At 41.9% G+C, this 116,867-nt stretch overlaps 5 protein-coding genes across 9 annotated transcripts; 2 read left to right on the forward strand and 3 right to left on the reverse strand.

Moving 5' to 3' along the window:
- Positions 1–3,696: 3,696 nt before the first annotated feature.
- Positions 3,697–11,651, reverse strand: RPL9 (ribosomal protein L9). Of its 2 annotated transcripts, none has more exons than XM_081020204.1 (8): positions 11,565–11,651; positions 10,058–10,110; positions 9,806–9,921; positions 7,174–7,269; positions 6,823–6,955; positions 5,263–5,343; positions 4,715–4,835; positions 3,697–3,818 (listed from the first exon to the last, which is right to left on the reverse strand). In XM_081020204.1, exons 2-7 carry the CDS (start codon positions 10,101–10,103, stop codon positions 4,729–4,731), a joined length of 579 nt encoding a protein of 192 aa, XP_080876330.1. In that variant the 5' UTR covers positions 10,104–10,110; positions 11,565–11,651; the 3' UTR covers positions 3,697–3,818; positions 4,715–4,728. The 2 variants fall into 2 exon arrangements, with proteins under 2 accessions (XP_080876330.1, XP_080876331.1); XM_081020205.1 differs by having other exon boundaries at positions 11,534–11,590.
- A 54-nt stretch (positions 11,652–11,705) lies between these two features.
- Positions 11,706–21,915, forward strand: LIAS (lipoic acid synthetase). Its single transcript, XM_081020131.1, has 11 exons — positions 11,706–11,845; positions 13,326–13,498; positions 13,646–13,739; positions 14,802–14,882; positions 15,799–15,955; positions 16,591–16,648; positions 16,764–16,892; positions 18,040–18,185; positions 19,379–19,449; positions 19,702–19,813; positions 21,622–21,915. The coding sequence occupies exons 1-11, from the start codon at positions 11,780–11,782 to the stop codon at positions 21,672–21,674; spliced, it is 1,140 nt and encodes a 379-aa protein (XP_080876257.1). The 5' UTR covers positions 11,706–11,779; the 3' UTR covers positions 21,675–21,915.
- A 920-nt stretch (positions 21,916–22,835) lies between these two features.
- UGDH (UDP-glucose 6-dehydrogenase) lies at positions 22,836–47,123 on the reverse strand. Of its 2 annotated transcripts, none has more exons than XM_081020062.1 (12): positions 47,053–47,123; positions 41,339–41,507; positions 38,939–39,040; positions 37,336–37,536; positions 37,001–37,198; positions 35,628–35,775; positions 35,044–35,138; positions 33,372–33,502; positions 30,615–30,748; positions 27,158–27,249; positions 26,943–27,053; positions 22,836–24,888 (listed from the first exon to the last, which is right to left on the reverse strand). In XM_081020062.1, exons 2-12 carry the CDS (start codon positions 41,498–41,500, stop codon positions 24,778–24,780), a joined length of 1,485 nt encoding a protein of 494 aa, XP_080876188.1. In that variant the 5' UTR covers positions 41,501–41,507; positions 47,053–47,123; the 3' UTR covers positions 22,836–24,777. The 2 variants fall into 2 exon arrangements, with proteins under 2 accessions (XP_080876188.1, XP_080876187.1); XM_081020061.1 differs by lacking the exon at positions 47,053–47,123 and adding an exon at positions 45,913–47,025.
- Positions 47,124–49,016: 1,893 nt separating this feature from the next.
- SMIM14 (small integral membrane protein 14) lies at positions 49,017–82,304 on the reverse strand. Of its 3 annotated transcripts, XM_081020223.1 has the most exons (7): positions 81,995–82,304; positions 80,077–80,170; positions 69,845–69,924; positions 66,069–66,186; positions 61,776–61,824; positions 54,688–54,836; positions 49,017–53,357 (listed from the first exon to the last, which is right to left on the reverse strand). In XM_081020223.1, exons 4-7 carry the CDS (start codon positions 66,141–66,143, stop codon positions 53,325–53,327), a joined length of 306 nt encoding a protein of 101 aa, XP_080876349.1. In that variant the 5' UTR covers positions 66,144–66,186; positions 69,845–69,924; positions 80,077–80,170; positions 81,995–82,304; the 3' UTR covers positions 49,017–53,324. The 3 variants fall into 3 exon arrangements, with proteins under 3 accessions (XP_080876349.1, XP_080876348.1, XP_080876350.1); XM_081020222.1 differs by lacking the exons at positions 80,077–80,170; positions 81,995–82,304 and adding an exon at positions 77,271–77,430; XM_081020224.1 differs by lacking the exons at positions 69,845–69,924; positions 80,077–80,170; positions 81,995–82,304 and adding an exon at positions 77,271–77,428.
- A 1,307-nt stretch (positions 82,305–83,611) lies between these two features.
- On the forward strand, positions 83,612–112,437 carry UBE2K (ubiquitin conjugating enzyme E2 K). Its single transcript, XM_081020202.1, has 7 exons — positions 83,612–83,807; positions 102,767–102,860; positions 106,621–106,679; positions 107,598–107,680; positions 109,462–109,561; positions 110,949–111,077; positions 111,418–112,437. Exons 1-7 carry the CDS (start codon positions 83,745–83,747, stop codon positions 111,490–111,492), a joined length of 603 nt encoding a protein of 200 aa, XP_080876328.1. The 5' UTR covers positions 83,612–83,744; the 3' UTR covers positions 111,493–112,437.
- Positions 112,438–116,867: the final 4,430 nt, after the last annotated feature.

Here is a 116,867-nt window from a genome sequence, read left to right on the forward strand (position 1 = left end):
AAAATTTGTGGCGCTATGCCTGCAGCTGTTGTGGATTGCAGGTGTAACATTTGCACACTTTCGTTTTGCTTGTTTTGGCTTGCGGAAGCTCCAGTAGGGCAGCTACCCTATCTATCACACGACTAGTCTTCATGGTTGTAAACGAAATGCTAAAAGCTGTATTAACAGCACCTCAAAAACATGTCCAGAGCATGTGATTGCAGCAGCCTCTCCTTCAAGCCCAGGTTGTAAATGAGAAAGGCCTGACATATAATACCTCTGTTATGTCTACTTCAGATCAAAAGATATCAGGAATCTTAAAGGAGAAGAGGCTCGCAATAGGGATGTTTAAGTTGGTCTGAAATACTTTATCAGTTGAATATAGGGGGTGATTAGACTGGAAAGCCCTCTGTGTATTTAAGATTATCATATACATACCAACTGCAATTGCAGTTCCAAGTCTTTATGCAGCCAAAAAAAACAGCACCATCTGCATATAAGGGTGGGTGGAGTATTAGCAGGCTGGAGGGGGTATACAAATAAATAAATTGGAAAACGCTCCTGAGAGGGCCACCTCCCGATCTTCCAAATTGGAAAACTAGGGGCTAGGGAAGAGGAGAAATGGAATCGTGAACAGAATCACTTTGCATTGTGACATTTTGTTGCAGGCCCCACTTGTGGAGACCATACTAAAAATGACCATAGTGTTTTTTTTGGGGTGGGGGAGAATCCCGTATTAGCGAGAAATGCCAACCTTCCTAGGACACAGCCATATTTGTGAAGCATGAACTGCAACACTTTTCTAAAACGAAATTGGGAAATATTGGTGTATTTGTGCTTTTCAAAGTTTCCTTCCTTTTCACATAGGATGATTCTGTTATATATATATATTTTCGCCAATGGCCATTATTTAAAAGCTGGGATACATTCTAGGCTGTTCAGGATCAAATCGTCACAAATACAGCTTTTTAAAAAAAATAAATTGACCCACTTTGTTGTGCACACCCTTTTATTTAAAAATAAAAGGCATGCTCTGTGGATCAATGAACTATATAGTTACAGTTATGAGATGTGTAAACCACACAAACCTTTATCCATATTAAAACTTTCAGTGCACACAAGTGGTCCTGCTCTGAATCTGTCACTCTTTGATATGCACGTTACCCATGAAAGTCTTATTTTTGCAAGCTGCAGAAATGTGTTGAGTTCCCCGCGCCTAAAAAAAAAGCCAATATGCTTCTTCGAAAGTATTTAAATAGATACTACTAAGTGGGTGCATATTGCAGAACCTGGCTTACAGCTTGTGGGACAGAGCCAACATTTAATACTGGGGCGGAGTAATCAAATGCCCTGGGGCTGCATTTGACCTCCAGATCCACGTGCAGCTGAGGTTTGGGAACCGTCCATCAGACCAAGTAAGCACAGCCAATGATCAGAGACAATGGATGCAAATCCAGAAACATCTGGAGGGCCACAGGTTCCCCACCCCTGCTGCAGCACGATGCCTTATGAGGAACGGCTAAGAGAGCTGGGCATGTTTAGCCTGGAGAAGAGGAGGTTAAGGGGTGATATGATAGCCATGTTCAAATATATAAAAGGATGTCACATAGAGGAGGGAGAAAGGTTGTTTTCTGCTGCTCCAGAGAAGCGGACACGGAGCAATGGATCCAAACTACAAGAAAGAAGATTCCACCTAAACATTAGGAAGAACTTCCTGACAGTAAGAGCTGTTCGACAGTGGAATTTGCTGCCAAGGAGTGTGGTGGAGTCTCCTTCTTTGGAGGTCTTCAAGCAGAGGCTTGACAACCATATGTCAGGAGTGCTCTGATGGTGTTTCCTGCTTGGCAGGGGGTTGGACTCGATGGCCCTTGTGGTCTCTTCCAACTCTATGATTCTATGATTCTACGTCCTCTTTGTCCTGTACCTCCCACTGCTGCAACTATTGGGGGTGTGTGGATATGAATTGGAATTGCAGCTAGGGATGGACAGTTAAATACCCCCAATATAATTTAGGCCCTAACAGGTACCTCCGCAACCTCACCCTAAATGAAGTGCACATGGCTGTTTTGGCAGGCAGCTGATGAGGGAAAGGTTATTCACACTTTCCCTGTGTGCTGTGGGACCTGGGTGGCGCTGTGGATTAAACCAGAGCCTAGGACTTGCCGATCAGAAGGTTGGCGGTTCGAATCCCCGCGACGAGATGAGCTCCCGTTGCTCAGTCCCTGCTCCTGCCCACCTAGCAGTTCGAAAGCGCATCAAAGTGCAAGTAGATAAATAGGTACCACTCCGGCGGGAAGGTAAATGGTGTTTCCGTGCGCTGCTCTGGTTCGCCAGAAGCGGCTTAGTCATGCTGGCCACATGACCTGGAAGCTGTACGCCAGCTCCCTCGGCCAATAAAGCGAGGTAAGTGCCGCAACCCCAGAGTCGGTCACGACTGGACCTAATGGTCAGTGGTCCCTTTACCTTTATTTATGTGCTGTGGACCACTAGCAAAAATGTACCTTTGATTCCATGATCAGGTCTGGAAAAAGGATCTCTATTGCACCTGACTCCCAGGGTGTTGGCCGAGAGGGAATGATTCATGGGCAACAAAACAACAACAACAAAAAAGGTCCCCCCCCCCCACTTTCATACATGCAGTTGCTTATTTTCATGAGATGTCAGTAAAACGAACATCGGTTCAGCTGCCGTTTTCCGGTCACCCCCCCCCCCAACCTTCAGGAGGGTTACTAATTCATTAAAAAAATTAAACCAGCCATTATGCATCCTTGTTTAAAAACCAGCACAACCAAGTTTGAGGGTAATCTCTGAAAAAAAAGAACCAAGCAGTTATCGTTTGATGTAACCAGGACATTAAAGGAATTCTTAGGTTTTTGTATTCGACTCTACTGCTTCAAGACAGAAGTACCTTCTTGAAGGATGTCCATTTGGTCAGTGTGACTGACTCCAAGGAAGTATCCGATTAAACCCATATCTTAATGTTACGCATGGCATTGTTTGCCTATTGGCAATGTCTCCTCCTCCTAAAGGTAAAAACTGCTAGGGTGTTGTCAGAGATGAAATGGGTTGCAAATTGACAACTGTTCCATTTCACTGTAAAGTTTGTTAGAGACACTCAAATATTATACTATGTGATGAAGAAACACTAGAAAACACAACCTGATAACCACTTACTGTACTGGGTTTTTATGCTGGGTGATAATCCAATATTTTCTATGCTGATGGAAGCGGCTTGCTAGTGAAGAGATGATTTATTCCTCTTTACCCCTATAGCTGCGCCATCTGCCCCCAATCTGTTCTGGAGGTTGGGGGGGGGGGATATGCTGGACAGCAGGGGATGAACTGCCAAAAATGCCTCCTTCCCTCATGACAGATGCCTTCCACCAAGTAGAGTGGGATACCACCCATTTACCCCATTTTCAGAGTTTACTTTTCCAGATTGCAGTGGTACCTTGGGTTAAGAACGTAATTTGTTCTGGAAGTTTGTTCTTAACCTGAGGTACCACTTTAGCTAATGGGGCCTCCCGCTGCCGCCGCACTGCCACTGCACGATTTCTGTTCTCATCCTGAAGCAAAGTTCTTAACCCAAGGTACTATTTCTGGGTTAGCGTGAGGTACCACTGTAATATATAATATATTTAATTAATAAGCTATTTAATGCTTATGCCGGAAACCAAAATGTTAGAATGGCCGAAAGCTCAATGACAAAACATAAAATATTGAAATATATTGTTTAATTTTTCTCCAAACAATGTCAAACTGTTTGGTTCATACAGCCAACTCCTGATGTGAATTGAACGCCGCAGTGCTGCTTTGTGCCCTGGTTGTCAATTTAGGATCTGAAACAATGAAACAGATCAGATTATTAAAAACAACTGAAGCTTTAAATAACCTTTTACAACTGCAATCCTCTTACAAGCACCTCCAAAATAACATGAGAAGTATGGTTTAAAGTTACTACACGTTCCAATAATGGGAGAATGTTGAGATTAATCATCAAGAATTCACGTGACGTGCAAATATGAAGCAGCCTAAGATTTTGAACCACTAGACCCCTAACACCTGCTCTCCCTGTTTAGTTGTTTCATATCACTGGTTTTATGAAAAATTTAATTTTATACATTGCAAGCTACCATGAGTAATGCTTTTGCAGAAGAAACGCAGCATTATTATTATTTTAAAAAACCACAATTTATTATTCTTTCTGGTGTTCAGAAAGACAAGTCAAGTCTACGAAGTTACTTAGGTTTTACTCAGGATTGGATCAGGAAGCATGATCCAAAGCTGGAAGACTTTGTGCTTCTCCCATTACAAGCCACACGGTGCAGCAACTGCTATGCTGGCTCCTCTTAGTTGGAGCAGAGACCTGGATTCGCCTGGTGCAGTGAGTCTCTACAGACGGGAACCTGCTCCTAAGATTGGAGCATTTCCCCTGCTCTGCAGAGAAAGCAATTTGCATTCAAGGAACTGGGAATGCACTTTGAATACAAATGGCTTCCATTGGAAAGAAAGAAAATATATATGCTCCTTTTAAAATTCCAAGCTAGTCTTACAGTGTAACCCAGTGTGGTCAAGACAAGATTTCAACCAGGGACTTCTGCTGCATAGAAACTTTCGTGATATTTTGGATACCAAAAATCTTCTTCCAAATAAAAGATTTCACCCTCCGGTCTATATGGTAAAACTCGGTCCTTTACAGAATACACTATCTGTGAAATGTGAAAAGAACACAAACCTATTTATAGAGCTTTATTCATCTGCCTGTTGTACTGTTCCCTTCTCAGAGACGTAGATACCATCCAAAAATTTCCTGATATCTTTATTCTTGACTGTGGTGGCCTGCTGAATCAAGGCAGCTGTAACAAAAAGAGGATAATTTAAGCAAGATTGGCTTAACAAAGCAATCGTATTTTCCCAATTTAATCAAACAAGCCAATTGAACAAGAACAAGGACAAATACTGCTAACTTCAAATCAAGCTAGGTAGTTTCTCTGTCAAGTCAAACTTCTCCTGTCCCATTAGCAACACTTGTTCCTATTTGTTGCTGGAGAAACAATAGCAACAGACTATGGAAGACAAAACAATTAACCTTGTTTAGTGTAACTAAACACACCCAACAAAATAAGCTTCTCTTTTAACTTTAGACATTATTTAAAGTAAGTTTTCCAATGTTTTAGTAGTATACAGACAATGCAAGCTGAATTAAACGGCAGTTGTTGCATGTTTATGGACCACATCAAAGTAAAACCATTATTTCCACAATACAATAATTAACTGACATACCAGAGTTAGATACCAATTCAATGTCATTTCCTTCAAGGATCAGCTCATCCTTCTGGGCTTGCGATACTGCACAGTTGACCCCTTTAAAAATGTTTTAAAAAGCACACATTTCTTCAATCAAAAAAATTTATCCTTCTCATACAAGTCCACCATTTTTTAAAAACAGAACACATACACTTGCATACTTATCTCAGCTATCTAGTCATGATCCCTTACTATAATAAACTGTAAAAAAAGGTAAAAGGTAAAGGACCCCTGGGCGGTTAGGTCCACTCAAAGGTGACTATGGGGTTGCTGCGCTCATCTTGCTTTCAAGCCAAGGGAGACTGTGTTTGTCCACAGACATCTTTCCGGGTCATGTGGCCAGCATGACTAAACCGCTTCAGAAGCAACAGAACACCGTGAGGAAAACCAGAGCACATGGAAACACCATTTACCTTGCTTCCGCAGCGGTACCTATTTATCTACTTGCACTGGTGTGCTTTCGTACTGCTAGGATGGCAAGAGCTGGGGCAGAGTAACAGACACTCACCCCGGACGGATTTGAACCACCGATCTTCTGATCGGCAAGCCCAAGAGGCTGAGCGGTTTAGACCACAGCGCCACCAGAATAAATTGTATCCTGTACACACATAGCACAGTACTAAGACCAACAGGCCCGAGGGAATTGGGCACTCGTTGCTGATGGGGTTCTGCCCAATGCAATTGGTGGACAACAACAGGAAGGACAAAAACAATAGGATAAAAATCCCTCTTGCATGTTAATACACATACAGATCTGTTAAATATGACTCAAAGTCTCACATCAGTGGCTGCTAAAATAAGATAAAGGATTAAGATCGGAACTGGTATATTGGGAATAAACAAGAGAAGAAACAGGAACAAGGAATAAAAAATTTCTCCCGTCAGCCAGAACATGGGAAGTCACCTAAAATATATAATTTGGAATGTATAATTGGCTTTATTATTTGTATTATGATGTGGCAATATTTTGTATTGAATCCATTGGAATGTTATTAATGAAAAATTAATAAAAATCATTTCATACTCCATCATAAAACTCCCAAACTTAAAATACCATCTTAACTAGCCTACTGGGACATTAAGTTCCTACATCAGTAGCACGGGAAAAGGCGTTTTCTGTATCTTTCTTCCTGAAGTCACATGACATGCAAGACACAGAATTATTGTAATACATGCCCATTAATCTGTGCTTCTGTAGCAGGAATAAAACCAGTGCTTGGAGGTTTTCTCGTTACAGAAATTTAATGGGGGCACATTATCACAATTATTTTTTAAAGATTAGTGCATATTAATTTTGCATTTTCAAAATACTTTTAACTTGAAAAATGGAGGTAATCCAGAGCAAGGCAGAACTCCAAAAGACAAGTATCCGAGTCTGCAAGCTTTTTTCCAGTTATCATATGGTACAAACTTGCTTGGAAAAATACAGGTTTTTGGACATTATAGGATTCATTTGAAGCATAGGTGTGACTACCCACCCCCCAATTCTTACATCAATCTTGGTAACAGATATCGCCACAGTAACTAGCTCCTTACCTGGCCTCATGCGCACCCGACGGATGTACTTCTCCCCAAGAAAGTTACGGATTTCCACAAGTGAGCCATTCTCCTGGATAACCACATTGATGGGGAAGTGAGCGTACACTGACCTCATCTTGTAACGAAAGCCCTGGAATCGCACACATTTAAAATCAAACAAGCAGGGGGAAAAGAGAAAATTAAGTGTTTTTTGTCCAAACTGACTCTTAAAGCACTTTATGCTCCAAATAGTATGCTGTTAATAATAATAATTTATTATTTATACCCTGCCCATCTGGCTGTAGTGTAGCTGCAAAGATGAAGTTGGCTATATCAACACTTAATAGCAAATTCCCACTGGAAACTTACCAATGTGACACCCTTGATCATATTTTGCACATGACTGCAAATTGTGCGGACTGTTGCCAGCTCCTTTCTGTTACCCCACCATTTGTCAACACGCAGCTACAGAAAAAACAACGAAGTGTATAAAAACAGGCTGCTCATTTCCAAGTATAAAACACGTTTTCCGTGTACACATTACAAGAATTAAGTTTTAATAGATTAATGAATTTCCACACCAGCAAATATGATTATTTCCAATTTCTATATACGGTATTTATCAAATGATCAAGTAGTACTGCTATCCTCATCTGCCAAGTCAACATTGCTACATGTGTTTCTTGTATCAGCAACACACACACACAGTTTTAAAGGAAGTGCTACTACTTTAGAGAAACTGAGGCCAAGTTCACACAAGACATCAATATAATTACCTTCATCTTCTTGGGTACAAACTGATGGAACGCCCAGCACTTTAACAGCAGCTGTATTTAATATTTAATTGTATCTACTCAGTTCACACATTATAATATCTGTAAGAATGCATACCCAGGGATGGTCAGGACTAATTACGTGGAGAACACATCTTATGTGAACTAGTTCAGAGTTTCTTTAAAATTTTTTAGAGAGAACAGCAAGTCATATACCTCAATGACTGTCTTTATTCAACTGTGTAGTCAGCTATACAAAATATTGCTGTGTGGAATGCTCCTGTTCAGGATTCTAGACTAACCGTGATATAGTCTTTCTAGAATATTTAATTTCCACCACCACTACCTTTTCCCCTAACTGTTGTTGTTGGCATCTGTATGTCTCAAGAGGCAATGGAGTGTACCTACAGGGTTGAAGTCAAACCAATGGAGAACCACAGTGCTTGTTGTGGCTGTGGAGACCAGCAACTCGTAACTGCTGCCCCTCATGCTGTTTTCACTCCTTAAATCATTCTCATGAAAGCCGCCAGGCCATTCCTTCTCCTAGATAGGTACCTTCCTAGGTTGATGAGCTCCACCTGCCCCTCATTTCCCTCTACAGCACATACAGTAACTGCCTCTTTGACCACTGAATCCACATTGGTACCCAGCCTCTGAGGCTTTTCCCCCCATAGAAAACTACAGTCGTACCTTGGTTTTCGAACAGCTGTTTCCGAACGTCACAAACCCGGAAGTGACGGTTACAGTTTGCGAACTATTTTTAGAAGCTGAATGTCCAATGGGGCTTCCGATTGGCTGCAGGATTGGTGTCCAAACGTTTTGGAAGTCAAATGGACTTCCGGAATGGATCCCGTTCGACTTCCAAGGCACAACTGCACTGCAAACCTTGGAGTTGCTGCCATAGGTCCCTCTTGTGTATGGAGCTACTGTTTTGGCTGTATCAGGACTTACATTTGGAGTACAAGTGGACTACAGTGGTACCTCAGGTTACATACGCTTCAGGTTACAGACTCCGCTAACCCAGAAATAGTGCTTCAGGTTAAGAACTTTGCTTCAGGTTGAGAACAGAAATCATGCTCCGGCAGTGCGGCAGCAGCAGGAGGCCCCATTAGCTAAAGTGGTGCTTCAGGTTAAGAAGAGTTTCAGGTTAAGTACGGACCTCCGGAACGAATTAAGTACTTAACCCGAGGTACCGCTGTACTGTCAGTACACTTTGCCTCCCATATAATGGGAGTAATACACAAATATGTTAACGTTCTGAAAAGTGAATGGTCCATATTCACTGCCAAGAGCCATGTCCTGTTAATTACACTGAAAACTAAAATTCAGTGAACAATAAACCACAGACATTTGACATTTGCTAATAGAAGAAAGGCTAGCTCAGGGTTCCAATTTATTCTTAATTAAAACACAACAATTCACAGAGATTGGGAACCAGCTGGCGTGTGTTAGTATTGCTACACGCCATTATTAATTAATAGCTCTAATAGCACCAAATGTCTTGATCTAGTCCACTGCCTATCATCCTCGTTTATTTTAACATGAATCAGCCACATGCATTTTTGCACCTGAAACAAAAAACAGGGGACTCATTTTTCTTGCAAACTGACTGGCTGTGCTGTAGGATGCAACAACGTCCTCTGAAAATCTCGCACTTGAAACATCATATGCAAGAGGTTCATTTATCAGACAAAACACCCCAAAGCACCTTTTCTCTCAATATACTGCTTAGAAACTTCTGTAAACAAGTACATGTGCATCTTAAATAAGTGCATGTTTCACTTTTCAAAAAGTTAAGATTACATGTTTTACAGAACACAGGTCTGCTCCAAAGCACTGAAAAACAGTAAACAGATACTAGGCCTTTCTGCCTGCCACTTTCCCTGTGCAACTCTCCACTCCGCAGAAAGTGTCCCAGATCCGTATCTGCTGTATAGCAAAGAAAAGCAGCTTGGAGGTGAAGTTTGCAAAGAAAAAAATTGGAAAGGAAAGGATTAAGTCCCTCCTCCCACCTACTGCTTTTCCACAGCCAACTGCCCCATTGGTGCAGTGCTTCACAACTGACACATCTACCAGCAAACGTGTAATTATAGCCATAGAATCCAGCAACCATTACTGACAATACAAAGCTAACATGGAATCTGAAAACATTGCACAGGGCCAACAGCTTCCGTTGTCAGCAGAAACATGATATACAGTAACGCTCACAACATCCACAAATTGCTCACCTTCTTGCGTTTCTTTCCCAAGAGAGAGAGTTCCACATTGATATGATTGAAGTCCCTTCGCAGGGTTCCTCTGGGGCCCTTGACAATAACTGTCCGTCCCTTCAAACGAACCTCGACTGGATGGAGATAATTAAACATTAGTACAACATACAGCAACTGCAAGTGATAAGAACATTAAAGATTTTGGGGTATTTTTTGGGTGTGTGTGTGTGGTAGTGCTAAAAATAAAAACATCCAAGTGGATGCACATACCTTTTTCTGGGATGTCGACCGTCTGGTTGCTGAGAATGGTCTTCATTTTAAATCTAACAGGAAAAGCAAAATGAAAAACTGCAGGTTTAACATGATACTGATATCAGCTGTACCACGCCCTTTGCAACAAAGGCACCGTCTCTTGTGTTGTGGCTTTAACATCCATTTAGAATTTAGATCAGTGGTGTCCAAACTTTTTTCAGAGGGCCAAATTTGATGAAGTGAGGGCCAACCAAAGTTTTTTTAGGATTTTTACCCTGAAATTGTTGAGCTTTTTTAAGGATTGAAGTTGTTTAGGTTCTTTTAGGATTTTACCCCAGGAAATAAACTGCCACAGGTGCCCCAAAAATTATCATTTATTTACTTGCTTATGGCATTTATAGGTCACTTTGGACATGCCTGATTTAGATGCTTAAGACGAATATTACTAAAACTGTTATGATCAATTGCATTGGCCCCGTAAAAGGTTTCTAACCTTTAACCCAGAGCTTTCCAAACTTTTCACTTTGGTGACACACTTTTTAGACATGCATCATTTCGTGACAACGTAATTCAGTTTTACTAGCAAACTGGAGGTTAAGCTAAACCCTTTCCATCCCCAGGAGTGGTGCAGGGAGCGTTCATGCGACACACCAACACACTGCAGCTAACACACTAATTTGTCGAGACAGTGTTTGGAAAGCTCTGCTTTAACCAATACTTTCCCCTGCCACCATCACTTCCCACTCCTATTACCAATCTCAAAGGCCACATAAAAAGCATGCTCCTCTTCACCTAGTGCTTATACCAGGGGTGGCTAACCTGTGGCACTCCAGATGTTACTAGCATGTCCAATGGCAAGAGATAATAATGAGAACTGCAGCAACATCTAGACAGCCACCTGGCTTTAACTTTGCCTAGGCCTAGCGAGAACTCTCTGGCATGACAAAAAAAACCCAAAAAGCCCACTATATATTATTGCAGAAGGCAGGAAGCAAAACCGGCACTTTCAGCTCTGGGAAACCTTAAAGTAATGCTGCTGAAGCAGAGATCCTGCAGCCTTTCTTGGCCTTGGGTCCCTAGACCTCGTTGAACTACAACTCCCATAATTCCCAGCCAGCAAAGCCAGTGGAGAAGCGTGATGGGAGTTGTAATCCAACATGAAAAGCAAGCTTGAGAAAGCAGCCGTGCAGTTTTGCGCTGAAATAATCTCTGCCACGAAAGCAGCCTTCTTAGGGGCGCGCCGTAGAAACGAGACCCCCCCCCCACCCGGCATCAGTTTACGCAGGCGCACACGAAGCCGGGGCGCGCGAGAGAGCAAAGCCGTTGAGGGGAAGGGGGCGGCTGCTTCTTGGCCTCCTTCTCAGGAGCCCCCGCCGAACCCAACCTCGGAGCGATGCCCGTTTCACTCTCCGAGCCCTGCCCGCGGCCTCCGCGGGGCGCTCGGGACAAGAGGCAGCCGCGGCGCCCCGGATGGAACCGGATACCGCCCCTGACCTCGCAAGGAAAAAAGAAAGCCGGGCCTCACCTCCTTGTTCGCGGAGAGGAGGAAAGGAAGAGCGTCGTACGTCACCACGGTCTTGAACCCCGTGCGGCGTGACGCCAGCGCGTTCCGTGGGGTGGGGCGTCAAAGCGCAGGGAGGCGAGAGCAATCGTCTCCGAGGCAAAACGGCAAGAGGGAAGGGGAAGGTGGGCGAGCCCCGAGTACATCGAGCCTGAGGAAGGAGTCGGGGTCGAGACGAAATGGCTCTGCTCCACCTAGGCTTCCCCCGGGAGAACCTGAGGAGGCTGACGTCACTGGGGAGGCTGGTGAGCATGTGGGGGGGGGGAGGGATAGGCCTGTGTGGAGCCCTTTTCCCTGGCACCTTCCCTCTGGGAGAATCCCTGCCCCCAATATTATCATTTATTTACTTGCTAATGGCATTTATAGGCCACTTTTAACACCCCCCCCAGGAGCGGAAGGCGGTTTGCGTGGTTCTCCTCCTCGCCCCCATCTCCTCCTCGCACAACAAGCCTGCGAGGTAGGCTAGGCGAAGGAGAGATTAGTCATTGTCCCGCAAGGTCGCCCCCAGCGAGCTTCACCGCCGAGTGGGGATTCGAACCCTGGTCTTAATAATAAATAATAATAAATAATAATAATAATAATACATTTATACGCCGCTCATCTGGCTAGGTTTCCGCAGCCACGCTGGGCGGTTCCCAACAAAACACTAAAAACACGATAAAACATCAAACATTAAAAGCTTCCCAAGAAACCAGAAGCATTCCTCCTAGGAATTCTAGATCAAGATTTAAAAAAAGAAAATTGGAAATTATGTATGCAACAACAGCGGCAAGAATTATATTAGCACAAGCTTGGAAGACAGAAGAAATAACAACAACAACAACAATAATAATAATAATAATAATAACAATAATAATTTATTATTTCTACCCCGCCCATCTGGCTGGGTTTCCCCAGCCACTCTGGGCGGCTTCCAACAAAACACTAAAATACAATGACCTAACTGAAAGCTTCCCTAAACAGGGCTGCCTTCAGCGAAATACCAACAAAAGAACAATGGCAAGGGAAACTTATGGAATATGCAGAACTGGCAAAATTAACAGATAAATTACATGAAAAGGATAACAAAGATTTTAAAAGAGAATGGGAATCGTTTACAACATATATGAAGAGACATCATAAAGAATTGGACTCACTGGCAGGGTTTGAATAAACAAAAACAATTGTATATAACAAAAAGTAAGACTATATGTATTGGGAAAATTTTGGGAAACAACACGGAGGGTGAGTAATATGGAAATAAAACAAAATGGGAATATGAGGGAAGTCCAGGTGAGGGGGGGAATATGGAAAATTGTTAGAGAATATTGTTAGAGGATCTATACATGGAAAAACCAATAATTATTATTTTTTTTTAAAAAAAACTTCCTTAAACAGGGCTCCCTACAGATGTCTTCTAAAAGTCAGATAGTTGTTCATTTCCTTGACATCTGGTGAGAGGGCGTTGCACAAGGCGGACGCCACCACCAAGAAGGCCCTCTTCCAGGTTCCCTGTAATCTCACTTTTCACAGTGAGTGGGTTGGACTAGATGACCCGTGTGGTCCCTTCCAACCCATGATCTACAAATTCCAGCTTCTGGATAAAGCTTTTATACCTCATTAGTTGGAAATAAGTGCACAAATATAGCAGGGGACAAAGCTGTGTTGTAACTTTTGATTTAAAAAATAAATAAATTATTTGGAAATGTGTTATTTGGAAATAAAAGTGCAAATACTTTTTCCTAGACCTGTGAAAGCAATCGGCACAAACAGTGGAGAGCATCAAGCTCATTGCCAGAGGAGCAGAAGGGACTTTTGCAAAATGGACCTGATTTGCAAGACTTTATGTCTGGAGAACTTTCAGACAAAACAAAGTGGGCAGACTATAAAGGCGAATTAAAGCGTCAGAAAGGAGAAAGGTATTTAAAACAACTTAATTACCTCATTAGAATGAGTAGAACGATGTGTTTACAAAATAGGTCAGCTGTGTGGAAAGTCAGTTAATTTCTCAGACTTACAAACATTACCTGTTAAAGCAAAATAAGCATTGCTTTTGTATTTTTTAGGCTGCGACTTCCTCCATGGCTGAAAACAGAGATTCCAATTGGAAAAAATTATAACAAATTGAAGAATTCGCTGAGAAATTTAAATCTCCACACGGTAATTCTAGTGCCTGTATTGTAGCAGATGATTTACTGTGTTGTTCAGTGTTGTTTTTGCAATTAAAGTTCCCATCATAGGCACACTTACTTAAAAGTAAATTCCTTTGCAGTGGACTTGCTTCCATAGGTTTAGAGCCCATCTGTTGTGTTTAGAAGACTTTTGTTTCCAGTGATGAGGCCTCACTCACTTACAATAGCAGCTTGCACTGGAGTAGTCATTATGGTATCACATTGTTTTCTTTGTCGTGGAAACCCTCCCTGAACAGTTTGAGAGCAGACCAGGGTTGTACCTGTTAGGATATTTCCGTTCCACCTTAAAAGGGAGCAGGATGTTTGTGTCACAGCCTGCGTATTTCCTGTTCACAGGATGTTTCTGTTGTGTCTATGCTTTCGTTTCTCTCTCTGTGTCTGAGACACTGAAGCTGGCAGTCATGTTTTCTTTGTTCTGACCAACGCTGAATAAACTTGTAAATATGCTCTCCTGCGTGCATCTTTCGCTGTGCATTATCTGCTGATAGAGCGTGCATCAGTTCTGGAATGTGGCAGGCTATTTCTGGAGCTCGTGTCGCTAATTGCTGATACTGTATCTACGGGAGATCGATGGACGTCCGGAGGCGACGTGGGGTCATGATGGACTTTGTCTCCCTGGCAGTATCCCAACAGTACCAACATGCATGCCAGATGGACTGAAAAAAACACCCTCGTTGGGTACTGCCATGTGAAATAATTTTCATTATAACAGTAGTACAGTGGTACCTCTGGTTACGTACTTAATTGGTTCTGGAGGTCCGTTCTTAACCTGAAACTGTTCTTAACCTGAAGCACCACTTTAGCTAATGGGGCCTCCCGCAGCCGCCGCACGATTTCTGTTCTCATCCTGAAGCAAAGTTCTTAACTAGAGGTACTATTTCTGGGTTAGCGGAGTTTGTAACCTGAAGTGTATGTCACCCGAGGTACCACTGTATTTACCTCATCATTAGCTATACAGTGGTGAGACTCCTTGTAGCCAATGCAATTTATGCCCTTCTTACAGTGTTAATAACTCTTTCCTTGCCTGTAGGTGTGTGAGGAAGCGCGTTGTCCAAACATCGGAGAGTGCTGGGGAGGCGGCAAATATGCTACTGCTACAGCGACTATAATGGTAAGCTGACCACTGGCAATTGATGGTCTTATTTTGGAACAGTACATCCAAATTGTCCCTTATTTGTTTTGTGTATTATTCAGAGGTTATAGCAGAGAATAAAGGGAATGGAATAAGAGGGACTTTGCTTTTGTCATTCTAGAAAGCAGTCGTGCAACCAGGGCTCTAAGGGTGCCTTGTACATTATCTTGAAAATGATGATGATGATGATTTTATTTCTATGCCACTCATCTGACTGGGTTGCTCCAACAGAGTCTCATTTCATGGTATTCCAGCAAGCAGACCACACGGAGAGGTGCATATAGCATGGCTGCACCCCATAATATGTGGTCCCAGGGTGGTGTGGTGCTGACATGGGGAGTAACCAGTTTACCTATGACATGATCTTTCTATTTAAATCAGTTACTGGAACTCTGTGCAATTATTTGACTGCTGCAACCCTTCTGCTGTCTTAATATAAGAACTGGCTGCAAGGAACATTTCACACTGAATGTCATTCAGTGTTGCCCATCTAGGGGACAAGATGAGAATTCTTAAAAATGCAGGTGATTTTATTTCCTCTCCCTGCCTGCCCTTATTGGTGTCAAGCTATTAATATGAAAACAGGGGGAATTTCCTGCTGTTTTCGTCTGTGCTCAGAGAGCAGATAATACTAAACCATAGCTAAAACAATGAGTTACTCCTCCCCTTTCTCCTCCGTTGAGGAGGAAACAAACCAGAGGCTGGCTTGCAGTTACAAGAAAACCTTTATGTACCATCGTTGTTTGTTGGGGGGAGGGGGACAGAATTATGCATGTAAAAACTATGGACTATATAATAATTTCTCATCTGCTGGCTTAGCTGTTGAGATTCTTTTAATATTCGTTATAGAAGGTTCTTGAATTATTATTTTTTAACCAATTGTTTCCTGTTTCAGCTGATGGGGGACACTTGTACAAGAGGCTGTCTCTTTTGCTCAGTGAAGACAGCAAGAAGTCCCCCTCCATTAGATCCCGAAGAGCCATATAACACAGCGAAAGCAATTGCTGAATGGGGGCTGGATTATGTTGTATTGACCTCTGTGGACAGAGATGGTAAGTAACTTTCTAATTTTGAGTCCTTTTGAAAATACAGTTATGCTGATTCCAACCAAGGAAGAATGGCAAACCAAGTTGATGGACTATGCTAAAATGGCAAAATTAACTGGGAAGCTCAGAAACCAAGAGGACTTCAAAAAAGAATGGGGAAAATGTATAATATATTTAGGAGACCATTGTAAGCAGATGAAAACATTAGCAGGATTTTAACCACACTTGTAAAGTAACAAAAAATATGGACAATTTAGATGGATAAAAAATGTGGATAACAAATTGATATGCAGTTGTAAACACTGTCATTAGGACCCATGGAGGGGATGGGGGGTGTAATGAGATTCAGAGTAATCTCTTTATATGGGTTTTTAATTGCTTTTGTTATATGTTTATATCTTCTTAAGGTCAAATAAAAAGTATTTACAAAAAAAGACTCCTCCCCAAAAGCAAATACAGTTATGCTGTATGCAGAAATCTCATCTAAGGTATTTGTAAGCTGTGCAGATTGTTGTTCTCTATTTCAATAGTTAATATTTGCAGGCATTAAATTTACACAAATGCATCCTCGACACCACTATAGCTATGTAAAAGTAGGTATTTGTTCTTCCTGTAAAATAACTGCCGTGTTCTATTATTAGATGTTTCAGATGGGGGAGCAGCGCACTTTGCAAAGACCGTATCGCACTTAAAAGAAAGGTAAGGAGTGAATATTAGAAAAATTAAATGGATTGCTTTTGGGGCAAGGTTAATGCAGCTTTCAACTGACCACGCTGCACTTTTGTTTTGTTTTTTTCCAACCCCCGTTTCTCAGGAATCCCAAAATTCTCGTGGAATGTTTAACTCCTGATTTCAGAGGGGACCTGAAAGCTGTGGAGACGGTTGCTCTGTCAGGGCTCGATGTCTATGCTCACAATGTGGAAACAGTTCCAGAATTGCAGAGGTGATGAAAGGTGATATATACTGATAGAGTAAAATAAGGTTTGTGAGAGCAGACTATTTCAATTTAAGAGATAGTTCCATGAAGGAGGGACTGGCAGTCTGCCTGCATTAGTGCTAAGCCATTTTCTGCTTGTTGAAGACTAAGTAGTGAATCTGCTTTTATGTTCTGTTCACAGTGGGGTCCCACAGAATGGTGCATGCCCAGAAGACTTATTCTGCATTCTTAGTGTCACTGCAGCTGTACTTTGTTGTTTAGATATGTTTAAGAACCTCTTTTTGCTTTCTATAACCACAGTTCTCAGATTTTATCAGAATGAGCCTCTCTATACTCTAGCTATTTACTGGTCATAATAAATGTATTCTTTGCCGTCAAATGAAAGCAAACTGCAGTGGTAGTGATTAACCGCGGGGTGCTTCACCCCAAACTGACATTCCGTGTTTTACATATTCCATCAAGGATTGATCCCTGGAAGTTACTTTTAGGACCGCCAGCACAATGAATGCCTTTTGTAAAAGCCAAATAGTTAAGTTGCTTGAGAATTGTCTCCTAGATTCCTGTTTTGCTGTTCATAGGCTTGTCATAAATCCGATCACATGTACTAGTCATTCATACCAAGACATCTGTCTGCTTATGCAGGTGAAAAAAATAACTTGCAATAGTTGCCCCATTTCGATTAAATGGGGATATCACCCATCATAGAGAGTGTTGTTCTCTCTGTCGTTCTTTTGAATATTTTTCTCGGAGCGAGGGTGATGTCGTTCAGCCTGATACACATTGAAGGTAATGTTATAAAGACAGAAGAAAAAATGTGTGTACACACACACACACACACACAAAACCTTTGGAAGCAGTTATGAAAGGTAGATTCTGGAACTATGACAATACAGTATCTGACCATCTTTCATTCCTTGATAAGGTTAGTTTTTGTTGTTGTTGTGATGGGCATTGGCAAATTCCTGTTACCCTTTCAATCCAGTTACTCTGAACGAGTTTTCAGTTCAATGTTTGAGAAGGTATTCTTGATCTGTGTATTCTTACTTAGTTTGACTCATCTGATCCAGTGGGTTCTGCAGAAGGTTTTTCCAGAGGTGTGACAAGATCCATTCTTGTTATGCTAAATTATTCTTTATTATTTATTTTCTTAAAGAAAAGTTCGGGATCCTCGAGCTAACTTCGACCAGTCCCTCAGTGTTTTGAAGCATGCTAAGAAAGTTCAGCCTGATGTAATTTCCAAAACATCCATCATGCTTGGTCTTGGTGAAACAGATGAACAAATATACAACACATTGAAATGTAAGTCAGGATTTTGTGTGGATAGAGGCCATGATTCACAGATTCAAGGAAAAAGAAAGTGCACCCTCTTTGAATTCTGTAGTTTTACATACGAAGACATAATAACAATCACCTGTTACTTAAAGGTAAAGGTAAAGGGACCCCTGACCATTAGGTCCAGTCGTGGCTGACTTTGGGGTTGTGGCGCTCATCTCGCTTTATTAGCCAAGGGAGCCGGCGTACAGCTTCCAGGTCATGTGGCCAGCATGACTAAGCTGCTTCTGGCGAACCAGAGCAGCGCACAGAAACGCCGTTTACCTTTCAGCCAGAGCGGTACCTATTTATCTACTTGCACTTTGATGTGCTTTCGAACTGCTAGGTTGGCAGGAGCAGGGACCAAGCAACAGGAGCTCACCCCATCGCGGGGATTCGAACCGCCGACCTTCTGATCGGCAAGTCCTAGGCTCTGTGGTTTAACCCACAGAGCCACCCGCGTCCCTTCACCTGTTCCTTAGTAGGTCTTAAAATTAGGTAAATACAACCTCAGATGAAGAACACATGACATATTACATAGAAATAAAACAAAAATGGAAAAGTCATGTGTGAAAAACTAAATACACCTTATGATTCAATAACATGAAGTAATTGTTTTCTGTAGGACTTTATCCACCTCTCTCATTGTTGTGGAGGAATTTTGGTCCCCTCTTCTTTACAATGTTGCTTCAGTTCATTGAGGTTTGCTGGCATTTGTTTATAAACAGCTCTCTTAAGGTCCCGCGTAGCATTTCAATCGGATTGAGGACTGGATTTTGACTGGGCCATTGCAACAAAGAGGGTGCACTTTCTTTTTCCCATGACTGTAAGCTGCGTAGGGACCATAGCTGAGTTTTGGAGCATGTTATTCCAATAGCCATATGCTAACCTGTCCATGCACAATTTCTGAGGCTCACTCCTTAAAGCAAACTCATTCCTGCATATTGAGTTCAGATATGGGGCAAGCTGATTGGAGATTGAAAAGAGTTTTCATTTTGGGTCTCTTTCTTAACTTTTGATATGGTTTTTTTCTTCCTCATTTAGGAAACCTGGCAGTTTCAACAAACATACTTTATCTGCTCTCTTAAATGTGCTGCTTAAAACCAGGCACCACTGAGGTTTGGAAGAATAAACAATGCTATATTTCTGTCATTCACTAGATATATGTTTAATTTTTATAGTATTACGTGAGGCTGACGTAGACTGTTTGACCTTGGGACAATACATGCAACCCACAAAGCGCCATTTAAAGGTAAAATTGTACTGGAAGTTTATTGTTTGAAAATATATCACATTTTCTGGATTGAAGGCTGAAAGTGACTTGGGATATGCCTTCTGGGATGGGAATCTTAAGGTGAGGCAATTATGCCAGCCTCAGTTTCTCTTGGAACACAGATCCGTGTACAATTTAGTTGTGGATGTTGTAGTCTGTGCTTGTTAAGGTTAGGGATATATGCATTTTGAAAATGACTGGATCATGATGAAAATGTATTCTTCTATCCAGGTCGAAGAATATATTACTCCTGAGAAATTTAAACATTGGGAAAACGTAGGAAATGATCTTGGGTTTCATTACACTGCGAGTGGGCCTCTTGTGCGTTCCTCCTACAAAGCAGGTGAGATACATAGTTTGCTACATGAGCTGAACTATATAAATTTCTGCAAACTTCAGTTCAAACTTGCTCCCTTATCGGCAAGTGCAATACACCTTTAGCTTTATATGTACAGGCATTGGGTTTTACTCAGTGTAACACTAAGCAAAATGTTCTCTGAGTGCACCACAAGGATTTCTCCTTGCACAACAGAACATTCTCTCCCTCTAGGTCTCCCTCTCCTCGTCCCTTAAATCTTTTCCGGGGTTCTGCCAACCCTCTGGAACAGATTTGGGGATGGAATAGAATTGTATGTGGAGCACTGGGGTGGAATCCATTTGCACTAGCACTAATGCTTAACATTAGTGCAACTGAATATGGCCCATCACGTTACTTTTGAAGAGTAGCTGGACAGGCATGATTTATAGAAAATGTTATTTGTTCCATGATAGTCAGATAATCTGCCTAGGCATTTTGTTTCATGTGTTGCGAGTTGCCTGGGGTGCAGTCCACCACTTTCTTCATTTTGTACCATGTTCCTTCATGCCAGTGGAGAAATGGCAATAGGATAGAGGCAAGATACAATAGATTGTGGCCGTAGCTAAAATTCAGATATACATTGGTGAGTAACTTGCAGCTTTTGTTGTGACATGCAAACTCTTAAGTACAGTTCCCTTTAAACTAATACCTGTATTCAATGGGACTTGCTTCTGACACTGATTATAGCCTTAGTGTGTTATACAACTTAGATGGGAAATATTACTTACGAAGTTTGAAATACAGATCTTCATAGTTGTAATCTTTTAGGTGGCAAAAGCAGTAGAGCAAGTAGTTCATATGCAGTGTGAACTACAGTGATCTAATTTAGTTTTATTTTAAAGTGGTACATACTGCATTCAACATGGGAGTATGTCTGCTGGTGTGAATTAAACAAACATACTTGCTGCAGAAAGCATGGCAAAAACCAAAAATGGCTAAAGGCCAGAATTTAAAAAAATTATTTGCTTCCTGGCTCATCTATGATTTACAGAAGTGTCAGTTCAAGGTCTGATTTTTTTATCATTTGCTTTTTGGCTGTACCATGATTTACAGAAGCACCCGATAATGTGCAGCTCATAGATCTTGTGCTGCTCCTGAGATTTATCTATCTCTTCAGTTACATATAATGTTCAGTGCGAAATCTGCCAGTGACAAATGCCGAGAAGCCATGCCTGACAACTATAACCCACACAAGGATTGTGCTATTCCTTATACTTTTTACAGCCATCCAAAATAGTCTAGCGGTCTTTGGGTAGCACAGCAACTGAATACCTCCCTCCCATCAACAGCACAGTTGCCACGATGCTAGCATTTCCCTACATTTGCTTGTTCAGTGTTAAAATTTCAGGGAAACCACCATTTGCAAGTTTTCCAGGATTGCTCTTTCCCGATCCAAAAGCGGCTCCTTTGCCAAGAGGATATATTCATTAAATGCAGCAATCCTATTACATTGACATTGGTATGACTTACCTTTGATTAAATATCATCAGAAGGTTTAGAAAGCCTCGTTTTTTTCCCTGCTGCCTAACATTCCAAGTCTTTCTCATTTAAAACCTTTTAAGAACCGAGATGATTTATGCTGGGGGAAATAGTTTGCTTATGTGACTTGCCCCGTTTGACACAGGGTTAATTCCTGCAGCGCTAAGAGAGTAATAGGCAGCAAGGATTCTTTTCAGCTGCCTTCTGTAGATGCTACTGCTCATTTCTTTCCTACAACACAGGCTAAAGAATACTGTCACAAGATGCTTGCTACTCTGTTAAAATAGATGCATGTTTTCTTTTTGTCTGTGCAGGTGAATTTTTCTTGAAGAATTTGGTACAGAAGAGGAAGAAGAAAGACATCTGAAATGTAAAAAGTTCATGGGGAGAACTCTGCAACTCTAATGGATTCCAGATGGCAGCATCACAAATAAAGGAAGAACATTCAAGATGCTTTTGTTTATTGCCGTTGCCCCTGCAAGCATTTAAACTTAGCCATGAATGATTCAGGTTGTTTCTGAACTGCTATCTTCTACTGTAGTTTAAAAAATGTTAATATGTATTATATGGCTTACAGTGCAATCCTATACATATACATTCAAAATTAAGTTCTAAGGGATTTGTTGGTTTTCTTTCTAAGTAAGTGGTACAGATCTACCTTAGCAAACCTCTGCTTTCTAACATATGAAGGAATAACTGCACTCTTGCTCAAAGAGCAAACTCATTTTAAATGGAACTATTCAAATGCTGCTTGCATACACGAGTGTTTCTTTATGATGTCCCCATCACTCTGCGCACACACAAATTGTATGAGACGCCGAGTGCAAAGGCGAAGGACCTTCACTGGATGTACAAAAGAAAACTCAGAAAATTTGGCTTGGTTTCTCTAATTAGTTGAGACTGACATAAGGTATATTTAATCAATTTCAAGAAAAGGGAATAGATCTTTATGGAAATTGAAATTATCCCTTACGGAGGAGGAAAATTTGATCTTAGTATTTTGTCCAAACATAAACTGTTAGAAATTAAGCACTGCACAGCTGGGGCTAAAACCCAAGAATTGCTATTGATCTAAGGAGGTGTTTTATCAATTCCAAGGGGAGAGGGCCTCTTTTCTAACCCCATCAAGTATTTTTTTTAAAAAATGTGGCATATTTCTATACTTCACACTTAAATCTTCCATTTCGCAGTACGAATCCCTGAAATTTCTGTGTATTAATTTAGGGTTGGAATGATGGATTTTTACTTTTTTAATGAAACAACTGTACCGTTATAAGAAGGTGTAGTGAAGGCCTGTTCATTGTGGGGTGGGACTGCAGAAACCCTTCAAAAGATTTGCAACAGCATAGTGTCATTTGAAGGTTATGCCGCATTGATAATATTTAGCATCCTCATCAATACTTTTTAGGGCTGGGAGGAATACCATGGTTTTCGTTATATATCTCACGCTGGGAATGTCCCCCCTGCCCCAAAGGTATTTAATAGAACCAACTCAATACTGGAAAAAGCTAAGCATCACAGTAGACTGTTACCAATGAGTAGACAAAGATTTATTTTTTGTAATCACAGTGAGGTAGTAAGCAGATTATAATATATGACATAAGGTTCTGTTCTGCTGGAACTCTGAACTTTTTGTTCTGGCAATATTCTTGAGCGTTAAGTCAAGTGTTGAAACAGCAGTGGGAAACCACTGTGTTTCACGGCAGTCATGAATGATATGCGGTTGCTTTATGAGTGATGTCCCTTCCAGAAATTGGACTTAATGCAAAAAAATATGTTAATGGAAATGGTTTGGGAGACTGTATTGCTAGAAAGGCAGTTCTAGGGAGCAGTGCTTGCAGTTGATCAAAAGAAAGTGGAAGGATTGTGAGTTTTTGCTATGCTTCCACTCCCAATAAATGTAGGGAGCCCAAAAAAACAATTAAAAACAGGTGGCCGTTGTATGACTTTTGGCAAGTTGAATAGTGGTGGTGCAGATTAAAGAGCCACTAACAATGCGCTGATTGGAATTCCGCTTCCTAGCTCAATGCCCTGGTAATGGGGAAAGGAGGAATCCGCCTGTTTTTACCAACATGCAGAGCTTTCACTTTAAGAACCCTTGCTCTAGTAAAATTAAATCTATGATCTAGAGAGAACTGGACCTGGTGTGATCTTCTAGTAAAGACAGTATTTGCTGTAGTAGGGATTTGACTTCAGAGCCACTGCAGAAACTTGGAAAAACCACTTTTATTTCTGGATGAAATCAAAAGTTGTTGAAACCAAATAGAAGCAGCTTTTGGCTACAATAGGAAGTGAAAACTTCGTTATTCTCTCACTTTCAGCGGAGGCTGTAAAAGCTACTAGCCCATGCTTGTGTACCTAAGAGAATAAAGTACAGACTCCATGTTATAAAAAGCTTATCTTCCTGCTTGCCTTGGGAGGATTTTTAATGACTTCTGATGATCAGGTTTGTGGCCTGTTACAGTCATGCTGTAATGGTAGAACAGTTTGCAAAATATAGAGCACATATCCAGACCATTCCTCTTTAATAGGGCTCTCAGGTTTGTAAAGTTATATTGCATATGATTCATATACTGCTTAGTACCGTATTTTCAGCCAGTTCTACACTTCTATAGAGGCATGTTATTTTATAGACAAGAACCTGCTGCTGAAAGGATAGGGTAGGAATGAGGCAGCTTGTCCCAGGCAGCAAGTCTCAGGATAACAAATAATCAATCATTGATTTTATTATAACGTTACCACAAGGAATGTATTGACCTCAGGCTGCTTTCTGATCCCAAAAACCCATCTCTGCAGCCATCCCAACACCAAAATAGGAAGATGTGGTGTTTCATAGGAGCAACAGACCTTCCATTGAGCCCCGTGGTTCACATATTATGGTAAAAAGAAAAGCTATCCTTGAGCAAGCTGCCCACACCTGCCTAGAGTCAAATTAAAATGAACAATGTTGCGTGGCATTGTACAGATTAGCGTATCAAACAAGATGGGAAAATCCCTTTTTCTTTTGGACCGCAACATACATCATAAAAATTTAAAGTGCAGTTTGTAAACCTCACAGAGTAGGAAGTCTTGGAAGGTTGAAGCTGAGTTTTTATATATAAAAATTACTAAAATCATCTATGACTGTACAGTTTTTCACTTCAATGACAAAAGTTCCAGTATTATAAAAATAGAGATTATAAAACAGATTCTGGATTGAAATGTCCCAGCTACAATGCTATTATTGAAAAAAATGTCTTCATTATGAGAAAATATTCAGCATGATTCAGTCAGAGTTAAGTACTTTTTAGTCCTGTTGATCTCAAAAGGAAATATTTGAGGACATGATTACCTGTCCTATTGATATCAAAAGGACAAGCACTTAACTTTGGCTCCATTGTGTCCCATTTCCCCCCCCCCCCCCGTTTTTTGTTTTAATTCATGCTGGTTTACAGCTCACATGGGAAGAGCCCTTCTGTGACAATTGAAACCTATACCCTTGGCTTCTTGAGAGGAGGATCTTGCAAGCTAAACTTTGGTATGTCACATGAAGAAGCAAACGGAATCCTTTTTGCCGACACCTTCTTCCCAATTGTCTCAATCTGAAGGGGAAAAAACATAGGGAGGTTAAGTCAGACAAAGTATACAACCGCTGGTGTTCCCAAAATACGATTTCACAAGTGCCTTCTGAAGTCACATGGTCCTCTTAGGCCAGTTCAGGCATAAACATCCCTCACCGCCCCAACATCTCTAATGTGCTAAGACTAAGAAAATGCCTAGGTTTGTGTGTTTCTACCAGGTTCTGATCAGTGCATATAGAAGGCAGCACTCAAACCTTGTTTCTAAAATGTAGGAATTCCCTTATTCTTTATGTTGCTAGTGCTACAGAAAGGTTTCAGTATCTAGAGTTCAGGGACATCTTTCCTTCAGATATCTGAACCAGAATTTTCCACAACTATTGCCTTCTATGCCAGATAAATGTTGCAAAGACAGGGAGGATGTATGAACGCCTTAGGCTGGTTCTCATTCTCACTAGGTGTATTAAGATCCTTACAATGGTATAATGAGGGAACTAAAGACAATTTACTTCTGTCCCTCACCCAAAATCAGGACCATGCACGTCAGATCGACCTACGTAATGCAGGCAATGGTTCACCCCAAATCAAGTAGGCACACCTGAGACAGGAAAATGGGCTCCAGATTGTGCTTTTATTTTGTAATGCGCATGTGATCCTTGGATGAAGGGCGGTATAGAAATTTAACAACTAATAAATGATAAATAACCAGGGTTTCTAGCCAATTTGATCTGGACGAAAACCTTTTCGTTATTCTGAATGGGCTGGTCAGCCACATCCTTGGTGTGAGTACAAAGCTTTCTGCTGAATCATCCTTTTATTTTTTCTCCAGTTGCTTGCCAAGCTGCCTCCCCCCCCCCCCTTTACAATAACTCAGAATATTGGCAACTTTTAGGACAAAAGCATGCAAGTTCATGGTAAGGTAAAGGACCCCTAGAAGGTTAAGTCCAGTCAAAGGTGACTATAGGGTTGTGGTGCTCATCTTGCTTTTAGGCCGAGGGAGTCGGTGTCCTCATTCTGAATTGGCTTTGGCTTTGTGATATCAGTCAGTCACATGTGATTGTGATATCAGAACACTTGTGATCATTGACTGGTTGATCTGTTTTGGGAAGCAGCCCAATATAAAAGGTAAAAAAGCTACAGCACTCCTGGACAGTTAAAGTCCAGTCAAAGGCGACTATGGGGTTGCGTCGCTCATCTTGCTTTTAGGCCGAGGGAGTCGGTGTTTGTCCACAGACAGCTTTCCGCGTCATGTGGCCAGCATGATTAAACCACTTCTGGCGCAACGGGACACCGTGATAGACACCGTTTGCCTTCCTGCTGCAATGATACCTATTTATCTACTTGCACTGGCATGCTTTCAAACTGCTAGGTTGGCAGGAACTGGGACAGAGCAACAGGAGCTCACCCCATCGCAGGGATTCAAACCACCGACCTTCTGATTGGCAAGCTCAAGAGGCTAAGTGGTTTAGACCAAGTAACTTAGCTACATCCAGGGATGACTCAAGGCTTGTGCAAAGGTATCTCCACAGATAAAAGTCATGCACTGCTGCTGCAGACTCTGGCATGGCCCAAGGCGCCACCACAGTATGCAGCCTAAGGTATGTATTGCCCAAGACACTGTCCAGGCCCACCAACATCCTACAAACCAATACCTGCCTGGAACAACACGGGTAATCATTTCTATGTTCTGACTTATCATATGGCTTCAAGTTACAAGAAAGGAGATTCCAAACAAACATCAGGAATAACTTTCTGATGGTAAGAACTGTTCCGACAGTGGATGGACTCCCTTGGAAGGTGGTGGACTCTCCTTCATTGGAGGCTGGATGGCCGCCTGTCATGGATGCTTTAGTGGAGATTCCCACATTGCAGGGGGTTGGTCTAGATGACCCCCAGGGCCCCTTCCAACTGTATGATTCTATAAAGCCTAGAAAATACGCAGCACTCTCAGTACACTCAGATTAATACCAAAAGAGGCCATGATGGTGTAGGGATTGCATAAAACCTTGCTCTGCTTCCCTCTAAAACCATGCAAGGATTTTAATGTGAATTAGTGGATGGGCAAAAGCAAAACTTACCTGGAAGCCAATGCCCTGCAATTCATTATGAAGGTCATCAAGGACTCTTCTGCCATCAAAGATGAACGCTGGCTTCAACATCTTTTTGTGAATTCGCTCATAATCCAGCTCCTATATACATATATAAAAAAACCCCAACTACTCAGAGACTGTTTCAGGGATGGCCGCTGCTAGCCCTGATTCTTCTGAATGTTGCTAAATGACATTCTGTTTACCTTAAACATGTCCCACTCGGTGCAGATAACTAGGGCATGGGCTCCATCACAGGCTTCATATGGGTCTTTGCTAATGGTGACCAGTCGAGACACTGTAAGGAGCAGGGAGGGAGAGAAAAAGCAGGACTGTGAATTGATTTCTTTTTTTTTTAGTCAATCTTTATTGAGTTAAAATGAATACATCCATACAGTATTTGCCATTACAAGCTTACAACATAAGAAAGAAAGAAAAAGAAAGAAAGGAAAGAAGGAAAGAAAGAAAGAAGAAAAACGCAAGATAAGGACAAGGGTATAAAAATCAAGGAAAAAAGAAAAGAAAAAACATATGTAATTATGGAATTCCTCAACATTAAGTATTTTGTTAATACATTGATTATTCACATAATTTGAAACAAAAAGTGCTGCAAACATTTAAAAAGACTTCCAAGTATTCTCATTGTACTTTATCTGTTATATACATTATACCGCAGTTACCTGTTTCTTGTGATTTTTCATTATACCTCAGTTACCTTTTATGAATTTCAAGGATCAGTCTAATTCTGCCAGATTTCTGTTTACACCATAATTTTCTAAGTATTCTTTATATATTCTCCATTCCTTATAGTCTCTCTGTTTTGTCTGACCTCTCTTTCTGTCATCTTTGCTAGCTGCAGGTATTCTACCATTAGATTCTGCCAATCCACAATACTGGGTACTGATTGACTCTTCCAGTTTCTTGCCACTAATATTCTGACAGCTGTTATCCCATACATGGTCAATGGTCTTTTTGATTTTCCAAGTTCCTTTGGCAGCATGCTTAGGAGGAAAATTTCCGGTCTTTTTTTAAAAGCAAGTTAAAGTAGTTTTTTGAGTTCCTTGTATATATTATTCCAGAATTCATGGATTTCTATACAATTCCACCACATGTGTAGATAGGACCCTTTCTCTTTTTTACATCTCCAACACAGGGGTGATCTGTTTTTATACATTTTGGCAAGTTTTGCCGGGGTTTGATGCCATCTACATCATCTTCATAGTATTCTGTAGGGATATCGCCGAGTGGACAGTGGGGTCCGGAGGGAGCACACTTTCCACCAGCAGGCAGCCACAGTCTGCCTGCACACATGACCCTGGGGTGCAGGGAAAACCCCCCCTCAGACAAGCCACAAGCTGTCTGGTACATCGTTCCACCTATGTCTGACCTTTTGCGGTCTCAGCAGTTAGCGGTGTCCTGTCTGTGACCTCTTTTCCCTGAGACCTTTTGTCTCCATTCGTCATACACTGTGCAAGGGGAAAATGACGCTGTGGAACAGGTGCCAAAATAGCTTTGTACCACCCCACGATCTCGGGACGGAAGATGTGTAAAGGTCACAGCCCAAAGTGTATTTGCCTGGCTTGCATATTTGTCTCAATAAAAGGAGGCTCCACAGGAATGGTGGTAGCTCGCTTCAGACCACCTGTGCGCAGCTCACATCATGATCAACACCTGTCTTGGGCCTTCACTTCAGTATTCTCCCTGTGAATTGATTTCAACGAGAGATTTGTGGCACCATTTTATGCCAAAGATTTGCCGGCACAGGATCTATGTTGCTGGCAAAAACAAACCACAATGACCTGTGTAAGCCACTCAGGGAGGCTTTTCTGGCTGAAGGAGAGGATGAAAATGTTTTAAATCAAGGCCAGATACACCGCTGCTGTAAAGGACCCCTGGACAATTAATTCCAGTCAAATTTGACTATGGTGTGTGGCGCTCATCTCGCTGCTGTGATGGATAGGCTTCAGATGCACTGATGGAACATGCTGCCAACCATTCCACAGGCTGCTCTTGAACTCTTGGCCCAGGACGGCTGTGTGTGATGTCTGAAGACATACCGGCCAGGAAACTACGTGGGTGTTGGGTGGTGATTCTTCCTCCCCCCTTTGGGCTTGAAAGCAGAGGTGGTAAAGGCATAGGAGGAGCTCCACACCCCTGCCTGGAGGGCTGCCTGGCGACTGGGAGCAGCTGGGCTTGTTGGGTTACTGTGCCATTGGGGCTGATGGAATGGAGGCATCGCAGTATGATCCTGTGTGATGCTTATGTGTTGATGCTGGCGTGTATGTATCAGTTGTGGAGAATTCATAGCCCCCACCCACCCAATGTATGGGCGGTAGCTGGATATTGGCAGTAGGACAGTTCCTGACTGGTGGGCACTGGCAGTTTCCAGGGACACTGGGGATATGCCTGTTGTTTCCCTGCCATGTGCATTTTATAGTTGTGCATTTTGCCCCTCCTTTTCCAGGCTGAGCACACACTGGTGACGGCAGCTGTCCCACCAGTTCAGCAGCACCGTCTTTCTAGTCGTAGTACAGTGACAGCCTAGGATTATTCTGCACTTAGAAAGCATAAAGGACTTTGACTGGGCAATAGCTTGCGATCTCTGCTATTATACTTCAGTATGCAGTTAGTCAGGACTCTGTGTACTCTGTACTAATAAATCAGTAACTAAAGCCGAGCACTGAGGATGGCTGAATTTTGGCTGCAGCACACCTCAAGTGCTGAAAATCTTATGCAGCAACTCCTCTGACACCCAGCATTTCATGAGACATTTCCTATACATTATCAAGCACAACTGTATAGTGATGAGGGATAGAAACGTGCTTTAAAACTAAAAAAGAAGAAGAAGAAGAAAAAAAGAGAGATTCTCTGGACCCCACATACCATACTATGAACTGCCCTGACCCCACTTTCCACAGATACACAGCCTACATACAACTTTAATTAGTTGTTGCTGTTGTTGTTTAGTCGTGTCCGACTCTTTGTGACCCCTTGGACCAGAGCGCACCAGGCACTCCTGTCTTCCACTGCATCCTGCAGTTTTGTCAAACTAAACTTTACTTAACTTTTATGGTTATCAATGGGAGGTCTGTTCCGTTTGAGCATTTGAGTTGTTGGCAGTAAGGAACAGGAGTTTTCCAGTTTATGCCTCAGTCCTGTGAAACTACCTCTTGCAAGGGACACATCGGTGTTCTTCAGTTCTGACTCTTAAATAGCTATATTCCAAAATGTCCTGCACTAGATGGAAGGAGGAACATGCTCTAGGTTATGCTACTGTTTTTAAGGGTTTCCCACTGATAACTGGGAAACACTGGCCTGTGAGCGCTCCAGTTGGAAAACAGCCTTTACCAGAGGTGTCATGGACTTCGAAGAAGCACGAACTCGGGGCGAAAAGGAGAAACGTGCTAAGAGGAAGGCATGCTTGGCAAACCCTCACCTGTGATCAGCTCCCACCCAGAAACCTATGTCCCCACTGTGGAAGGACGTGTGGATCCAGAATTAGCCTCCACAGTCACTTACGGACTTGCTGTTAAGACTGTGTTCATGGAAGACAATCAGCTACGAGTGATCACCAAAGAAGAAGAAGAGTAGCTTGTTTTTATTGTACAGACAAGCCTATGCCCTCAGAGCTGGAGATGCTTGTAAAAAGCAAGCCCCACTCACCTTGATCATCCTCAGATACACCTGGATGAGAAAGATCTAGAATGATTTGTTCCTTTAGCACTTTAGGGTCGTAGATATGAAGTTTCGCTCCTTCATCCATTAAATACTTGCTGATGTAGATGCTGGAGGACTCTCTACAGAAAAAAACAACAACCCATCAACTTTTTACTGAGAAGCCTTCATGAGAAAGTTGCATTCGGTAACTACAAGCTGCAATGTGATTTGTGGAATGCAAGTGGGCAGGAGGTAGTTGGTGTCCTACAGGATCTTAACTTACTAAAGAGTAAGTCCCCTTGAACACAGTGAAACTTAATTTCCAAGTAAACAGACAAAGGCTAGCACTATAAATCTGGCATCTGAAGCCTCCCGGAGATCAAATAATTTGCATGTTCATCATGATCAGACAAACCTGGGGAAACAGTGTCCCTTGTTGTCATAGTCTTATCTTGCAAGAGTAAGTCTTATATTGTAAGGTTTTGCTACTAGCAAAACCAAATGAATAAACAAGGAATAGAAACAAAACACAGCTTTTCAGCAGCTTTTCCCACCTTGCCACAACATTTTTCCAAGCTTGCCATTCTGCACTGTAAAGGTCTCAAAAAATGCCATCTTTTCCTCTTAAAATCTGTGGTTAACAGAGTTTTTGTCAACTCAAACGGTAAAATCAGGGAATTACTGCTGAGTCATGGCCTTGGCTTACTCTGTTAATCCTAAAGCCATAAACAGAGAAGGGCCACTCCAGGCCAAAGGTAACTAGAAAAGAAGTTATCAGATGGCAAATTAGCTGCAGATTATACAGAAACTATATTATATTAGAGCCAGTGTCTCCAGAACATTTTTTAAAAAATACAACTCTCTCCTCTTCTGTGTCCCCCCCTCTCTCTCTCATAATATTGCACTGTCTTAACATGAGCCTTAATTAAATCCCCCTTTTAACTTGTGCCAAATCTGATCTTCCACGTCACCTGTTTATATGACCAAAATCTGTTTTTCACTGCATTACAACTGGATACACAGTTAAGCTTCCACTGTATGGTCCGTTGCCCCATCAGACTGGTTTTTGATCTTTTGTGAGGTCTGTAGCACTAAACCTCAATCAAGCTGCACTACTGAGCAACTGGATGAATATCTGTCTGCACAGTCAGCTTTAAATGTGCATTGAACTCACCACAAGCCAAGAACAATTGCTGGGCAGATAAATCAGAGCTCCAAATAAGCTAAGCTCGGGTAAATAAGAAACTTCCATCAATTTAACAGGTCAAGGGGAAATTAGCTATCCTATCAGATAACTTGTTATCCAATTACCTGGCTTGTATCATGATCTCAAAACCAGGAAAGTTACCCTTTTGTTCACTAGAAACTGGTGTCTGCCACAGAATTCCCATTCTTAACTATCACAGCCTTCTTTTTTTCATGTTATAACAAGAAAGTTTCTAGTTCTCAGAGTCCTATAGATGACATTTTGAACCCATAAAGATAGAACCTACAAAGAGAAGAATGCAAAAAGTACTTTCACGGGCACCTAGGGCTTGGACATACCTAGTGGGATTTTTAAATCTTGTTATTTTCTTTAAAAAGCAACCCAGCTCCATGCCATAGCACAAATTACTTCTAAAAGTCACCTTGATTTCAAAAGCAGTTTGCACAAGTGTCTGCAGGAGTGGGCTACTGTTTAAGACAAGTCCTAGGGCACAAGGAACTAGTTGTGTAGTTCTTGGAATTCTGGCCAGAAAAAACCCCTCTTTAATAGGGCAGAATTTCCACCTTGAGTCGGAACCTCTCCCCATTTTTGGGAATCTCTATGCAACATATCCCTCTGGGTTACTGGGATGATTGATGGGTGGGCCAAAGAGGCGGGAGACTGCCCAGGGGGCATGGGTAAGTGGCTGCAAGAAAACCCCAAAGGCAAATGGGTCACAGGAGATCAATGGGCCTGTGAGAATTTAGCAACCGTTTCCTGCAAATTGCCCCCTTTAGGGAGACACTCAGATTCAGAGAAACCTGTGTCTCAAGGCACAAGCTTGTTGCAACATGCGCCAACTGCACAACTCTCTCTAGAGTCAGAAGTGAGGGCCAGAAGATGTGAGGAAAGAGGGGGAATTCCCTGACTCAACCAATCAAGGGTCAGGGAGAGAAAGTTGGTGAGCACAACCCTCTCTCCTTGGGACATGGTACACTGGAGCATCCCAGGTAACAGCCATTCCCCATTGTGGCACAGTCCCACATGCCCCATCTAATGTTTCCAGAACTGGTAGAGGAGTTCCCCAACATGCAAGGGTTTCTGAGAATGTCCATAGGTTATGCAGCAAGACTGTTAAAGAGACCTCATTCAAAAACAAATAGCCTTTTGAATAGAAAGATGGGCAGTAGTAAACAAAGTATTGAGGTTGTATGCAACAGTGTTGCTCCACTGGGGTGGGGGGGAAGACCCCTGTCAGCAGAATGGAAAGCAGCTGTCACCAGCAGTTTCCCCTCCCTCCAACAGCCCCCTGAGCACGCCCACTCACCCACATCTTCCTCAAGGGCTTTCTTCTGGAGCAAATTTAGGGAATGTGCTGAAAACAGCTCCCCTCTTCACTCTGCTGATGGAAGCTTTATATCAGTGCAACACCTTAGGGTATAATCTTTGGCATTTATTTTGGGAACAGTGTCCTGTTTTCCTCTGAACGCAGGTTGGGTCTATTTTGGCTCATGGCATGAAGTAGCTCAGAGAACAGGTAACTTTTACAACTGCGGCTTGAGCTCACTTTGTGTTACCTTGTGTCTCCGGTGTCTTTCTTGAATGCAAATCCCAAAATAGCAATCTTCTTGTCGGTGACAGTGTTAAATAAGCTGTCAATGATCCGAGAAGCAAATCTTCTCCTCTGATAGTCGTTCATGTCGATCACCTACAATTGGATTGGATGCAGAGAGCCACATCAATGGTAATATATAAAAAAAATGTCCAGTAGCACCTTGGAGACCAATTAAGTTTGTTCTTGGTATAAGCTTTCATGCGCATGCACGCTTCTTCAGTTATATTTCGACTGCGTCAGACCAACATGGCTACCTACCTGAATCTATATCAATGGTAATGCAATGTTAGTAGTAATTTCCATGAGTCTGCGCTTGATAAAAGGAGTGCGCAGGATCTCAAATGCCAAAGGATAAAGAAAATGCATGCAGATCAATTACATGTACACATGTGCTTATTCTGCATTAATGTACATATTCTTCCTAGTCATATTTGGTCTAAAATGGCTATTTTAAAGCAAGGAGCAATATCACGGCAGCAAAGCAGCTATTCTGATTTGATCACAGAAGGCCATGATGGGGATCCAGGTAGCAGAAATGACCACCAAACTCCCACTCTTCATCACTCAGCATTTTCAAATGTTTCTCTACAACATGGCTTAGAAGCAGGAGGCTGGACCTAGTCTTCAGTTAGTTGCACTTATGTCCTATAGGTTTGAATGAGAGCAGTTAAATCATGACTAACCTGTGTCGCTGATTTCAATGTGACTTAAGTTCAACTAATAGTCTGGATCCAACCCATGCTCTTAAAAAATAACAATGAAAAGGCCAATGAGGCTAGTTAATTTCTGAACCCAATAGGAGAAAAAGCCAATCTTGTGATTATTTCAAGCCTGTAGGACCTTTGGTTGTAGAAATCTGCTCCCCCCCCAGTGCCAGAGGCCCATTCCACACCAAGAGGTCAAATTTCCTGGGGCCCTAGCTTCCTCCTCCCTACCAATTTCTGCAAGTGGAAAAAAATGGATCACTAGTGGCCTATATCCTACCCTCTGGGCAGTCTGACTTTCAGAAAGAATCAGAACTAGGCGCATTTTGTGAGATCGATTTCCGGGACTACTTTTGTAGTTGGGTGAGGCAGACTGATTAGGTTGTCAGCCACACCCTAAGCAATTGCTGGTGCAGATTCTGTTGTATACTGGCTTCTCCTTCTCCCTGCTAACCCTGAACTTTGTAACTCTGGATTTTTACTTTATAGAATTATAGAACCCATTGCCAAATCCACAAATTCTCTACGGGCACTCCAGCTACTTGCTTCCCCTGGGTAGTTTCCTTCCTGCCTAAAAGACTGGTCCAATATGCCCAAAGTGCTCATCCAGGTCCTTACTGCGCAGTGCCCTGTTGGGTTCAATAGGACTTATTTCCAAGCAATGTATTTGATGTAAGACTGTCACTCAATCCCAAAGCTATATAAATGAATGAAAATGTTGCTATATTTGAAAGTAGTTTTTCTTCCCAATCGGAACTCAAAAGTGATTAATAATTTGGTCCTGAAAAGCAGCAAAAGGGGTATTAACAAAAGTAGTAGTGATGTGAAAATAGATGCTATTCTCAGTTCTAACAAAACTCTTGCTAACAAGGTAGGAGAATAATTATATTAATTATTAAGAGATTTAATTTCCACTGCATACATTCTTACCTGTTGCCAGTAACGAGCGACTTCTGACAAGTTCAGAGCCTCACAGAGATAAACCAAATTCAGAACATCTTTTTGAAAACAGCTCCCACCAAATCCTGTATGGGGGAGGAGGAACCTCATTACTCCACCTGTATGATTTCTCTTTGTGCACTCTGATCCTAGGTACATTTAATGAGACGCACACCCCTAAAGAGTTCAATAGAACTTATTCCCAGGTGTTTGCAACCTTAAAAACACCTGATGGGTATCTTTATATCCAGTGATAGCTAACCAAAAAACTTATTTGCTTCAGGATCAATGCTGACCAGTTTTAAGAGCCTTCCAAATAAATGAATATGCTTAAGAAGTTTCTCTCCTGAGAACATTCTATGTCCTGTTAAAATAAGCATGATTCTGTAGCTAGAGTCAAAAAAGGAATTACACATTTGGAAAACGTCAAAAAAAATTGGCAACTGTTATTGAGAAAAATCTGGGTTGAAGACCAGACTTAAGAATGCCACAAAACTCATATTTAGAAAGGCCTGTTGTCTTAACACCATATTGCCAAAAGTCACAACCAAGATAGAAAGAGAGAGAGCATTTACCAACACTGGCTTTCAGAAATTTATTTCCAATCCTTTGGTCCATTCCAATGGCTCTTGCAACTTCTTCAACGTCCGCACCTGTTGCCTCGCAAAGAGCACTTATGGAGTTGATACTGCTGATTCTCTGGGCGAGGAAAGCATTAGCTGCCTGGAGATGAAAAAGAAACAAGAAAACAACCTCAGAATGTTACTTTCTGCTGAAATGAATGGCGGACGACAGATTAAGTATGACAATACATCTATTATGGGAACAGAATGTTAGAAAGTGGGTCCTAGAAAATCCATATATCTTTGTTAGCAAAGCTATTTATTATATTACATCAATGTTAGAACATAGCTACTTTATAGGAGCATAATGACTTCTTTATCAGAACCACAGTCCCCCACACAATTCCTCAATACCAGAGGCACATATGTCTTATCGCATTACCTGATAGTGTAACTTGGCACTGGACAAAGAAATTAGGATTCTGAGATACTGATTGCCAAAGTTTACTTCTAAAGCCACGAGAGCCAGTGACAGGCCCCTTGTTTCAGATTTCTTCCTTTATAAACCCACCTGGTGTTGAATTTAATTTGCTTTAGGTTTTCTAATAGGCACTGTCTATCCCCACCAAAATGAAATAGGGCTTGTTGCAAAATTCTTCTGATGAAGGCAGGTAGTTTGTGCTCAATCAGCAAAATCAGCCTTAAGGTACAATCACACCTCGGTTGTCAAACGTAATCCGTTCTGGAAGACGGTTCAATTTCTGAAATGTTTGACAAACCGCAAACTGAAAGCAGAAGCCTCAATACAATAGGGACACTCAAAACAGAAGCCATGTTGCATGTTCGGCTTCTGAAAATCATTTGAAAACCAGAGCAGTTACTTCCGGGGTTTTGGCATTCAGGAGCCGAAACATTCCAAAATGGAGGTGTTCAGGAACCGAGGTTTGACTGTAAATAGCAGTGGGATTTTCCCAAGCCAAGGCAGCAGTTTCAAGGCTTGTTCACATGGGCTGCTCTGCTACTACTGAGGACCTGGGTAGGCCTAGGGAGCCTCTGGCTGCTACTGACTTAGCTACCCTGATCTGACCAGTGGGCCACACCGCCTTGGATAAAGCAGCTGAGGACTTGGGTCAACATGCTACTGACAATCACACCATGTAAATATTGCCCAGATGCCATCAACCTTTGTATGATGCCTTGGGAGTATGAATCAGTGGTGCAGTTCGAAAGCCTTTTTGTGGAAACAGACAGATGAAACTTGGTTCAGATGAAACTTGTAACAGCGCTTTTCAGAAGCTAACAAAATACCAAAGATCTAACACTGCTAAGCCGATACTTCATACTTTCTCTACTTTGTTGATGTCAGAATTTCGAAGGATACCAACCAGTTTGGAAAGTTCAGATGACCAAGTGTTGGTTGTAAGGATTTTCTCTTTGGGCACCCACTGCTCATAGACAGCACACAGAGCGCGAACTGCTTTCTGACCCTCGGGCGTCTCATCTCCACCAATCAGCACACGGTCTGGATTCTTCAGGTCTTTGATTGCTGTGCCTTCAGCTAGGAATTCTGGGTTAGACAGAACCTGCACACAAAGACCAAAGACTGATCTGAATCACAGAATGATAAAGTTGGAAGGGACACCCCTAGGGTTATCTAGTCCAGCCCCAAATGCATTAAAAGAGAGATCAAAATGCACTCAATTCAAAATGGTTATTTTACCTGCAAATTTAAGTCAGGTTTCGTGTTGGCATCAAATATACGACGAATGCTTTCCGCAGCACGGACAGGGACGGTGCTTTTCTCAGTCACAATTTTGTATCCGTTTGAGTTCTGCACAATCCGTCTTGCACACGCCTCAATGTATTTCAGATCTGCTGCCCGACCTTTTCCCATGCCATAGGTCTTTGTTGGGGTATTAACCTGGTTGCAGGTATAAGCAAAGGACATTTATTTAGGAGGTTGAAAAAACGTTGATATCCCATTTCTTGGCTGTCATATTAATGTAAAATTCTCATTCAACTTTGGCTAACTAAGGAAACCAAATTTACATTAAAGTCCAGATGTTAGGTACTACAGTGGTGTATTTGCCTTCAAGCCTACAATCTCAGTTGGTGTTTGAGGAATAACATCAGGCAGGGATTCAGCCTGAGTATATTTATTAAGCTGCAATCAAAGGAGGAATTTTCAGGGATTCCACCAGAGGCCTCTTCAGCACAGCTCAATGCAGATTATGTGGCAAAGCCAAATGTCTACAAGAGCTTTGAGATCAGACTAGCTCTCTCACCTGCTCAACTTAAGGACTCTGCTGTTCTTTTTTTTCTCTTGAAACAGACTACCTCTCCCAAAGAAACACAGAAACACATATAGTCACACAGCGTGCATGCACCCTAATTTATTGAATGAAGAAAACCCTTTCCAGGTTTGGGGAGTGGGGGGAGGCTTCACAGAAAAAGTAGTTTAAAATAGTTTAAAACAGGCCTCGGTACAACTTGCATCCTCGTTATGTGAATGGCTGCATCCACGAAAAAGAAGTGCCGATATAATTCATTCCAACATAGAGATATTTCTGTTTCCATTTGTTCATCCAGCTGCTGGCTGGCACAGTGAATGAAAGAGCTAGCAGAGCCATCTATCACAACACAGCTACTAAAGAAGCATCCCTAAGCTCATGCCCAATTTATGAAAAGGCCATTCATGGCATCTCTTCAACTGTAGTGCTCTGAAATCTTTATTCTGGAGGCAAAATTGCTTTTTCCTTCTCCATGCCCTTTGATTCGTTTTCTCTAAATTATGAACAGGAGTGCATTTCAGCAGCTGAATTGTCTGAATCCCAACACACAAAAGAATTCTGACCATTGATTTCCAATTTGTTGATTATCTAGAACATTCTGTTAGCAAGATGAGATTTGCAATTCATTTTTCAAAGTCCAGTCGGGGCATTCTCTCCTCACCCCCAACACTTTTTATGGGGTGGGCTATGACTCAGTGATGGAGTACAGTACATGTTTTCCACACAAAAAGTCCCAGATTTAAATCTTGATATTTTCAGGAAGAACTATCTGAAAGCAAAATTATTCTACCATTTAAATCTGCAGGCACCACACAAAATTGTCAGTGCTGCTACTATTTATATTTGTGCTTGTGGAACTCACAAAAAAGGGCAGAAAGGTTTTTGTATATCTGTGCAAACCTCTCCCTCCCTAACATAAACCAGCCAGCTGAGAGTAGCTTATTGAGACAGATGGAGAAAGAGACTCTGCTTTCTCCCACTTCCCAAAATTCTTGCCCCTAGCATTATTCAAGGGGGAAAGTAATTACTTACAGAAATAAACACAAGATCAGCATCTCTGATGGCATCATCAATGCTGGTAGAAAAAAAGAGATTCTTTCCTCTGCAGGATTCTACCACTTCTTTTAGCCCTGGCTGGAAAAATATCAGCAAGTTATTTAAGGGTTAAAATGTGCTTTATACCTGAACAAGCAGCATGCATTCCCCATAAGAGACCCCCCAACCCCTTTGATCAAGATATTTTGTTCTAACGCTTGGCTTGTGATCATGAACAAACCAGGAATCATTGTTCAAAATAAACTCTAGTTTGGTAAAGAAGCCCACTTCAGAACCATGGTGTGAAGTCGGTTTGTTTTCCAATTAACCGGAGTTTATCATAAACCAGGATTTCTGGCCTGCAGATAAAAATGTCAAGAATCAGGGAAAGCAAAACTGAATCCTGGGCATATTGTTCCTCCCAGCCTCTGTGGGAGGAGGAGAGGCGACTACTCAAGCCAGAGGCTCTGATGGGCTTGCATAAATTTGTACATGCAACCCTAAAACATGGTTTAGTATTCTGTGCAAACCCAATCACAATGTCTGGCATGTACAGTGGTACCTCTGGTTACGTACTGAATTCGTTCCGGAGGTCCTTCAGGTTACAGACTCCACTAACCCAGAAATAGCACCTCGGGTTAAGAACTTTGCTTCAGGATGAGAACAGAAATCGTGCTCTGGCGGTGCCACGGCAGCAGGAGGCCCTATTAGCTAAAGCGGTGCTTCAGGTTAAGAACAGTTTCAGGTTAAGAACGAACCTCTAGAACAAATTAAGTACTTAACCCGAGTTACCACTGTATTAAGAAGCATACCCAGTTCCCACTGATCCATCTCAGTATATATACTTTATACTCTGGATTAAAATTTAACTCATTCAGAGAAACAGGGCTTTAACAAAGGTCACTTGCCTTTATTTACCCTTAATGCAACCTGAACTATAAACTCCAGCAGCTGTTTTAAGAGTTACATATTCAGGTCATAGGGCTGCCATAGGTCTGGTTTCCCCTGGGATTTCAAAGGTGACGCTTTGTCCTGGATTTTAGGCAAGCTTTTGTAAAAAGAAGCTCAACAATGTCAAGAGTTTCCTTAAAAAAAGCTCAACAACCTTTGATAGCAACCCTATCAGGTCATAAATTCAAAAAATAAGGAAACACTTTAAATCTCAATAATTTTAAGGAACTCAGAATTCTAAGTGCCCCATCCCTTTTTGAAGACTGACTTAAAACAACATGTCATTTAGTGTAATTTTGTGCCACAATTTGCGGCAATTTTCTAAACAGAAACAATAATTCAATGTTCTATTGAAAAACATGGCTGTGCTTCTGCCAGTGTACCCTAAAACAGCATTAACCACTGCTCTGATGTCAGTGTCAACCACTTCCCCATGTCTTGAAACAGACATGTTTCCCATTAATAAACCATTTGTGAGGTAGATAAAATTGAATCACCGCTCTACAGTCAGAAATAATGTGCTGACTCTTCACAGAATTGTGCAATTCCTGGATGTGCAATGCATGTTCATTTTAAATAACCAAATGGCAAACCCAGGCCCTAATCAGCAAAAGAATAATCTTTCGTAAAATGTTATGTTCTTTAGGGAAGCCTGAAAATAACCAGATCTAATGCCCTGTCCTGAAGCATCTAATCCTGTAAACTTGGAACAACTTCCAGCCATTAACATTCAAATCAATTTTGTGCCTCATAGAGTGAAAAGGATTGAGTGTCTCTTGTTCCTTCTACAAACAAACTTGGTTACTTTTCTGGCTCGGGGAGCTAAGCCACATCGAGGAACTCAACCCTTTCAATGACGTGGATGTGTTATATGACTCTTACACATAAAAAAAGAGGCCAGAGTTTTTTCTTTGAATTCCAGGTCTGTGCCCTCATCTGCAGTTTTAATTATGTTTCCCTCCTGCTAGTTGTGCAACTAAAAGAGAGCAGTCCACACTACATCCTGTGATATGTTGCTGGTTGTGCTCCGTTTCCTAGCGCAAAGTTAAGCACCTCTTTAAAGGGGCACAAATGATTTCAAGCTCTTAGAAGTGTTACATATGACTCACTGCTTAGCCACTGTTCAAGCCCTCCTCTTTTGCTATTATATTACTATTAAATTCCCCTTCCATCATGAAGCTCACTAAGTGGCCTTGGGTCAGTCACTATTGCTCCGTTCTACTCAGTTCACTTGACTGTTGTGACTGAACTCCTTGGAGGAAGAGTAGGATACACATGCTAATAATGACAATAGCATTTAAAAAATAGTGATAGCAAAATAAAAAAAGTAAAGGAAGCACACATTTTTGGAGACATCTAACAATGAAATACAGCCCGGAAGAGATATGTGACATGACAAGTATAGTAAAGTAAGAATGGAAAACTGCAGCATTAAAATTCAGTTACCTCATAAATTGGAAGCGTATCAGAATTCCATGCATTGATTCTAGCTTCATTGACATCAACAACAGTGACCTTAATTTTTGGGCACATATGTGCAATGACAGAACACGTTGGTCCACCTACATAACCAGCACCAATGCAGCAGATTTTCTTAATTTCAAACATGATTGCTCTGGTGAGAAAGAAGAAAAAAGTGGGTAATGTTCAGTTTAAAACTACTGTGAATACTAAAACCCAGTCACATTCTTATATTGCGCACAAATTTAAAAAGGAACATTTTCGGATACTTAAGTGCTCCTACTTATTCACAGTAAATATGGCATAAAACATTCTCCGTCTCCATTTGGAAGCATTTTAAAGCCCGGCTTACGCCAACTCAGCAAGACATTTAACAACATCTGTGAATCATTATGAAGACAGCAACATTTTTCTAGCAAGACCAAGTGAAAACACAAGTGTCTCCGTTGTAGAAAAGTGTTAAACAGCTTCACAAGCAAGTATTTGTGGGGGCTACCTCACCCACATAGCTCACAAATACTGCTTCTCTACCCCGCAGCCGTAAGAGCACTGTATGTTTCCCCGTTGGGGAAATCAAGTCTTGCACTATGGCAGCTACAGAGATCTGTGAACACTGCTCTCCTAGTCTTTTTTCTTATGGTAGACTAGGAGTATGAAGGCGCCCAAGCTGTCATAAAACTGTCCCTTACCCAGCCAGGGAAACAAGGCAACACTATGGCAATTGCCCATGTGGTCCTCAGTCAGTATTCTGATGGGTCTGAATGCACCATTGGTCTCTGACTCAGTGGTCCTTGCAAATGCTGGTTTTCCCTATAAAAGTGGGGTATCACAATCATGCCAACTGACCCTGCCTCTCCAGCACATCCAACATTCATGTGTTGTTCATCACATTTCTATTCTTGCCTTTGTGCAAGGTGTGTAGGCTCTGAATCTGTGCAATCCAAACCTACGCACAGGTAGGCATCTATGCAAAGTGCTGAGAGGCCCCTCTGGCACAATATCAACCCTCTTCCCTCCGCCAGAATCCCAACGTCTCTCCTGGACACAATCACTGAGCAAAAGAATTTTCAGAATTAAGAGAGATCTGGCAGGCATATAACTGGTAGGAGTAAAAGAGAGGCACAAATGAGGTTGTGTCTCTTGCTAACCAAGTGGTTAAAAAAAAAATGCAGGCATGTTAGATGAAAACCAGCCTTTGCAAAGAGCCACAGTATGGTACATTGCGAGTCCTCCTCCCCTGGATAAACACTGTAGGCTTCTCCAGCAGCTAGAGTGAAGGGCCTATATTCACAGAAAAATTCAAAAGCTGCATTGTAGCCACAAAATAAGATTACCAGCTGATGTTCCCAAGAGGCCTTGCTGGAGGATGACTGAGTTACAAACCTTGCAAGGGGAATGTCAGAAGAACTCCAGGCAGGCTTACATGGGCAGCTCAAGATGAGAGTATGGAGAAAAGGTCCGAACATTACAGTAGCATTCAACCCCTTTCTCAAGATGTGATATTAGCAATGGGTTATTGTAGCTCTTCAGACTTACAGAGAGAAATAAAAAGAGCCAGTGTGGTTGAGTGTCAGACTACTACCCAAGAGATCAGGGTTCAAATCCTCACTTAGCCATGAAGTTCACTGGGTGACCGTTTAGTGTTATTAGCTACTGGCAAACACACAAGCCTCTCTGAAATAGGATCTTTTCCCTTCCCAGCAGAGGAAAATGAATCATTGAACTTGGATGGAATGAGGAAAGGGGTCTGTTGTGCAAGAGACAGTCAACCGAATATGTGAGGATTTCAAGAACTGGTTTGCCTTGTGCTTGCTTGTGGCTTAGCCGCTCAGAAGCTGCCCCAAACCGTTCAAATTACAACATTTCTGTTTTCCTTCTTCAGGCAATTTGTTTTGGGGCTGGTTTGATTCGCTTTCTCTCCCAGCTTCCATACTTTGTCTATCACAATTTTGCCTAGGCAGAAGTTAGAAGTCAAGCTAGATGCATCTTCCATTAAAACCAAGAGGCTTTTTGCCACTGCTGGCTAATCATTTGGTTTAGCATATCTACACCAATGAAATTCCATCGGCTCTAGTTTTCTTCCTGTAGACCACTTCAACTCCTTTTCATGCAAGATAGGGATACTATCCTCTTCTGCTGGCTGCTAGTCATGATGGCCATGTACTACCTCAAGGATCAGAGGCAAGATGCCTTTGAATACCATTACAGTGGTCGCTTGGTTCCCGAATGGCTTGGCTCCCAAACAAATCGGCTCTTGAACGTCGCAAAGTGAGTGTTCCGGTTTGCGAACGTTTTTTTGGAAGCCAAACATCCTTTTCAGCTGTTGGCATTGTTTCCGGGGCCAATCAGAAGCCGCGCCTTGGTTTGCGAACGTTTTGGAAGTCGAACGGACTTCCAGAACAGATTGAGTTCGGGAACCAAGGTACCACTGTACTGTGAATCACAAGTGGGGGGACGGCTGCTGCACTCGGGTCCTATCTGCAGACTTTCCATGGACATCTGGTCATTCACTGTGAGAACAGGATGCTGGTCTTACATTTGATCCAGCTCTTCTTATATTATATTCTTATGCTGATCAAATTATTCATGCTACCAGGAGAAGGTGTATGTGTATGTGTGCACGCATGCGCATGCTAACATATGTTCCAGCGAAAGACTCATTGAAAACATGTCATCAGTGAAAAGAACAATCTTCTATCTTTTTTACCTCTGTATCCAATCATGAGAATGCAGCTTCAAAAGTATGGAATGCCTATGCTAACAATGATGGCTAATATTTTATGGATCTATCTAATAACATTTGCATAATTATTTCAAGAGTTCAAAGCATTTCACATGTGTTGTCTAGCTGTAATCCTTATAGCAATCTCAAGATAAGTCAATTATTATTCCCTATATTGCAAGGGAGGCTGAGCCCAACTAGTGAGCTAACTCTATATAACAAAAGAACATGGGCAGAGCAATCCTATACCAATTATAAGGACAAGATAATATCGCTGCTATGCTAGTGGAATTGCTGCTCTCTCAGTCCAAAATTCCTCAATGGTGCCAAAAGCCAGCAGGCACATCCTAGTGCCCCTCTCTGGGAAGGGCATTCCATAGTTCTGGTGCCACCACTGAGAAGCCCCTGTCTTGAATATGGGGGGGAGGGTACCTGGAAGAAGGCAGAATATCTGAACATAAAGGATGATATGGAGGCAGGTGTCTTTTCAGGTACCAGAGGGAGCTCAGTCCCAAACCAACAAAGGCCTCAGTCTGAACGTAAGACACCAATATTCTGGGCCCAGAAATAGACCAGGAGCCACTATAATTATTTAAGCATTTGCTACAATATGAACTTGAGTTAGTAAGAGTGCTGAATTGGAGAAACCTAGCTTCAAATGCTTGCCTAGTCACAAAGTCCACCAGGTCAGTCACTCTCAGTCAAATTCGCTTAACAGGGTAGATTTAAGGATAAAACACGGCAACTTCCATGTAGAGTTCTGAGAAGCTTTGAGAAAAGGTGGGATACATATGTAAGTAAATATTTATAGTAAGAACACTTCAGGAACGAGTATAGTAAAATGGGATGTGTTGTTAAAAATTAGTAGTGGCAACTTATAAATTGCCTCCTGATTGATTTCCAGAAGGCACACATTTTGCACACAGAGAGTATTAAGTGGCTGTGGTAGTTATTCCAGATCAATTTATACAGATCACAGACTGGTGGAGTGATCTTTGCGCAAAATACCGTATTTTTTGCTCTATAAGACTCACTTTTTCCCTCCTAAAAAGTAAGGGGAAATGTGTGTGCGTCTTATGGAGCGAATGCAGGCTGTGCAGCTATCCAGAAGCCAGAACAGCAAGGCAGATTGCTGCTTTCACTGCACAGCGATCCCTCTTGCTGTTCTGGCTTCTGAGATTCAGAATATTTTTTTTCCTTGTTTTCCTCCTCCAAAAACTAGGTGCGTCTTGTGGTCTGGTGCGTCTTATAGAGCGAAAAATACGGTAAATTATTCTCGAATACTTCTAAAGAGTAGCCCCATTTTTAACAAACCCCCAAAACAGACTCACTAGATCTATATGCAAGCATCTGTAAGGAGACAATGAGAGCATTTCAGAGCAATTCTGAAATAACTGCTTTCAGAAGAACTGAAGTCTCAAGTTATTTGGAGTCTTAAATTCCTGCGTGTGTACATGTAGGGATACCACACACCGATAGAGGAAGCAGCATTGCAAAGCGGTTGAAAAAAAAACCTCACAAGAGTCATTCAAACGCCCTGACAAAGGGAACCTTAGTTTTCTTCTGAAAAGGGAGTATCTCTGGTATGCCTTAGATTAAACAGCAAGCTCCCAGGGAAAGCCATTAAATTTAACATCAACGAAAGGCGAAATATACACGGAAACCCAAGGTAATACCTCCTTCAAAATCAAACGATCCCTTTGTCCGGTAAGAAAAACGCTTTGGTGAAAGGGTTTCATCCTGCGCAAGGGGGGGGGGGGGAAGCAACCCCGGAAAAGCGAGGGTGGAGAAGAGGAGAAAGTCCGCAAACATTTTAAAGAGGGAAGGGAATACATACAGCGATCCGCGGTCCCGGTGCCTTGGATGGGCAGGAAGCGAAGGAGGCTGTGCCGCAGCTGGACGGAGCAGGAGCGGATGCGGCCAGGCAGGGATCGAGCAGGCGAGTGGATCCCAGGCGCCGGCGCCGCCCCGCTTTTAAAGAGCCGCTTTCCTCTATTCCCCCCCCCGGAGGGCAGCGGCGGATCCCTCCCCTTTCCCGCCCGGGCAGTGGGAGGGAAAAGTGGGGCCCGGGGGCGGGAGGATGGCGAAGATCTGGCCGGGAGGAGCGAAAAAGGAAGGCGGCGATCGGGCTAGGAGAGCCAACGAAGAGCCAACGAAGAATCCGCCGGCATGTTTGGGAGTTTGCAGGATGGATGGATGAATGAATGAATGAAAGCGGGTTACTGGGACTACAGTTCTGGGATGACTGGAAAAGAGCGAGAGAGCTGGAAGAAATCTGCTGGGGGGCTGAGAGCGGCGGGCGGCGAAGGATCCCTGGATCTCGGAGGGAGGAAATGCAGAAGCCCATGCAAGGCATCGGGGACGAAAGGAGGAGGCAGTGAGGGGAAATGAGATTTATTTTTGGAGCCTGGAGGTATTTGGAGGCGGCCAAGGCGAGCAGCTCCTACTGGAGAGAAGAGGCGGGGAGATTTATGGGGAAGCATAAAATGCGGGTGGGAATCGTTTGGGAGAGCGAGGTGTCCTCAAGGATCTTGAGAGGACGAGCGGGGTCTCTTATTCTGCCTCTCGCTTCCGCCTCCTTCCTCTGGCGAAGGTGCTGATATTGTTATTATTAAAATTAAAACCCCGCCCATTTGGCTAGGTTTCCCCAGTTACGCTGGGCCGAGGCCCCCAAGCCGGCCTCTACCTTCTCCCCCAGCGAGGAGGCCCAAGAAAACGCTGCTGCCCGAGGCCTAGTCGCCTCTGGCTTCCCGCGCTAAGGGAAGCGGGCTGGGTGTGGCGGCAGGCAAGGCCTCCGGGGCCGCTTCGGCCTTGCTGCTGCTGCTGCTGCCGCCCCGGAGCTCGGCCTCAAATCCCTGCTGCACACCCAGGCGAGCACCCTGAAGCTGCGGCGACTACGAGAAGCGCTTACGCGGCCCATCTTCCCAGGCCCGTCGCCTCAGCGACGTGGCTTTTCCCGGGCTTGGCCAGGGTTTACCTCACGCGCTCTCCGTCTCCGGACGGCCGAGCGAGCGAGCGCTTCGCTTCCTCCGTCCAGACAGGCCGCGTTTGAGGGGAAATTAAAGCATTTGGGGCGGGGGGGGGGAGGAAGCCGTCTGCATCCGCCACTGTCACGGCCTCGCTTTTATTTTATTTTAATTTTTTTATGGAGGCTTTTATTGTGTGTTGCTTAGGGAAACGGGATACGCAGCGACCTTTTGATAAAAGGCTGTGGGCGGAGTGGCTTGACCACCAACATTTCTTTCTTCACTGGGAATTGGTAGTTCCGTGAGGGGAGCGGGAGCCTCACCCCGTTTAGGAGCACCCCTGGCAAACTACAGCTCCCAGAATTCTTAGCGTGCGAGGGGGCGGGGCGGGAAGTGAGTGGCTTTTTGAATATGCGGCGTGAATGGGGTGCGATTCAGTGGTTCTCCAAAGGCGCGTCAGGAGAGGATGGCAAGGCTGGCGGGAAGATTCAAGGATCACCAGAGACCTTTAAACATTTCAATACAGTATTTTATAGTAGCAAAAAAATTAAAAATATTGGAAAACATACAAATGGAATGGAGAGTGCACGCCTAACTTGAGGCAGCATACATTTGTGGGATGGGATGTGTGTGTCTTAACTTTATTTATAAGCCTGAAACAGGGTGGTCCAGCCTGCAATGCCTTTTTCTTATTATATATATATATATATAACTGAGTTTTCATTTTGCTACATAACCAATTAAACATTTTGCAAACTTTGAAACATCCAGTGACTTTGCTTCTCCTTCCATGGTTCGTGGTTTCCAGTATATTTTACTATGACCATTCAAATCAATTTTCAAACTTTTACATCAATCAGTTACCATTTACTCTGTTGGATTTATTTTAATGCTGCCAGCGTTTTCAGCTGTGTACAATTATTTTCCATATATTCAATAAATATTTTCCACTCTTCTTTAAATAGATGTTCTTCTTGCTCTTTTAATCTGTGGGTTAAACCTGCAAGTTCTGCATATTCTAAGATCTTTAAGTTGCCAATCCTCTTTTTGGGCCAACAATACATGGGCTGCTGTTGTTGCATACATAAATAAACTACTGGCACCTGGGAATTTCTACTTGGGTTATTCCCAACAAAAAGGACTGAGTTTTTGGGGAAGGTTAATTTAATATTTTTTTTCAGTTCATCATAAATAGTTTCCCAATATTCTTTCACCTTTCTGCATGTCCACCACATACGAAAAAAGGTACCTCCCATTTCTTTACATTTCCAACACGTATCTGATTCTACGTTATACATCTTAGCCAACCTACTGAGAGTTAAATACCATCTAGGAATCATTTTCAAATGCAGTGGTACCTTGGTAGTTGAATGGTTTGGCTCCCGAATGCCGCAAACCTGGAAGTGAGTGTTCTGGTTTGCAAATGTTTTTCTGAATCCAAACGTCTGACGCGGCTTCTGATTGAGTACAGGAAGCTCCTACAGCCAATCGGAAGCCGCACCTTGGTTTTTGAACCATTTCAGGAGTTGGAACGGACTTCCGGAATGGATTAAATTTGGGAACTAAGGTACCACTGTAGTTCTCTTTCAGAGAATAACACACAGTAAATTTCATATCACTTTTCCAAAGTTTCTACCTGAGGTCCAGTTCTATATTGTGTCCTGTATCAACATTATTGCCCAGTGTGTCATTGGGTGCTTTAACTAGCTTGTCTTTTGTTTCCCATTCTAACAAGAAATGATACATTTTAGACTGATGTTTATCCTTATTTTTTAACAGTTCTTTTTCAAATTGTGATCTTTGGTCCAAAACTAAAAATCATGGCAACATAAAAATGTAAATGGGGCAGCCAAGAGAAAAAGAACGGAGGAGGGAGCTGTAAAAAAAACAAAACAAAACCTAAGTTAAAAGAGTCAACTAGATAAATTGTTACTTCTCTCCCAAACTGATCATGTATAAAATCCACACATTCACAGAGGGTAACTAATGGTTACTATTTATTTAGATCATTTTAAAAAGTGCATAGTACAAGCAAAAACCTTAGTTAAAAAACTGCAAATTCCCAAATGGCACAGATATGATTTTTGTCTGGCATGATTCAAACAATTTTAAAGCCTCCCAATCTAAACTATAAAAACACAAGTCACATTATTACTCACGTCTGCATCAGAAAAGTAAGGCTAAGTGAACTGCTGATATTCTATAAGCACATGTGAATCTAGGGTCAATGAAGATTTATGTGATCAGGATTTCCCTTTGTTTTGAAGCAAGTTAATAGGAGCTGTAGGATGGGATTTAATCAGGGCCGCAGTGTAGAATATATGGGGGTATAGCCCTCTTCTCCCATGGTAGTCTTACAATTAAAACTCCCTCCCTGAAGCTGTTTAGCAGGTGGCGGTGACTTTCATTAGGAAACACCATTAGAAAAGAGGGTGATCCTGTCCTCAGTACCATGGTCCTAGTCCAAATCTCTTCCTTACTCCCTGCCCTGTGTGGCTACTATTAACTTTTTTTTAAGTGTGAGAAAGCCTGATGCCATGTCTAGCTTGTGCATTCAAAGCATGTGTGTGTTTTTTTAAAAAAGTATTAGAAACTAAAGCATAAACTGCAAGCCTGCTTTCTCTTTCCCATCAAGCAGGCTGTGCAGTGTCTCTCTATCTGATCACTGAACCCTTAATACAAAGATCAAGTTCTAAGAAGATTCATGAGAAGTGAATCTTGTAAAGAGGCACTAAAGGACACCTTCCTTTCCTCAACCACCACCAGTGTAAGTGTATTGGAAAAGGAGGGAGAATGCAGTTTGGGCCTCTCAGAAAATTTCTGTTTCCCCTAGTACACTAGACTAGATGTTGGTTGACAGCCCCTATTTCCTCACCATCCCTCCATCTGAAATCTTAAAGCAGAGGTTTTCAAGCTGTTCCAGCAATCCTCGAGTTCCCTGCCAGGTTTGGCAAGGGTGCACAAACATGTCTGGAAGTCAGTTTCCAATGCCTAGCTGTACCATAGCATGCTGATCCATGAGAACAAGAGCAACAGGTCCTTCAGACAAAGCTAAATGTAATGAACGCCACCACAATTTTTTTTAACATTATTTGAATCTTCTGCAACACAGTTTTGCAGCAGGTTAAGCAATCTGGAACAGCTCTGATGCTCAAAAGACTGTCTTAAAGCGCAGTACGGATTGTTCTGCTTGCTCCTAAGTTAGCAAGAATGTTAATCATCATACGTTGTCTGGGGTGGCTGAAAAAAAATTGCTAGTAGCGCCCCCACCCCCGTAAACAAAAAAACTTACCATGGTACAATTTAGGACCCTTATTAAGGCACATTTATTCTACTGTAGAAGTGTAAATCACAACGAGATTGGTTTAAATTTGCCATGGCTTTTCCCATAACAAGATGAAAGGAGTCAAGAAGGGCCATAACTCAGTGTTGAAGCATCTGCTTTGCATGAAGAAGGTCCTAGACAAATCCTTGGCATTTCCAAGTAGAAGAAGAGTTTGGATTTGATATCCCGCTTTATCACTACCCTAAGGAGTCTCAAAGCGGCTAACATTCTCCTTTCCCTTCCTCCCCCACAACAAACACTCTGTGAGGCTGAGAGACTTCAAAGAAGTGTGAGTAGCCCAAGGTCACCCAGCAGCTGCATGTGGAGGAGCGGGGAATCGAACCCGGTTCAGCAGATTGCGAGTCCACTGCTCTTAACCACTACACCATACTGGGAACGTCTCCTGGGAGTGTCACTGCCAGTCAGTGTAGACAACAGCGAGGAAGATAGACCAATCCAGTATAAGGCATCTTCCTCAAAAAATATTTTTGTTCAAGTTCCATATTTTAGGGGTCACTGATCCAAATTTAGTATAGGACCAAAGAAATGTTTTGTTTGCTGAGTTAGGCCATTATTGCTGCATTGCTAGGGGTTGCACTAGAATGATGGTCCCTTCCAACTCTACGATTCTGTAAATTATTGCAAGCTGTTTTGCTGTGATATTGCTAAATTGCTATAAAATTGTCAGTAAGAAGCTTCATAGCCAATCTAAAACATAAAAGGGTTCTTTTTGTTCTCTGATGAAGAAAAACAGGCAGAGTTGTTTTGTTTCACTCCCAGCTGCAGTCTTAGGAACACTTACTCAGATGCAAGCCCCACTGAACATAATAGGACTTCCAAGTAAACATGCACAGGACTGAACAGCATAATGTTCTTAAATTACTTATTGCATATGTATTTTCCTTTCCAGTAGTTAAAACTGGAATTATGAGTACATGCATACCAAATCATCTAAGCTATCTTATATTTTCCTGTTGGTTATTCCAAGAATAAAGTAAAGTAATTGACAATGCGTAAGAAAAATGCAAATTACAATTCCTACATTTCATTTCTGGCAACCATAAATTATGTCTCATTGAAAAGTCTGTTCAAAGAAGCCAAATTTGAGGATGCTTTCAGCATTAAAGCTGTTCTACACATTGCATACTGAGATAGCAGAATTCTGGGCTGTACACTTGAGACTGCAGGTGGGAGGTGCATGCTTTTGAACGCTTCTGCACCTAGGAAGGGGATCTCTGCAAGATGTACTATTCCATCAAACACAAAGGTTTCATGAGGCCTTATCTAATGCGATAGTTTCTTTGAAGCAGGAAAGGTTTTAGCATTCAGAACGATGACACCTTCCACACATCTGCAATTGCAAGTGGTACAGTCCAGAATTTTATCACCTCAACTTACCACTTCAGTTTCTGTGGTATACAGAATATCTCTTGCTGGGGATTTAAGCAACACTTAAGTTGTCTCTTAAGATGTCTTTGGGTATGCCCACAAGTGATCCTGAAGACTCCTTTTTGTCTTCCGCACACTCTAAGGGAAAGCTAAACATAAATAATGTAATTCATTATGCATTAAAACTTTTTAAATCCAAATGGCAGTCCTTAAAACTATGTTTAATATTTGCAAGCAATCTGTTCTATTTCTGTGAACATTTGGTGTCTTTACATTACTGCTTGCTGATTCCATCCATAAAAAAATGGCAGCTGGACTCTTGCCTTAGAGGCACAGCTTTGGCATGCTGTTTCTAAGAATATGAATATGTTAACGTCTGAAAATAAATAATGCAGATTGGAGTGATGCAGCAAGTAAGTACATAGGATAAATCTAGTTCTATGGACTTCAAAATAGAATGAGATTGTTGTATTTGGTCATTGTTTCCCCTACGGTATTTGAATAAGAGGTACTGAGGTGTTCTGATCTACAGTTCCACAAACAGTCCAATATGCATAGACTGCTTCCTTCTTTCAAAGGCTTCTAACAACTTCAATGACAGGGGAAATCCTTACAAATGCATCATTTTTACCTAAATACACCATGCTGCTGCCCTGCCACTGAACTGAATGGGAAACCTTTACAATCCAGAGCAGCTTCACGTGCACATTGGAGCCCTACATTTACAGAAAATAACTGGATATAGGTAGCTGTGGACTGTAATATCCACTACAGAGAAGTATACAGGTAACTATTTTTATTATAGTATTTGTAAATATTCCTAGTTTCAAATGTAACATTTAGTTATGCACTCTTTAGTTATCTTAATACAATACTAAATTTATTTGCTTGCTTCCAATAAATACATTTAATTTGGCCTTATTTTAGAGAAGGATGTACTTTGGACAACACTAACACAGATATAAATAGTAGACAGAATCCCTGTGAAACAATTCTGGTTCGCAGGCACAGAGTAAATCCAAAGTTGTATTGATGAGATACAATTTGGGTTTTTTCTAAATTGGGGAGGCTAACGTGTGGCCAGTTGGATGTTGCCAGACAATAATTTACACCATCGCTGACCGTTGGCCATGCTGATTGGAAATGATGGGAGTTTTAGTCCAGCAATATTAAGAGGAGCACAGATTAGCCACCCCAGTTCTAAATCAACTCTATAGATAATGGCACATTCAATGGGAACTTCTGTGCAGTTCCCTCCACTCCATAAATGTACATAGATCACGGAGACATTATTGGTGGACTGCAGGGAAAGAACAATTTGTTTGAAAAATGACAACTAGGCTTTAATTTTCTTTCAGATATTATTGCAAAGTGCAATGCCTAGAGTCCAATGAACATCAGCAAAAATGCCACATACGTTAACTTATTCAAATATAATGGGAGGGGCTGCAAAACAATTTTAAATGTATGGAGCAGAACAGTATTGTGTGCGACATAGAGGGGTATTCTGGTCACGTTCGTTCTTTTGGTCGTGCAAGGTTACAGTCGCTGAGCTTCCTCCAGTAAGGTCTAGTCCACAGGTGGAGCTGGTGGTTCTTGCCCCTGTGTGTCAAGAATACACTGATTTATATATTTTAATTTCATATAGCAGCCTGGTTTTCAAGACAGACATTCTATGTAAAGGGGCATGACATAATACAAATTAAAACATAGGCAATAAAATATAAAGCATCTACTTAAAACTACTGAAAGCTAGCGCAAATAACCCAGCGTAACTTAAAACACATACATAACCAGAACTCAGCACTAGTTCTACTGCTTGCAAGTTACTCACTGAAGGCCATGACAAAAAGATGGGTCTTCAAGGCCCATTTAAAAGTATCAAGGGATGAAGCTTTCCTCATGTCACATGGGACTGAATTCCACAACCGCAGGCCACCACCAAAACGTCCCTGTTCTATGTGCCCGCCATTAGAACAATAGGAATGTGTACAAAAGAGAAGAAAGATTAGAACAGAAGAAGGAAATGTGTACAAGAGAAGAAACTGTCCATTTTAAGATTCGCCGTACACCTTTTTGAGTTGAGGAATGCAATGGCAGAACCAGGAGTGCCAAGGATAGATAGAACTCTAGCTGAGTGAGCAACTTAGAACTGGAAGTATTCAGAGATGTCTTCAGGCCTGGCAGTGAATAGAGATCCCCGTATCACTCCCTTTGATAGACCAAGAAGATGTTTCCAGAGTGACCACAACATTTATTAGAACCAGGAAGTGGGCATCTGCCATTGTCTAGTTAGCAGGGCAGACCCTCCTGCGCTGAGGACTAGTAGGCTTAGTGTCAGCTTATCCCTGGCTCGGTTCCATGCAAAACCATCCCGAGTTCCAGCCTGATCCTGATACCAGCTACAACAGGGAATCTTCAATACTCTCTCTTAAACCCCCCCCCAAATATACACAGACCTCTTTCTGTTCCCTTTCCTTCCTCTACACAAGGGTGACCAATCTTGTGCATTAAGTGCTAGAAGTATAACAAACTTGGGGAAATTGTTCAAAAGGTTTTATAAATCTGTCGTGCGTGAAGTCTGTGCAGTATTAGTGTGTTGTGCAGGATGAAAGGGGAGAGCATTTGCTGTGTGTAACAACATTACAGATTTCCATTGGTTGAAACCACTGCTTTAAGGAACTTTTTATTTAGGACTGCACCAGATCGCAACACGAACGGTTTTGTAAACAGGAATGCAACGTCAGAATGAATGAGGAAAATGAAATTACTGGACACAATGCAGCACAATCTGCTAAAAGCTGCATATGAATTGCATTTGTGTCTTGGTTTTTCTTTGAGAAACTCAGGCCTCTGCATCACATATTCCCCTCTCCCTGCTTCGTCGTTTGATGTTATATAGGGAGGTTAACTAAAACGTCGGAATACTCACATTATGTGGGCTGGATGGTTTTTCAGCTGTAAAAGGTCTTCTTAGGTTAGCAGGTCTCATCAAGAACAGTACCAGTGCCAGAACCAGCCAGCCCACCATTATCATTGTCACACTGATGTCATTATCAGCAGACGGATTGGGTCCTGGCACTGGAAGGAAAAGAACACATGAATTAAACAGAGTGAAGAATTTCAAGTCACTTTTTAAAATTAACTACAATTAAAGGGACTCAGATGGGGATTACGCAGCATTTTGGGAGAAACAAGAGGGTCAAGTTAACGTAGAATCTCAGGCTTGACAGATAAGTTCAACTCTTGAAGGAGGGCTAACTGGCTTGGAAAGAGAAAAGTAGCTCCACCTCCTGAGTCACTGAACAAACACGGTCCCCTGTGAGTCACTGTACTGACTGTTAAGCCTTAACCTCAAGAAATAGATGACTATTTCTTAAACGCTGTCTGCTTCTTTTCCACTTCGTCTTTAACTGCTTTTAAACTGATCACAGGGCTAGTTATTTCATCCGTACTCATCTCTGAAAGTTTATGGTGCTATCTGGCAACTTTCCAACCGATGGGTGCTCTCAGCATTCTCACTTCCATATTTATTTTCTTCCCTCTGTGTCTTTTACTTGCTGATCAACATTAGCACAATTTTCAAAAATGTAAAGAGCGAATAATTGCTGATTGTTAGGAAGAAGCCGTCATCTACCCACTGACCAATATAAATTTTGTAGTGGCGGTAAAAGGCTGAAGCTATTGAGGCCTCCACACTATATCCTCCTCCTGATGGATATAGTCACACATGCAGAACACACACATTTATGCAAAGATACAAATACAGTGGAACCTCTACTCACGACCACAATCCATTCCGGAGGCCCGTCCTTACAGCAAAATAGGTCGCTGGTAGAAGCGCCATTGTCCGCAGGCACATTCGGCGGCGGCCCGCTTCTGTGCTTGTGCAGACGGCAGCAGCCGCTTCTACATGTGTGTGAATCACGGCAAACCTGGTGTTTACTTCCGGGTTTGTCGCGGTCACGACTTGGAACAGGCCTAAGTAGAGTGGGACGTAAGTAGAGGCTCTACTGTAGTCTAATATGTTTACATTATTATTATTTAATAAAGTTACTACCAAATTGATTAAATCCACAGCAGCAGTGCCTCAGTGGTGCAAAGTGCCTTCCATCAGCTTTGGATAGGGATAGCCTAACTACTGTTGTCTATGCTCTGGTAACCTGTAGGCTAGATTACATTATACATAGGGCTGCCTCTGAAGCTGGTTCGGAAACTTGCTAGTTCAGAAATGGGCAGCCAGGTTGCGCACCAGGACCAGACAGTTTGAGCATATTACACCGATCCTGGCCAAACGGCACTGGCTGTCAATTATGGCCCAATTCAAACTACTGGTTTTGAGCTATAAAGCCCTAAACAGCTCAGGACCGCGATACTTCCAGAGCCACCTCTCCCCATATGAACCTACCCAGACCCTGTGATGATCACCTGAGGCTCTTATTCATGTGCTGCTTCAAAGGCAGGTCTGGAAGATGGCAACACAAGAACGGGCCTTTTCTGCAGTGGCTCCTCTTTTGTGAAATGCTCTCCCCAGGGAGACTCGCCTGGCACCTTCATTATACACCTTTAGGTGCCAGGCAAAAACATTCCTCTTCAACCAGGCCTTTGGCTGATGAACATCCCATATCCTTTTAAATGTGTTCACAAGGGGGTGGTTATTGGTTTGGTTTGTTCTTGTTTTTATTATGTATTTTGTGATTTTACACTGTGAACTGCCCTGAGATCTTTGGACAAAGGGTGCTATACAAATTTAATGAATAAATAAAAATAATATAAAAACGGGAGGATTGCTCAGCCATGATTACTGAGCAGAGGGATGCCTCCACTCAGTCCAAACCTCCCACAGTCTGGCTTGATAAACAGTTTGGCTTGCTCTGTTAATCTTGCAGCAGTACAGAAAACTAATTCGGCTCAGAGCTCGGTGCCAGAAGATTGCTGCCATAAGTAGCCAAAGAACATTGAAGGCAGCAGTATCATGTAGTCACAGTTCTCAGAGAGGAAAGCTAATAAGCACCCTGCTTTTCTTCTGTAGCCCACAAAACAATATCCCCCTAAACTTCTGGAGGCCTCATTTCACTCATCATTTGGGCAGCAATATAACAGCAATTGATGCAACCGGGCCTGTGAGAGATAAAAGCTAGATATCTGGGCTGCTGTGGAGTTTTAAATCCATCAAATATCTTACAGATAAGCTGACCACCTCTTTAAGAAGCTGTTCTCTTCAAGGCAACACTTGAAGCTCCTATTTCCAGGGTTCATCAGTTATCTGCATATCCGCCAAAGGAATCTCCTGTATGACATCCCTCTCAACGTCAAACTGCGAAAGAGACCTTCAGCTTCCTTGGGCAAAGGTTATTAGCAGTGTCCTTGGGGCTGGGGCAGAGAGGGAAGGCCCAGCAGGAAATAAGCTCAGAGTTGGAAGCAGTTAAAATGATAGATTTTTAAAACCTCAGGAGTAAGGTTTCTTCATCCTCCTGTGACATAGCTCTGTTCAATATACACCAAGCCTCTGACTACCCACTCCTTTCCTCAATGTATTGCAAGAATACATATTTAAAAATGTAATCAAACTAAAGAGAAAACAGTTAATATTTAATAATTATATAGCATATTGTAAGAATTGCCAAGGTATACGAAAAGTTTGAAACGTTTGTGGCATGCTTTAAACATTTTCGTAAATTATCTTTGCAACAGCCTTCAAGGTACAGCTGAAGGAGGACAGTTCATGCAGCAGACGGGAGCTCTGAGCTAGAAGCTTGCTGAAGGCCATCTAAGAAGTTCACAGCTAAACTGATATTTGGACTGGGGACTATTTGTTCCCAGCTCACATCATGACGATAACCACAATCTTATGCAGAGGTTTTGCCAATGGGGCAGAGAGGAAGGGCTCTATCCTTGTTCTGCAAAGCAAGGTTGGGAAATCTTTATGCTGCTGAGCATGGGTAGGCAAAATAAGGCCCGGGAGCCAGATCCGGCCCTATCAACTTCTAAATCCGGCCTGCAGACGGTCCTGGAATCAGTGTGTTTTTACATGAGTAGAATGTGTCCTTTTATTTAAAATGCATCTCTGGGTTATTTGTGGGGCATAGGAATTCATTCATTATTATGTTTTCCAAAATATAGTCTGGCCACCCACAAGGTCTGAGGGAAGTGGACCAGCCCCCTGCTGAAAAAAATTGCTGACCCCTGCTGCTGAGGGTTGCATTCCCTCAGGGGTAGTCTCATGTGGGACACATGTCAATGCTGGGCAGAGGGGGGCTGATGAGGGGCAGGAACAAAGTTTTATGTATTAAATAATCCAGAACAAAGACTGCCCTTCTTCAGCTTTTGTTGTCATGGCTAGCTCAGATTAGAAATCCTATGCAGGTCTACTCAGATTTAAGCCCTGAGCTAGGTTTGATGGGGTTATTTTCTGGACAGCAATTCCATTCTGGCTTTAGTGAGCTATATATGTACACACCCTAATTTATTTTCACCAAATAAAATACTGCCCTTTCTGAAACTATATAGAAAGAGGGAAAGCACAATTCTGAAAGCTAAGAGAAGGAAGGAGGAAACGAAGAAGGAGGAAGAAACTGATAGAATGGAGAAATTGAGAAGCTACAGTAAATGTTGGGAGGGCACACAAAATTAGCTGGTGGGGGTTGGGAATTACATGTTGCACTTGGGCCACAGGTTGCTCTCCACTGTGTTGCAAAGGGAGAAGCAACACGCCTTGATGATAAGACAGAATAAAAGTATGGTCTGAAGAAACAGAAGACCACCAACTTGTTTTAAGCTAAGCTAGTTTGAAGAGTGGTCAGTGCCCAAAAGGTAAGGTAAAATACCCCTGGATGGTTAAGTCTAGTCAAAGGTGACTATGGGGTTGCAGCGCTCATCTCACTTTCAGGCCAAGGGAGCCGGCGTTTGAGCCAATCAAAGCTGACAAAGACAACAACAGAATTGGCTGCCCCCAAAAGGGCTACTCTGTTTCTACGCCAAGTTTCTACCTTGGCAAGGTCTTTTCCCAATCTTTATGGGCATAACAGTGTCATCAGACGCCAATTTTACTTGCAAAAATACCATTTTTAAAGTTTTTAAGTTCAGGAAGCACTGCTAGCCTATATTATTTCAAAGCAAATGAGTGCTGTTTCACTTTGTCTGGATGCAAAGACCAAACCCAAGAGCTTCAAACTTCCACAGAAAGACTCCAAATGTGCAAAATTCAGGGAGTTCCCCTCTCAAGTCATCGTTTTCATAATGATTCATTCATCTGCAGCAATGGAACAGACGTCAGGCTGACTTCAGCAGAGCCCCTGCCCTCCTGCTTCCCAAACCAAACCCCACCCAAAGTTCCAGCCTTTACTGCTGTAATCATTGGCCAAAAGGGTTTGTTTGTATAAGCTGGGTCTCAGACAGGAAGCAAAATAATCATAGGCTCCCAAACCACTTGCTGCACTCCTCCAGCTCTTCATTCCTATCAGCAGATGTGACTAAGGGAAAACAACACAGCAGGTGTCATAATTCCCTGCCAATTCAAGCTAAGCTCCCTCACCTCAAATCTAGAAATAAGCTTATTATTCCACTAGACAATTGGTCTTTTCAGTTGATATTGGGGGTGGGTGGGAAGTGTCTGCAATTTTTTATCTGCTGTTCCCATCTTCTTTTAAACTGGTTCCCCCCTTTAATTCTAATATGTAAGCTAGCACAGAAATCAGGTGTGTGTGAAGTTCCTAAATGAATTGTGTGTGCCAGAATTTATAAATTCTATATGCAAGCCATATTTCATGTAAGACAGAAATTCAGGATATAAAGTTCCCAAAGTCATTTGTGTGCCAGGATCTACACTCTCCAAAGCTCTGCTTAGCGAACCTACGATCTTCCAGATGCTTTTGGACTCTGATTCTCATAAGTCAAGACAGCTTGGCCAATCAGGAATTATGGGAATTGGAGTCCGACAACATCTGGAGTTCCTCATTTCCGGTTTAAGAGAAGGCTGGGGGGAGGGCACAAAATAAATACAGAAGACAGCTAGTGAGAGGGAATCTGGAGAGGAGACAGAATCTAAGGGAGCAAGTCAAAATGTAGTCTAGTGAGCCATTCCCTGTTGACTACAGGCCCCCAGACGTCAAAGATACCATAGGCGTACAGCATCTGCCTAGCAGTTGGCTGTCAAGCAGCATGAAACTTCTGGGATGGCTAAGCCTGATGCAAATATTAGCAGCCAGGCCTTCTGCCTTGCCTGCTACACAAAGCATTTAGATAGCTGGTCATGCAGTTAACTCTCCAGGTCTAGATACTCGTAGCCTCTTCCTGGCCCCAACACACTTTATGTAAAAATTCCAAACATGTTCTTACTCACAGCTAATTCTCACTGTATTTTTATATCACTCTTAAACATCTAAACGCTGCCAACCCCCTCCCCCTTTTTTTCAAGAGAGTAGGAAAGTTGGAAAATAAGACTGTAGTGTGTAATCTGGCATGATGAATCATGAACATGGGTCTTTATCAGTGTACACTAGTACCTGGCTGGAACGGTTATGCATTCCAAAACTGGAAGATCAACTTCCAACTAAGAAAAAAACCTTCTAGGGTTCCTTTGGTTCAAATTACCAATACTACAAGGTATACAATGGCACGATTCTTTCTGAATTATCTAGGCCTTTTTCTGTTTGAATCAAAACGCATGCCCCTGAAATTTCTCAAAATGCTGTTTTGATATCCTAATTGATGATACTTTTCACAGAGCAAGACCCACCCCTAGCCCTCAGCCATGCATTGTCCCGTCCCACCCCCCACATTTTCTATTTTAGAAAACAAACCACTTTTATGTTTTATCACAACTAAGGTATATAAAAAGTTGTGAACTAAATAAAGTAAAATACAGTTGCAGAGATAGCAATCTAAAGCAGAAGTCCTAAGCAGGGAGAAAGGGCTTCTGAATCCTTTCTTATCCAGTGGTTATTCCGTTTATTAAAAAATCACCCCCTCCCAAATTGCAGCAAGAAAGCAGATGGGAACATTTTAAATGGGAGGGGGACCAGAGAGAAAACCTAAGAAGTATCTCCCTGCTTCTGTGAAGTTCTCCCACTTTAGAGTGCAACAATCCCAGTGGTATTTTGTGAAAAGAAAGGAAACGTTAACAGGTGAAATATGAAACTCAGTCTAATGCACATTTAGCCCTCAGACATAATCTTTTCCTTTGCATCTATTCCTTAACACTAACTATTTTAGCCCTGAAATTAGCAGGGGGGTCACTCCCACTTGCCATTTCCATTGATGATAGTAGCTTGTTATATGGGTGTCAGGGAACTGCCATCGGCTCAGGGGGGAGGGGGGAAAAGCCGGATGGATTACAGAGAGCCCCCAAAGATCCTGGGAAGCAGCTCCTCCTCAGCAGAGGAGAGTAACCACGCCTCCAGTGGAGAGAAGTGTCAGGGCTCGGAGGAGGTGAGGTGGTGCCAGGACACCTTGCCTGGGCAAAGCAGGGAGGAGAGAGGTCCTCCGTTACCCACGCCCTCCTTGCACAGTAAGCTTTCGCGCCGAGAGGGGAGGCGCAGACTGGGTGTCAAGAAACTACTTAGGTTCTGCCAGTGAATGAGCCAGCCACGGGAGAGTGGCTCTCTGGACAGTTAAAGTTTATTTTGGCATCAAAAGCAAGGCTTCACAGCCAAGCAGGGAGGTATTTGCCTGCTTGCTCTCGAGCAACCCCTTGGAACCCCAACAATGGGGAACCAGAGTATGGCCTCCTTTGTATTGATGCGCTCTCCCCCAGCCCCCAACTTAGACTCACAGAAAGCTTTCTAATCTACATGGGATTTTGCCGCATGATGAAGATGGCATGCTTAGATTTATTCTGTCCAACTATCTTCCTGTATTTTGTAATGCTTGTGGCTGTTGTTTTATTGGCGTTTAAATTTTATTATTATTTGGATATATTTCCGTTGATATATATATAAACAGCTGTTGAGTTGCTTTGTGCTGGAAAGCAATATACAAAAGCGTTTAAAAATATACATGCAAGATTCCCCTATTACTCACGTTCCTGAAGGCATTCCGTGTCTGTGCAGTAGGATTGGGATTGCCGTAACTGAAATGAAGAGAACAGAAACTTGCTTAGAGAAAAAAGAGACTTCATCCGTTCTAAGATTTGTGGGCGAGTCTTCAGAATTTCTGAAATCAAATGAACGTTGGAGAGTCGAGTGCAAAGTCTTGGAAGTTAACTACAGTGCTACCTCGGGTTACAGACGCTTCAGGTTACAGACTCCGCTAACCCAGAAATAGTACCTCGGGTTAAGAACTTTGCTTCAGGATGAGAACAGAAATCGCGCAACAGCGGCGCGGAGGCAGTGGGAGGCCCCATTAGCTAAAGTGGTGCTTCAGGTTAAGAACAGTTTCAGGTTAAGAACAGACCTCCAGAACAAATTAAGTTCTTAACCCAAGGTACCACTGTATTGTTAACTACATGGGTTTTACTTTCAAAAATTTACTTGTATATCAAAATTCTTTATTTTTCAGCTTTTCAATAAGTGCTAGAAATTTGGTGATATTCATTGGTCGGAAAAAGATGTTCCTTTTTTTTAAAGTAGCCCCTCCCAATACACCGCATCACAGTTGGCTTTTGAAACCAAAGGAATTGGCTGTACAATATGGAGGAGCTGCTATTAAAAAGAATGAAGTGCAGACCAATTCCAACTCTCTAGCCAGACGCAACCTTCTACTGCAGGCTTCCTCAAACTCAGCCCTCCAGATGTTTTTGGCCTACAACTCCCATGATCCCTAGCTAGCAGGACAGTGGTCAGGGATGATGGGAATTGTAGTCTCAAAACATCTGGAGGGCCGAGTTTGAGGAAGCCTGTTCTACTGGATCAGAAAGAGCAGGCCTAAACCAGATAGATGTCCAAATGAGCATCTCAGAACAAATGAGGTTTCACCACACTACATCATTTTCAATGGAATGCTCACTTGAGGACAAACTATGTTATATTAAGCATGTTTTTAAAACCACCATGCTGAGCATTGGTGGCTTTAATTTCCAAAGAAAAACAGCTAGACAGGGTCTTGATCCAGATTAGGGCACTGTACCAGTTTCCCTGCCAAAACCTGCCCCTCCCTTCCCATCAGCTGCTATTTGTCCTTAAAGATACCGTTTGCAGTCAAACGTCACATCTGTGTACAAGGAGCAGCTGTGGGGTGGATTTTTTGGCAGGGAAATAGCTAAGGGTCCCATGTGATTATGCTTCCTTCACAACAGAAGCGGCTCGCTTAGGCGTGCTTTTTAAAAAGCATGTTTAATGTAGCAATGTAATTTGGCTACACTACAACAACACTCAGACGAACCATCTGATGTGCATTCATTTACCCTGCAAGCATCCCACGCAACTGAAAGGATTATAGGGTGGTGGGTGGACCAAGAAACCCAAGAACACATGCCATAGGTCAACCCCAACCCCATCCTTTAAATTTTGATGGTGATTCTCCAAGGGACATTTCCTAAGCACAAGTCCCTCCTCCTTTTTTTGTTCCAGTGCTATCAGATGAGTGTTCACCTATGCAATTTGCTTCACTTCCATCTTTTTTGCAGTGGCCAGCCCTTGATCCCTTCTGCACTGGAGGGATAGGGGAATTAGAGATTTCACACACACAGGATTTTCCCGACTGTATTGAAGGTTTCTCACACCTGTCCTTTCTCCTATTTTAGCATCAACACACACTTTGCAATCAGAGAGAGACCGTATCAATAGGTTCGGCTTTAATTCTTGGCAAACAGAAAACTCTCTAATCGCTTCTGCTTCGACTTTGATCTAGCAAGCTCTTTCAATAAGCTTTGCAGAACATGAGTTGTTCCAATGAGGGAGAGTTCTGCACAAGACTGCAGACATTTTGCAGACGTAGATAAAGATAAACTCTACCTAACACATTTTGAAATTTGATTTGAATGAATCACATGTTTCATTAATTTCAGAGGGGCTTAATTGCAGGTGAGCTTCAAGCAGATTGTGTCCAGTGGTTTGTATTATGTGACACACTACCATATTTACCAGGTAAAAACAGAAATCATATAAGCATAACTTACTGTGTTTTAACTTACACCACCATTCTAAAGGGGCTTATAAACACACACCTTGTAGTGTTGCTTCCCTACCAAAAGAGGGCAATGTTGATGTAGGCAAGATAGAAAAATAATGGGAAAATATATAGTAGTATTAATAAGATCCCTAGAGATAGCCTTGCCTTTATTATACACATTCTGGAGATAAGGTTATAGGAAATGGGCATCCACAAGAGATAGTTGCCCCCTGGTGAACCTAATTTCCAGCTTCCATTTTTCAAAAAGCAAGTATTTAGACCTCGTAGAACTTGAGATATGATCTCCCCTTAACAGACAGACTGTGTGCCAGTTTCATTTCCCTCCTCGGCAGTTTAAAACAAAATTCATATACAGTAATGTCCCTTCAAAAATGTCCCTCCCTCACATTTGACACAAGATGCAGTATGTTAAGGATTTTGTGTTTCTAGAATTCACACACACACACACACACACACACCCCTACCTCACTGGATTCATTTGCATTAATACCCCCATGACTCCATCCTGAACCTATTTTATCTGATATAGTCTCAACTGACTTTGACGAAGTTGCCGATGACAACTGTTATATATATCAGGCCTCCAATATTTTGGGGTCTGTGGCCGCAGTTGCAATGTGGGCACTGCTGCAAAACGGCTGGCCCGGAAGGCCACGGCAATTCACAAAACGGCCGCTGTGGGGACATGGAGAAAGACTGTGGTTACTACTGCAAGAAAACATCCATTTCACAGAAGGAAAACTGATAAGAGGCTAAGAGGCAAAAGACCTTGGCCCTCCAGAAACTTAGGAGAACACATGGCTGGGATATATGAGCCTCAAAACACAAAGCTACTCATTGGAACCTAACACTGTTCACAATTAAATCTCCCCTAAATCACCTCTAAATAAAATTAAAACCTCACACACATATGCTCATCCTACCTCTCCCAGACCACACCACTAGGCCCCATATCCTCCATTTTTTCTTCTTGTTCCCTACTTTTCTTTTAGCTAGGCACAGATGCACATTTCCTGTCTCCTTATCACTCCTCTAAGTCAACATGCTAATCCTAATTTTTATCTGTCCTCTCTGCTGGACAGAACCTTTCCTTCTCTTCAATGGCTGCCTGTTACTGCAACCATCCGTTGCTCATGGCAAAGGGAAACTACCAGCCACAGTAGATTGGTTTTGTGATTACTACCCCCCGTAGGTTAATGGAGCTTGAATTAGTAGGATCCTCGGGTTGCCAAGATCTTGTTTATTGCATTTGTTTATTCAAAGCATTATGGAAAAGTTCTAAGTACAGCTTTTGAATGCCCTCAGGATTGCAATGTAAGAAGACACGACACAAAAGGAAAAAGTGGTGAGTCAGGACGAGGAAAGCGAGCAAATGAGGGCACCTAATTCTTAAACGTTCAAGGTTCTTATCGTGGCCAGCTTGGACTGAAACAGGATGTTCACTGTTCGAAAAGGCTCCTGAGGAATAAATTCCTAGAAGGGATTGTAACACACCCAGAAGCTGCATTTTCCCAACAGCCAAGTGGATCCCCAGCCTGGTTTCAAGTAAAATGCTGTATTTTCCCTCCCACGGGGTAAAAAAATTTAAGTCCTTTTTAAACTTAGGTACAAGCCTGTCAATGTTATGGTACTTTTCAATCTTGTTGTTTTAACGATCTCCCACTGAAACAAAGGAGTATTTAAATATGGCTGGATCATTCCTTTATTTTCCCAGTTCTTCTCTTTTATACACACGTTGGATAGTCTCCCATGACACCATTCAATTGCAGAAGTACTTGTATAGCCCTTTAAATAAATCTAAGAAGCAAACCTCCAACCAATCTACTTTCCCCCTACCCTTAGACAGCGCTTTGTTTCCATGGATTTTATCTTGACTAGTTTCCAAAACTGTGCCGCTCATCTGTGCCAGAGTGCATATCTCCCCGAAATGTTAAGAGGGGAGGGGGAAGGAGAACCCACTCCCAAGGACTCACCCTTGTTTTTGACAGCACAAGTGAAATCGACAATGTTCAGCTGGAAGGTTTCCCTATCACCTAACAGTGTATCTACCTGTCCATCCTATGGATAATAGATGTAGCCCCTTGAAGGACTTGTGGAAAGACTGCTCTAAGAATAAATTATGAGATTGGCATGCACTTTGAAAGACTGCACGAGCAACCGCTCAAGAAGGCTATTCAGCAGTAGCTATGCAATTGGCTGAAATTTGTTTTGAAAGAAAGGAACGTAAAGGCAAATGTCTCTCACCAGATTGATCAGCCTCCTCATGGCATGTTCATGGGAGCAGATACACTCGCAGGGATCAAATCCACCTTCTGCCATGGCTATTCAGATGAAGCTAAAAGCAGTCCTTGATAACGAACACCTAGAAAAGACAAGGGGTTGTGTGTTAGCTACACTTCGTTTTCCTTTTCTTTTCACACAAAAGTTTACCCATTTTCGTTCAGGCTAGAGTCTAAACTTGAATTGAGGCCAGCAATTCAGAATATCCTTTTCCCCTTGTAGGGAAAACTCAAGCTGCACCAGGCAAAAGAAGACTCTTTCCCATTGCCAGCTTGAGTTTGAGAGGACAGACCAGGGAAAAATGGGGATCACACTCTGAGTGCATCATAAAAAAATGGATGCGCTTTAAATTTGGCACCTTTTTCTTTTTGAAGATGTCAGCTTCAAAATGCTCCTGATAGATATGGGGCACAAGCCCAGCAAAAGCCAGCCGTAGCTAAGGAATACTTAAAACCCATGGAATGGGATCTTTTTGCAATTTAAGTTCCTTGGACCAGAAGGACTTAAAAGCTGCAACTAGCTTCACTCTGGAGTGAGTCCAATTTATTTCAATGTAATTTACCCGTAAAGAAATATGCTTTGTCTGACGTACCTTATCTCATCCCACCGCTCTTTCGTCATGCACGGCCCAGAAACTTCCTGACTACAGTTCAGATAAAGCCGAGGTCCCATTGAAACCAGAAGAACACGTCACAATTAACTTAAACTTCCAAGGCACTTAATCTCTATTAACCTTGGCTGGACAGGGTGGAGCTGCCTTTTGCAAAATTAATCATTTCATTGCCAAACTCCACAGGGACAAAAATGGTGAGGGGGCAGTTCTACAGCTGTTTCCTTATAATGCCTAGAAAAAGTATATTTTCCCTTCTATATTCCACCGCCACCGCATGCAAATTTAGATATTGCCCCCTGTAATCCAGGTGGGAAGTAGGATAAACAGAAGACACAGAGAAAAACCACACATTCCAGGGGAAATACAGTTTCCCATAATTCAGAGAGGTTCATTGCAAGGGAAAGACCAGTGAGCATGAGTATTTAGTCCAACCATGGTGAGGGTTGTAGTTCAGTGGTACAGCATGTTCAGAGACCAGACATAGGCCCAACTAGGGGAAAAGTGTGAGAGGTATTGCATTAAGATAATCAGTGGGTAGGGAAGGGGTTGAGTTCATCCTGCCTGCCAATTCACTTCTGCAAACCTCTTCATTCCTGCATAACTATTAATCAACAAACATACACATTAAGGAAATAATGTGTTTGCTGAAGCAATGTGGCTGGTCTATATTTGTAAGCCTACGCAAGAAGGGGAAAGAGAAGCCTCCATGTAACTTCTGAAATGTACTGATCACAAGCTCTATCACTCTGTGATATATTTCAGTAACAATTTAATAAATGTGTTAAAGGGCACAAGAGCCATTTTAATGATCTGGTGTGCCTCCAAATTAAAATCCAATTCCTTCTGGACTCCCAGTAGTATATCCTCCTCCTGAGCTTTCAGCAAGCAAAAGCATTATCACCTGCTTCGTACCAAAGCAATGAGGAAGTTTACAATGAGGTTTACAACCTCTGATAAACATGGGTAGGTAAACGCTCAGTAAGAGAAAGGCGGGTGAGTTTTAATGCATTTTTAATTCCGTGTTTCAAATAAAGTTGCCTTTTGCACCTTCTCAATTTAATACCTGTATGACGTGTTAAAATTGATGTGTCAGAGAGCACACGCTTTCTATTATAAACTTTTCCTACTGAGATTCTCTGAGACCAAATCTGGGAAGATTTGCTTAGATCTGGCACAGAGAACCTGTCATCTGCCAGCTGTTGCTACATTATGACTTCCACCATCCCTAAGAATTGTCCGTGCTGGCTCAGACTCACAGGAGTCAAGTTCCACAGCATCTGGAGGACCACAGTTTTCCCCATCCCTCTCTGAGACTCTACAAAGTTGAGCCCAGGATCCACGGCAGACTTCATATCTGCAGTCTTCTTTGGTGATCACTCGTAGCCAAGTAAGATTGTCTTCCATGAACACGGTCTTAACAGTGAGTCCGTAAGTGACTATGGAGGTGAATTCTGGATCCACACATCCTTCTGCAGTGGGGACATAGGGAGTTGATCATGGTAAGGGTTTGCCAAAGGTGCCTTCCTCTTAGCTAGTTTCTCCCTTTTGTCCTGAGTTCAAGAATCTTCAAAGCCCATGACACCTTTGGTAAAGGCTGTTCTCTAATTGGAGCGCTCGCAGGCCAGTGCTTCCCAGTTGCCAGTGTTTATACTACATTTTTAAAGATTTGGCTTGAGACAGTCTTTAAACCTCTTTAAATCTGTAGTACTGGACTAGACGAATTGGCATTCTGGCACAAGCGCACACACAATGTGATACACTAATTAGAACACAACCTACAGCTATGAATGGAAACCCACCAGAGGCTTGATAAACCTTTGCTTGATACCCAAGGTGGGTGGGGAGAGATACATAGCGGACAACAATGCACGGTTTCTGGAGCACATTTACACTTATTCAATTCAGCTCAGTGGGAGTGGGCTGCTGGCAACGGAGTCTATGAGTCCTATCTTTATACCTTCTTCATATAGTCCATACTTGGCACTGTTTCCTAAGCCTCACCTAGCAGATCACATGATAAAACCGTTCCTAGACCTTTATCACTCAGGTAGGGGAATCACTGAAAGGTCCTTTATTTTTTAAAAAAACAGATTTAGAAAAGTAGATGTCAATGGAAGGGTTTTGAAAGGCAGTGAAATTCCCCCATCACCACTAAAATGGTGGAACATTAAATCCTGCTTTCAAAAATTGTACAATACAGATTTTTAAATATGATAATGATGTGCCCTGGCACAAGACCTACCAGTTCTCTAATGCACCTCTACTTAATTTATTGGAGACAGGTACAATCCCAGATTACTGGCAAGTTTATGTAAGTCAAATTGGATGAGTTTTTTGATGATATAATGTCTTAGTGACAAGCGTTCATGCGGAAGGAGCACAAGTTGCTATTGCGTTTTCAAGATTTCACGTGGGAGTTCATCTGGAAGCATAATGATGCCATATATTACCCCATATGATGGGGCATCCAGGGTGTGGGTGAGGCAGTTCCCCCTGTGTTGCAAAAAGCACGAGTAAATCATATGACCTTCACAACCCTCAGAAACATTATAAAAGGACAAGAACACTACTTTCTGGTTGTACCTATTTAATGGGTACAGTTCCTGTATTAATTGGTTTCTAGTACTACAACTCAGATCTTTTACTGGAACCTACCTGCTAGTTACACCTGTTTGACTGGTGTAACACTATACAGGAACAACAGCAAAGTTCAAATTGGGACGAGGGGGGCAGGAGATGTGAAGCAACGTGGCACCCTTTCTATGATGCAGCAATTAAAATGTACAGGTTTACAAAACCAAAATGTCAAAATTGTGCTTTCTGGGTTGCACGAAAATGTACAAATTTAAAAGAGCCTTTTGTAAAATCACCCATTTCAAAGGTTAATTTTGTGATAAATACCAATATTAGCAATGGGTGTGATTCAATTCATGTCACTGGCTCACTACTGTACTCTTGCATTGAGTTTACTTACAGAAAAATTGTTTACTTAATCTTTATTATATTTTTAGCTGCCATATGTTAATGCCCAGGTGACATATGGTAAAAATAGTTAGAAGCAATCCAACGTCATCAGTACAAGTATTAATAAGTAAAATGGACTTAAATTTGTGCAATGGAACTTTACCTTCCTTTTCTCTACACTGCCAACCTCTGCACACCTCCAAAATCTGCTATAGCCGCCAATCCTCAGGCGCAGGTTTTGAGCTGAAAGGAAAAAGAAGGTGAAGTCCTACTGCAGAAGTCTGTTCTATTTCCACCAAGTCTGCATTGGATACAACCCTATATCTGTTTTATTTACTAATTGGTAAATACAGTATTAAGGGATGCGGGTGGTTCTGTGGGTTAAACCAGAGAGCCTAGGACTTGCCGATCAGAAGGTTGGCGGTTCGAATCCCCGCGACGGGTGAGCTCCCGTTGTTGTGTCCCTGCTCCTGCCAACCTAGCAGTTCAAAAGCACGTCAAAGTGCAAGTAGATAAATAGGTACCGCTCTGGCAGGAAGGTAAACGTCGTTTCCGTGTGCTGCTCGGGTTCGCCAGAAGCAGCTTAGTCATGCTGGCCGCATGACCCGGAAGCTGTACGCCGGCTTCATCGGCCAGTAAAGTGAGATGAGTGCCGCAACCCCAGAGTCAACCACAACTGGACCTAATGGTCAGGGGTCCCTTTACCTTTAAATACAGTATAATTGACTAAAAATACTAGTCTAGCAATTGTTAAGCTATGGGGTTCTTTAAAAAATATTCCGTAAGTAAATACTTCTTTGCACAGTGAAGTTTGTCATTTTTATGGGCCAATTCACAAAAACCTGTCAGACGAGTTGGTGGCATTTTGAGAATGCCCAGTTCCACGTCTCACTATGACAATTTGCTCATTTTGAGTGGCTGAAGCGTGCACAAATCTAAAGCTCCCACCACATTACCAGTAAATCACTGAAGTTTCAAATGCAAATGGACAATAACCAAGGCAAGTCCGGTATCCTATATATTTACTAGCTTGCACTGTGCAATCATAAATAGATTCCTAAATGCCATGTAAAAATGTGTGTGCAGCGGGAAAGACCCACACCCTTTGAGACATTTTCAGACTACATTTTAGCTGCTACTATCAAGCTGCCTCTTCTACCTTTATGAGGCAAATTTGAATACCTATAGCCAAAAAGTTCATCTAGGTGTTCCATGTTTCACAGGGAAAAGTGAAAAGTGAGAGGTTGGATCCAAATTAAGTCAGTTGAATTTGGGTTCCATTGAAATCAACTGGAAAAATTATGACCAAGTAAAACTAAATTAGAGCACTGATGGATTGGATCCAATTTAAGAGCTTTCTAGGACTTGTGTCAACTATTCTTCCATGTCTTGTGGGAGTACTATGAGAATTATGAGACCCTAATCCAGAGGTGGGAGACCTCTGGCCTCACCTACCTATCAAAATGACCTGCCAGAACTGGGGGGGGGGGGGGGAGATAAGGATCTGGCCCGCCAGCTACAAGAGGTTCCTCACCCCTGCATTAACAAGTGATGTAATATGGGAGGGACCAAGTGAGAACCAACCTTTCAGGTAGCTGTAGGAGGGGCACATTTGACAGCCCAGTGCAACTATCCATAAACATGGATTTCCCAGGCCCAGCACAAAACATTTGCTTCCAGGGACAGAGCTACAAACGCCTCCCCTCACCACAACAGTACCCAAGGCTGGTCTTCACACAATGAGGCAGAAAATGGCTCCCCACTTTCATGACAGTAAAAACACAATTTAATGATGCACAAAATCGGTTGACTAATAATAATAAATAATAATAATAAATTTTATTTATACCCTGCCCTCCCTGGCCAGAGCCTGGCTCAGGGCGGCTAACACCAATAAAATTTCAGTAAAAACATAGCAAGAAAAAAGAAAAAGAAAAAAACCAATTTAAAATACAGGTTAAAATGCAATTTAAAAGGCAGCCTCATTTTAAAAGTCAAAACCATAAGGGGAGGGAAACATAAGGGTCAGTCTGAGTCCAAACCAAAGGCCAGGCAGAACAGCTCTGTCTTGCAGGCCCTGCGGAAAGATGTCAAGTCCCGCAAGGCCCTAGTCTCTTGTGACAGAGCGTTCCACCAAGTCGGGGCCAGTACTGAAAAGGCCCTGGCCCTAGTTGAGACCAGCCTAACCACCTTGTGACTTGGGACCTCCAAAATGTTGTCATTTTTGGACCTTAAGGTCCTTTGTGGGGCATACCAGGAGAGGCGGTCGCGTAGGTATGTAGGTCCTAGGCCACATAGAGCTTTACAGGTCAAAACATCTTACTCTTTCCAATGGTAGTGCGAGCCCTGCTACTGCAAACCCCACTTTGGGACGTCCATTGTCCAAGTTTGCTTCAGAGTGCCATCGGTACAACTGATTTGAAGTGCGTAGCCCACGTCTCAACTCCTTATGTTAGTCAGAACTCTTACTACTTTGATGGGCCTGAATCCCAACTTGTTTTGGAGAAATTAAGAAGAATAGTTTGGCTTTGATATCCTGCTTTATCACTACCCGAAGGAGTCTCACAGCGGCTAACGTTCTCCTTTCCCTTCCTCCCCCACAACAAACACTCTGTGAGTGAGTGGGGCTGAGAGACTTCAGAGAATTGTGACTAGCCCAAGGTCACCCAGCAGCTGCATGTGGAGGAGCGGAGACGCGAACCCGGTTCCACAGATTATGAGTCTACCGCTCTTAACCACTACACCACATTGGCTGTATTACATTCAGCCCAATCTTCAGAAAATATTTTAACATCAAATCATTTTTCAAAGTGTAGCGATACAATCATCTTCCCTGGTAGGCTGCAATGTACAGAATTAACAGGCCAGTTCTAAATATGTGCAGGGTTATCATGGAAGTGCTTAGGATGGGACGTATCAGCAACGCAATGTACCAAAACACAATGTTCCGCCAGGACTGCAAACATAATTACACTAGTGCCGGCAAAAAGGCAGATTTGATGGGTGCTGTCCGGGTAAATAAGAAGCACTTGTTTTCCCCCAGACAACAATCATTTATCAAGGAGACCAAGGATGTTCTCTGAATTCTGAGAAGTTCAGCTTGCAAGTGTGTGTGTATATGTTCTGATCTAATGTGTAATCTCCTACATGTCAAAATATTTTAATGCTCTTAAAAATAACAGACAGTCAATCCTATACATATTGCACTCAGAAGTAAGTTTTATTTAGGTCAGTGGGACTTAATTCTCAAGCAAGTGTGTATAGGATTGCGGGCTAAATCTAAGACACACACCATCCGATCAAGTTTACTTTTACTTTACTGCTTTTAACTCAGTGGCTATGTGAATCACACAGAGTCATCGTGCACAGAAAGGGGCTGTGAGATCCTTCCACTAGTCCTACCCTTGAGGTCATGAGGCTCCTCAACCCTACCCCAGACTTTCTATACATGAAGGAGGCAGAGATGTTCAGAGATATTCCAAATATTTTCATACTTCCTACCTTCATGGAACACTTTTCATATGGGGTAGTTTTCAGAGAATACTCTGACGGTCACAAAACTCCTGGACATTTCAGAGGATTCTGCAGCATGGTCTAGGAACCACAGTCCTATCAGTTGGGCACCAGGCCACTCTTCCCCAAACTGGTGCCCTTCGGCTCTCATCAGCTCCAGCCAACTGTCACAAATGATGGGATTTGCAACCAAAAACAACTGGAGGGCACCAGCTTTGGAAGGCTAGCCTAGGCCCACTTGGATCTCACTCTTACCCCATATAAATTGAGAATCTGCCCTAAAATACACCCAAAACATTGAAGGGGGCGTTTGAAAGTAGAAGGCAAACTTTCATTTGGGCAGTTTGTCTGCCACTACTGGTCTTCTTATTATGAAACCTCTTTGAAAACCACAAACACAGGACGTCACTGGTAACCGCCACAAGTCACTAATGCAAAATACTAAAGCACTGACACCCTCTGCTGCTTTTTGCCTCTAAATATATATACAAAAGTAGGAAACGAGAAATTTTCGGTAAGAAAGAACATTCAACCTTAATTAAAAACAGTATGTTGTGGTTAAGAAAATGCAAATGCAGACAAGTGCAAACTGAGCAGTATTACATAACACTTACTGTATATTTTTAATACCTTGCAAAATAAAAGTGTGCCAAAATATATTTATGTCATGGTTGCAAATCTTAACATAGGCTGCTAAAACTCCACTAGGGTCACTTCAGGACTGAAGTCCTAATGGGTTTTTTTATTCTAAACACTGCAGATAGAACAAAACACTTTGGGCTCTATTTTTTAATGAAAGTAAAGATAATGTGAAGTAGGCAACGCCTTACACTCATAACTCAGATTATGGATTCCTGGCTGGTTATATATCACAGGTTCATCTACAACAGAGATGGAGATTTGTGGTCCTCCAGATGTTGATGAAGTACCAATCCCATCAGCCCCAACCAGTCAGGGACAATGCAAGTTGCAGTCAGGAAACATCTGAAAGGCCACAGCTCCCCCACCCCAGATCTGCAAGTATGATGCAATGGATATTTCACAAGGAATAACGTCCACTTCCTAGAGGAAGCAAGATCCTATAGTTATTGCACTAGCACTTTATCAATGGTAAAATGATCTAATATTCACTACACCTGGACCAAATAAAGCCATTAAGGTGACTTAACTGTGCAGCTGAATTACAACTGCCGGTGCAAGGCTCAACAGTTTTAATAATCTTAAAAAAGATAGGCATGAACACATCACCTTGCATCAGATGACAAGTGTCCCTTGCATGCTTCCACCCACCACTGGTGGTGTAGTGAAGAGGCATTTCCCGCCTATCCTCCCTTCTGCTCTGGCCAACGCAACCGGCAGTTCTGTGGATGCAGTGGTGCCTGCCCCCCTCCACAAAGTCTTGCTGTTTATGGGTGAAGATTGCTCCCAAATTCATTACCAGTTGTGAGTCAATAATGCCGACGGGATTTTTTTTAACCCTTTTTAGTGGATCTGGTTTGCATTTAAGAATGCATAGTAATAGAGCAAACCTATTTCTTCCACTGCTGGACCTTCTGGCCTTATTCCCTACCTCCAGTTATTGCAAATCAGTACAGTACAGTGGTACCTCGGGTTAAGTACTTAATTTGTTCCGGAGGTACGTTCTTAACCTGAAACTGTTCTTAACCTGAAGCACCACTTCAGCTAATGGGGTCTCCTGCTGCCACCGCGCTGCCGGAGCATGATTTCTGTTCTCATCCTGAAGCAAAGTTCTTAACCTGAGGTGCTATTTCTGGGTTAGCGAAGTCTGTAACCTGACGCGTGTGTAACCTGAAGCGTATGTAACCCGAGGTACCACTGTAATATAAACAAGAACCTAGCAAAAAGACAGTTTGTCCAGCCTGTCTGCTAACAAACTTATCTAGCAGAATAAAGAAAATCATGATGTTCCCAGATACTTTTTAGTTTTTCATTTCTTCCAAGCACAGAGGCCACTCACTGATCCAAGAAGAGCAGGAGAGAGGAGCAACCAGGGGAGGACTCTCTAAATTACAAACAGGCCCAAGAGTCCAAAAAAGGCTGACCTGTCTAGCAGTTCAGGGTAATGTACATGACTTCAACCATTTTATCCTCAGAACCACACTTACATTAGGCTGAAAATAGGGACTGGCCAAAGGTGACTCAGCAAGCTTCACGGCTAAGAAGGAATCTGAACCCAGATCTTCCCAATCTTAGTTTGTGACCTAAGTCATTGAGACCAGAATAGCAGAAGGACGGCCTTCTTGGGATATTGTTATATGTCCCATGGTCCTAGGTTCTTCAATCCCCCCCCCCCCCCACTTTCTGTATGTTCTGTAAAACTTACTAAGTTTTATTTATTTATTTTTTAAAAAAAGGACCACCCATATGAACTTGTGCAACCTTTAATATAATTGACAGAGACCCTTCTGGCTGTTTATTTATTTACTTTTATTTAGTAACCTACATTTCCTCAAAGCAATGCACATGTAAAAAGTGTCAGACTGATCCTCCTGAACGTCTAATAAAGTCACTGGGTAAGGTGCAGGTCAGTGAAAGCCAGGAAATTGACATCATAATGGTAATTAAAATAAAATCATTAGTTAAGCATAGAGAATTCTGAAAAGCAGGAAAATTACAACAGTAGGATGATAAACGTGCAACTCTACAACACCGTGAAAGCACACTCAGGAAAAGAGTCATACCTTTTTCAGGATACTTCAGAATACTCATTTCACACTTATAACATGAAACAAGTACACTGTTGATGTTAAATAACAACTATCTTAGTTTTTGCCAATTGACTGTCTGTAATTGCTGGATCCTCATCTTTTCTCCCTGCACAGGAAGTCTGAAGCCAGCATGTTTTAGTATTAAAGGTAAGCCAAATTAGCTAAATAATACCAAGTAATATGTTTAGGACGGAAGTCCTAACTTTTTTAAAAAAAATAAGAATTAAAAGCATCCATGTTCAGTATTGGTTGGCATTACAGCGTCATTGCTAGCCTTCTCCCAAGGCTCTCTCTTGAGAATGTAATAGCTTCTGGGGCATCTAATGTCTGTTCCAGGGATCCCTATTCCATTGTGAACAGGAAACGTTTCTTTATAAAGATTAAGGAGGAAGCTGATGTTTTAACTCAAAGTCAACACAGTGTGACCTGGCTTATTAAAGAGCAAGAGAAAGAGAGGAATAATATAAAATTGATCCAGTTAATGTGCTGCTCAGTCCTATACTTGTTTACTCAGAAGCAAGTCCTATTGAGCTTAATGAAGTTTACTCCCACAAAAGTGCCCATGCTAACCTGGAAGTTAGTCACTTAACTCCACATAGCTTGTGTAAACATGCGTAGGGTTTAGCTTACAAGGGTTTGAGGGCACCGCCTTCACTAAATTTTAACTGTTTTATTTGTTAAACAAATTTATAGACCGCTTCACGCCATAAAAGCCATCAGGGTGGTAGGTGTACCCAGCTCACAACCTAAACTTCTGCACACACTTGGAAATTTAACTTGCCTTGAGTTCAGTATCATGCATCTCCTAAGAAATATTAAAACGTTTATTCAGGAACAAAACCAAATCTGTATAAATCAGGTGTGCAGTTCTGCTCGGTTGCAAGACCAAAAACAAAAGCTTTTCCAGCCCCAGCGAGCAAACGGCTCTCCTCCTTTATCACAGCTGGCCTCTCACCAAAGCAAAGTCGGTGGGGCTCCTTTGGCACAGGGAAGATCAGCAACAGGCTTTTTACAGGGAGAGATCCGGTTTTAAATGACCCCCCCCCACCAGGAAATCAGTGCAGGGCTTGCATATTTTGCGGGTTTAAAATACTTGCAAAGATCCAGACTAAGCAAAAGGCAGCAGTAGGGAACAAGGGGCAGTCTTTTCCCAGAAACTTTTTTGTTTTGCCTCCCATCCCCAAAGCAGAAGAGAGAACTGGGGTGGGAAACTTTTCCTTTTCCTTGCCTCCTTTCGCCTTCTTCCTCCATTAAAAGAAGGACAAGCCTGGGAGGGAGAAGAAGGGAAAAAAGAAAAAAAACACAGCTTGAGGCTGGAATGCGGAGAGGCAGCCACAAACAACTCACCGGGTTTGCTCGGATCTGGAGAGCAAGAGGCGCAGCCCCAAGACGCCAGCCAGCGCAGCTGCGGAGCGACTCTGCCTTTCGCCTGGTGTTTTGATTCCGTCGACCACGTCAGTCTAGCAGGCAGCGCTGCAAGACCCGGATCTGCCGGCTCGCAGGCAAAGGGGAGGGCTTCTTCTGCACCCTCCCCTTGTCTCCCATGGGGATCGCGGTGGGCGGCGCGCAAAAGCGCACGGGCCGCACCCCTCGGCGGCGGCCCCAGAGGAAAGCGCTTGTCGCCGAATCGTGCGGCGGAAAACTAAGGCTGCAGTTTCACGTTAACTTGTTAAATTGACTTGTAGAGTCCGAAGGGACCCCCGGGGGGGTAATCTAGTCCACCCCCCCCGCCATGCAGGAAACTCTTTGCCCGACGGGCTCGAACCCACAACCCTGAGATTAAGCGGCTCTCTCTCTCTCTCTCTCTATATATATATATTTGGCTTTTCAAATTGAAGTTTTGCAATCACATATCCAACATACAACATAAAAACAAGATTCCAAAGAATCTCCTGGACTTCCTTAGTCCCCTTTGTGGGTCCTATTGTTAGTCATTTCCTCCTGCAACTTTTATAATCCGATCTTTTGCATCTCCATTATATCCAAAATTCACCATTAAACTACAAGTGTTAATCCAATCCTAACGATTTTAACTGTTTACTGTGGTTTTTAAGATAAACAATAAAATTTCCCCATTCTTTATTAAGGTTTTGGTCTTCCTGATTTCTGATTCTTGCAGTCTTTTTTGCCAGAGATAGAAAGAAGATAAAAGTCGACCAGAGAAGAATGGCAGATTAAGTGGATGGGATTATGCTGAAATGGCAAAAAAGGCACAATAGCAATTTTTAAAGTGGTGTGTAAGAGAAGAATGGCAGATTAAGTGGATGGGATTATGCTGAAATGGCAAAAAAGGCACAATAGCAATTTTTAAAGTGGTGTGTAAGTCCCTTAGAATGAATATGACTTTACAAATGAGAAAAGAACTTTGAATCAATAACTTGGTATTGATAAGATAGTAATGTTTTCTGCTAAGTCATAAATGGACTTAGGTTAGCACTCCATTTTCTGGTAACTTCCGGATTGGATTATGGTAACACAGTCTACATGGGTCTGTTCTTGAAGACCACGCAGAAGCTCAACTGATCCAAAAACACAGCATGCAGATTCCCCGCTGGGGTTCCTTTTAGAACCACAGAGCCTAGGACTTGCGGATCAGAAGGTTGGCGGTTCAAATCCCCGCGACGGAGTGAGCTCCTGTTGCTCGGTCCCTGCTCCTGCCAACCTAGCAGTTCGAAAGCACGTCAAAGTGCAAGTAGATAAATAGGTACCGCTCCAGCGGGAAGGTAAATGGTATTTCTGTGCGCTGCTCTGGTTCGCCAGAAGTGGCTTAGTCATGCTGGCCACATGACCTGGAAGCTGTACGCCGGCTCCGTCGGCCAATAAAGCGAGATGAGTGCCGCAACCCCAGAGTCGGCCACGACTGGACCTAATGGTCAGGGGTCCCTTTACCTTTTAACCCACTGTCTAAAACAGGGGCATGGTTGCCGGTTCATTTCCAGGCACAATTCAATGTGCTCTTGTTTGTGTTTATAGCCCTAAATAGCTAATGTCCCAAATATATGAAACACTGCCTCCTTTCCTACGGTCTTGAAGGTTAAGATCAGTAGAGGGGCCTTCTTGGTAGTTCCATCACCCTTGGAAGTTTGGGGGTGCTGGCGACCCTTAACTATGGAATTCCCAGCAGAATGGAAGTTGTAATCCAGCAACATCTCCAACTCTTCTCTGAATTTAGTATTTTGCCAAGTTAAAATGTATTATTGTTTGTTGGCACAGCTGATGGGAAGAGCATGGAGGCCCTCTTCTATTGGCCAGGGGACCAATGGACACTAGGGTGCTGTATCCCCTGCCCTCCCAGAAAGAAGACAATGGCAAGGTGAAGACCAGCCTAGACCCATCCATTGGCCAGAGAAGGGGCGCCTGCTTCCCTCCCTGCTGCAAGAAAGTATGGGAAGAAAACCTAGTTAACGTGACCTGAAGCCTACATCATGGCATTATAATTTAAAAATTATTGTTTAATGGACAAATAGTCAGAGGGGCCCCATTAAGAAAATTGATATCATGGGAGAGGGCACAGAAATGCTCAATATAATATATATACAATGGTACCTCGGTTTTCAAACATAATCTGTTCCGCCTTACAAAACATTCGAAAACTGAGGCGCAGAGACGGTCTGCAATTTCAATGGAGAAACTTTTTTTTAAAAATGCAGCAGAAGCTGTTCAACTTCTGAGGCGTGTTCAAAAACAGAAGCATGGGTTTTTGGCATTCGAAAACCGAAACGTTCGGCTTCCGAGATGCTTGAAAACTGAGGTACCACTGTATTTCAAAAAATTGGTGCTGCACAGTTGTGAAATTCCCTCCCCATGCAAATTCATCTGGTGCCATCATTACTATTATCTTGTAGGTATCTGGCAAACTCACCCTGTTTTCCCATGCATTATTTTACTCCTGCTGCAACTGATGCTTTAAAAAAAATAAATCACTTTAAAAAAACACACAAAACTTACTATTTGTTTAGCTGGAGAGAGAAAATGCATAATATCGAAATTCACCAAATCTAGGATTGACCATTGGCACTGTAATCTCAATGCCTGAAACCTGCTGAGGCTTGGAAATTGTCGTCTGGTTAATACCCTGGCTTTAATATTTAATACAGTTAAATAACACTTTCAATTTGCTCTAGGAAAAAATCTGAAGAGGGGAAAGTCTTACTGTAAATATTCCTTACTGAAGTTGCTTAGTCAATGGCAGATTTAATTTGACACATTCCATCCTCCAGAAGGCACTGTAACACCAACTTTTCAACCTGTGCACAGAGAAACAGGTAACATTTATAAAGCAAGCTACACATATCAAGGGATAAGGAAGGAGGCAGGAAAATTGAGAGGTGCTATTGTCTGAAATGTGAGGTCACACTAATGTGCTTATTTCTGCAATGGCATCAGAATTCTGTAACTAGGTAGCTAAAGCAGTTCATACTAACATGTTTCATTGTAAGCAGATCCACAAATGCTATAAGAATTACGACATATTTTGAATATTGTATCTAAGTATTAGTCTAAGAATGTGCATGTTTTCCATTTATCTCTTATCAGTAACTCAATTTTAACAGGATCATTCTTTTTAAAACTGAGTAACCGTAGGTCAAAAACTCTTCAACCCTCTCTTCTCCAGTATTAGTTGCAAGAAGGGTAGAGAGGGGAAGCAATGTGAGCAAACTAAACAGGATGTGAGCGAACAAGAGATAAACAATGTGAGCGAACTAAACTTCCCTATGCTGCATGATTCTGTGATTTTAATAATCTGCTGGGAACTCTCTCTTGCTGGAGAGTGTGATTAGCCTCATGCTTTGGATCCAGGGATCCAGCCAATTCTTTTTTTAATTACCCCACACGGGTAATCTTCTATATCTATTATTGTTTTCCTTCCCACAGGTAAAACCATGTAGCTTTTCTGTAGCTTTTAAGAGTCTTAAGATGGAACATGGGAGGTAGTAGCATATATTCAAATAAGGATCTGAATATGGTGTACAGTTTTCAGGTTGTATCAATGCCTTTTACTGCTTTTATTCAGGTTCTTTCCCTGGAGCCTGACTTTTGCCATATGGCCTCATACCTGACTTATGCTGCAGTCCTAAAAGCACTATCTATGGAGTAAGCACCATAGTGTTATTTATTTTTCAGTAAACATGCAATAGTATTGCATTTCTATTGCTCCATCTCTCCTCTCTACTGTCCACATGTCCAGGTTACTTTCTGTTGTAATATACAGTTACTGCCTCACACTTGTGTGCATGAAATGGTTAACCTGAGCCCTGAGCTCAAGTTGTCGGAGTGGGTGTATATTAGCAGGCTCTCAGCAGCTCCTGCTTCTTCTCAGTCTTTTCCTTTTTTTTGCAAGCAAAGGAGCCATGTGGCCTGACTCCCAACTCAGCAAATGGTACAAAATCTCTCCAAAGGGAGATTTTAAAGCCTGCATCATTGCTAACCCAAAGACTGCATTATCCTTTTTGTAAGGAAACCAAGTACATTTGTTTTTTTTAGACTATTAGGTATTAAGTGATTAATAAATCAAATAGATAAGAAATAATAACAGACTGGAACTCCTCAGAAGGCCATCCAGCTGTAGCCACTGCTCTGAAGGACAAAAAATTTCTCTCTTCAGCATCCCATGTCCAATGGCCCCAATATTATTGTAATTAATATTACAGCAGGTCCCAGGGTGGGCTACAACAATTTGAAAGTCAGATGAAGACCTGTTTGTACAGTCACAAAAATAGGGTGGACTCTGAAAGTGCACATCTCAGGTGTCAAAAGGCATGGTAAAGAGGGGCATCTTCAGGATTCTCCAAAAGTTGTATAGTGAAGAAGTCAGACACACCTATGGGGAGGGAATTTCACAACTTAGGGGTTGCTGCAGAGAAAGGCATATTCTGGGCTGCTGCCACCGCAAACTCATGAAAGAAATTGCTACTACCCCAGTGCCCCTTCTGCTGATCTGGGAGGGTCTGTGGGGAAGGAGACATTATTTTATTTCTAATTTTTGATGTCCCACATGCTACAAGAGCTGTGTACATGGAACAAGCTTCATGCTGAATGCTATTGACATTCTGGGGAGTGGAAATGCTTACAAAATGCTGTACTGCCTCCACAATGTGGCAGCTTGACTCTGTGTCCTACTGCACTCACATCCTGGTGCCCCATTTTGGAAAGCGTCCCCTGAGCAATTCTGCCGTCTCCTGTACACCTCAGACCTCTCCATGTGAAGTGTCCAAAACAGAGACGTTTCCCATCAATCTGCGGCGACTTGAAGGCCAGAAAAGTTGCCCAAGGAGAACTGCACGACTTTGAGAAGCCATCTGCCCTGTCTTGGGAAGGCATTGATGTTTCATTATGTTTTCAGATATGCTGTAAGCCGCCAAGAATGGCTGGGGAAACCCAGTCAGATGGGCGGGGTACAAATAATAAAATTATGATTATAAATTAAAACGGAAGGTGGACAATGTGTTATGTACGATCCACCCGCCACACAGGCTGGTGCGTGCGAAGGCTGCGTTTGTGTGAAGGAGCAGGTAGACGTGGTGTGATACCTCATACGATGGGTGTGATTTCACCACAAGGGCCTTAGCTCTGCCTTGAAACAACAATGGGGTATCAGCTTTGCCCAAGGCATGATGGATGGAAAGAAAGACATAATGTCTTACAAGGGGGAAAGAAAGACATAACATCTTACAAGGACAGGAAGAAACACCTCGGACAGAATAATTGCCACACACAGGAAGAACAAGGATATAGTTTGAGTTCCTCCCTTGTAGCTTTATAAATCATTTAAGGTCTCAACATGAATAGAAGTTATTAATAATGCAGCTGTTGTATAAGGGATTATTATTATTATGACCGGAATGTTGTGGAAATTAATAAGATTTTGGGACGCAGAAATAAAGCAAATAATCCAGCCATCAATTCTAGCACCTTCTCTAAATTATATAATTCAGCATTTGAATGATTGGTATTAATAATTGTATTATAAATTGGTATTGTTATAATGGGGCTCTTAATTGGATTGTAACTGAAAAGTAATAAAATTATCATTAAAAAAGCTCTGCCCTACTCCCTCACCCTTCCTGCTATTATTATTATTATTATTATTATTATTATTATTATTATTATTATTTGTACCTGCCCATCTGGCTAGTTTTCCCCAGCTGCTCTGGGCGGCTTACAGCACGTGTATTATTATCTAAAAACATTCTAAGAAATCGATGCCTTCCCAAGACGGGGAAGTTGTGTAGCTCTCCCGTCTCAGCCTCTGAAGGGAGGGCCGTCGCGCATGGAAAAGGCGCCACCACCGCGAAGGCCGCGCCTCCGCTCCACGTTCACACGTACGGACCTACGTACCACACACACACACACACACACACACACACATACAGAAAAGGCGGTTCTGCCTCATAGTCAGTGACGGCCAAGGGCGGACGTCGCCGACGACCCCTCCTGAGGCGAGGTGGGCGAAGGCCTCCCCTCTCCCTGAGGGGCGAAACCACCGTCTGACAGGAGAACCTCTCCTCCACTTTTTCTCCTCTCATTTTGCCTCCCCTTCTCCACACTTTTCGCGGGGGCCCGAAGCAGCGGCTTTCCTCCCCCACCCGCCCTTTCCTATTCCCCTCCCCTCTCCATTTTCCTTTCTCTGACGGAGAGGAAGGGGCAGGCGGCCGGGCGGCGGCCAACGCGCATGCTCGGCGCCGGCGCCATTTTGGAAGGGCCGGGAGATTAACCCGCGGGAGCAGCGGTGGCGGCGGCGGCGGGTGGAGGAGCTCGGCCCGGCTCGGCGGCAGCGGCGGCGGCCTGGGGTTGGGCGGGTCGTCGGACCCCTCCGAGGACATGGCCAACATCGCGGTGCAGAGGATCAAGCGGGAGTTCAAGGAGGTGCTGAAGAGCGAGGAGGTCAGCCTTTCCCTCCCTTGTCGCCCTCCTCGGTCGTGGCGTTTATTGGGGGTGGGGGAGAGATTTGGGAGGCTACATCCCTTTCGGTTTTCCTTCCCTCGCCTCCGTTTTTCTTTCTCTCCGGGGTCTCGGGGAAGCAGCGATGTTGCCTCGTTTCCTCGGGTAACGTTCATTTCCCATGGGGAAAAAAATTAAATTTCTGGGAAGGGGAGGGGGCCCCATCTGAGGGGAATGGGGTGGGGATGGGGGAAGGAAGAAATGATGAGAAAGGGGGAAGGCGATCAAGCTAGGCCTGCCAGCTCCATCTGATCCTCTATGGTGCCCGTGTAGGCCCACCCAAGAGGCCCAGAGTCACGCCTGAATTTGTAGCGTGTTAACCACCATACGTGTGAATCTGCCCCTTCTGGGGGGTGGGGAATGCACGTCACTGCCCTCCTCAAGCTGTGCTTCTGCTGCTCTCAAATGTCAGCATGCTCTCTCCAGCTTGTGCTGGGGGTGAAATAAGTAGCACACACCACTTCCCTGGCTCAGATGCTGGCCCATGTAATATTATTATTATTATTTATACACCGCCCATCTGCTTGTGTTTCCCCAGCCACTCTGGCAGCTCCCAACAGAATATTAAAAACACAATAAAACATCACACATTAAAAACTTCCCCTAAACAGGGTTGCCTTCAGATGTCTTCTAAAAGTGGCAACCCTGCCACTGGTTTCCAGCTCAGTCCCACAGGTATCCTGCCACCCTTGTCTTCTGCTTTCTGGTAAAACTGACTAGGCCGGAGAAAAGTTAAAAGCCTTGTTATGGTTACCAACGCAGGTATGGATGTGGCGGTTGACTTTCCCCCCAGCATTTTGTCAAACCCATCAGAGCTTTCTGCTGTCACTTTTTTGGGGGGGGCTGGAAAGTAGAGGAGGAAGACAGGGGGATGAAATTTGGGACTGTGAAACTGGCAATGCTTCCCCTCGCACTTCCCCATTTGTGTGTGTGTGTGTGTGTGTGTGTGTGTGTGTGTAGCCATTCAGAAATCTGGAAAGTCTGTGGGGGGAATGGGGTGGGTCAAAGAGCAATAAATCGTGGGTGCATTGCATCGGTTCACAGGTGATGAAAGGTTGAAATGCAGTTGTAACCTGTATGAACATCAGTTGACTAACATAAGATTGCCTTAGTGTATGGAATACTTTGTTTATTCCTTTCACATGTACATAGTGGAGGAGAACATCCAAAGTGCTTTTAACTGGTTTGTATGGTGTCATACTGTTAATAGAAAGAATATGAATCTATTGGTGGTGTAAACTGGTATGTTACTTGTTTTTAGCATAACTGAGTATAAAAAATACCTGTGGGATGAGAAACGATATGGCAGAGATAAAAGGTGGAGGATGCATATAAAAGGTGGAGGATGCATAGTAACATATTTGCTTTTGAAAACCAACCTCTTAAGAACTGTAGTTGCAGACTTTGAGGACATAAAAATGTGTAGTGACCGTTTGCTGCATCCTTATGGTGTGATTATAACACACACACACACACACACACACACAGAGTGTAGGCCACATCCTAACATCTAGTTGGTGTATTTCCACTCCTGGGATGGGATGGGCTGGTCTTAAGCAGTTGTAAGTGATTTTTAACCCTCCCCTGCTGGCAAAAGTTAAACCACGGGAAGTCATACTGATGTAGAGGACACAAAGAGGGCATGCTAAGGGTAGGGAATGGGTTTGGGGAGAGGGGCAAACAAAGTTAGCTCTGCATCCTAACTCTCTTCATTTATTGGTCTTGTCCACAGAGCTCCATGTAACTTGCACCAACAAAAAACCAAGTGTAACTAAACATTTCATAGGAATTCATGGGCAGAAAATTCAAGTTTACACTACCTGCCCAAACCTAGCCACACACACCCTGGCTAGAAACAAGATGAAGCTGAACTTACACAGGAGATATGCTGACATAACTTCCTGGTTAAGATAGGTTTGACATACTGTCTTGTACTACTCCACTGTTGCCATCTTGAAAATGTTAGTTAAGAGCAACTCCAACTGATTTTCGGTATGATTGAGGACCATTTCACACATTATGAGAGGCAAACCTAGACTTGCCATGTATTAAAAAAAAAGATGCAGAATTAATCCCAGCATCATAATCAGTGTACTTATATATACATGTTTGCACATTTATTATGTTTATACTTAAAATATTTTAGTTGTAAACCTTTTTAGGTATCTATCTACATATCATTATATATCTATAGATACATAATTGTTTTCATGTGTGAGGATAACAGTGACAGCATACAGAAACGAAAATCTCAATCTATTTTAGTAGATTGTTTTAAGTAGATATATACTTAAGTAGATATATACTTCATTCTAATGCCAAAAGTTGTGGACACACATGTTCCTAATTCTGGCTGCATCATGTCCACAGCCTTCCCTCATGCTTCCTATGCTAACAAAATAAATGCTCACACAACAGTTCAGATTCATGTATTTTCTCTTCAGATTGTCATCTCTAGATAGGAACTTTGTCCTCATTTCCAAGCAGTTGTGCATTGAGGAGCAAGTTTTATATTAATGGTCTGTTGATGTTATATAATAAGCAGTGCTATAAGTATATTGCCTGTCAGTGAGTTGTATCCAGAAGCTCTCTTATGCTGTACTACAAATAATAATGAACTGAAATCTTTCAGTGTTGGTATGATTGATAATATTTGAAGAAAACGAGGGTTTTGGTTTAAATCTGTGTCTTGTCCTTCAAGGAGCTCAGGGTGACGTACATGGGTGTATTTCAATATCTTCACAACCCTGTGTAGTAGGTTGAGCTGAACAATAAGCGCTAACCTGAGGCTGTCCCATTTGCTTTATGAGTGAATGGGAATATCTAACATTAGTCATATTGGGAGTTAGACCCATTGAAACCAATGGATTTGGGTAACTTAAGTTCATTGATTTCAGTGTGTCTGCTCCAAATAAGATGTAGTTGGATATCACCTAGATTTTTTTCCTTGACCAACTTCAGTTCTTTATTCATTACCCCACACTTCGGTCCAGACCATGTGCTAGATTTATAATTGTTATCATAACTAATTCTGCCCTTCCTCAACACCCAGTATTGTGTAAATGTTACCAAAATGGGTTCAGACTACCATACTGTCCCTATTCTTTTATTTGTGGTGATGAGATATTGTATTCCTAAAAATTAGTAATCCATAGTTATCATTCTGAAATATGGTCTAATATTTCACACTAAAAACCAAGATGATGGCAGCTTTGATCATATATAAGAAATTATCTCTTGTAGGTCTTGGTGTTGGATATTTCAAATAATCTGTTACAACAAAGGGAAGATACTAATGCCTAAAACTAGCCTAGAAAATCTGAAGGACTGCTTCTACAGCTCTTTTGCACATGGAACTCCAATTAATTTTATTCTAAGTTTACTTGTTAGGCAATTGCAAAATGCATACATATGCAACAGCATGTCTTCATATCTAGAATTGTATCCAGTTGGTGTCAGGAACAGATCAAGGTGATCTTCAGCATTTTTCTCCCTCCATGCTGTTCTAAAGGGTCTCACAACCCTCTGGAAGCAGAAATGAAGCAAGGAAAGGAATTACTGAAGATTGCCTCAATCCCTGTTGTTCTGAAAGAAAGACTCTTCAGTCAGCATAGGACCACCATTTGTATACAACCCCTTAAGAACATTTTAGCTCCTTTCCACAGTAAGTTTCCACTTGCACAGGGCATACATGAACTGTAACATTTAAATTATATAAATGGTTTGGTGGGTATCCAAAGTGGCTGGAAAATCAGGAGTGCTGGTAAATGGACTGACTGGTTTACTAAATGTAATATAATTCATACTGATTTTGGCAAGAATGTGTAATACCTGTCCTTGTTTTATATAGAGAATGAAAAACTCAATTTTTATGATGAGTTTGGTTAGCTGGTTTTTTGTTTTTGTTTTTAAAAAAGCTTAAAGTATTTTTTTAAAATGTAAAACCTATCACATCTTTCCACTAATACTGGGGGCCCCTCCATGATGGCTTAAATTTATGCTTAAAAACATAATATATTGCAATTAAAAACAAAAAGACAAAACAGCCAGTATAATAGAAACTTATTTATGGATAAAAAAAATAACAAATCTGAAAACCTTGTGCAAATAAAACATTTGTAATTTTTGCCCAAAAGAAAGCAGAACAGGCACCTAACAAACCTAAGTAGGGTGTCCCATAATTGGGTTCCATAGCTATCCAGCTTCTCTCTGGCAGAAGGAACACCTGAAGCAGAGCCTTAAATGAAGATTTTAACACAAAATATGGGAGCAGGTATTTATTTGAAGAATTGTTATCCTGCTCTTCAGCAAAAATAGAAACAGGCTGCCATACTGACTTTTAAAGATCAATAAAAACAAGGCATTACCTCCCTTCATGCTTAAAAGTCCAAAAGACATGAAGCAAAATGAAAATGAATTGGGAGGGAGGAGGAAATAAGCAAACTCAGTTACCCGTTCTTAGTTACAAGTTCTTGTAATGTCCAGCTGGGATGGAAAAAGTTCATCCCTGATCCAAATGTTGCTCTCCCAGCTGCCCTGATGGAAGTGTTCCCCAACCCCATCTTCCTTCTCTTGCTATAATCTGATGTAATAGTTGCTGCCAGGTGACAGGAGAAAAAAGTGTGACTCAGCAGAGCAGAAGGGGATCCTGCCCCTCTTCTCCTCTGCCAAGTGACAGTTGGTGAACAGACAATATTATTTTGTTCTGTTTTCCTGTTGGGAGCATACCCTTGAGTTTCAGAGCAGGTACAGAGTTTCTTGCAGAAGAGAGTTCGCAAAAGAGAGCATCCTTGGACTTATGATCAAAGCTTCCATCTGGCACTGCTGGAAATGGTTTGGGATCAGGGTGGTTGGGGTTTGAAGGTCGAAAGAAGTTTGAATTGTAACTGGAAACAAACTGTCAATATGGATATTGAAGCATTGTGTAGATTCTAGTTAATAACGGTGATGACATTTCTGAACTAGTTGAAACTTCTGAATGCTCATCATAATCAGCCCCATGTAAAATTCCCTCCAGTAGTCTAAACTGGACATTACTAAAGCATGGATAACTGACAAGATTTGCATTTTTTAAGGACCGATTGCAGCTGTTGCACAACCAACAGTGAAAGCTGCTTCTGACCACCAATTTTACTGCAAGGCCAGACCTAATAGTGACCCAAGTGAATTTCATGGGGGAGGTGAGAGGACATTGTTGTTGTTGTTTAGTCGTGTCCAACTCTTCGTGACCCCATAGACCAGATCACGCCAGGCACTCCTGCCTTCCACTGCCTCCCGCAGTTTGGTCAAACTCATGCTGGTAGCTTCGAGAACACTGTCCAACATCTCGTCCTCTGTCATCCCCTTCTCCTTGTGCCCTCCATCTTTCCCAACATCAGGGTGTTTTCCAGGGAGTCTTCTCATGCGGTGGCCAAAGTATGGAAGCCTCAGCATATCCAAAACTGGCTGAATACCCAACTCCCTGATCAGCTTTACTGTCTATTAACAACCCCTTTTTTATTTTGTCTAAGTAATAGATATCTGATTCTTTGGTACAAAGTTTGATGAAAGAAACAGCTAGGTGTCATTGTTTTTATATTGATGGTGCTATACCATATCCCCAGACACAGCAATTTCATGTAGATGGGGAATAGTGTGGGACAAGGATGGGAATCTGTGCAATTCCATAGCAAAAACGTCATTAGGTGGGGCAGAAATACCCAGTGTTAGAAAGCTAGGAGCTACATAGCACCTTAAACCTAAGTTTTGGGCGCTGCAACAGAATGTACAGGCATGCTTTTTTATAGCAAGAATACAAACCTGAAAATGAATGAACTGCAGCTAAAATATTATGTTCATTTTTCACATGGTCTAGACCTTCCCCTGCCCCGCCCCCCTAATATTCTTAAGAGGGAGGGTCTCTTCTCCCATCTTCAGAGAGTAGCTGGAGGTGGGGAGGCAGAAAAAGGTCCTCCTTTCCTTCCACTTTGTAGTTTTAATCTGAAATCTTAGGCACGGTACTGCTCCCAAAGCTCAGAAACTGCTTGCACTAATGAAATTCTGTTGCAAAATGCACCTAGAACAACGAGAGTTTCGAACACTGGAAATACCTACTTCTTGAATCAGTGCACCAGAGCACCTAAATAATTTTAGCACAAAGTGGAATTAGTTGAATGTCAGATTGCCTGTGCCATTTCCATGGAATGTATAATACTGTAGGTTTCTGGAGCATGTTCTAGACTGGAGTATATAGCTAGGGTTCATTGTTATCCCACATCAATTGAGAGCAGGGGTGGTAACCTCATGTCAGGGGCTGCATTCCCTTTTAGTCTGTTGGCAGCATGCTAATAGTAGATGGGACAAGAATTAAAAGTGGGAGGGCCACCCCTTTTATCTCCCTTTGCACCACCCCTTTTGAACACCCTCTTTCTGCTATCCCATTTCCCCTCCTGTCCTTGTTACTCTTATGCAGTTGGGCCAAGTACTGGATGGAATTGAACTAAGGGCAGCAGGTTGCCCATCCATTCTAAAATATGCTTAAGTTTCAGATTGCAGGTAAATATAATAATGATGAGCTTTTAGAAAAGCTTGCCTGATGTCATTGATCTTTTAAATGAGTTGATTACCTTTTTGCAAAACCAGTGTTCCCTGCAACGCACTTTGAAAGCCACTTTTTTTTAAAGTACAGTACTCTTATCACAATAGCTAAAATCATATGTTTTGTTCATTGCAACCCATGTTTATGTGTCACTAAGGGCTCATGATATTCCAACAACAAGGGTTGATACTTGGTAGAGCTACTTATTTTATTTTTCATAAGATATGAAGGAAACACCCATATTTATAGAAAATAAATTGCAGGTAGTACAGAGCAACTGATTCAGGTTTTTTAAATAAAAAATTGACAATATAAGCCTATGCTTGTCTACACAGTTAAAGACGAATATATAAAAGGATGTCTGAGATAAGGATGGAACTATGTACAGTAGAGGAAAACAGGGTAATGTTCTGGAAACTGCTACAACTTAGGGGTCTAAAACTGAAACATCTTTACTTACCTTAAAATATAGTTACAACTGTTATTTTATAGTACAGAGCTACAGGGGTGTTGATATATTGCCATGTCAAACATTATGAATCATGCTGTTTTAAAAATATGTCCTGTGTGTCATTTGGTTAAACGTTTATACTAGTTTTAATTAAACACTTGTACTACTGTACTTGCCCAAAAGCTTCAGTTGTAACCACAATCCAGCAACATGTATGCAACACATCCAGGTGTGAACCTGGGCTTATTGGGTGTTCTCTCTCTCTTTTTTCTTAAGAGACTCCATGTATTGATTCTCTATGGGGTTTGTGTGCGTGTTACACAAAACAGTTTGGAGATTTGGAATATGACTTTCCTAACTGGTGTACCTACTGTTAGTTGCATGTGTATAGCACTTGTTCACTCAGGTACTAGTTGAATCAAGGCTTTTTCTACAGTGGCTCCTCTTTTGTGGAATGTTCTCCCCAGGGAGGCTCGCCTGACACCTGCATTACATATCTTTGGTGCCAGGCAAAAACATTTCTCTTTAACCAGGTTTGGCTGATTAACATTCTATGGCTTTTTTTAATGTGTTTGTGGGAGGAGGGGTTATTGGTTTGTTTTCGCTTTATTATGTATTTTATATTCTAATTTTGTATTTGTCTGTTGTGAACTGCCCTGGGATCTTCAGTTGAAGGGTGACATACAAAACAAGGTCACACCTGCTTATTTCTGATTCCAATACTCAAATTAGTGTCTGTGTTTAGACATTGCATGAATTAGGATGATGCAAAGAAGCCTGATGTCCAAATGCAACTGATATGTTTCATTGCAACAGCTCCTAGTACTCTAGAGGCAGTTCATAGTCTTCCTACACCTAGATTTTTGTGGGCTTAAAAGAACTAAGGTATTTTGAAAACAGGATAAAGATCCTACTTAGTACTTCTTGGAAATTCCTCTAGGACAGTAGTTTTCAACCAGTGTGCCGTGGCACCCTGGGGTGCCTTGAATGATGGTCAGGGATGCCTTCGGCAACCCTGGCCTCTGTCCCTCTTTCCTTCCCTCCCTCCCTCTGATCCCCTCTTGTGTCTCTGCCCCACAAAGGCTTGCATAGCTATTTGTTGCAGCAGCTCTGGCTACAAGCTTCCCAGGTGAGTGGAGCCTCTGGGGCTGGCAAGGGGGTGCTTCCCAGGTCCCTGTGGGGTTGTGTGAGGAGGAGCCTCTCTTTGGGGGCAGGGGGAGCAGATCAGAGACCAGGGGTGGCAGCCCAGAGGACACTCAAGGAGAGGGGAGAGGAGAGGAGGCTGAGAGAACACTCCACAAGGGAGGGTGTTTGAAAAGGTGAGAGGCTGCCAGCTCTGCAGGCAAGGGGTGACATAACTGGGCTCCTGAGCCCCACAGGGGTGCCGCAGAAAGAATGCAGTTGGTCAAGGGAGCTGTGGATTCAAAAACATTAAAACCTCTGCTCTAGGAATTAAACTAGTAATTTTACTTTCAGCAACTTTGTTAGGCTGGTCAGTACAATTTCTGTTTGCAATATGGCTAGGAAGCATCTAGCATTGGTGAGACAAGGGATAGCAGGAATTTGTGGTGCATCTAGATAGCTTTGCTGTGGTCCATAGTGATGGTGCTTAAGCTCCTGCTTCTTAATCACTTTGCTGTTGCTTAGCCTATGGCCAAATTGAAAGCGTGTGGCTATTTCTTGCAGCACTCTCTGATCCTGTTCAAATGTAACAGGAACCCATGGCTTGGCCTTGTGGTCAGGGATGATAGAAGCTGCACAAGCTCCCCACACCTGATCTAGACGCATTCTAATCTGGTTTGAGACCATGTTTTGGGACCAAGGAGGACTTGATTGCCCTGAAGGATCACCTTTTTCAAGAGAAGCACGGGGGGGGGGAATGACTTCTGCTGGATCACTCTTAGCATTTTAAGACCTGTTGCCCAAGGTATCTTCCTGGTTGAACTCCATGGATTCAGTGTAGGAGGCACTGTACCTCAGCGGTGCTACTTACAGAGCTGGTTTCATGGAGTCACATTGGGTGACAGTTTCTCAACCTCCTAGCAGTTGTGTTGTGGAGTTGTCTATAGAAGGGAAGTGGAAACAATATTTGAAAGTCCCTGATGAAGGACCTGAGAGGTCTGACTCATGCTCTTTTTTTTTAAAAAAAAATCTCTCACACACCCCTTGCCTAGTGACTGAAATCATTAAAAGGAGACTCTTCTGATAGTGCTATACTTTTTGAGGTCATGTTGTGGTCAATGGGAGTATATAGCCTATACAATCTGCTTTATTTTTTTGGCATAAGTTAAGATCATGTTCATCCAGTTGTTTCTGATCATGGATACTAGTATACTTGTTTGGTCACTGGATGTTAGGTACTATTATTGTGTTGGTCTATTCTTTTATTCATTGTATGGTTATTTTTATGTTTTGAAGATCACTTTAATATTTTTAAGTAATCAACGGTGTATAAGCATTTTAATTATTTACTTCATTTTTCTCTCCTGCTTTCTTTTATATAAAGCAGTACCATCTAGTCTTTCAGAACTAGATAACTTTCTTCAGTCATTTGGGGGGTGGTACTGGGCAGCCCAGAAATAGCTGCTTACACTTTGAAGGATAATGCATATGAATGTTTCCTGTGTTGCAGGTGAAGAAGGTAGGGATCTCCTTGTAAAATCAGGATGTTTTGCATTGCACTTTTAAATAAGGGCACTCTATATTAGGGTTAGCTTTGCAGTTAGAAAGTGAACTGAGATGATAAGGAGAAAGGGATTTCAAGACATTCCGACGGCATACAAACAAACAAAATTTCAGTTTGGGTTGTTGCTGGTTTTTTGCAACTTTATCTAGGGTAAATCAGTTATTCCTGTTTACAGCAGAAACTGGACCTGAAGAGTCCTGATTGGTTGACCCCTTCAGTATCACAGGGCCAGGTCCCTCTCAAACTTTCCGGAACAGTTTTTTGTTTGCTTTTTGTTTGCTTGTACCAGTAGGGTGGCAAAGTTGCAAGTAATGAATGTTCACATTGCCCTTAGTTTTAAAATTTTATTTAAAGGCAGACACCTGGCCTGTAATGGGTGGAGGGGCAAAACAAACGACAGACTTGGTGTTCAGTTTGCTGGCCAGTATATCTGTCAAAAGGTTGTGAAGGCAGGGAAGAAGCTGGCTTCAAGCTCTGGAAGGAAAAAGAACAAAAGGGCTTAGATTTTAAGTGCTTCACTTTTTTACAGGAAGAAATGCTTTGAATAGTTGTGTTTCTTCGCTACCTGCAAGCTTTATATTTGCTTACAGTGGTGCCCCGCAAGACGAATGCCTCGCAAGACGAAAAACTCGCTAGACGAAAGGGTTTTTCGGTTTTTGCGTTGCTTCGCTAGACGATTTTCCCTATGGGCTTGCTTCGCAAGATGAAAACGTCTTGCGAGTTTGTTCGCTTTTTTCTTAAAGCCACTTGAAGAGGCGCAGTTGCAATGGACCGTGCTTCGCAAGACGAAAAACATCGCAAGACGAAAAGACTCGCGGAACGAATTAATTTCGTCTTGCGAGGCACCACTGTACTTGACAATTATTATACTTTCTGTTAGGTAATTAGGGGTAGTGAGCCAGTTAGGTTATTCACAGATTTATGGAAGATTGGGAAATGCCTTAGGATGTGAAAAACAGTGCCTTTTTGGTTTCACCTTTTCCTTAAACGTTGGATGGCAAAAAGGAATGCAATTCTGTTTTCTTCTCCTTTTATGTACTTTATGAATCTGCTAAAGCCCATTGTCACCTAGACTTTTCAGTTGGAAAGCCAATTGGCCTGGCCAACGAGACTTGCGTGCCAGCAGTATTTTATAGTAATGTTGAGAGCAATACAGTTCTTGTGCTAATGTGTAAAAAGCCTGGAGGGTATAGGCTAGCTATATATAAATATCTCATTGGAGGTAGAAGACAAGGTAGCATAAATAAATAACATAGAAAATGACTTTTTAAAATAGTCACTGGAGGTGAGTGTTGACTTAAATAATGTTCTTTATAATTGCTTAACTGGTGAAGGAAAGGAGCCTATTGCAAACCAAGGCCACAGTCTCAGTGTGCTGCTGGACTTAATGCAATCTCCTTGCTTGTTCCAAGGATATAGTGGACAGCTTAGGATGTTATATACAGCTTGCGGGAGAAGAGTTTCTTAGCTTAAGCATCTCTTCCCCTCCCCCCCAAACATGCAACATAATGGGTGAGATTTAGTGTAGTCTGAGCAGGCATCTGCTTCTCCTCCCCTGAAATCCTTCTCTGTGCCCCCCAAATCTGCTCAGGACAATTGGGGAGCCCTAAAACAGAATTTGGGAGGACAGATTGCGGAGTGGGGGGAGAGAAACTGGAAATCCCATTGTGCACGTGGGCAGACATTATTGGAAGTCTTTTGGAATGCTGCTTCTCTGAACAATTATGTTCTAACACCTTCAGTGTATATGTGTATTCAAAATTGCAGTCCATAACTATTGCAATAACTATTGCTACTTAGCTGGAACAGCAAAAGATTCCTGCATTGCAGGGGGCTGAACTATAGATGATCCTTGTGGTCCCGTCCAACACCACAATTCTGTGATTCTGTAGCTCCATATACCTGCTTAACTATGGTTAGTAGATACACAGTACTTCAACATTCTGTTAATCAATGGTTAAAAATTGGAAGTATTTAGCATACAAAAGACTTGAAGGAAAATTTTTGGCACCGTGTGGACATCTGAGCTAGTAAATTTTGTGATTTAATAATTAGTTGACGATGTCAGGAGGGTCTGCCATAGTCTTGTCTACAAAAAATATATTTACTTCTCTGAAAGATAGCGCCTTAAGTCTTTGGAGACCGTAACCTTTAAGAGCAAGTTTGTAACCTGTCTTTGTGAGGTAATGAGAGTCACTAACTTTTTCTCCAGCAAGTGCATAATAGAAAACGTAAAATGTTTGCTCTGTTGTAAATGTTCATTTGTAGTGCTTTCTTCAATGAAGAACACTTGCAAACAAAACTGGACATTTTCAGTCAACGCTAAAGTTAACTATTAAATCAATGTCTTTCCCTTCGATGCCACTCTGAGCCCGGCCTTGGCTGGGGTATAAATAATAATAATAATTAATAATTAATATCATTAATGTTACTAGTAGCTTAATTCATGCTGATAAAGATGAAATGTATCTTAATAGTGAAGCAGCAAAGTCTATTATTAATCACTGATATTGTGAATTTGCTTTACATTGAGGTATCCATTTATACATAGGTCTAAAAATAGCTTGATTATAGCACATTTTCGGTGGCATATATTTTTCTTCCACCTTTCCTTATTTTTGAAGTTGCATTATTAGAGGGAGGTTTTGTGGCTCCTGCCAACGGTGGTGGTGGGGGTAGTTTCTGCCCATGATAAGGAATCCTAGATCTGTAATTTCCTTACGTGTTTTAGGTTAAATGCCTACAAGTGAAATTGTTGGGAGGGAAAAGGATTGTTTAAAATGCATCTTGCATTGTTAAAAATGCATCTTGCAGTCCTGTTTAAGAATGATTTGGTTTACGAACTCTGCAAAACCGGAAATAGTGTCCCGGTTTGAGAACTTTACCTTGGTCTAAGAACAGAATCCGAACGGCGGAAGGGCACTGGCGGCAGGAGGCCTCATTAGGGAAAACACGCTTCGGTTTAAGAATGGTTTCAGTTTAAGAACGGACTTCTGGAACGGATTAAGTTTGTAAACCGAGGTACCACTGTATAACCATTTTTTGGGATGGGTGTGTGTCCAAAAAAAAGCATTTCATTGGATTATTTGCTAATTTTCTGAGTGCAACCAGAAATAATTCTATTTAGATGCTCTGCATATAGTACATAGAGTCTAAATATGAGCACAGCTAAAATCCCATTTCCAGTCATGGCTGTAATGCATGTTAGAAATGTGAACAAAACTTTGCGTTATATCTATATATATACAACCAACTAATATTAATGGTGTCCCAAGCTAAGAGAAAACTGTTGTATTATTTATCGTAGCTGCTACAGTTTGAGTACCATTTTCTAGTAAGTATGATCAGGTAATAAGACTTCATTGAAGGATATGAATATTTAAAACTCTGCCCTGTTTAAGCACAGGAGCCCTTTGAGAATTTCATCTCTAGACTTCAAAGTATCTCATTGGGAGTTGAATACACTACTATAACCTTGATGGGTCTTTCAGAGGAATAGTACATTCCTCCAGTTCTCCAAGGGCAGTAATTTCCATAGGTGAAATATATATTTAAGAAATGCTTACCTGTTACCTTTTGGAATCAAAAAAATCTTTGTAGTTTAGAGAATTGTATAATTATAATACAGTCTACTAGAAGGGAGAGAGTCTTCAACCATTAACTTTTTGTCCTGCAAATAGTTTGCACCGTCATTGTTTTACAAGGTATGCATGAACTAGTATAGTTGCTTTAAAGAAGTAAGACTTGATTAACATGTTTTGAAAAACCAGTTTCCTTAGCTAAGCAGAAACTTTGCTAAGGTGAGTGGGCAGGAGTGATGTTAGAGGGCAAGGTAAGCAAAAGCAGCAGAATGTCTCCAGGCAGCAGGTGTGTGAATTCTGTAATGACTGGGTGGTCCCCATTAAATGTCATTATGGAAGCGTGGCAAGTTAAATTTTTGAGTCCCCAATAAATAAAGCTGGTTCATCAAGTCTAGTTATGTCAGGGAAAAACATACCTATATGTCTTGGCTTCATACACTTTTGTAAAGGAATTGCAAACTGAATTTACTATCTCCAAGCCATTTTCGTGTGTCTCTGTTTATAGGGAGGCTTTATCACAGTTGGTTTTGCTTTAAACTTGATATAAATTCAGAGCTGATTTTTGGAATGGAGACAACTTCATCCTAGCAGTGGATTTTTGCTAATTTGCAGCCTAATTATATGCTTTACTCAGTCCTAGTCAATGATGTGCAGTGTTAAGTTTCCCCCCAGGTCTTAAGTTCATTAGTAACAAAGAACGGATGCCAATTGAAAATACAGTATTAGGCAAGCTTGGTAGTTTCAATGTTTTTAGCTTTGCGTACTAAATTCAAGTAAAATAAACATATTAAATTAGATCTCACTTTAGGGCATCAAAAAAAGTTTCACTGCAGATTACCCTAATTTCCCAGTTAATTTTTTCTCAGAAAACATACATCTCTGGGGCAAGTTCTTGTATTACCATGGCAGCATAAGACCCACTGCTCCTTCCTGCGCCATCAGAGAATTTGAGAAGTCCAAGACAATATGAAAAGAGTCCATTCTGCAGTTCCTGCCAGCGTTGAACCCTGGATTGATGGTGTCATATAGATGAATGATGGCACAGGCTTCTCCTGCATGGTTTGGAGTGTTCTCTTGGCAGTATAGGAAGTGGGGGAGGGGAAGGGTAAAGAACACCTGGACTGTTAAGTCCAGTCAAAGGTGACTATGGGGTTGTGGCGTTCATCTCAATTTCAGGCTGATGGAGCCGGCGTTTGTCCACAGACAGCTTTCCGGGTGATGTGGCCAGCATGACTAAACTGCTTTTGGCTCAACGGAACACCGTGACGGAAGCCAGAGCGCACGAAAATGCTGTTTACCTTCCCACCACAGCAGTACCTATTTATCTACTTGCACTGGCGTGCTTTCGAACTGCTAGGTTGGCAGGAGCTGGGACAGAGCAACAGAAGCTCACTTTGTCACAGGGATTTGAACTGCCAACCTTCCGATCTGCAAGCCCAAGATCACAGCGCCAGAGCACACACCAAAACCACCGTGGCAACTTAAAATGTGCCATTCAAGATAACTCTCACTGGGGTCAATAAGTGTTGCTTACAAGTAAAATTTGGTAGTAAAGTGAGAAAGAGAGATGGTGGCTTTCTTGCCATAGGCCATTGGTTCAGCTGTTACCACTGTGAGGTGATCAAGGGGGGGGGGGAGATTCAGATAATCTGCACCAGGAGGTAGCAGTGAAGACACGAAGCATAAGCAAGAAGGCGGTCATCAGCTAGCACCCACCACTGGTATCAGCAACCCATGCTGGAAATTGCTAGCCCAGACGTGTGGAACCTGTGGCCCTCCAGATGTTGCTGGACACACAACTCCCACCAGCCCCATCCAGTTTGGCCAGTGCTCAGGGATGATGGGAGTTTTTGTTTGGCAACCGTGTGCTTGCGTAATCCTGACCAGGATTTTCCATCTCCTACTCTTACCTCCCAACTGTTAGTGGTAAGGACATCTATCTTCGCGAAACTGCCTTGCCAGATGTACTGTCTAGAATTGGGCATTTAACTACTTTAAAAAGACTGTTGGTTGGCTAAAAGAATTGATTGAAGCCTTAATATTATGCGAGCAAATCATCAGCATGTTTGATACTTAATGCTAATTACTAAAAAAAAAAGCTGTCATTAGGCAACCTAAAGAAGCAGTGGATTTTATTTATTATGCCTTCCTTCAAGGCACTCCCATTTTATTCTCAACAGCTCTGTGAGTTATCTTTAAGCTGAGTGTGTGTGGCCAGCCCAAGGTTGCTTAACAAACTTAATGGCTGAGTGACCATCTAAATCTTAGTCCAGTCCCATAAGGCAAAGCAACCTCTTCAACTGATGACTTGCTGTGTTCCTTTTTGGAACTCTGTTCCTATTTGGAGATGTCTGCAGTTATAGCAGGTGTTGGCGAGAGAAGCCTTGTGACTTCTGTGAGGCTATATAGTGGTACCTCGGGTTCCATATGCTTCAGGTTACATATGCTTCAGGTTACAGACTCCGCTAACCCAGAAATAGTGCTTCAGGTTAAGAACTTCGCTTCAGGATGAGAACAGAAATCATGCTCCGGTGGTGCGGCGGCACCAGGAGGCCCCATTAGCTAAAGTGGTGCTTCAGGTTAAGAACAGTTTCAGGTTAAGTACGGACCTCCGGAACAAATTAAGTACTTAACCTGAGGTACCACTGTTGAGGCAAGCTGTCCTTGCTCCTGCTCTTACTAACAAGTGACTCCATAATGAAATGACTTGAGCAATCATCTCTGTGGAAAGTGGGCCTGTTCTGCTCATGCTGCAGAACACTGAGTTCTTAAAAGAAGTGTCCCATCCATGCACGTAACCGTATATGATCAGCTTAATTTCATTATGTGCCCTGGACCTTTTCCTGGGCCAGTCTGTGTAATAACTCACCTCTTAGGCCAGTTTAGATGCCCATCTCGGTGCATTCGGTGCGTGTTGTCACAGCCACCCTGTCCACACACTCTACTGTAACTTAAGCCTTAGTGTCTATAACTGAAATGATACACATTCTTCCCCTGTTTACCTCTGTCTGGTGGTGCAACTAGTCTAGTCTTGAGGACAAAATCCAGGCTGTCATAGCCGGTGGTGGGGAGCAGGTGACTATCCAGACCAGGGTTTGAAATTAGCCAGGCGCATTTTGTACCTAAAGATTCTCTGTTTACGAGCACCTCAAAAAGGCTGGGCACCATTTTTTGTGTGACACTCAAGGATTACTGAAATTATGTGCTTTGAAGCCTGGAAGTATATGTTAAGGATAGACAGGATAGATATGTTAAGGAGTTTAACAATAAAGAGTACAGTGGTACCTCAGGTTAAGTACTTAATTCGTTCCGGAGGTCTGTACTTAACCTGAAACTGTTCTTAACCTGAAGCACTTTAGCTAATGGGGCCTCCTGCTGCTGCTGCTGCTGCACCGCCGGAGCACAATTTTTGTTCTCATCCTGAAGCAAAGTTCTTAACCCGAGGTATTATTTCTGGGTTAGCGGAGTCTGTAACCTGAAGCGTATGTAACCCGAGGTACCACTGTAGAGTGTTTTGAAAACTGAAGTACGGTACCAATATTTTTATTGTAAATGCCAAATTAAGCGTGTCTTAACAATTTTTGCTAAAAATGTGAAATTGACAATGTGTCACTTATGTTAATTGCATATTAGTTCATGCTTATCAAAGTAATAAATAAAAAGTGTTGCCGGCACCCCACCCCAGGTCCCAGAAGCCATTTGGCTCCTAGATTTTTTATCCCTGTTGCTAACACTGATCCTAGAGAGTAGGAGAAGATGGGGACAGTGGCAAAGGGGTCCTACATTGGTACCTGGGTTACATGTCAGCGCTCAGTGGGACTGATGTCAATTGTGGGTAGCACCCTTCTTATTTTTAGGAAGGTTTTTTAACCTGGGGTGGTTTGGCATGTCCATGTTTACAGAATCTCATACATCTTATCACATATATTAAACTTTTCTACAGCAAAATGGTATTTGTTTGTAGTGTGTCTAGCATCAGGGCAGCAGAATCAAACTCTCTGATTCCTATTAGAATGTGAAACTGCATTTGCTCAGAATATTTCTTTTCTTTTTATCAGAGTCGGCAAACTGTTTTGGTCTATTTGTTTTTCTGTAATGTACCAGGAATGTAGATTTTGTGTTCTTCAGAGCGGAATTCGTACAAAAGTAATACTGTTAAGGCTGGGGTCAAAATTGCTTGGTTGCACCACCTGCCTCTACTTCCTCTGTGGTCTCCCTGTGTCAAATTACAGATAGTATGCTAAGTCATCTGGGTAGAGACTTTTGTATCTGTAAAGCACTATGCACATTGATGGAAACATATATATATATATTTATATATATAGAGAGAGAGAGTAAGCTGCCATTTCCTACACAATAGTCTTGGAACATCTGATAATATTTGGCTGTGGCTCAGTAATACATGGCTTAGTTGGTGATATTTGACATATCAAATTGATCAGCAACACATACTTTGCCATCCTGCTTGCAGATTTTCTTCCTAAACCCCCTTAAGTCTATAGAAGAGTACACTGATCCCCAAAGGTATTGTGGCAGTATGTAGTTGTTAAATCCTGAGAACACTTGGCATCCTTTTTAAAAAGTAACTTGCTTATACTCATGGTTGCTGTACTTATTTAAGACACATGGATGTTTCAAACACAAATCTTATTTCAACCCCATCGGATTATTAGCATGCTGTTTGCCATAGGTTCTTTCTTTCTTGCATCCTTTCTGTTACCTACCTTCCCGTCCACCTTTGCTAGTAGTGATATATAAAACAGTAGAGAGATGGATACTCTTAAGAGTGTGGGAGGATGTGGCTGAACATGAACTGTCTGCTTTTGCCAAGTGTCTGTATTCAAAGCCAGTGGTAGTTCAGTAGTTGTCATTGCCACATTTATATTTCTCGGTTAACTCTGTAATTAAACAACATCATCATCATTCTATACCTGCTTTTCTCAACCTTTGATCCCCATATACTGTTGGACTACAATTCCTATCATCCCTAGCTAGCAGAACCAGTGGTCAGGGATGATGGGAGTTGCAGTTCAACAACATATGGGGACCCAAGGTTAAGAAAGGCTGGTCTAGACTCTAGGACTTTGCCTTAGAATTAGGTTTTTAATCTGCTTTGGAACGTATTTACATTGTTTGAAAACTAATGATCATGAAGAATAAAAATGTGCCACCATTGTTAATTGGATTGTTTCTAATGTCTATTTTTGTGGTTTAATAAATATGCAGTATGCATATAATCTAAGTACTCACTTGGCAATTTAAATATCAAAATGTCTGCACCCAGTTAGATTACTTAAATCCCATTGACTTGAGTGAGATTTAAGCAGTTTAACTATGAGCAGATTTGGAGTCCTAGTCTAATTAAAAAAGGTTGCTGGACCTGCTCCATGCTCTTAATTGTCTAATCCCAAACATACTTCAACCACTACATAAATATGATCTTGGAATTGTTAAATACTGGGGTTATGTGGCTTCCAGTGTGACTCTATGCACTGACGTATTACAGCAAAACTGCTATCCGGTTTTTTTATCTCTATAAATTTAAGAAAAAAGAGAATACAGTACATATTAGCATCTGATTGTAATTTTTCTGTTTTTATTTTTAAGACAAGCAAAAATCAAATTAAAGTAGATCTTGTAGATGAAAATTTTACAGAACTAAGAGGAGAAATAGCAGGACCTCCGGACACACCATATGAAGGCAAGTAATATTTTTTGTATAAGCCATAGTACATTTACACGTCTTATCACTTGAAGCTAAAGTTTATAAGAAATTGTATTGTGGCCCATCTTGAAGCCTGTTATTGAACTACATTTTTTTTTAGTGCAGTCACATAAGATAAATAAAGATTGCTTCTTTGTTTGTAGCATATATCTGTTCAAGCTAGTTTGTGCACATAGTATTTTAGAAAACTTTGGGCTGCACTTTTGCAGGAGTTGGTAATGACTTGTGTGTTTGACCTGATAGAAATGTATGAATATCTTTAGTTGAACATAATTTATTGTATAGACACCTTGGAAGTAGTAGTGCAATCGGGGCGGAATTTCTGGGGGGCCCCCTAAGAGTTCCATATTAATGATACAGTGACCTACTTTCATAAACATTTGACACTGAACAATGCCCAGTAAGAGGAAGTAGAGTCTGCAAGCATTTTTAAGGACTAGGTTTTCAGGCCTTAAGTTAAAATTCAGCTGCTTGACAGGCCTTTCAGCTCACTTCCTCCCACCCCCTTCTCTTGTCCCTCTTGACAGAGAGTAGTAAATTAATTCCAAGCAATTGGTGGATATCTATTGACAATGTAAAAAGTTGAAGTGTACTCTCGGGACCTGTCTCTCTTGCTTATGTTAGCTACATAAAGCGCCATGTGATAGGTTAAGAATGAAACAAATAATTACAATCTGTGGCTTTTGAAAAATACGGAGACCACCAAATATTTAGTGAGCTAGTTACTGTGAATTAGTGTATACCAGGGGTTGTCAACCTGGTCCATAACCACCCACTAGTGGGCGTTTCAGGATTTTAGGTGGGCGGTAGGGGGTTCTACGGCACAAGCTGAATCCTCCTTCCATCGAGCACTGGTAGGCGGTAAGGAAATTTTACCATCAAGAAAGATGCATTAGTGGGCAGTAGGTATAAAAAGGTTAACTACCCCTGGTATAGACTGTTACCTTTCAGGGGTGCTTCCACTTGTTAAAAACAAATGCACAAGTTTCCTCCTTCACTGAGATGAGCTTTCAGTAAGTAGTGAATCGCTAAAGAACATTTGTGCATAGGATGGATATATAAAGAAGCAAGATACACGTGCATATGTCTAAGGTGGTACGCATTATGTGTACCACCTTAGACACATGATGCTGATGACAGGCATCTGTCCGTGAATCAAGGAGGGAAGAAATCCCACCGCTCCCCAAATCTGCATCAGGGGGACGTGGACCCTCCAGAGCAGTTTGGAGGGCTGCAAGGATATGAGAAATTGCCCAAAAATGCTTGCTTCTCCGTTCTGCAGGTGTATGTCTGCCATCTTTGGGGGCAGGAGGGAAGATGCCACTCATTATTTCTTGTAATATAATTGTTTTAAAAAGCCAATTTCATCACCCATTCTTTGAAGTTGGCTTGTTTTTGAAACTGAGCTTAGTTAATGTTAAGCCACGATCCTTGGTTTGCACAAAATGGGAATGTGTGGTGTGGCTTACTAAATAAAAGAGCAGAATCTTCCGACGTCATCCTTCTGGCCATATGGGAGGGAGAACATGCAAGCTCAGCTCACTGTGGTTCATGCATGTCACAATAAACCATAGTTTATCATGAAATCCAAATGTGGCTGCCATCTCTCCCAGAAGAACAGTCCTTACATTACAAATCCCAGGACCCTCGAGTTATGTTGAAAAGTGCTTATTCCAATAAGTCACAGAGTGAGAGACCTTTTGTATACTCTGTGTTGAAACTGAAATTCTCCACTCCCAAGCTACTTTAGAGAGGCTTCTGGGAATCTTAAACAGCTAACTCAAAATCTTTGATTTCCAAACTGCATGTATTAATAAGTTTTTATCTCTCTTCATTCTTGCCTTTTAGTATAGTTATAGGACACCATCCAGTCTTCTAGTCTCATTTTACACCACAAATGCAGCTCCTTCTGTCTAGAGTTTGTTCTGCCTTTTCAGTTTGAATCTGCCCTACTTAAACATAAGAATCCAAAATTGGGCACAGTGTTCTTGTCAGTGCAATGTACAACATGGGTGCATCATTTCTTCCACTTGAACTACTGTGCTTACTACCTTTTAAGCAAATGTGTGTTTGCTGCCTTTGCAGTTACATTACTTTGCCGCATGGTCCTCTTACCACCGACAAAGATTTCTCGATCTTTCCTAATGTCTCATGAGTTCTCATTCAGCAGCAAAAATGTTTGTTAACAGCTCCCAAATGCATGATTTTACGCTTCTTAACTTTCCATTCATTTTGCATAACTTGTGCAGTTAAGAATTGGGTGTCATCAAATAATTTTATCAGTGTTCCTACTTCCCTCCCTAGACCTGCTAGTGAAATCACTGAGCAGAAGGCATCCCAAGACTCATCTTAAGGGAGGGAGTTTCCTTCAACTTAAAAGTTTGCCTTTTGCCTTAACAATTTGCCTTTGCCTGTCTTAGTCGATATTGGTGGTGGTGTTTTTTTTCCCATTCCATGTTACAAAATGGCCACACTAGACACTTTAGTTGATATTCATAACAACTGGAATTGCTGGCAAAATTCCCCCAAGGTGAGCTTTTTAATGTCCCTGAATTCTTTGCTGGCACTTTCATAATCTGAGTTGGAGGAGAATTCTTGGCTTCTCTCTCTGTCTGGGCATCCCAGAAGCCTTGCCACTGTCCCTGACTGCTGTTAGCAACTATATGCTGGTATGCTGGAGAGGATAGTCTCTTCCCTTCCCCTTCCTCCCTCCCTTGTCCTCTTCTCTTTCTGAAGTGTGGAAAAGTGGCACATATTCCTGGGGCCCATAGGAGCTGCAGTGATTACAGTTTGCATCCCCCTTTCACTCATCTCCCTGTGCATTGCAGCTGCTGCTTCAACCAACTGCGTGCCAGAGAAGGGGAGATGTTGTGCCGGGAGAGTAGCTGGCAGTGAGGGCTTCTGGGGACAGGGAGGGCAGCCAGGTACAGGTGGAGGGTTTGTTTTTTTTAATCTCAGATTCTCAGGAAAAAAATAACCGCCCCCTACCTTTCTTTCCCAGAAGAACTTAAATTATTTCCAGGTTAACCCAAAGCAGATTTTAGAGACCATGCCCATCTCTAGTATCTTCTCTTTCCAAAAGGCCAGTTATTTTGAATAAGAAAATGTGTATGGGAATCATGGGTTGTTTGTGTTTTGCTATGTTGCTGTTTATGTGTATGGTCTCACAAGGGCTGCTACTTCATTGAAATGAGCGAACCATGCCATGTGTCGGTGGCTCGATCAACAAGAAAATAGGGGAACTGACAGGATTTATTATCTTCTCTAAAGCTGTATCTGATTGTTCTTCACAAAGAATAAAGAGGAAAATTCCCCACCCCAGGAGTTTAAAAAGCATGTTATTGTTATTTATTGTTTGTAGTGTGAAGTTCTATCATGTCATTGTTATTGATGGATTGTAAGCTGCTTTGGGGTTCGTTTGAATGAAAAGCAGCGTGGTTAATAAAGCAAATCAATTAAATAAAAAATAGTGAGACGGCAAGGACAGGGAAATGCAAGGTGAGTTGGAATAAATGTGGAAGAGTTTTGGTACAATCGCTGTTGAAAAAGACCTGTTGCACATAGGAATGTAAAAGCTACAAGTCATTTTATTAGGATTGCTTCTGTCTGAAAGTAAATGAGCTGTTAACTTAATTTTCTAAGACAAAAAGTTAAAATGCCATTTGATTCCCTTATTCAGTCTTTTGGTAAAATACTACTGACAAAGTGTATAATATTTGTGTGTTGGCTTTTGCAGGAGGAAGATATCAACTAGAAATAAAAATTCCAGAAACATATCCATTTAATCCCCCAAAGGTACAGTGAGCATAAATTCTTGTGAATAATTCTCTAGAATGTTTCTGTGTAGTAGGTGTTTTGTTATGCAGTGCTGTTACCCCCCAGATCTTTCTGGATCAACACAGAAACAGCAGTCATTCACCCCTCATCATTTTATGTCAGTAGTCCCTGGTCACAAAATATTACACAGCTGGCAAAGCAATGATGGAACTTTTTAAAACAAAACTGCCTTCAACATAACCTTGTTGTGAACAGCTTAGTTCACCCCCACCCTATTGCTCTCTGCTTCAAAACCAATATGAAGGCAGTAACTGTTAGATCTAGGTTGAATTGTATATATAATATTTATTAATATATATGTTTTAATATAATAGAAATATTACACATACTTTTTAAACTTCAGGGTGTCTCAAGACTCTTGGTTTTGCTACAACAGACTAACACAGTTACCCTTCTGAAAATTGCTATAAGGATGCATCTACATTCCTTGTGTTTCTCAAATCACTTGGTAGCCATAGATAACCAGAAATTCCACGCAGGCAGGTAACAAAGGGATGGATTTCTCTGTCATCTGTCTGCTTTCTTATAAGGTCATTTTTTAAACTAGTCTGCTAAGAGGTATCACATCAGATTGCTGTGGGAGCTCACCCAAGAAAATGTTCTCCATGCCAGAAGAAACACTGCATTTCAATAAGTACAAAACTATCATATTTAGGTGTTTTTTTATCTCAGAAATCTTGATCATCAATATTATGGAGGAATATTTTTTCATGTGGCGAAGCATCCAGTCATGTGAGCTCCCACCTGCATTCTGCTGTGGTGGAACCATATATTGCCATTTGTGAAAACAGTTGGAGGTTTGCCCATTAAAATATGTAGAGGTTGTCTTGGATACTTAGCAGCTAATTTAATAGAATTTTTTGCTTTATGTTCTAGGTGCGGTTTATCACAAAAATATGGCATCCTAATATTAGCTCAGTCACTGGGGCTATTTGCTTGGATATCCTAAAAGATCAATGGTAATGTTGTGCATTAAGTTCTTGAAGATCCTCCAGATAATTGGACAATCGTCTATTTACAAATGTAGTAAAAATGAATTATTGTTTGTTGAGTGAAGTTATTAACAATGGATTATTGATTAAATGAGTATACCACTGTTCATCTGAAGATCAGAGGCCAGTTGGATGGATGGAACACAATGGGTGGAAAAATCATTTTCATTCTCTACTTACATTTTTCATAGGAATTAGAAATATAATGTGCATTAACTGTTTCCTAATTTTTATTGCTTTACTTTACAGTGGTTTGACAGTTTAGAATGCCCCCCCTACATCTTTTTTACTGCACCTCTTGGTTTTTATTAATCATAGTTTGCTGTGACATCTGAACTGAAACACTATGGTTAGTGCTTACATCCAAACCATGGTTTCTGGTCTGTCATAGTTGGATGATTTGAATGGCAAACTATGGATAGCAAAAAGAAGGAAGTGAATGAGGGAAGCATGAAAGGGGTCCAAATGTGTGACTGCTCCCCTTCATTACACCACTGAGCTGTTTTTACTTACGAATTTAGAAAACTGGATGACTTTTCCGATTAGGAGTGCTCTGTACAGCAGTGTTAGCCATAGGTGATCGCTGAGTTTTTACTGCTTTTTTGACTTTTCTGTTTCTTAGTAAGAACAGGAATTGGAGGCTAGATCCCCCATGTGATCTTCAGCTCTGTTCTGGAGGGTCCCCCAACTCCCTGGAGTCAACACTCAGGGCACAGTGGGGACCACAGGGAGGAATTGGTAAAAATTGCCTCCTCTCTTCTGTTAGTTGAGACATTCTTGTTGTTGTTTAGTCGTGTCCAGCTCTTCGTGACCCCGTGGACCAGAGCACACCAGGCACTCCTGTCTTCCACTGCCTCCTGCAGTTTGGTCAAACTCATGCTGGTAGCTTTGAGAACCCTGTCCAACCATCTCGTCCTCTGTCGTCTCCTTCTCCTTGTGCCCTCCATCTTCCCCAACATCAAGGTCTTTTCCAGGGAGTCTTCGTCTCATGAGGTGGCCAAAGTATAGGAGTCTCAGCTTCAGGATCTGTCCTTCCAGTGAGCACTCAGGGCTGATTTCCTTAAGAATGGATCGGTTTGATCTTCTTGCAGTCCATGGGACTCTCAAGAGTCTCCTCCAGCACCATAATTCAAAAGCATCAATTCTTCGGCAATCAGCCTTCTTTATGGTCCAGCTCTCACTTCCATGCATCACTGGGAAAACCATAGCTTTAAGGGTCTCAAAAGTGCTTTTACAGTTTGGTTGGAAGCATTAGTGGACAGATAGAATAGCTGTAGATTTAGGATTTGCTCTCCTTGAGGCATTAGACCTGTGCCTGAAATATATCACTTCAGACTGAATATGGGGCTCATGTGGTTGAAAATTAGGTATCAGGGAGGATTCTACCCAAGTTGTGTTTTTTTTAATGTGGGGAATGTGCTGTCTGCCTCTCACGCACACACAAGGGCACATTCCCTCATATGAGCCCCCAACCTAAAGGCTGAAGTGGTATAGCTCAGACACAGGTTTATCATCTCAGTGAGAACTTGGCCATCATTTTAGCCTTAATGTCAATTAATTAGTGTGATTGATGCAAACTGTGGCAAATGAGTAGCCCAGGCGTTCTCCTCTGGTTGAGTGGTACAATTAATGCATGGCAGGGAAAGATGATTTTAAATAACAGAGTTGAAATTATTCTAAAGGCATTGCAAAAGGATTTTTGTGTGTGGATAATAATGTGAATTTTATTATTTCTAATTTATTCTTAGGGCTGCAGCAATGACTCTTAGGACAGTGTTGTTATCACTGCAAGCACTCTTGGCAGCTGCGGAACCTGATGACCCCCAGGATGCAGTAGTGGCAAATCAGGTATGATGCTTAGGAAAACTCTAGTTCTCTCTATTCATAATACTTTTCTCTCTTCAGAAGTACACTGACAGTTCCCAGATTTTGAGTTTTAATTAAATCTGTAGGACACAGGCTAGTGAAATACTTATTTGCTCTCTGAGAACTCAGAAAATGCAGAATTGGTGCAGTTCCTAAAATAGGACCTATTATAGCATAAACCTTTGTGAATTTTTTTATATTATTATTATTATTATTATTATTATTATTGTCACTACTTAGGAGTATGTGCAGTGTCACAACTCTCAGCAAAACAAACATTTTGCCCACCTTGATAAATAAAAAGAAAATACTCTGGTTTTATATTTTAAATTACCAAAGCCAGACTAAACGTCTTTCCTTCTGCAGTGTTGGATGGCAGGTTGAGAGGAGTTCCCTAACAGGACAGACTTTGCTCGTGTGCTCAAGACTTCGATTCCATAAAACATATTTTGTTGCACTGTGCAAAATATGAGCAAGCCAGGGCTGAACTGATATTACCCTTGCTGGTACCTTCCCCGGGAAAATCAGAGGCTCACTATGTCAGGTTCCTATTGGAAGACCGGACAAATGCTAGAACATTAGCAGTGGCCAAGTTTTTATCGGTGGTTGCAAGAACCAATGATCCCTATATTCTGAACAAAATGCTTGTTTAACCTGGAGGTAGGCTGTATGAATTGTGTATGGCTTTGTAACGATTTGTTGGGTCTCTGGACCGTAATAAAGGTTGATGATGATGATGATTTTAAATCAACTGATAATTGTTTTTGCTCACTTCTGGCATAGGGCCAGTTACCGGCTCTCAGCCTGGCTACAAAAGGGGACATGGTGCTTGTATCATAGGCGTCAATTTTTGGTTCCTTCAACCAGAGTGAGGCCAGCTGGTTGTTATAGCTCTTCAGTAGATGTATACAAAAGTTTTCATGTTGTTCATAGAGTTACTGAATCAAATTTATAAAATCAAAGCACACACATGGACACACACTAACTACCGTATATAAAAGTGGCAGGAATATTGTCTTGTTTAAAAGGTCTCTGTATGAAGAGGAAAGAAGCCTGTCATTGTTGCACCATTGGCAGTCATCTTCATTGCTTTTAATTCTAACCAATTCTGCTTTGAATAAGAGTTTCTGTCAGCAATAAATGTATTGTAGAAAGGCAGTTGCACTGTCTTCTCGCCTACCTGTGGTTCTTTGGAGTCTTAAGGTATATTTAATCATCAATTGCAATTATTCAGTGACAAAACATCTCAGACCATTAGGCATGTATATCCCAGATTGGATGCCAAAGTAAGCCAGACAGAGCAGTTTGAATGCAAAAATTCTCGAATTTGGACAGTTGTATGACTTATTTTTTTCCCTTTTTGCTATAGTACAAACAAAATCCAGAAATGTTTAAACAGACAGCTCGACTTTGGGCACACGTGTATGCTGGAGCACCAGTTTCTAGTCCAGAATACACCAAAAAGATAGAAAACCTTTGTGCTATGGGCTTTGATAGGGTGAGTATTGGTGACTCTTACAAAAGTGATAAACCACAGCGTGTCTATCCTTCTCTATGCAGCAACATAACTTTGGATACAAGGCATACTCTTTGCTTACTTGGGTAGAAGCTTCTCTTAGATTATCTGTGTATTATGCCTTGATTAACAGCTTTTTCACTACTTCCAAAGCTCAAGGAAATCCGTTTAACGCCTGATTTTCTGTTAAGTAACTGACTTTAATTTAGCCATGGTCAAACTGACGAGTAAAGTTTCCTTCAGGCTCATGCTGCAATCGGTTTTATATAAAGAACAGGTGCACACACTGACTTGAGTCCTTTTTTTCTTTTTGTCTTTGCAGAATGCAGTAATAGTGGCCTTGTCATCAAAATCATGGGATGTAGAGACAGCAACAGAACTACTTCTGAGTAACTGAGCCATGTGCAGAGAACTGCTTCTGTAGCCCAGCTTGCCCTTTCTTGAGGAGCCTCACCATCTCTTATTTTTAGGTTTCTATATAGATTCTCTTTCAAAACTGGCATTCTTGCCTGATGCTATCTAGGCATTATTGGAGACTGAAAAAAAGAAAGAAAAAAAAACCTGCTCTGTAAATAAAGCTAATTAAACGTCTGTGTAAATTTAAAAAAAGGAGGAAATACTTTAATTTTTTCTTACTAAATATTGTAAATTCCTTGAGCTTGGCTAAAACAATGGGGGACAACATGCCTACTTTAGTCTTAGCAGTGTGACCCAAGACTAGAAGGAATTTGCATCAGGATTTTGACTTTTAAGAATTTATTCAGAACACATCTGATTGTGTCCATAATCATCAGTCATTGATGTCACTCATCCCAGCTACCTTACCTATGTTTTTTTAACATGGATCCTACGTGCCTGTGGACCTTATATTTGCATGCTTGTACTTTACATAGACACTTTTAAAGAAAAAAAAAAGTAGGGTAAACTGAACAGAGCACTGTTTGAAGTACTTGAGTATTCATTCTTGTAACTTTTTCCTAAGACTTTCCAAATGTGCTCATAGATCAAAATGACAGCCTACTCGGAAATGTTTTCACCTCTTAAGGAGTAGCAATCCTCCATTTCTTCTTTACCTCCCCCTCTCCCTCCCAACTGCACATGCAACTAAAATAACACACTAGAACTTCCAGAATTTGTGGGTATGTGCCATTTAAAGTAGCCTAGTTTCCCACTTCCAAGTGGTCTATTTTGAATAACCAGTAAAAGTGTTTCAACCATTGTAATTTCTACACAATTGTATAAAAGATTTGGTATATCTGGACATAGCACAAGCAAGTGGAGCTGCTCTTTTGTTTCTTATGCAGAAATCAAACCTCTTTCAATAAATTCTGGATAGAATGAATTTGCCGAGAAGAATTGGTTCTCTGTTAACACTGAGAATGCCACCTCTTTTCTCTAGTATTTGCTGTGATGCAATCAGTTTGGGGGCAAAAGCTTCCTAGTTTTTACTTTGGACATTGTTTTAGGTAGGGGTTGCTTGTAAACCTCTAAAGTCCCTCTTGTGCACATTTCCCCCAGTTGACACTTGAAAGTCTTGGATTGTTGTTTTTTTTACTGTAAATATATTGAATGCGAGTAGAAGTACCTGCTAAAACAAATGTACATACAGTCATACTTTCTATTCATTCAGAGAAATCTAAAATCTCCAAATCATTAGTTTTTATACCTTGGTTGCAAATTGTAATATCATTGCAGAACTGCATCAGGAATTGCTTTTGAGCAAAATGCAGAGATGCAGTGTCAACGTAGAATTCTGCAAGGTTATTTTCCCATTCTGGCCCCCAACTCTTCTGTACTGTAGATAGGAAAGTTTAAATCGGTCCATTTTTTAATTGAAGAAGCTGCATCACCACTTTTGCTAATCAGCCATGTTGCATAACTGTTAAGCATCTAATGTGAAGTAGAGAAATGGAAGAGATGAGAACCTAACTAATGCAGAATTATTTTCTGCAGTACGTATGTCTTAAGCTGCCTATAGATTCAAGTTACTAGGACACATAAAAATAAATTGTAGTTTATATCTGTGCAATGCAGAACAATGTTGATCTCTTCACATCCTATTTATGCATTCAGTGATTGTATGGTTTTTCTTGCAGTCCTGTAAATCACTTTCAGATGCCAAAGGAAATGTGATTTTTGTTTTTTCCTTGATATATATTTATTTTTTTTAACAAGTTGCTGCTGCTCAACAAAGTTTTTGTTAAATAGTAGCCAGGGCCAGCAGAACCCTGGCAATCTGCCATTTGTGTTTGTATTTTTTTTTTTAATGGTCTATATTTTGACGAGTTCATCTACAGCTTTGTTTTACCCTGGTGGTAATTGTGTAAAAATGGCTGATAGATTACATTTTCCCTTGTTCTTTGCAAATTATTAAAGGAAAGATCGTGGAAGTGGTTAGATGGAATGAAATGTCTTCTGCTTTTCCATCTAGATCATATTAATCATTCTAAGGAAGCTTTCTGTGATTGTGTTAAATGAGACTAGAAAAAGTTTGAACACAGGAGAAAAAGCTTATGCTAAACATAATAGCTAGGACTCTTCCCTTGGCTACATGAAACTCTTGGTATTGATGGAAGGATTCATATAGGTGCTAGGTTTTCCCTTCATGGTTCTAGTGTAATGACAGTCGTTTTGTCACTGCACCCAAGAAAGTAAGTTTTCTCAAGAATTGAGCAAGAATCCTTAACTTACGTTGATGCCAGCTGGGACTCAGTTTCTAAAGGTATGTGTGCACGGCTTGGTAGGCTGTTGAGCTGAGTAAATGCAAACTGCTACCCAGCTCAATCTTAATTTGCTGGTCTTTAATTATTCAGCGTATCATTTTTCACTTCTCATTATTCTAAAAATAATAGTCAGGCAGCCTTGCAGTTATTGTGAGCTGTGCCAGTTATGGTGGAAGAATTGCTGCACAGTTCACCTACGCCACACAATGGATGCTGATCATGCAATATCCTGTTTCTGGGAACTTTTAAGCAACCCGTAGATTTTTAACAAATCCCAGAGGGTTGGAACTGGTTTATCTCTGTTGAGTACTGAGATTATAACCATTGACTGCTCTTCCTATGGAGGCAAGAGAGAAGAGATGCCCTTCCCATTGCCAGGGGTCTCAACAAATCATTGTAAGTGCCAAAAACACTCCACACAACTAATTGGGTTTTTAAAAAGCCAAGTCCATGCTTTCGTTCCTATACTGAGCTGCCATTAAAAAGTGACAAAGTACAAAACAATTTGTACTCCTGGTGATGTAAAAAAAGGCGGTTAAGCAGCATTTTACCTCAAGCATTGATTTTGGAACATTTTGAGCAGTCAGGTACTTCTATAAATGTAATTAAATGATATTTTATGATATCTTTGGAGAGGAATATCCGAGGTCCAAGCCTCAGCAATCTGTCTAAAAGGAGAAACTCTGGTTGAAAGCAACTTTGTCTTCAAATAAACCAAATGGTTGCAAAGTGAGTAAACTATGCAAACTCAAACTTGTTCAATAGAAGTTAGACATTGTGGAATGTGCACCTTGCCTTCCCTGTCGTTTGCTTTCTTATCTTTTACAACTTAATGATGGCAATGACACTGGGCTTTTATTTTTTAAACATTTTGGTGGCTTTTGCAGTCATTGTTCGGATAAGAACTGTGTTCCTGTCACGGACATTTTGATAGGGTCGTAACTGGTTACCACTGTCAGATTTTGAGTTTTATTGGGTAACCAAATGCATGATGGCTGTCGATTGCCATAATCCACGGGAGTTTTCTGAGTGGGTTGGCAGTCTGGGAAGCTTAGCACAGTTAACTGCAAAAATCATGGTCAAAGGGAGAATGTCTCAAAGACTTTTCTAAACAAGGCTTAGTTGCATGAATATAAGCATAGGAAAAACATTCATTACAGTTGCAGAAGTAGCAGCCATCGTGACTAGAGCTGCAGTATTCACACTGCTTTGACATGCAAGTACAGCTACATCCTTGTTAGACTAATGCTTCCAAAGTGATTTGGGGTTTTTCAATACAAAACCCAACCTTCAGGTTTTTGGGTTTTTTAAGTGCCATACTTAATCGGCCTACTCTTCTACTTGGAGCTATTAAATGCCCCTACCTGCTTATTTTTTGTTTTTGTTTTACTGTGATAAACTCGTGACTCCATTCCCTAAAGGATGAAAGCTTGCAAGCTGTGTATTGTATGACAGTGCTGCTTTCTGGTTAGTCCCTCTGCAATGGGAAGAATCTACTAGTTTGAAATAACCGTTCAGAATCATGCCAACAAAACCCAACAGTACTATAGGAGTCCATTAATAAAATTTGCATTGTGGTGCTTTACATTGATTTTTAGAGAGGGCCTCCCCTTTCAGAAAAGTGGTACTGTCAAAGATCCTTGCTGACCTGTTGCCGTTTTCCATTTCAATTTATGTTGTGGGGGTGGGAGGTTTTTTTGGTTTGGTTTTTCTTCCCAACCAAGATGACAAAGGCTATTTGTAGGAAGCTTTCAACTGGACATTTCATTGTGAGTAAGCGGGCTGCAATGCAACGTTGGTGTTTGCGTCTCTTGAGAATAAAAGCCACGCAACACTTTTGTATGCCATTTTTCTAAAAAAATAATAATAAATACACTTTAAAAATGTTGATTTCCACTGCAAATGCTTAACAATAAATGCATGTTTCCCTGAAAATGCTTTCCATTTTACTTTGTGGTAATAAATCTCTCCAGAACAGGAGATGATGCACCACTATTTAAGTGTGATATAATGGTTTCATTACGTTACAAGAGTGATGACCCGTAGACCAGCAAGTTGGATTTTATGGAGCAGACATTGGTATGTGTGCAAATCAACCAGTTGTGTTTATGCTTTGTTAAAATCTTTTTTAAATGAACGGGTGGCTGAGGTGTTGCTACTTGAGTGTTCCTTGCACCATTAGTAAACTCTTTTGTTCTCACTACTTGTTGCCTTTGTGGCCAAAAACCTAGGAATTTTCTTACTGGGAATCTGCTCAGGGGAAGGCATATTGGATCTTGTGAGATTACTTCTACCAGCCTAACTTGCATTTTTCTGCTGCAGAGGAGGCATTCTTCTCCCCAGCCCAAACAGCTAAGAGCAGGAACTTCCTCCCAAAAAAGATACAGAACCTTCTATATTGTGGCCAGTATGCTGAGCCTTGGGTAACACACACAAAACCATTTCCTAATCCACAATGATCCTTAATATCCTGGCAGCGCTAAACTACCCCTTCTCCATGTGCCTATTGCTGAGGCAGATGTGCCGAAACACTTGGGGGTGGGGACAGAATATTCTCCTCAATCTTTAGGTTTATGTTAAAGTTGCTGTTGTAAATAAACGGGGCATGCTGGATCCTTTGGGGCACTGAGGAACAATACTAGGTTGGCTTCTTGGGAGCAACTGAATCACAACTGATTGAACATTCTGATAGTTTTGAATCGGCTGAGGCAAAAAAGTTAAGTCTAGGATGCACAGAACTCTACGGTCGCTCACATGGCTGCCTGCAGGTATCTTTTTCAAATATCTCTCTCACTCTTCCTCCCAAAGCAGCCCAGGGTAGCAAAAAGCCCCATCACGTACTGATGAGCTGTGCCTTCCTTGAGTTACTTGGCACAAAGTTCAAAATGCAACAGCAGCACACGCATACAGCCACCGTATCTCTAGGTCTTCCCCCAAGGAAACCGCCTGAAATTTTGGAAGGAGAAATGGATGATTTTCTCCCATCTAACTCATCTGTGAGTACGATAGCAGAAGAAGAATAGAAGCGCCACCAGCTATGCCATGCAGA

This window comes from Podarcis pityusensis, assembly GCF_964106645.2.
Source record: "Podarcis pityusensis genome assembly, chromosome: 9".
NCBI classification, from domain to species: domain Eukaryota; kingdom Metazoa; phylum Chordata; class Lepidosauria; order Squamata; family Lacertidae; genus Podarcis; species Podarcis pityusensis.

What these genes read in the sequence shown, in the direction of transcription:
- UBE2K (XM_081020202.1), top strand. Translation starts at nt 83,745, where the DNA reads ATGGCCAACATCGCGGTGCAGAGGATCAAGCGGGAGTTCAAGGAGGTG. An exon ending in AGGTGCTGAAGAGCGAGGAG is followed by an intron (nt 83,808 to 102,766) that starts GTCAGCCTTTCC and finishes TTTATTTTTAAG; the next exon opens with ACAAGCAAAAATCAAATTAA. An exon ending in ATCCATTTAATCCCCCAAAG is followed by an intron (nt 106,680 to 107,597) that starts GTACAGTGAGCA and finishes TTTATGTTCTAG; the next exon opens with GTGCGGTTTATCACAAAAAT.
- SMIM14 (XM_081020223.1), bottom strand. Translation starts at nt 66,143, where the DNA reads ATGGCAGAAGGTGGATTTGATCCCTGCGAGTGTATCTGCTCCCATGAA. An exon ending in TGAGGAGGCTGATCAATCTG is followed by an intron (nt 61,825 to 66,068) that starts GTGAGAGACATT and finishes TCTTCATTTCAG; the next exon opens with TTACGGCAATCCCAATCCTA. An exon ending in AACCATCCAGCCCACATAAT is followed by an intron (nt 53,358 to 54,687) that starts GTGAGTATTCCG and finishes CTTGACACACAG; the next exon opens with GGGCAAGAACCACCAGCTCC.
- UGDH (XM_081020062.1), bottom strand. Translation starts at nt 41,500, where the DNA reads ATGTTTGAAATTAAGAAAATCTGCTGCATTGGTGCTGGTTATGTAGGT. An exon ending in CATCTGAACTTTCCAAACTG is followed by an intron (nt 35,776 to 37,000) that starts GTTGGTATCCTT and finishes TTTCATCTCCAG; the next exon opens with GCAGCTAATGCTTTCCTCGC. An exon ending in AAAGACACCGGAGACACAAG is followed by an intron (nt 30,749 to 33,371) that starts GTAACACAAAGT and finishes TTTTTTCTGTAG; the next exon opens with AGAGTCCTCCAGCATCTACA.
- LIAS (XM_081020131.1), top strand. Translation starts at nt 11,780, where the DNA reads ATGGCTCTGCTCCACCTAGGCTTCCCCCGGGAGAACCTGAGGAGGCTG. An exon ending in CTGCTACAGCGACTATAATG is followed by an intron (nt 14,883 to 15,798) that starts GTAAGCTGACCA and finishes TTCCTGTTTCAG; the next exon opens with CTGATGGGGGACACTTGTAC. An exon ending in CCACAAAGCGCCATTTAAAG is followed by an intron (nt 19,450 to 19,701) that starts GTAAAATTGTAC and finishes TCTTCTATCCAG; the next exon opens with GTCGAAGAATATATTACTCC.
- RPL9 (XM_081020204.1), bottom strand. Translation starts at nt 10,103, where the DNA reads ATGAAGACCATTCTCAGCAACCAGACGGTCGACATCCCAGAAAAAG. An exon ending in TCGGGTGCGCATGAGGCCAG is followed by an intron (nt 5,344 to 6,822) that starts GTAAGGAGCTAG and finishes ACATTTTTAAAG; the next exon opens with GGGTCAACTGTGCAGTATCG. An exon ending in TGAATTGGTATCTAACTCTG is followed by an intron (nt 4,836 to 5,262) that starts GTATGTCAGTTA and finishes TTTTTGTTACAG; the next exon opens with CTGCCTTGATTCAGCAGGCC.